The sequence below is a fragment of the Passer domesticus genome, chromosome 4 (genome assembly GCF_036417665.1).
Source record: "Passer domesticus isolate bPasDom1 chromosome 4, bPasDom1.hap1, whole genome shotgun sequence".
NCBI lineage: Eukaryota > Metazoa > Chordata > Aves > Passeriformes > Passeridae > Passer > Passer domesticus.
Window position 1 is genome coordinate 41684629 of NC_087477.1, and position 123605 is coordinate 41808233.

At 42.1% G+C, this 123605-nt stretch overlaps 1 protein-coding gene and 2 long non-coding RNA genes across 5 annotated transcripts; 2 read left to right on the forward strand and 1 right to left on the reverse strand.

Annotated features, from left to right (window-relative positions):
• The first annotated feature begins 9331 nt into the window (after positions 1–9331).
• On the forward strand, positions 9332–33205 carry LOC135299058 (uncharacterized). Its single transcript, XR_010361079.1, has 3 exons — positions 9332–9500; positions 29582–29728; positions 32857–33205. It is a non-coding gene; the product is annotated as an uncharacterized LOC135299058 (long non-coding RNA).
• SFRP2 (secreted frizzled related protein 2) lies at positions 30511–34165 on the reverse strand. The gene is made up of 3 exons (XM_064417427.1): positions 33504–34165; positions 32795–32875; positions 30511–31394 (listed from the first exon to the last, which is right to left on the reverse strand). The coding sequence occupies exons 1-3, from the start codon at positions 33994–33996 to the stop codon at positions 31090–31092; spliced, it is 879 nt and encodes a 292-aa protein (XP_064273497.1). The 5' UTR covers positions 33997–34165; the 3' UTR covers positions 30511–31089.
• A 2687-nt stretch (positions 34166–36852) lies between these two features.
• On the forward strand, positions 36853–118553 carry LOC135299059 (uncharacterized). 3 transcript variants are annotated; one of them, XR_010361082.1, is made up of 7 exons: positions 36853–36966; positions 78878–78969; positions 99300–99415; positions 100361–100466; positions 101143–101282; positions 117170–117274; positions 117533–118553. It is a non-coding gene; the product is annotated as an uncharacterized LOC135299059 (long non-coding RNA). The 3 variants fall into 3 exon arrangements; XR_010361080.1 differs by having other exon boundaries at positions 117170–118553; XR_010361081.1 differs by lacking the exons at positions 117170–117274; positions 117533–118553 and adding an exon at positions 104044–104199.
• Positions 118554–123605: the final 5052 nt, after the last annotated feature.

Here is a 123605-nt window from a genome sequence, read left to right on the forward strand (position 1 = left end):
GTTCAGGACTTAGGCTCAGCTTAGGACATTTCCAGGCACATATAGAATCAGATCTTAAAAGCTTTCAAATGGAAACACCTAACAATATTTGGCTGTAACTGTGATGAGACCATGTCCAGGTTAGTGTTTTTATTGCTGTTTTGATCTTGGGCATCTCATGTGGTGCAAAACCCCTGTTCAAACACCTCACTGTAACTGAGTTGATTGCACTCGAAATTTCCAACCAAAGTGCCAGTGAGAGCAAAGTATTCCTGTTCTTTGCCAGCCATTGAGAAGGCTGAGGACACACCTGCTTCCATTACACCCACAAGCAGGCAAATTTGACAGCACAATGAAAATTAACAGCTTATTTACATGCATTTTTACATTTATTAATGCAGGCATAACACAAGGTAAGAATTACTAACTTTATTATTTCATCTAAGCTAAAAAAGCCACCTTGTTTCTATGTATTCAAGATTTGCTCTTTCTTTAATTTACATTGGTTTTTTTAAAGCTCATAATTTCCTATTTTAGCATTTAAACCTTTTTTCACCTATAGATGACTTCATGCAATATTTGCTTTATTATATATATATTAAAGTATAAGTTAAGTAAATGTATCTCTGATTTCTAATAACAAAGTAGAAATTCTTAAAATACTGATCATGTCTAATCTGAATTTAGAAGCTACTTCTGCTATCTACTTCTTCATTCTGGAAAATCTAATTTTTTTTCTATCATGAGCTTCCAAAACATGCTGTTTACATAGCATGCTGCATAGCCTCGCTGCAATGCAAAAAGAAGCAAAAGTGTTTTCTAGCACACTAGAATTCCACCAATTGCTCTTTTCTCTAGAATTTTAAAATTAGGTATAGAATATGCATATTATTGTAGGCAGGTAAATGTCCAACACTTTGACTTCTCACCAATAATCTGCATCCTGTTCCAGAACCAGTAAATAATGCCTTGGATGACGCCTGTAACAATTGACTGCTGAACCAGCAGATAGCAGAGACAGACCAGAAGATGTCCATAAAATATTTGGGAGTTCCCACACAATCTATTAATAAGGAAACTGGAGAGAAAATGCAACAATAGGTAAATCTTGATCAGAAGATCTTTCTTAGTCAGAATCAAAGATACAGTATTCGGTTAAATTTTTGAAATAACTTTTTTTTTGGTGCTCATAATTTAATTCCTTAACACCCATAATTTACTTTCTTTTTTTCAATAGAGGTAATGTTAAACTTAAGTATCCTATGGTTAAAATAGGCTCCAAGAAAATAAGCCAAATTTTGCTTTCACTCAAGCAGCTTTCTACAGAAAACTGCAGTAGCAGATCTTCAACTTCAAGCAATTTTGTTTTAATTGCTAAAGGAAAAAATCTTGTTTGCCAACTACTAAAATGGAAAAGTGCTTTACATAATTTAAAAGTTCTGAAAGTGCATTACATAATTTAAAAAAATTGTTAAAGAACAAAATCCACTCCATGGTCTTTATGAAGTTATGTTTTATATTCTTTAAAGTTTTCCTCTCATTATAAAAATTAATTCTGGATGTCTTGAAATCAAGAAAGAAAATATATATGCACTTTTCTTTTCCTATGTTGCTTGGGGTCTTAGATAAGGTAAAGGCAAACAAACCTATCATTTTCCCTAAATATAATTTTTCCTTAATAATAACAGGTTTTCCATTTACTTAATGTGGCCATCTCATCCCTCCGCTGCAGATCAAAACAAGAATTAGTAGGTAATCAGGCTATGGTTTAGAAAATCCAAATGAAAAGCACACTTGTTATAGGGAGGGTAGAGGCTGCTGAACAACCCCTTCAAATCAGCTTTCTCAGGGCAGTCTGGGCGAGTTTGGTTCTTTCCAACAATGCACCAGCTGTGGATGCAGGATTCATGAAACCCAGCATCAGGTGTATCGTTAAAGAATCTTTCAAATACAAAAAAAGACTCAGTGCTTACATCTGCAAATCTGGTCAAACCATCAGCAGATAATTTTAATGACTGAGTGTGGACATTGCCTGGTTTTATAACCAAGCAGTTTCAAATTACTTAAAATATTTGGACTATTTGGAGTTATTGTAAAGCTGAATCCAACATCCTCAACATCCAGACTGGTTTTCATATTTTCCAGCTCGCAAGAAGCCAGGATACTTTTATGAAGTGCAGAAGTGAGTGATTAGTAACATTGTTCCAGCACATATTCAGTACTTTTCATTTTGAATTTCTGGAATGCAAGATGCAAGTTGTTTGGTATCCCTGGGTCACTGGCTCTTCTGTCAAGCTCTAGGGTACAGGACATTGGTTGAGAAGGGCTCCACATCTGCCTTAAAACTACCTGGCAAACAGCCCCAGGCACAGCTGGAGGAAATCCTCTGCAATGCTCACGAGTGGAGCCTGAATTAGCAGACCTGGCTGATGGGTCAGCATGCCTGGTCTAATGTCCTGCCAGGCACACCCACAAAGGCTGTGCACCAAGTGGTGAATTTAAGCCTGGAACTATAGGATTATCGCCACTCTTGCATCAGTTTGTCAGCCAGAAATCTGCATGGCCTCAACTTGTGTTACAGAACTGAAAAATAGTTTGTGTTCCTTTTTTTTTTTTTACCTCTGCACAATGTTGTTTCTGAATGAGGTTTTAGTTCCTTTTTTTCTTGGTATTTATTGTCATCATTATTTTTTAATGCAGCATAAAAGAGGAGAAAACAATAATTTCATAATTACATGGAAAGAATATCCATGATTACAGAACAGCTGTAAGGTATTTTCAATGATCCCTTATTTTTTTTTATATCCACAAAGATTTTCTGTCCACAGACTGTACAGATGTCATTGAACAAATTTCTTTTTGGTATGCCACTGATGTTGTAAAACTGTCAAGATCAAACAAACTTACAGGAAATAAAGAAGCCAAAGAACAACAAAATATTTGTTTAGTGTCAAGGATGCATAAACACATTTCAGCTGCCATCAAAGATAAGGACATCACAAAAATGGCTACAATTGCCAGGGTTTACTACTGCCAGGATGCACAGTTACCAAAGAATAATTAAAATCTTACTGCTGATGCAAGAATTTTAGCAACCATCTGCTTGATGTTAAGTAACTGGACATAACGTGATTGTGTCAGCAAAATTCTCCTATTTGAAAGGGGAAGATAGGAGCTATAAAAAGGAAAGAACAAGAAGAGTCTTTCACAGACTTTGGGGAAGAAAGAAACTTGCCTTCCTATGGCCATTAGGAAAACTGTGTAGTTTCTTGCACACAGGGATCTGCCTGCTGGAAACCCCAAATCCCCAAAGGCCTGGCATATGTCAGTGGCTACTGCATTAAGAGTGGTCTCCTAATCATAAGACTGATGAGGGACTTCAATCCTTTGTCTGTGGCACAAGAGCAGCTCTTCTCAAGGAAAAGAGGGGTTAGTTTACTGCAGGAGTATCCAGTAGACCTTATTCTCATGAGCCCAGGGGCAAAAGAGATTCAAGAGCTCCTTCTGGTCCTTGCCAGTGGTATTGGGAGTGATGTACCCTGGCAGGCACAGCAGTGGTGGAAGCCATGTGGGCAGGACAAACCTCCACAAAGTCTCTTCCCATCACTCCCATAGGACACTACATAAAAAAACAATGTCATGGCAAAATCCACAGAGTCATCAGACTTTTCTGTCATAAGACCACGGAAGATTACTCATATTCTTCACCAAAATGCCAGAACTTGTTAATGCACCTAGAAATTTTACCTGGATAGAATTTGAATTTTCTTTATATTTGTCCAGGTCTTCTGCATCCCACTCAGAGCTACTGTGCTGGACTCAGTTTGAGCTTCTGTCTGACCAGAAATTCCAGGGATTCCTCAAGGACAAGTAGATCAACCTCATAATACATCTGATGTAAGTCAAACACTTCCTGAAGGGGTTGCAGATATTGCAGCCCCTGTTCCTTTAATCAGCTGTTCCTTTAAGTCTCAGAACTATTGCCTATAAATTGTATAGTTGATTAATCTAAAGGTATGTAGCTCTGATGGAAAATTCTTGGCAGAAACATAGCAGTCTTGTGTTACCAATATTGTTCAGCTTTATTCTGTTGAAGTATTTTCTTTAACTTTAGCTAAATTCTCCCACCAGTGTATTTTTAAGATACAGGTACAAAATTTGTCAGCTCTTATTTAAAGGCTTTTACATTGTGTCCTGTAGCAGCAGAAATGACAAGTCCTTTTTAATGTTGAGAAGCTCCAGTTTAATGATATTTTGTAGCCAGATTTCAGTCTCCCAAATCCTGTTCCATATAACACAGTCTCAGAGAGTTGACAAGAGACATTAACATTTTTGCAGACTCTATTGGGTTGGGGTGTTTGGGAGTAAATACCACTTGCTGCATTTTAGCAAAAATTTTGCTTTGGGGAATTTAAATTCAGTGGGCTCTCTCAGCTACAGAAACTTCACAATTCTTTGATTGGCATTTAACACCTTATTGGCATTTGGCTGCTCTTGTTGCTTCTGCAAAACAATGAAATGAATCTAATTGTTCTGTATAATAAGACTCCAACTAAAGTCCCTTTCTATAAGAAAATGTGTCAGCTTGGTCTACCTGTAGCAAAGCTCAGTAGCTGTGGCTCCAAAAGTGGTTCACAGCCTGCTCTCCACATTGCTGGCTGTCAAGCATATTCATACTTTAAGTGTTAGGGTGTTTGCTGCTGCAAAGCAAAATGAAAATTAGCCCACAGTTTGAAGGAAGCAGTAACTCACTGGAGTAAAAATTTTTGGCAATAATCAAAATAGAGAAGATCTCCAAGCAACATTTAAGTGTGGTAGAGTAGAAAATTATGATCACGAGAAAGAATTGTAATGTGGCTTTGATATGAATGCACTTATTTCATTTTATCCATTATGTCAAGGCTTTTGAAGTCTCATCACCTTCAGGTGCATAAATGGAGAACTGAGGATTATCTCAGAAGTTAGGGCATTGAATGAGTGAACACAGTGGCCTTACAAAGCTGAAGGGTTTTTCCCTTCTCTCTTCACACCACAAACACAAGTTGTAAAATGACTTAATATCAAACTCTAGGTCAGCTATGCAATAAAAAAACCCCAAGAAGTAAGAGGAGTTACAGCTGCACAATGCAAAAGGGGTTTCATATGTAGAGGTGGGTGGTGAAGAGACCAGCCTAGAGCAATTTCACTGCATACAGAGCAAAATCTATCAAATAGAAAATCCTAATAGTTGCCAATCCAAATTTTACCTAAAGTTACCTACCTAAGGAATTAAATCCAGACATGGTAAATATTTTTACCTAGATAACCCAAAATTCAGTTGCATTTAAGGATCATGAGGAACAAATTGTACACTAACATATGGATAGAAAAAAAAGAAAGACTGCTCAAGACCCTGTGTACTTTGCAGAGTGGCACAGAATGCTGCATGTGTAGCTTCTACTGAAGTATTTATATAAATTCAACAAATTTTACATTTTTGTATTTAGATTTAGCTCTTTAAGGTGAATGAAAATGTATAATACAGGAAAAAATAAAGGAATGAACCCCCATCAAACCCAATTTGTTTTGCTTCAGTCTTCACAAGAAATGGTAATTGTGAAAAGATTGCTAACAAAATTAAAACAAACAGTTTGGGATTGTGATGGAGGGAGACAAAGGACAGAACAGGACTAGAAGAAGCAGAAAATAACTGAGGTAAGTTAGATATAGCCAAGTCACCATACCATCAATGAAATTTATCTAAACAACTTAAAAAACAACAAAAATGGGACATCCTGTGATGTTTTTCCCAAGAGAGATTGGTCTGAAAGTGATGTAAGGGTAATAACTGTGAGCATTTCTCACATGGACAGGGTTTTCCACCAGCAAAGGCTGATGGTGAAATAAAGAGAAACAAGCCACCTAAGCAGCAGTGGGACTGTTAGCAAAACTGAGACAGTCATTTCAAAGTAATGACATCCCATGTTTCCACTGTGTGTGGCCAGGTTTGATTAACAGACTGTCAAACCCTAAAACTTAGACATAAAATGCTACTTGTACAGCACCTGACCCAGGAGTGCCTTTGACCCTAGAATCTTAGTCTGCCTTGCACCCTGTAGATAATTAGTAAATCCAATGTAGTAATTGGTTATAAGAATGAGATACAGCTCATCAGACCTCTCACATCATATGCTTGGAATCTAAATTGTCTATTAATAGAATTAGTTTTTACTGGAAGAAACATTAAAGTTTGATTTAGAACTCAAATTAGGTATGGTGACCACAAGGTTGAGGCTTTGGGAGGAAGTTGTCTGAAATCAGTGGAGTCACTTTGCCCTTTAAGCCTTAGAGCTGCAGCTTAAAGTTTTAAACACATTTTCCTAAATGAAATTTCATCAAACTCAATACATATATTAGCTTGAGCTGCCCACAGTGATGAAATATTCTATTTATTTTCCAACAAGCACATATTTAATAGGCACTGAAGAGTTAATGTTAGTAGTATGTTTTTTTTTTTTTATATTAACATGTAGTCATGTTAATAAACCATGGATTTTGGACTGTGGAAGCCTAATGATGGCAAAGACAAAACAAGACTGACTTTAATATATGCATGTTTGTAGAGTTAACTCCTGGATTGCTACAGAAATGTTGTTAAAAATAAAATAAAAAAAAAATTCTGAGGGGAGACAATTTTAACATTTATGTTGGGTTTGGTGCAGGGACATTCTTTAAAAGCAAACAAAAAGCACAATTCACCTAGAGTAGAAGGATACTTCTATGGAAAATTAATCTCTTTCCTTAATCCAAAAAGTAGAATTCTGAAGGAATGTGTGTTGCCCCTTGTGAAACTTAAAACAGCTTTGCCACAGATTTCAGCTGTAGGAGGACTCAATTCTTCTTCTCTAAGAAAAAAGGAGAAACCCTTAAAAATAATCTCCCCCAAGCCCCAGGAAGCATGGAACCTTTGAACAAACTGGTATTTTACAATACAAGTTTCAATAAATTAAGAGATAGAAACACCTGTAGAAGATAACAATAGATCATCACTGGCTCACATCAGTTTTAGGCCTTTCTCTACCCTGCAGCCCTGACTTTAGGAGAGCTCAGTCTGCTCTCTGTGACCCTAAAAGTGGCTGAGCTACTTGCATGCCCTGCTGCCCTTTTGACATGCCACAGGTCAGTGGCCTCTGCTCATCCCTGACTGCAGACCCTGAGGTTTCCCAGCCTTCACCAGAGGCCACAGAAGGTTTGTGTTTCCTGCCAGCCTGGCTGCTGTCCAATATGAACCTTCTCTGTTGTGCTTCTGTACTGTGAGTTGCTTTTTTGTTTTCTGGTAAAGTTTGAATTTAAGTGGGAAAACCAAAACTGCTCGAGTGCACATATTCAGTAAATTGGCTACTTTCTAATACAAAATTGTGACAGAATTTTGTTATCATGTTAGCTGCAAAATTAAATGCAAATCAATTAAAAAATTGTAGTATAACCTTCTTTTGGGTGATGCCATTATCAGATCAATTGGTATATATTACTTGCAGTAATTGTTTCCATTTTCCTTACTGATTTTTATGTCTTCTAGATTGTTAATTTTAATACTATTAGCCTCTACATGAAATGCATGAGTATTTTGTCATGCATGCATGAGAGCAAAGATAGGAATGGAGTTATAGAGATGCAAACCCCCAAAAATAAATATTGATTTATTATTAATACTGGAAGGTCACCATCTGGACATTTCCATAAAATAATACATCTGCATTGCTGCTAAATAGGAGCTTTAACATCTGGATCATATTATTCCAAATTTTCCTCATCCACTCATCATAGCAAGAGGAATTTCCTGACAAATTAGATTGCTGCCCAAAGGTAAAATGTTTTTCTCATTACCATACTTTAAATGAGCTCAAAAGAACCTAGAAGTGAAGTCAGCATCAGCGTCATAGATAACTTTCCCATTTTCTAATTATGCAGATTAAATACAAGCACCAACTGAAAAACATCCATCTGTCCTCTGCTTCCTTCACAATGCTCACCCGCTCTCTGAGGAAGTAAGAATGAGTGTCACCAGGAAATTCAACCTCAGAGCATTTTCCCACTATCCTTTCTACCTTTTGGCATAAGGTAAAAACTGTGTACATAAAGAAAGTTACTTGTAAAAATTAGATTTGTTGTAAGAGATTGACCTTACCAGAACTTTTAACTTGGCAACAAAAGCTAACTGGCTCCCTAAAAATCTAGTTTCTTTTGATGAAGGTGTATTCAAATACCCAAAAACATATGCATTGAAGAAATAATAAATCAGGCTGTTTGGGGTTTTTAACATTTAGTTAATATGATTATATTTGACAGCACATCTAAAATTGGCAGGAATTTTTATGTTAGGTAAATCAACCAACCTTATTTTTTCAAGATTTGCCTCATTACTCAGGTACAGAAATCAATGCTGTCATGACTATGCTGTTTTATTTTTCAACTATATTCCCAAGTAAGTTCTTATTCCATGACTGCCACATGGTACAAGTTCTATAATCAGTAAAATGAGCAGCCACCTATGGTACCAGGCAAAAGGCTTTTGTGTTTCATCTGCCTTTCTATCTGAGATGTTTTTATGCCAGGAGAGAACAACTTTGTTCTTATGTGTCATATTTATTTAATTTTCACCAATGGACAGCTTCCAACAGCAAGCAAATTGCATTATGAGAGTCAGTTGAATACCTGATAGTCAGAATTTCCTTTGGGAAAATACAGATTCAGAATACTAATAAGCTTTTTCCTTTCTTCTCCATTTGCTATATTAGACCTCTGCCTTTATGTTGAGAAAAACAGATAGGCTAGGCTACGACAGGAGAGAATGTATTTTCAAGGATGGTCATTCTCTTACATTCTTTGTTGCCACCCCACATCCAGTGTACATAATACACTTCAAGCAGTTGCCTGCACCTTGTTAAGTGCAAAACTTGTGAGTAAAATGGAGAAATTAGTGTTATTTGAACACGTATGCAAACCCACTGGAAATGAGGTTTTCACAAGGTAAATTAGCAGAACACAGGCTCCATGTTTATTTTTCAAAATCTGAAATAATAAAATTCTCAGAAATAGCTGAGAAACAACCATTTGCTCTAATTTGTTTCCTTTTCATGTGGAAGTTAACCCAAAACTGCCAGCTACCATCTGCAGGAAAAAAACCACAGATATCAGAATGGCCTACATTTTATTTCAAACCAAGACTTAATAGAAAAAAACCCACCAAATTCAAATCCTCTTCTTTTTTTTTTTTTTTTCTTCTTTTCCCTTTTTCCAACCCCCTTCCTTTGTACTACTTTATATGTGGCCATCTGGTGAAGGGCAATCTCTCTCCTCTTGCCCAAAATTATCTACAGCTGAACCTTGGTTGCTTTGCTGCAACTTTTTTTGCTCTGGCCTCTTTGAAATAGGAGCCTTCCCCAGCATGCCTTTATTTTCAGGAGACGTTTTACATTCTCGATAAGCCTGGATAAGGCTCTTTTGGAAGGTACAGGCTGTTGCTGTTTCTCTTGCATCTAGTAAGTAGTTGCTGCTTTTTATTTTTTGTTCTTTTTGAGAAAGCTAATGAATGCCCTTTCCATTTAGGGCTGATTTTATGCTCCCTTTGACCTTCATTTCCTTTTTCTTTCAGAAAGAAACCAAGCTTTTCTTTTTTCACATGTTTGCAAAGCACTTTGAAGGGAAGGGTGGGAGTCAATCATTACAATCCTTTGCTTTATTTCTACTAACAGGGCTGTGCAATTCTCTCTGGGATCTCACCATGTCTGAGAATAGCATGACTGTCCAGAATAGGGATGTGTATATGTGCAAAGACCCACCATGACCTCAGACTCAGACAGAAAGTTTTGTCAGCTGATTCTGTTTACCAAGCATGATATGCAATGGAGGGCTGGCTATTTGCTTCATTTGGGCTCTTGGGACAGAAAATGGAAAACCAAGCAGTTTTTGATCAAATAAAGGGAGCCCTAGGTTTACCTCTGCCCCTGAAAATAGTGTGTTCTACCCCTTCATCTGATTTGCCTTTTGTTTTGCTCCTAAAGAAGAAAAGGTTATGGGCAGAGGAAGGAGTCTTCTCTTCCAGTATTACTCTGCTGTGTAACCTGTGTGGGAACCATACAGGCATAAACCAAGTAGGCAAAGGCTGGGTGGCAAGTAAAAAAATGTGTAAGCAAGCAGAAGCAGAGGGCTGTTTTTCATGAGTATGTGGTTGTTTTTCAAATTTCGACTTATTTCAATGTTTCTCACCAAATCAAACTAAAACTAATGCACATGAATGCAAGAATAATAATTGCCACCTGCAAGAACAGCAATGCAGAAGTCTAGACCTGCCTGTACTTAAGGGAGAAGTAGATTTTTTTTCTGTTTGTTTTCATCTCAAATAGATAATTTCCTGTATGCATTAACCAAGCTGTTTAAATCCTAAATATGACCATCATTACATTTTCTGCTTCTGAATCAGAAGGCTTTCTTATCTGATACAAAAATGAATGCTAGTTATTTTTCATTTATCTCATTAATCATCCAACTTTGTTTTTTACTGTTTGTCCTATTTGCTAGTCTTTGAAATATAGGGGCCAGATTTTGCCAGTTACTTTATGGGTAGAAATTTTTGACTTTTAGCATTGCTTTATGACATGCTTTTAAAGAAAGTAAGTTCATGCAAGGAGATCAACAGTGTGTTAGAAAACTATGCAAAAGTATTTGGATATGAAACATTAGGGCAGTTACTTAACACACAAACTTGGAAGTTTTTTTGATAACTCCCAAATTATCTGACATGGAATAAATGCAATAAACCCTCTACTGACAGAGACCCACAGTGACCAGTGTTCACTATTGTAAAGTAACACAGATAGGTGGTAGGTGTGAGAAAACATTACTCTCCCAGCTAAACAGACCATGAAGCAGAACTGTAAAATCTCAGTGTAAAATGAACTTCAGCTTCTGGTGATGCTATTTTTACTAAAAGAGGCTCTGCTTCAGTTCCTCTTTTACTGGAGAAGGAGCCTTTGATGCTGTCATGTAGCTATGCACTGGATGTTGAGGCCCCGATATGTTTCTGGTGCAGGTATTTTGTTTGTTTTTAAATGCAATACAAAAACCATTACAAAATCTTATTAAAGTGTTTTATGGTTATAGTAATATGGGATCCTCCCTATATTGGATTAAACATATTTAAAAATGTATTTTTTCTTGTATTGCTTATGTCACCTTGTTTGTGTGACTGGCTTCTGAAAATTAAAGGGTGGGAATGAAGCTTAATTTGCTGAAGACTGAGTTACACAAGTAAGAATTGTAGGCTACAGGCATTTGTTTTTGACAGTGGTTGATTCTCTGTAGTGCACACACTTTACTTAACTTTAAATACTTCTGAGGAGCAAAATGTCAAGGCAACACCAAGTGCATACTTTTTAGAACCCCCCAGGCTTTCCCAGGCAATATATTTTTTTATTCCTATATAAAAGCTATTCTCCACCTGACTAAAAGTCATGGCTTGCTGCTTTCCGCAGAGGCTTGGCTGTCTTGCTAGATGTCTTGTGTCCTGATTCCGACCTGTAACCTGAGAAGGATGTTGTCTTAAGCAAGGCAGCTCCAGATCAGCTCTTTCTGACAAGCCATTCACATTGTAGGACCAACAGTGGTTTTGTTTCCACTGAACAAGCATAATCTGTGCAATAGGCAAGGCTGCAACATCCAAAGTAAATGGAAACTCAGAAGAGGGCTTAAAGCCCTCTTTCTGCTTCCTTCTATATAAAGTGAGAAGTGTAAGGGGTATTTCTCTTCCTTCTAGAGTTAATAAAAGTTTCCTTGAGCCCCTAAGGAAGGAGGGGATTGTCTTAGAGTTATAAATCAGTCTCTTTTCATATCAAAGTCTGACTAAGCTTCTATGTTAGATCAGAATCTCATGTTCTTGTAGTTAAGAATCTTGTTCTTCATCTGAGCTTGACTCAATTAACCTGGATGTTCATTTCCCTCCACCCTGGTGTATTTTAGCCAACATTTCAGAAGTCAGCAGCACCTCCTGGCTTACAGATCTGTGTGTGCATTGACTGCAGCTCAACCACAACCTGAAATCAGGCTAAAGAGACTGACAGGCACTGTCTCTGTTCCTGGAAGGGAGATGCAGCATTCTGTGTGATGCCTGCCTTGGATGAGTTGCAGATCCAGAGCTTGTGTCATGGTGGCTTATGTTCAGACACAGCCAGTGTTAAACCAGTTGGGGTCCAGATTTGAGCAAGCAACCAGGCAAAAGCCAGAAACCATTCTTTGTTGCTATTGGTTACTATCTCATGTTAGCCAAAGCTTGCATCCTATTAAAACTTCTGACTTTGCAGAAATCTGGATATGGGTTTTAAGCACATGGCTCTTTCCCATCTCTTCTTCAGAGGAAAAGTAGCCACACTTCTTTCCATGTGGAAGGAACTGGTTAGATGATGGGTGCTGAGCTCAGAAGTTGCAGCGCTGCAGTGGGTGCCGGCACCAGCGCTGACCGTGTCCTTTCCCAGCCTCATGCGGGTACCGCGGACTCCGCATCACCCCTGCCCTCGGCAGCATCCCGGAGCAGCCCTGGCGGTCCCTCAGGACACAACCAAGGGTGCCCCCTTACGGGGAGCGCAGCGGCAAGCCCGCCGCCGAGACGGCGTGATTAAGGTAATAACTAATTAAGGAACTAGGAAAAGGTGAGGCGGAAACAGGGAGGTAACAGGCTTTCCACTCCACTCTCTCCCACTGCTCCCTCGGAGAAGCAGGTCTTAAGATGATGGCTAAAGCATAATTTGTTTTTGTTACACTTGCAAGGACAGGAAGCATTACATCCATTGCACCTTAAGGAAAACATTGCACTACAGCAGCAATCTCCATAATGATCACCGTAAAACCACTCCCTATTTTGTTTTTCTGAGGAATTGATTAAACTGACATAATAGAAATCCCAGTACAGTTTTCCAGGAAGAGAAAATTCCTTATTAAACATATTTCAGTGAAAAAAACTTCAAATGTTTATGGTGTTGCCATAAACAGATAATTTGATTATCAAAATATTTGCGAGCAATATGCAAATTACCTTACTTCCCTTGTTCCTCTGCTGATAATAAATCACTTTCCTGAAATGCATCAAAACAAATACTATAACTTCATGTTGAACTACAGCCAGATGAGGGGTTTCTTCCCTTCACCCTTACCATTCCCTTTGTCCCGTGAGTTGCTGGATATGTTGCTAAGTTCTCTGCCCTTCTTGCATGGAAAGTGCTTAGGAGCTTGCAGTACATCAGGAATAGTGGTCATGCAATTCCTTCAGAATGACTGACCAGCTGGGATGATGGGGTGTTCTAGAGACCTGCACCAAAATTCTAGAGACTTTCATCAAAAGGGACCTTGGCAGTTATCTGGACCAGCACAAAACAGAGTAAGGACATCAGGGCTGAGTCCAGCTGAATTATTAAAATCCTCATGGATGGGTATTTCTTCGTCTCTCCAGGCCTTCTTTGGCAGCAAATTCTCTTTTACTCCTTCAATACATGGGGGCAAAATCACTTGCAAAAAAATTAGCAAGCTGAGGTTTAAACAAAGTGTCTTCTAGGCTTAATCAAAAAGGTCTGGTTCTGATCATTCAGATGCTTTAATCCAGCAACAAGTACACTATAAAGCTCATGGTATAGCTCACACAGAAAGAGGCTAAAAAGTTGAATTTGAGTACTCAATGAAGTCTAAACATATTAGTTCTGGTTGCAAACTGAGTTCTCTTGGAGAAGGTGATTATCAAAGGTGGTGTTTGGTTCTTGTTTTTCCTCCCAAATCTTCCAATTCTGTAAATGTCTTTAAATTTTCTATAGAAATTATAAAACTGAAGGGGATATTTTTTTCTTATTTTTTACAAGTATTTATTGGTTTTTGATTTGGTTTTTCATTTTGTTTTGGGTTTTTTTCAGTTGAAATGCCCGTATGTGGTGGTGGCTGTTGCAGTTAATAAGAATTGAAGTGTGCCCCTTTATGTTGTTTTTTGCCATATAGACCTCAGGCCTCTGGGTGATGTGCCCTTGAGTTTTGCTCCTGAGTACTGAGGGATGTGCTGCACTTTTACCATCTGCCTTAAAGAACTGCATGGCACTTTCTACTCGTTTAAGGGAGAAACAGGGAATGCAAGTCAACACTCCTTTGGGGAGAGATGTACACTCTTAGAAGGATTTAAATATCGAAAAATACAACTTCACCCAGCAGGAACTTCAAAGCCGTGCAGGTGCCCAGTTGCCGTTCTGTTTTCTCAGCTCTTTTTGCTGTTTCTGTCATGAAAAGTGTAAGGCAAGAAGCTCCTGATCTCATGTCCTTTGAAGGTCAAGAGGATCAAATTGAGGGAACAAGGGTAAAGAAAACACTCACTAAACTTTTGCAGAGTCAAGTAAAGGTGTTGACAAGTCAGCAAATATGATAAAGCAGACTTGCTTTTGTAGTTCAAATGTATGGTAATGCATCTTTACAAAAATACTGGATTACACATCCGCAAACTCTAATCTCATTAGAGCTGAATTAAATTACAACAATTACATTATATAGCTCCAAGCAGAGATGTGTTTGAATTCACACTGCATAATTTATTTGTTTACCAGCTAGGAAGTGATAAAAAACTTGCAGATTCCGAAAATGCATTCATGTCTTGCTAATTGAATCTGATGTCTGTTGCCACTGTGCAATAAAACTGGAAATTGCTCGGGATAGTTTAGATCCCACTTAACATTGCACACCATAATTTGACTCTGCAGCAAGCTAGGAGTTAACCCAGTAGAGAGTTAACTTAACCCAGTTAACTGGGTCTTAATAAAATTAGTTGTATGTCAAAGACAGCAGACCATTTACTAGTATTTCATGGCATTGCATGCTCCTTTCCAGCTTACAAAAGTGAGGAAGTTATAGAAAATACTGACTTTTTTGTTGTTTATTTAGTTTGTTTTGTTGGTGGGTTTGGTTTTTTTTTTAACCCTACACATTCTGATAATGACATCTTTCTTCTATCTGTGCCAGAATTTTGATGTGACAGTGAAAATTTTATTTGGCCTCCAGGAAAAGAATGGATCCCTGGATGCAGCAGGGATCTGTAAATCAGTGTGCAATGGATGATCAGTGAATGTATGGCCATGTGCATGATTTGCCCTCACCGGTGTCCACTCAGTAGTGGCAAACTGACCTGGCAAAAAAGTATTTGCTGTAAATGCTAAACCCTCCTGTAACACAGAGTCTGTCAGCAGCAGACTCCGATAAAGACTAGATACCATTTGTGCAGTCAGGGCCTCTCTTCTGGTGGCTGGGTAAAAAGTACTTGCTAATGAGGTGTGAATTAACGTTATCCAAAAAATTGTGCCTGGATTTTTTGATACTAGTGCAGTTGTAATGGTGAATGATAATGATTAATGCACGGAGTTGCACAGAGAGCTACCATCTCACCCTTGCCTGCTGCTCTGTGAAATTCTGTGAAAGGTGTATTAGGTTGGGAAATAGTTGAAAATCTCTTGATGGCTCCATTCTTCTAGAGCAAAGGAAAAATGCACAGAGGCAGAGGAAGGCCTGACAGGCTTGGTTCCCAGGAGTGAGCTGATAAGAGAGTGGCCAGTCCTGCTGGGCTGGCTAGGAGGGATGGGTGATGGTAAGCCAGTGGGCTGAGAAGCACGGGTGCCTCTTTAGGAGCAGGAGCACTGGGTTTTCCTTTAGAGGTGCAGGCTTGTCTCTGCCTCCTCTTGCAGATGCCTGGGGTCCACACGCAGGACCTATGCTCCCTCCCAGTCTGTAGGACACCAGAGCTGAAAATGTGGCTTCTCATCACAGAGCCAACACCACCTCTTAGCCATGCACCTGCACATGCACACACACAACTGCAGCCAGACACTCCACCACGGCTGCCCCACACCTCCTGGCACCACCAGCCTCTCCAGCCACCCTCTGCCCTCCTGTGCCCTCCAGGACCATGCCACAGCCATGGGGACAGTCGCACCCCCTGCACCAGGTGGGAAGGAAGGTGCCACTGCCAGGTGTCCCACCCCAGTCCACGGTGTCTCGGTGGCAGTGCTGGCAGCCTGGCACCAAGAGTGGGCAAGGCTGCCCCCTATTCCATCTGACCCAGTGCAGCCCAAACCACCTCTGCTGGCCTCTCCACCCTCTGCTCTAAACATGAGGGAGGACATGTGTCTTCATCACTCTCCCTGCTGGGTTTGCTTCATGTGCCTGATGAGCAGCTGTGGGGAAGCAGCCTGAGAGATCTCTTGAGCAGCCTCCTCAAAGCCTTCCAAGCCAGCAGCAAATTGAACTTTATTATTGTTTGCTGTTGCCATGTAATGACTTAATTTTTTATCTAATGCATAGAACACCAAAATGGTGGTGGCCCATGGTCTTCTGACCCCTTCTGAGTCTATTATTGAGGATCTTGAAGAGATGGCCACCTTTTACAAGTCCCTAATCAATGTGTTGTTGTGAACTTTTCCTAGATATTTCCCTACATACTTTTAAAATATGTATATGTTTCAATACAGTAGGTTGTATGTCATAACATAATGCAGTTTCAGTGTATGGCTTCCATACTGGGCATTTAACTCAGAATATGAATCAAAATCTTTGCAATAATCTAAAATAATTAGATATTTTTCTGTTATAACAGGTTTATATCTCTAAGTGCTCTTTAAAATGCAACAGCAGAATCTCTTTAAAAAAATGGAGGTCTAAAGAGAATTTACCTCTGACAAAACAGAAATTTTGAAGGGAAAAGTTATATGTTGTTATCCTACTTTTCCCCTTTCATTCTACAGTGTTTTAAGAAACAGGAGTAGGCAGCCAAAATGGGACTGGGTAATAGAGGAATGTGTCTGCATAAACCAACAGCATCCAAGTTCAGTCTGTGCATGCTGTACCTTCGTAGCACTTACCAAGCAAGAGTCTGAGCACTTGGCAGAAATCTAATCAAAAGCAAGGAGCTGTGTGAGATAGTCTAAGCCAAATTTAAATTGTGTGCAATTAACATCAGGGGCTCTGTTTTTCCATCCCAACCTCTTGATGACCAGGCAGCCCCGTAAGTTGTTATCTTTAACCCACCAATCAACAGAACACAACAAACACTTTGAATTTTATTCTTTGAGCTTTTCCCTGAAGAATGCTTTTCCGGATTTGTCTTCTCATAAACTTGATATGCTTCAAAGGCTTGCTCTAGCCTTACAAGACAACAACTTTTTCTGACTGACTAGGCTGGATTCTGGGGCTCCTGGGAAGTAAAAAAAACTTGATTGTGTTTGTTCTTGGAACTTTTGCAGGAATGTCAGAATTGCTGAAGCTCTAGGCTGGGTCTGTCAGATAACTGGAAAATTCTCAATGTAATTACTACAAAACAATGCTGTAGTGGAAATGAAAACCCATTGGGAAAGTAATAGTAACTAGTATCTTTTTTATCTCATGATGCATACAATTTACCAAAGAAAAAAAAAGGCATAAAAATATTCATTGAATGCATTTATGGTCAAAGAATAAAGCAATACAGATAAAGCAAGATGGAGATCAGCTGGTTTCACTATAAGCTCAAATTACTGAAAATTGTTCCCCTCTACAGGCAATAAAATTTTGTTTTTCTAACTACCCCATAAAATGCAAAAATGGGACCTCTTTTGAAAAAGTTGAAAGGCTATTGCTTATAGTTGTCATTTGCACTGGTTAAAATTAAAAGTGCAAATTTCCATGCACTGAAACATGCACACAAACATACTGGTCTGTACATTGTCTCTTTTATGTCCAGTTTCTGGATAGTGTCAGATAAAAGAAGAACACTTTTAGCTTGTGAAGGTGTTCTTAAAAAGCAGCAAAACACACCAGACAAGAAATAGTAAATTAATCTGTCAAAAAGCAGGACATTAAAATGTGTTTTTTCCTCAAATCTGCAAAAGTTGGTGAAGCAAGCCTCTTTACTTCAAATAATGAAAATTCAAGGACCAATCCCTTGAATGATGTGACTGGTTTAGGAAGAGAAAATTTTCTGTAATAACAACATACTTCCTCTTAGTAATTTTAAAGTTTTTAGATACTAGGTTTTTCTATTTCTTTTTTTTTGTTGTTGTTGTTTGAAAAAGGAAATCTAAAAATGTGCATTTTATAAAATGAAAGCAGGTGAGATATTTATCATCTCAGAACCCCAGGATCTGTGCACCAGTAAAATGTTCTGGAAGACTGGTTGTAGGCCATGGTAAATGCAGCACATGCAGGCTTATCTTCCACACCACCACCATTTGGCATCTCTCCCACTGTAGAAATAGAAGATGGTTGTCACAGAGAAGTAACAATAACTTTGCTTCTGGTGGTGTTTATTTGGTCTAAGGCACCACTGGATTGGAAGATGGTAGTGGAGAGTGCTGGAAGGGCCAATGGACCAGGGTGCCATGGCCTTGCAAACTTAAAACCTGGAAACCAAAGAGGCACAGACCTGCCATTCAGGGAAGCTCAGGAAGGAGTAGGAGGGAGGAAGCTGAAGCTGGATGATAAGGTGCTGCACTAAAAAATGAAGATAAGAGGGCTGGGGGATAACAGGTGTATTTAAGTCAGAGTTTTGCAAAGAAATGAGTGATACACGTGTACCCTTAATGGTCCTGCTATCTGGTGTAGGAGATCTGCCTGAAAGGCACAGAGTTAGTTCTCTAAGCCCTTTATGCCTGCTCAGCTGGTGGTTGAACATACTGTGTCTGTCACCTCAGTGTATAAAGCCCTGGTGCTGCCGTCACTCACTGAAATGCAGCGTTGCTCCTGCTGAAGTCAACAGAGTGGAGCAATGTGGCTGCAAAGGCCTTTGTGGTGCGGGCAAGGAGCAGCCAGCCCATGGCTCACCGGGGAGGCAGCTGCTGAGCAGCCTGGTGTGTGTGCACAGCAGCTTCCCCAAATAAAACCTGACAACTGCAGCTGCTGCGAGGCCTCTGGAGCACTGCAGAATGCCTCATGTCCCAGGTCACACGCTGAAAGCCATGCCACCAAGCAGTCATGTGCCTGCTTTAGTTGTGTGGAAGTTGAAGGGAATTAAACACATCTTCAAAGTTTGGCATGTGCTCCAGCAGGCACACGGTCATTGTGCTGTCCTGCTGTAGGGAGGTGTATTTCTGTCTCACAACAGCTTGCAGACAGCAGTAATCAAGTCAAGGGCTCATAGTGCTTACTGCTGCGTTTTAGCTGTGTTCAGAAGGGAGCACATTCCATCTGAATGTATATAAGGTTTTACACCTCGGAGCAGCAACTGCCCTAAAGCTCCCAAATTTTCAAAGAGCTACATGGGGATTTATCCAGCCAAATCCCATTATAATCAATGGAAGTTGGGTGAATAATTACACTGCAGCTCTTTATAAATAGTGGAGAAGGTTGCCAGTTATTGCTGATTATGATGCTGACTTCTTGTAGATATAGATCTGTTGGGAACTGCACTTAGACCACCAGGTTATTTCACATATTGGTAAAGATTCCCTATTTACTGGGCATATCACTTCAAAGAGCTGAGGTTGATGACTTCTGGTCCACTGTGTTAGCAGTCCGTCTCCTCTCCATCTCCTGTTGTTTCCTTTCACAATCCGAGTAACAAAAAATGGTGGTGTAAATAGAGCTCCAACAAAGAGGTCTGTTGAGCCTGTAATGCTCCCCTGAAAGGAGGCTGTCTAGGGGATGAATGGAGCAGCCTCAGCCGAGCAGTAGCGGGGAAATAGATGACTTGGCATTGGACAGTGGCAGCCAGCAGGGTGCATATGCCCAGTGAAGTGACAGATAATGGTTAAGCTAGTCAGTTGGAGGGCTAAATGAGAGTATATTGTCTAACCCTGTAACCGTAACTAAATTGTAACCTGAAAAGAGTTTATAAACATCTGGCTGCTAGCCCATCTCTAGCGCTTCATAGCTAAATCGGAGGTGCAGGATTTTAATTGCTATTGGAAGTATTACTGTCTTTCAGCAGATTAACTGCATTTCAAGATAGTGGAGAGTATTAAACTGTGGTTAAAACATCTCATTTATGATTGATGCTATTTCCATTTGGAAACAGCCATTTATTTGGAAACTCATTTTTGTTTCATGGTATCTTGCTACTGATTTTATAGCTCTGCTAAGTATTTCGTACAGAGCCCTAGTTCAGTGGTACACCTTGACTTTAATAATTATTATGTTCATGTCTATCCAGATCCTCATCTGTTTAAACTTGAATGGAGTAAGTGACACATCTATATCTTTAGATTTCTCCCAAATTTAGCAGCACATGAGCACATTTCCCTGTATGCTCCTATTTTATTTTAATATTGCTATTCAGTAACAATGAGAAGCATATACTGGTTAGACTAATAATAAGCATGTGACCTCCTCTGCAGACTAGCTTTTCAAGCTTTTTATAGCTTCCATTATTAATAGGACAGCATCTATGTACACCAGATTTGTGTTGCAAATACTTACAATAGTTGGAATAATTTTCTAATTACTTAAACAATGCACTGTAGCGGTACCAATTGAAATTCCTGTAAGCTACAGGCTTGCTAATTGTTTCCTTTAGTAAACCTAATTTATAGGGCTGTGCAAATAGTTGCTGGGTTTAAAGTATTTTGGCAGCTGAGCTGCAAAGAAAATGTTATGGACTGAATGGAGACTTAATTTCTTTAGAATTGTTAGCACAGCACAAAGATTGATTTGAGGTTATAGAAACATTTTTTAACACCTGGCAAACTGTTTCATTTGGTTTTCATGTACATTTAATAAAAGAAAAGGATTGGATCATAAACATGAGAAGGAAGTAGTCCCAGCTCTCCCATTTTATCTGCTGTTTGAGTGAGTAGGGCAATTTACCTGGGATGTTAACAACCTAAATTCAAGACTCCAAACTGCTTCAAACTTTTTACTAAAATGTTTGCCTAACACTTGGATGAAAGTCTTAATGCTGGAAATAAAGTATTCTGAGGTGGAGATCTGTATCTTTCCTAGGACATCTAGATTTAAAAAATAATCCAAATGGATCAAGCGAGTAAATCAGAATTTGTGGGTCAGGTTTCTTGTGCTGAATCTTCTCTGTTTGTGCGTCTGATGTGGGACCATAGCACACCTCTACAGAGGTAAGAGAGAGACTAAGGATCAGAGAAGGACTCTGACTCTTCTACTTCATGTCCTCTCACTGCTGTGCAAAGTGGGTAGCACAGCCAATGGATTCTATAATTTTATATAATTTGGAGCATACCCCCCATTTGAATGTGTAGTTACCAAATTCTCTGGTTACTGGTTAAGGTCTCAGTGGGAACTGAGATGTGGAACACAGAGGGCCAGAGAGGACAGACTTGAACCAGGGTCTCCCACAGCCAGGACAAGTATTTGCCATCTTGTCTCACTTATCTCTTTGGGTGTGCATGCGTGAGTATAGCTAATGACAGTGTGCAAATCTGTTACCAAAACTGGAATACACAGTTTCAGAAATGTCCACTGCCAACCTTGGAAATGAAAGGGAAACAACACTAGGCGAATTTCCCCAATTTATTTCAGTCATCCAAACCAATAAACCATATAATGAAAAAAATGTTCAGCCAGCTGTACTTGATTAATGAAACTTCTCATAGTGTGAAAATTGACAAAGACCTTGGGTGTTCCATTTATCTGAAATTGCTATCAATACTGTAAATTTTATAATGTTTTTTGAAGAGGTTTTTGCTCTGGAAAATCTCTGACAAATATTGTACATTTGGGAAAGCTTGTTCAAAAAAACTTGCAAAAATATTTCTATTTTTTGTTGTTTTCTAGGTTTTTTCTTTTACTGGATCTGGACTGAAACCAGCAACTGACAAGGTTTTATTTTTCAGTCTTTCTGTAGACTGTGCATTTTTTGATAGACCTTGGGTTTTCTTCCTGTTCTTTAATATACTTGTGATTTAACTAGCCCAGTAAAGAACTTTTGGGTCTTTTTTCTCTTCTTTCTTTCTTTTTTACAGTACCAATGAAGATTTACTTGAGAACAGGTCTGCCATACCTTTGGTGCTTTACCCTGAATGTGTCTAGAGGAAAGTAAAATACAAAAAGAAGGCACTTTGCCAGGCAAGGACATAACTTTTGTGATTCACGTTCTCAAGGTCAAGTCTAACAAATCTAACTCTTCCCACAGATGAATATTTTCTTCCCCACACCCCTTGCTTTCTTCCTATCTGCAGTCTCCCTGCTAGCTGTAGCATTTATACCACAACACTGAGAATGAGCATGAAATGTCACGCTAACAATTCCCTTCTAGGGTTAAGCTAGTGGCAGATGACTTGAGGACCATGCAAGGCCTTACCCCAAATTGGGGGTTTGCAGTGACCTTTTGTATCCCTATCACTAAAGATAAACGTGAAGAACCAGCCCTCCTCCGCCTTCCCAGGGATCTGCACTCTTATCTCTAGTCGTTGCTCACCAACACTTTTATCTGTCAAAACCCTCTCTGCTGCCCTAGCAACAAGCATCCAGGCTCTTTTCCAGCTGACATAAGCTTCCTGCCACCTTTTGATGACAAGTGCTTCCAACATTTCCAGCTGTCAGGCTTTCAGCATCTGCTCCACATGTCACCAGGCTGACTTCACTGAACTTTGGGCAGCTTTGCACTTAGCCAGTTGCCTGACACTATACTTTGAGAATGACTTTATCCTGACCACAGTTACTTCTCCACCTCGTTATATACCCACACAATGACAATCAGGGTTGATGGTTTTTCTTCCCAATAGCTTTTGCTATTGCATTTGTATATAAATACATGTTTTATTCAGACTTAGTGAGCTATTGCATTTTAGCTATCAGCTATATTAGAGCAGTGGCTTCAGTAGGGCTCCATTAAATCTACTCATAATGCTTCTCTTCTACTTGGAGTTTGAGCAGGAGTGGTTCTTCTGAATCCTTGGTGTCTTTGACTTATACATACCATGAAAATTAGAAAATAGATTCTCTTGCTGCTGAACAGTCAGACTTCAAAATAGTCAACGCTGCTACCTCTGTTTCTATTAATGGATATGGAATTTTACTGCTTATTTCCCTAGGACCAGCTCTAGGCCATCATTTCACACTTCATTAAGTCCACCTAGAATATGTGTTGGTACCAAATTCCCTGGCAAATTTTGCCCTCTTCTTTTTTTTTTAACCTCTGTCTCCACACTATCCTTTCAATAGTGTGTCAGAAATGAAAGGCATCAGCCAGACGAGAATCTCCCACTGAAGTAGATTATGCCATTACAGTATTCACCAGCACCTCCTTCTTATCTCTTTTTTTTGAGTACTGCTGTGTGTAAAGTTTTCCACAAATTCTTCTAGATCCTTTTTCTCCTTGAGAGGATCAAAGATAGAATGAGTGTGAGAGACAGACAAGCAGGAGGAGAGTTCAGCTGGTAAATGCTGCAAGCCTGGGCCTCAAGCTGCTCAGTCTTATCAAGACTACCACAAGACTGAAAAGCTATATTTTCATCTCCAAGACTCAGGTGTGCTGAGCCCTGCCCTGCAGATAATAATTCGACTGGCATCTCCTGCCTGCTGCTCTCCTGGCTTGTGGGAGCTCACAGGCTGGAACAGCACCTCAGCCCTGGCTCCTTCTCCTGAAGGGAAGGTCCCTGGGGGACCCTTTAATGTGCTCCAGAGACAGGCTATACCAAGATGAAGTTGGTACTGCAAATGCTTTAGCTGCCCTCACCAACTTACCTGGGTGCTGGGCAAGCCACAGCAGTAAATCAAGGCTGAGCCTGCTGTAACACACTTGTTTCTTTGCAAATGTCTGGCCTGTTTTTGAGGTGCACTTTATGTGACCTGCCAGTGTTGCTTGGTCCCCATGCAGACATGGAGATGGAACTAGGTAGGTGCCCTGCTCAGCTGCCAAATTCATCACAAGCCACTCATGGTATCTAGCTGTTTTCATTCAGGGCTCATCTGGGGCTGGGTAGAAGAGCTGAGCCCACACACTGTCTGCCTTGTGTGATCCAGGAAGATGATGGGAGCACACATTTGGCAGTGGGGTGCAGAAAATGGCTGCTCTGTGGAGCGGCTCACATTTGGATGCAATATGCAAATGATAAATAAGTGTTGTTATTGCTGGGTGAACTTCACCCTAAGGTAGGTTGTGGCATGTCACCAGCATAGATGTGCTATATTGTAATCCATGTTCTGGATGTCTCTGGTGATCCTTTTGAGTTCCACATGTGAGGAAATGCATCTCTTTCATCCATTTTGAGAGCAGCTCAGCTGGTGAGAGCATGGTGCTAATAATGCCAAGTTCACTGGTCTCATTCCTGTATGATCCATTCACTTAAGAGTCAGACTTGATGATCCTTGTGGGTCCCTTCCAACTCAGAATATTCTGTGTACTCTAACAATACTTCTTTTATATTGCTCCTGGCTTTGTACTAGTGAGTTGCAGCAGTTGCAAGGCAAGCCTCAACAGCTAATGTAGCTTCCAGCTGTACTGTGTTGTAAGACACAAGTATTTAATATAAATCTTTTCTTGTTCATCTACTTAATGTAGCAGCACAAAGTTGAGGAGGATGCTAGTCTTCCTAGCAAGGTTTCTAAAGCTTAGTTCTGAATTGAGGGACTGATTTCCATGCAGTGTTTTCTTGTGAAGGCAGAGCTAGCTTTAGAATTCCAGAGGTACTTTATGAATTTACAAAGTCTGTTTCTGTAGGGAAGAAAAGATGTCTTATTTCAGCTCTTTGAGTAAGTATCATATTCTAGTCAAATGTTGAAACCAAAAAGTAAAGACAAATTTATCATTTCACATGTGTCAGATAGATTATAACACCACTACTTGCTAATATTTGCAGCAGTGTAGGTCCCATTTCCAAAATCCCTGGGTGCCCCAGGTACATTAAACTCTCTAAGGATGTCTTGCAGTCAGATTTTTAAATATATGTGGGTACCTCATGAAACAGATAAGCATCTGTAGGCATCTAACAGGATTTTAAATGCCTTCTTACGTTGTTTCCAACAAAGTTATTTTTTTTCCTCCTTCTGTTGTGTAAGTTACTGTAAAAATCAAAACCTAAGAATACTTTTGGAATCTTTGAACTTGTGCTTTAGTAGATGCTTTTGAAAATCCATCTCTATTTAAAACTTCCCATTGTGTGAAAAAAAACCCAAACAACCCGCCATTCATATCACTGGGATGATTGCAGTGCTACAGATCACAGAATGTAAATGTGACAACTTTTCCCATATCAAGGAATTCAACATCTGAAGGTAACAGGCTGTGTGAGGCGAATAGATTATCTTCAATTTCTTTTTCTTCCCTTGCTGAAAACAAATGATTAAACTTTCTAATTCTTAAATGTGGTGTGTTTTCTTGTCTTTCCTAATTCTTTTTTTGGGGAGAGTCGCCCCAGTTCCTGAAATTCTACCTCTCAAAGCGCTTTTGCCTTACCTGCTACAATTAAGCTATTGTTTTTTTTTTTAGGAAAGTGGCCTGGCTTAATTCAGGTTTGTGCCTCAGAGTGAACTGAAATGATTAATAGCTCTGTGTGTGCCTAATGATGTGAGCCCTGCAGCCACTAAAGCACCTGTCTCAGTGTGTAACCAGCCTGGGCTCCCTATGGTGCATGGCTGCAGATTCACATAACAAAAAAGGCAATTAGACAATGTTAGGGATTTGAATTTAACTAACAATGCAGGGAAATTGCCAGGGAAGGATTAGTTATCTCTTGCCTGATAAAAACAGGTATCCTGGAAAACTTTTTAATTGTCCTTCCATAGCAGCTCCATATGGAAAGTTTTATGTCTAATGAAGACTGTCAGGGTTAAGCTCTGAAAACAAAGATCTGGAAAGCTGAAAGTGTTCTTAAATTAGCATTTCTGCTACCTTCTTAGATCAGTCCTAAATCTGCCAGTTGCTGCTAGTTTTGGCACTGCCTCTAATGGCAATCTGTTGTGTCCAAACAGAAAATTCTCCACAACACCAGCATCATTTTGTGGTCTGAAAATGACTCCAAAAGGATGATCTGCAGCATCTGGATGTTGAAAGAGCTTAATAGTATTATAAAATTAATAGTACTGCCTTATTGTGGGTCTTAGAAGGTATATAAGTTCTTTCTTGTGTCTGTGCTGTGCATACCTCTGACTTGTGCTGGTCCTTCTGGCCAGACAGCTGCTCTGTGTGTGTGGTGATTGGTTTTGAAATTTGCTCCATCAGCTGCTGCACAGTGCAGCTTTCTGTGCTAGTTGGTTATTTTGATCAGTTGTGAGAGCAATGGGCTGGCTGGCTGATTGCTGAGGTGTTCCTCCTGGCTGGGTGACAGGCTTGCTGGCTGACCCCGGCCAACTGGCTTTAACTCCAGTGGGGGATAGCTGCTAATATTTTCCAAGGCATCTAGGTGATTTAGGAGCCCATGGCTCACCCTGAAAGCAGTTGGTGCATTTGGAAAATGTTACTCTATTAAACTCACCCCAAAGGGATATAGTGGGGGCTAATTTATGTTTGCAAGAGAGCTTGGGGTCTTGGATTCCTGTGATGTGAATATCTTGCACTCTCCTCTTCGTACAGAGGCAAGCAAGATCCATTCCTGTGGTTGCTTCACCAGACAGTCAGGCTGTGCTAAAACTACATCTGCTGATAAGAAAGCAACTTCTAGATAAATCATATAGGCAGGACTCTGAAGCCTAGAAATAAGAACTTCTGGCTCCAATAACAAAAGCCTGGCTTCCCAGCCTCAGGAAGGCTGCCTACTGCTCTGGTAGCAATCAATCCATCGCCCTTCCTGTGGCACTGCCAACTGTGGCTACACGACAAAGGCTGTCAGAGCTGTGGGTTTGGTGAGGATGGCAGTGGGCTGCCAAAGCAGCCAAAGACAAGCTGCTCTGCTGGCTGCAGGGGGGATGTTCTTGTCCCAGCAGGCACCCAGGGGACAATGTGGTGGTCCTCTTCTCAGATTTGGTGGCTCTGCTCTTGGTTGATACCCTTGATGGTTGAAGAGAGGTAGAGACACCTGAAAGAGGGTTGAGAGAGGCACTTCATGGCCCAAGACTGGAGAACAAAGGGTTATAACAACAGGGAGATGTGCAGGAGACCTGGCCACCAAGGGAATGTGTTTTCTACCTGTTTATTCTTCATTCTTGCTCACCTATTCCTTAAATATCTTTATATTCTCCTGCTGCAGAACAGGTATAGTGGCCTGAGCCATCCAGCATGTGTCTGGGATGCTCCTTGTGGCATCTGACTGCCCTTGTGTACTCAGAGAAAATCATTAGTTAAATTTACATGTCTCTTGCTGGATTTTCTGCATGGGTCTTTTTAAGTCTTGAGCCAGTCATTTGGATTTTTGTGGCTTGTGTGTAGTAATACTCCATGAGTTCTTTAATAAACCATTCTGAGGGCAAAAGCGTCTGTATGAGAGGTTAAGAGAGGGGCTGGGTGCTTTCTCTGTGAGTGTCTGAAGGGAATGAGAAGTGAGGGAGAAAAAGGATTAAGAAATAGTTAAAGGATAAAGAGAACTATCAATAAGAAAGAAAGGAAAATACTGAGGAATATTGCTGATGGGTTTTAAATTTGAATTTGGGCAGGCATTTTTTTTACACACTTGAGGGGAAGAAGTTGGAGGCAGCCTTGGTTGCTGTTATGCTTTCAAATTATAATCTAAGTGCTGCCTTGATTATACATCATTCTGATTGCTGTGGTCTAGTGATTAGAGCACAAAACTTGGAGAAAAAATACTCTGTTTTTCTTGACTGTAAAAGACTTGCTGGGTGGTTTTGAATGAGTTATTTCACTTCACTGTGCCTCATTTTCCTGATCTGCAAAAGAAGGATATTAACGCCTATTTTTGTGAAGGCAGTCTGAGAAACTAAATGGAAAATTCTGTATAAATGTCAAGTGTCATTACTATTGTTCTTAAACTAATCCATTGTAGTCAGCTGCTTTTATAGTTTTTATGAAAGCAAATACAATGGAAGCTACATAATTGGCTGCATAAAAACCTTGTTTTATTGAGAAAAAGACAAAAAGTGTCTGAAAAAAATGCAGCAGTGGATTGCCTTTTTTCATCAATTGCAAAAAAACTTTGTTAGGAGTGAACCATACCAGGTAATAAAGTTAATCTGAAGTATATGTGACACAATTATGAGAAGTAACAGGCTCTGACAATTTTTGTTATATGCTTGGTTCACTCTTTTCCTGGCACAAAGATTTTCAGTTATTTTTGAGCAAGTAAGAGTAAAAATGTATGTGTTTAATTCTTTGCCAGTATCTGAGAGGTGAAGTTTCCTCAGGCTGTGACTTTAAGATCCTAATTTTCAGTTGAATAGTTTGCAGTGTCTGGCTTTTACCCCACTAGAAGCTGTACAACAAACATTGACACTTCTTGGTGAGGCAGATATGACCCATCTTTAAATACAATACTGTTAGAACAAGGTAATGGAACTTTGTGAAAAGGTGAATCCCATGACTTTTCACGTTCACCTAAATCCTGTTTGTCTGAAAGGTAATCCTATCCCTGTTAATTCACCTCAAGAGTGGACAGTCCCAGTGATTCAGCCAAGGGCAGAAGGCTCTATCAGTAGGGCATCTGTATGGCAGGGTGCTCTTAATCCAGGACGTTGATTATACTAGCAAAATTGAATGTTTGCCAGTTAACTTTGTTCTCCTTCTCTTGAATTTGTCCTGATATGAACAGGATTTTGCCGGTGTAACTGTGTTTATGGTGTGATAGAGGAAGGGGAATGTGGTATGAGGTTTTTCTTTAAGACAGGGCACTTTTGATCATAGGTGGTATGTCTTTATATATTTGAGTAATTTGGCAAAAGTCTGTTATATGGTCTTGGCCTTAACATGACCCCAGAGTGAGCAACTTGTGACCTGTCTGTCCTCATCAGCATCAGTACTGCTGCCTTCTAGGACAGCCCAATTAAGATAATTTTATGGCTGCTGTAGCACAACTTAGTATCTGTAAGGCAGGCTGTGTGCAACAGTCCTGGCTGCTCATTTTCAGTCCCCAGTGACTGCATTGCAACAGCCTCCTCTTCAAAGTGCTTTCCTCTGTGGGCACACATGCCTGTTTTCTGCAGGTTCATCTTCACACAGCCCCTCTGTGTCTGTGAGCTTGTTCCCACTAAACCCAAGGCTGTTCAGGTACAGGCATTACATCATATGCTGAGCAGAATGGGTAGAGTGATAAAACACCTGGATGCAAATGGCTCTGTAAGATGATGGACAGAGTGCTGGTGCTAAAATAATTACACCATAACATGAAAAGAGTTAAATCTGTTTCCTGGTAAGACAGGTTCATTCAGAAGAAAGGTTTTAATGACATTTCAGCAAGGTATTGGCCTTTAAATACAGATACCATTTCACAAAATAATTAAGAGCCAGTTTGAAGTGGGGATTTTGTTTGGTGGTTGGTTACTTTTTTCCTTTTGTAAATTAAAAAAAAAAATTCTTGAACTTTTGAGTATTGCTCTTTTCTTGCATAGTCAGTATCCTACCGCTGTTTGTACCAGGTGTAGTGAATACATTAAGACTGTGGGAGAGGGCAAATAACTATTTTTTCTGAAACAATGTACATGTTGAATCTTTCCTTTTCATCTTTTGATTCTGATGATGAAAAATAACACTAAATTTATGAAAATAATGTGATTTTTTTTTACTTTACAGAAAAGTATAGTGTTGGATTTGTATTCTGTTAGTGAAGAGTTAACATAAAATGTTGTTCTTGGGAATATGGGACTGCTCATCCTGTCAGTGAAGCTAAGAAGAATTTTCTATGTGTAACAGCACTGGGAAGCAAGACTATTTTTCAGGGTAAGTACAATAAAATTCAGGCAATACTCTTCATCAGAAAACATTTGTAAGAAAAATGCTGAAAAACATTCATTTAGTTACACTATTAGGTATCTTTTATTTTCTTTCTCAATAAGTATAGTGAGTGTACATACACACAAAAAATGCCTTGCTCTACCATTATTCTGAACTGCAAGTTGCAAACGACATTTTTCTCCTTAATATGTCTTTTTCAAGAAATAGAAAGAGGGATTTGATTTTTAAGACAGTGGTCTCATTGCAATTCCATGTCAGGAAAGTCCTCTGAGAAGATGAGAAAATGCAGGCAGTCGAACAAAGGAGCCACAGAAAAGAAGCCTCATCTCCAAGCGCTCAACAGACACACATTAAAATGAGCTGACTGAACCTCAGTCCTGTGTCTTGTGGGCTCATCTTCGGGGAAATGAGGTCTACTACAGATTTTCTGATTGCAGCACTAGAGGCTTCCTTGTGCTTTTCTACTGGCCACTTAGGGTGGAATGACAAATTCTGCTTTGCCATGACAAAGTCCAGTTGGACATCTTTCTCCCAGTTCTCCCAAAATGGATTAAAGTGAATACAGACAGAGACAATGAGTAAACTATGATGTAAAGTTTATATACAAGAATATAACATTTATCTGGAGTATTTACAAGGTTAATTAAAGCAATATTTTACAACTCTTTCAGATTAACCACTAGGTATATTACAGTTAAGCTACAGATAGTTTAATTTGCAAAATAATTAAAAAAAAAAGTTGCATTCAGATCAACCAGCTCCAAAACTTGTTTTTTTGGTTTTTTTTTTTTTTTTTTTCCTCTGAGAGAGAAGGGCTCAGACTTTTGGACAATAAAACGTGAGAATGGTTAATATGCTCTTACTGGTGCCTATGTATCACATGCAAGAGTCGTAAGGTGACCTTTACAGCATTAATGGGGACGGGAGGATGTGTCACTGCGGCGGAAGCGCGGTGCCCATGGTGACAGGCCAGCCGCGCGCTCGGCTTTCTCTGCGTCTCCTGCTGTGGCACAACAAACATGCACGCACACAGAGGAGCAGCAATATAAATGAACCAGCATTACCAAAACGAAGAGGGAGAGACCTCAGACCAAAGTCACGTCTGCAACCATAAAAAACCCCCAAGCTTTAAGCGAGATACTTTAATACTCCCCAAAAATAGTCATTATTTTTGTTTTATTACATTTTAACCTATGTACAAAAACTGAGGGGTTCTTCCCCTCTCGGGCAGCTGTGTCTCGTGCCCACGGGATCTTGAGGCTCACAGGGGCCAGAGCAGGAAGGAGCTGGAGGCCCAGAGAGCTGGGACAGGGGTGGCTGCTGGAGGACAGCCAGAGCCGAGGCCACTAACACTGCAGTTTGCGGATGCTGCGGGAGAAGCGCTTGAAAGCCCGCTGCCCTTTCTGCCACCGCTTCAGCGAGGTGATCACCAGTTCCCCAGCTTGCTTCTGCCCCATCACCAAGTAGGGCACGTTGATGTCGTTCATCTCATCGCAGGTACACTGGAGGCCACCTTTGAGCCAGAGCACTATCTTCCTCAGATCTCTTTCTGTCAGCCCATTCAGCTTGTAGATGGTTTTGCTCTTTGTTTCAGGGGTGATCTTGGTATCCCCATTGATGTAGGCAATCTCCTTCACTTTTATCTTCAAGGCTAATAGAGCGAGGGGAGGGGGAAGTGGGGAGAGGGAGAGAGATTGAGAGGTTTTTTTCCCATTAGTGCACATAAAGGGGACCTGGGGAGGGAGGTGCTCTATTGCTAATTAAACTGTCAGGGCTGACAGAAGAGGCAGCAGGTGGCTCCATTTCTAAAGCCACAAAGGGCATGCAAGTCATTTCAGTTTGAATCAACCTTAGGGTTGAGGTTTTTTGGATTTCTTTTCTCCTCTTCCCCCTCCCCCTCTTTTCCCTTCCATTCTAAATTAATATTTTTTCCAGCTTTTCTCCTGTTTGCAACAGAGAGAGGGCAGGTTTGCTACACTAAGCAGAGCACCATTTTTTTTTGCTGAGAGAGGGCAGCCTTCCTGAAAATAGCGTTTGAAGGGGAGGTGGGGAGGCAAGTACCTAGACCTAATCTGAAACCTGATCTCTGCTGCAGCTCAAAACTTCTACACTTAATTTATTAGGCTGGAGAGGATTTTAGGCAAACCTGTAAGGAAATGATATTTCACATGCATTGTTTTTTTGAAAGAATAGATCCCATGGAGGGCAAATTGGTCCAACAGCTGCATTCGATTTGGTAAAATAACTAGGAGGGGGTTACAGGGCTCTGTAAGAAGCTGTGGGGCATGTTTAGCTTAAGGAGGATTTATCTGAGTGCAATTTGCCAGGCCAAGACTATTGATTGTTTTAGCAATTATGTCCCACAATCATAGTTTCAGGTTTTGGGGGGGATTTTGTTTTCTTTTCTTAAAGAGAGACTTTTGAATTGTTGTAGATACTTATACTACAAATCTGTTTCCAGGTATTAAACACTGACCTATTGTAAAAGGATTCCCCTCCTTATTCCCTTTTGCTCTTGAAATGCTAATGTGTGGATAATGTGTCCTTCAGTTGTCTGTGTTGAAGGGGCTTTCTTGTCCTCTTCTAACCCCAGATCTTCCCATTAAGTTTATATCCCCAATTGTCTGTGCATTACCTTCTCTGTCAAATGATATATAGAGCTTCATTCTTAATCTGCAGAGAGAGTCTTTCTTACGATACACTGAGATTGGTCATGCGGCTCTGTCTCAAACATCTAAATGAAGCTTTGCTCTACTTCTCCCCAGGCAATAGTCTGCATGAAAGATTCTCTCTTTTTTTTTTTTTCCCTCTCTCCTCATTTTACTTTCTATTGGGTTTGCCAGCAACATAAAAGAGCACTACTTCAAAACAGTAAACAGAAAAGAATGATAAAAAGGGCTACTTTTTACTCCAAGGTGGAATTTTGTGTTTCTTGACCCGACGGTCAAAGCTCTGCCTTTATTCAGGCACATCTCTTACTGATTCCACTGGGAGCTGTACCTGATCCTCGACTCTCAAGTTTCAAGCAAGAGGAGCTCTGCTTCCACTTACCAAAGTCGTTTTTGCAGAGGTTTTCCACGATGTCATTATCATCTTCATTTTTGTTTTTGCAGGCGTCACAGACCTTGGGTGCTGCAAATGTAAGCAACAGTCCCCGTCAGACCCGGGGAGAAAGGAACAGCAGGTGGCGTTGGGAACCCTTTGGGAAACGCCAGCTTTCCATCCCTTGGCCCCAGAGCCCGCTCCTTCTCCCCCCAGCCCCGAAGCTGCCCGGGCACTTTGTCCCGCCTCATCCTGCGCCAGACCCGCTACAGGGGTCACGGTGGACTTTTAAGGTCACGCCTCAACCAAAAGTTTTTGTTTCAGCGGGTAAAAAAGTACAAGGGGAGTGGGGAGGGAGGTCGAAACACGACACCGAGCACCCCAGCTCCCGCTACAGCGGCGACTCTCGTGCAAGGCCATCGACCCTCTGGATGCCGCGCGGCTCCGGCGCCGAATCCCAGACCTTTTCTTTGAGGATGGAGATGGGTGCAGGCCGATGACAGTTCCCCGACGGAGCCTGCGGGTTCCCTGTGCCCCTTGGAAAAGCCTCCCTGAGCCTGGTCTGCGGCCACCTGCCCGGTCCCCCCGTCCCGGAGCGCCGGGCCGTGCTGCAGCTGAAGGCACACGCCTCCGCTCCCCTGAAAGCCGCGGGGGGACCCCGCTGTCGGGGCTCCTCACCGGGGCAGATGCTGCCGGGCCGGGGGCCGCTCCCTCTTACCTTCCCTGGTGACGGGGAGGATGTGGTCGCTGCTGGCCAGCGGGATGCAGAGGTCGTTGTCCTTGGGGAAGCGGCTGCAGTCCAGCATGTCGGGCCAGGGGAAGCCGAAAGCGGACATCACCGGGGCGCAGCTCTCCTTCACCTCCTCGCACAGCGAGTGGCAGGGCTGGATGATCTCGTCCAGGTCGTCGATGCAGACCGGGGCGAAGAGGGAGCACAGGAACTTCCTGGTGTCGGGGTGGCACTGCTTCTGCACCAGCGGGATCCAGGTGGACGCCTGCTCCAGCACCTCCTGCACCGTCTCATGCCCCAGCAGGTTGGGCAGCCGCATGCTCTGGTACTCGATGCCCCGGCACAGCAGCATCGGGGCGGGGATGGGCTTGCAGTTGGAGCGCTTGTAGGAGAAGTCGGGCTCCCCGAAGGGGAAGAGCCCGGCGGCCGAGCCCATGCACTGGGACGCCAGCAGGAGCAGGGCGCAGAGGCGGCGCTGCATTTTGGGGCGCGGAGGAGGTGGAGGGGGGGCTGGCGAAAGGCTCGGGGGGCCGGGGTGACGGGGCGGGCGGCGCGACGCTACCTCAGCCGCAGGCAGCGTCCCCCAGCCCGGACTCCTGCTGCCAGGCGGGGACGGAGAGTCTGAGCGAGATGCTGGGGCAAACGGGAGTTTTCTGGATTTTTTTGTATGCAAATAGCAGGGGGAGCGGGGGCTGGGAGGAGCCTGGTGACAGCCATCCAGAAAGGATTGGTCACTACTTTCTCGGTCTGCTTTTGCTCAGGGGGATTGTCTTTTGGCAGGAAATCTTTGGAAGGAACATTACCGTGCGAGCACGGAGAAGGAGGGAAAGATCCCGGCGAACAAAGAGCCCCGAGGAGCTCCTGTGCCGGGCAGGGGCGGCGGGAGCTGGAGGTGAGCTCTGCCTCTGGCACGGCTGCTCCGCGCTCCCCCGGCACCCCCTGCCCACGTTTGGAGTTCTCTCATCGGGAGATGTGGCCGGGCCGGTTCCCGGGCACGGGGCGAGGCTGGCGGCTCCCTCATCCCCCGGGGGTGTCTGGCACCTCCGCTCCGGCCCCTCCTTGCGATGCTGGCAGGGCTCGCCCCGGGACTGCCGGCACCCCCGGCCCCGCTCCGGCTCGGCAGCGCCCAGCCCTGGGGACTGCCAGGCGGGGCCCTCCTGCTGCCCCCAGCCCCTCCTGCTGCCCCCCAGCCCCTCCTGCTGCCCCCAGCCCCTCCTGCTGCCCCCCAGCCCCTCCTGCTGCCCCCAGGCCCTCCTGCTGCCCCCCAGCCCCTCCTGCTGCCCCCCAGCCCCTCCTGCTGCCCCCCAGCCCCTCCTGCTGCCCCCCAGCCCCTCCTGCCCGCGGAGCCGGGCCCTACAGCCCCTGGATGGCCCCCGACTGGCAGTGGGGGATTTCCCCGAGTGGAAGAAGCCAAGTGCTTTCGAAATTCTAGCACGTTTTTCTGAGGCTAAAAGGGCCTGGCTCCGTGCAGAGTAGGCACATCCCTTTCACTTCACTCCTGTCTTCACCTAGAAACTCCCTTAAAAAATTGTGTTTGTGTTGATTTAACACCAAGGGGAAGACAACAGACAAGGGATCACAACTCAGCTTCAGTGTGCTTTGGATAATTCTTGGATTTTTAGTAATATTATTTATGGGATTATTATTGAAAAGAGTAGGCCTGTGTAGTATCATTTTGTGGTAAACCACATTCATTAATCAGCTACTGAATATTTTTCCTTATAGAGATGTTTTATGGGAAGCTAGCCTCAGCCATGTTGACTTCTGTAAATTGCAGGATCCCTGTACATCCAATTTCCCACTGGGCTTCCCAGAGATGTGACTCATTGCTTGTGGCATAGGGAGGAGATGGGACCTGCAGCATTCCCACCAGGAAGGCACAGGTCTGCCATGCTGGAATGGCTGCAGCTGCCCCAGGCTGCTGTCACATGGTGAAGCCAGTGCCAGCTCTTTCAGTGAGATTCCAAGATGCCTTCCAGTGGGCCAAGTTGATGAATGCAATCTCCCTGTAGGGCAGCTTCTCTCCTGAAGTTGTTTGATATCTAGAAAGTAAATATCCTGAATGTCTAGTATCACTTTTGATAAGGCTTAAAAGTAGTTCATTTCTTACAGCACCACATGTTCTTGCCATTAACTACTTTTAAACAGAGTTCATGTAAGCTGCTGGCCTCAGTTGCCTTCCATAGGACTGAGACCCACTGATGGCTTATGGTGCCCATTTACCAAGTACCAGAGGCTGTAGGCTTTGTCACTTGCCAGGAATATCCCTTCCAACTCCTAGTACTGGTTCTACAAGCCTCTGTTCCCAAACTCCTCTTTAGTGGAAGGAAATCTACCAGCAGGTTTGTTCTTATTCTGAATGGTTGGGCTATCCACCAGGTCTTCGTAAAATGGACAAGTTTGTGGTTTGTTTTTCTCTCTCCATTTTTTTCTGCTGTTTCTCATTTTTTTTTCTTGAGTCATTGATATCCCCTCAGGTGGATTTCAGCATGATTGGAAGAAAATTTGCCTGCTCCATAAATTCCCTGTGTGCTATTTTCCATGGATAGGCTATGTGGAAGCAAAGACCCAAATCTGAGCAGACTGTTTAGACTAGAGATAACCACCATTCTCTGTGGTGGAGGATGAAACACTTCTGCCAGAAACCTGCTCATTCTTTTCACCAGAATTGTTTGCTTATTTGTTTCCAGCCCACAGGAAATAAGCAGAAAAACCACACGTTTTCCTGGATTAAGCTTTGATTTGAAACAAGGTTTTATTCAGACCTTATTATTTCCACTTCTAATGACCCCCGCTGAACTCATTTACTCGAAGTTTGAAATGACCCGAGATCACGTAAACAAATCCAACCCACTCCTGCAGACCCGAGCGACCACTGGTGTCCTCGCTCTGATCCCTCGCAGGTGAAAGCGCCAGAGGCGAGGCTGCCGTCTGCGCTCCTCGCTGCGGGCTCCCAGCCCGCGGCCCCGAGCGCTGCTGGCCGGGCTGCGGGGCAGCAGTGCCCGCTCCCCGCCACCGCAGCCGCCTTCCCGGGCTGCGGGTGATGCTGCCCTGCCGCCGGCCCGCACCGCGCTGCGGGCGGAGCGGGGCTGCTCGGCTGCCCCGGCTGTCGGGGGCACACGCCGGGCCGGGGGATGTGCCCGGCTCGGGCCGGGAGCGCTCCCGGCGCTGCCCGCGGGGGTGTCCCGCCGCACGCGCTCGGGCCGATAAACATCCCCTGCCCGCCGCTAATTGGGAAGGGAGCTGAGGAATGGTGCCGCCCCTCCGGGCCCCGGGCGTTCAACCCCGCCCCGTGCCGCCCTGCCCTTCCCGCGCAGGTGCGGGGCCCGCTGCTGCCAGGTAAGGCGCTGGCATCCACCTCCCACGAAAGCCGTCCGGCTTTTTTGCGACCCGGTCCGACCTGGCAGGAGCCAAGCGGGACTGCGCTCCTAAAATACAAGGATGTTTTAAGGTATACTTTTTTTTTTTTTTGAATAAGGTGTTTTTTAAAATTGTTTTAAAGGCAGCATAGGCTTTTGAGCACCCGTAAATGTATCAAATGCCATGGATAGTTAAGCCACTTTAAAGGCCTGAAAGTAGCATAAGCGTTTAAGCCACTTTAAGATGTTTAAATCTGTATAAGCTGTTAAAACGCCTTTAATCCTCAAGTGCTTAAATCACCTTAAATCCTGGGAGTTAGGTGGGAGAATGAGCTGCCTTGAAAGAAAGAACCTCAGCTCCAGTTCCCCCCAGCCCTCAGTTACCTGATGGAAGGTGGTGAAAATGAAGGAACTGTGGGGAAATCGACTGGAGTCCTTGGAACTTGCACAGAGTTCAGTGTAGCATTGTGTTCTAAGGAGTGTGCCTGCTCTGTGCTCTCTAAGTTAAAACCGTGGTGCTGCTTCCCCTGGTTTTCAAGCCTTGATAAGAATTATGAACTTCTATACGTCTTTTTGACCAGTTCTGAAAGCCAAAATGTGGAAAGGGGAAAATGTATTGACACTTGCCTGCCTGCTAAAGAACAGGCAACAAACTTGCTTTAACACAGGCAGCAATAAGAGTGTGAATTTGTTAATTTGTGTCATATTTTCCCATATCTTCTGCTTTGGGATCACGCAATCCCTTACCTGGCTATGTGCTTTATGTGGAAGCCTCTTTGCTTCTCCCTTTCCCCAACTCTGTGAGGTACTTTGGTGATGTGATGAGCTTTGAGGCAAAAGCTGCTGTCACTGCCAGCCTGGGCCTCACATTCCTTTGTCACAGGCCTGAAGGTGTCATTGTCCTTTTGGGTTGCAGAATCATGGGATAATTGTGGCTGGAGAGAACTTCTGGAGACCATTTAGTCCAAGTCAGTGCTCCAAGTTCTGGGTTTAGCCAGGTGGCTTTGCAGTCTGTCACTCCTGAGACCTCTCTGGGATGCCTGCACCTTCACCTGGGAGGCTTAATTCCAGGCTGTGTCTCCACCCTTCTCCCTTTCCTGGAGAAAACGGTGATCTTTCAGCTCCGGGGCAGTCCCCAGATTGGTTTCCCTTGGTGGGAGATGGTGAGACTAGGATGGATGATTTGCCACTTTGAGAGCAGTGATTTGCAAAGGGAGGCATGGATGCATGGAGGGCAGCCAAGCCTTACCTGGCACAAAGCACCAAATGTCTGGGTGATACTTTCACCCCTGAACTGAGTCCAGCCCCACTGGCTGGTGAAAGTAGCCAGGTCAAGCAGATCAGGGGAATACTGACCTCAGGGGCTTCCTAAGCAAAAAAACTGGAGCTTGAGAACTTGCCCTTAACATTGTAGAGGAACAAAAAACCTGAGGCTTTTTAGCTCATTCTCTTCAGCTCATAAAAAGGCAGTGATGAGGACAAAACTGGTTTTCTCATCACAATGAAAACATCTGAAGAGAATTTCTGCTTACCTTTTAAAATGGTCTCCAACATCACACTACAGAAATAGTATTACTATTTGAATCTCATAGTTAAATTTGACAGGAAAAAAAATAGGATTGCACAGAATTTGATGTGAGGCAGCTCAGCAGCAGATCCCTCCTGGTGCTGTTTCGGTGGCTGATAAGGTGGAATTTAACATTTTCCAGATCCGGACTGGGCAGCAATCTTGTTTTCTGTTGCCACGACATTTAAAAGTTCCATTGTCAAAAACTGCACGTGCTGTAGATATATCTTCCCCTCTTCCCCCCCTCTGTTCTTTGGAAGGAACCCTTAAAAATAAGTTATCCTTTTCTTTGCTTTCCATTTGGAATGCTCACTGAAAATGAGCGGCGAGCGTGCACGAAAGGTGTTGAGGATGTGCCCGAGCAGCACTGGGGGAAAACCTTCCTTGGGCGGCGGCAGAAGAACCTCTTGGTGGCGCTTGTGCACACTGTGTGGTGCTTTCCTTTGCCCAGTGACACGGGGTATCGATCTTCCCCTAGAAACACCATGCTCTGTATTTCTGCTCGCTGCCCTTCTTCTCTAGAAACTCTCTTTGGGGACTGGAACTCCAGGCCATCTTTAGTCAGGGTTTGCTGTCATGGAAGGAAAAGATCAAATCGAGGCTGATTATTTTCAAATGGAAATGAAACCAAATCACACATAGTTTTCCACGTTTTCACTTTTATTACTGTTTTCAATTTAGTGGTCATTCCCTCAATAGTTTCCCTGCATTTAGTATTTTTAAATTTTCAGGTTTTTTTTCTTTTTTTTTGGTTTGGAATGTTTTCTGTAGGAACATTATTAAATCTTATTCCAAACCTCTTCTTTTTAATGTTGCTTTGTACTTTCCATTTATACAAAGTGATACATATAGGTGGTTGGATGTTGTATTATGCACACATACATACGTATATATAGAAATCCAGATTTATTGGTATGCTAGTACTTCAGTAAGTTACTATCCTTCAAATTTATCAGACATGTATATATCTGGCTACAGTTTTTGTCATGGTGAGCATTTTTGCTGGTGCAGAATTTCTGTTTGTAATTACCATTCCCTTTACTATCTATCTCATCTAAGTGCTGGATAGCAAAGGTAGCAGAACCATTCCCTGGAGGGCTATAATTGCATGGTACCTGGTTTTCCTGGTGTATTTTGTTTAAAAAGCTGTAATGTAATAAATCTTTCCTTTCTTTCCCCCTAGCTGCTATTTGCAGCCTGGTAGTAGCTAGCACCTCGAGCAGAGAGCGGGGCCCCACGGTGTGAGCCATACAAAAGGACAGGGTGTTTATGCCAAAATGCCTGGGTTCTGTGAGAGGCACGGGTGTTCAGGTGAGGAGAAAGGAGAATTGCTGCCTCCATCTGGGCTGGGTGACAGGGGACAGAAATACTGCCACCACTGGCCACCGTGTGAGTTTTGCTGTTGTTACTGTTGTGAGGGGTCTAGCTCCAAATTCTACTCCCTGTTAGGACTTTGGTGGGTTTTGGCTATTTGTGTCCAAAGTTGCCATTGGTACTTGCCCTGATGAGTGGCTGAAGCTGTGGACATTGGTGAGCTGTGGTGTGGATCTGTGTGCTGGGGGGGCTCACATAAATCTGCAGATGGATGGGCAAAAATAGCCACTGACTGCTCTGCTTCTGCAGTGCTTAGCAGGGAAAAAAGCTCTAAAAGAGTGTGTGAGTGAGGCAGGTGCAGAAACTCGCTTTCAGAACTAATTGCTTCTTGCAGGGAAATGTCAGATTTGCTGATAGATAGCTAGCATAATGGCCTCAAGGTTTGGACACCCGTTACTTGTCAAAGGAAATTATTTTATAATAATAATAATTTGTAGTAAAACATTTTAAAAAGCATAATCAAGAGAACCTGTTCCCCAAAGCTACGCTATTTAAAATAAAACAATGAAACAGTGTGTCAGATTGATCTAATCAGCAAGCCTCTGTATTGCATTGGAGGTAAATTACACAGTGATTCAAATAATCAAAGTAGTAGGCATCTAATCAGTAATTTAAATATATTTGCAGACTCTAGAGTTGGCATTTCCAAATAATAAAAAAAAAAATCCAGAATTTTGAAGTAGCTGACCCAGAGGCAGTCTGCATGACATGACTTATGATATATTGGTATTACATTTGTTTGTAGTTTGCACAAGTTCAGAAATAATTGAGAAAAAGCAAGAAACTTTCATTTATCCTATATTCAAGGACTATATGAAAACTTTTGTTCAACATCTGAAATTTCTTCTTTCATCTACTATTCTGCTTTCAGGCTAGAATGGTACAGTTTTGCCTTCCTAAACTTGGTGCACACATGTAAAGCTGAAGAGTCTTGTAAAGGAACTCCTGTTTGAAATACATTATAAACATGCTCTTCTCCACATGTATTTTTCTTTTCTCAGTATGTGCAAATGTATACTTGTAATATAAACTGAGGTAAGTTTTAGAACTACCTAGGCCATTTATTTATTATTTTGGTGGATTTTCATACTTGAAATTATTAATTTGTCTCTGTAAATTTCTATATTTTCAGTATTCCCAGCTCTTTGTTGACTGTGGCACTAATCCATCTTATCTGCCTTTTAGCTACCCAAATAGATTGTTGTTACTTGGTATTCTCCTCTGGTTGGAAACAAATGTCTTGCACCCCATGTTCCCAACTGATATGTAGTTGGGTTGACTTACTTTCTGCAGGGAAAACTTCATTTTTGGAAAAAAAAAAAACCTGAGAATGTATTTGTCTGGTTTATTTGTAAAGCAGTTTTTTCTCTAAAAGATTTCACAGCAAACAAAGTTTGTTTCGACCCTGCAAGTAAAATTGTAGCAGAAAGTGTGTCAGGGTCAGCTTAGAATTAATATTTATATCTGAATAATTAGTGAAATCATGTTGTTTTGAGTAGTTTCATAAACATTAAAAATAAAAGTTACCATCGTTTACAGACATGTGTACTTTGCTACTTAGTGTATAGAGTTACACATTTGGGGGTTGAAAGAGTTCATGCTGAAAAAGATGAACAAAGCTGAAACCATGTTGCATTATCTTCATTTGGCTTGGTTGAAAATGAAGAAGTTATGTTGAAAATGATGCTTTAAATATCAGAGTGAGCTCCTAAGAATGGCAGTACCAGTTCATGTTACCCTGGTATGCTGTCACCCGTGTTTTGTTCTTTTTTCTTCTCTTTCCCTCACAATGATTTGTCTCTGTGGACACTGTGGCTTCCCCTGGTGCTGTGTTGCACAGTCTGCCTGGGTGTGCCCCTCATAAGAGTGGCTAATTGTGGGCTGGGGTCATTAATCAGTTCAAAGTTGAGGCTTCTTAGATGACCAAGAGCTGCCATTCTCTCCTCCCACCCTCAAGTGTTTATAATTCTGACACCCTATGTATACAGTAGTTTTCTGACAGAAGTCACTTGCTGGTCGAGAGAAGCATGAATCCATGGAGAGCATTCTCAGGGTGTCAGTCTTCCCTGGCCCAGGGAAAGACTGGGAGTGTGATGTCCAGCTACTGAAGGTGTCCTGCGTAGTCCTCTGCTTGACAGGGAGCTTGGAGGCACAATCTACTGCCCTCCACACACATCCCCTCCTCATTAATTCAGGTGATGGGGTCAGCAAACTTGTCCTGCTGTTGTGTTGTCTAATCAACCATCTTAACAGGGAGTTTATCTTGTGCCACTTCAAAAAAAAAAACACATCTCCTAAGAATTACCAGGGCGCCTTTGTGTCTTCCTCATTGGCTCCTGCTTGACCACGTTTTGGGACTCTTCCTTCTGCTTAGTGTCACTGGACATGGGCAGGTTACAGCACTGTTAATCTCTCCCTTTTACTGTAGATGTATCACCCTCCAGCTGTAGCTACTAAAATCCAGAATGCTATGGTCAGAATGGAAAAAATGAGAAGAGGAACCTTAGGGGAATTCAGGCCCTGGTAAGGAGTGCTATCAATTCATGTGCTCCTTGGCTCCTGTTCCTGCACTGTGGACCTGGTTGTGGTTTGCCTGAGATGTAATTAGCCACATAAATGACAGGCAAGATGGAAGGAATGTGTTACATCTGCATATATGGGTCTGTAACTTCAGTTTCCACATGAAGATGTGCAAACCTCTGCCTGGGCCAGGGGACTGAAGCACAGTTTTATGTGGGAAATGCAGAATATTCTAAATCATATAGAAAATTGCTTTTGTTCTTTGGCCATACACCAGTCTCCATCTCTATGGAAGACCTTTGCCCTGAGATTCTGAGGAGGGCTTGAGCATTAGATCTGTGTTGCCTGGTGTAATTGTACTGGTTGGTTGGATATTTTCCTTACTCATGCTCTGGGCTGGACCGGCCGGGGTGAAAGGAATTTGAGTAGCATTCTGACAGGGAGAATAATCATGTTTTACAGAGTAAACTCATTAGATATATTCTTCTGTGCCTTTGAACTCTTTTGACAACAAATTTTCCCCCTTTGCTATCGACCAGAGCCCCAGGCAACTAAACCTGCTCCTGTTCACTAAAAACCAGAGCAGCTCTGCAACACATTACATTAAGGGGAAGGGAGGGAACAGGTTAACAACCACTCCCCCCAAAACCTAGTATAAATAAATATGTATTCTGTTTTTCAAAGTATATTTTTTCCTTCTTCTTGAAGTATTTCTTAGAACAATTATGTGAGAAATTCATTGTATGTGAGGATTTTGTAATAGTGATGTGAATTAGCTGTTTGCAGACCTGCTCCCCTTTGTAAATGGGAACATGCCATATGACAGTGGGCCAGATATTACTGTTCTAGGCATCACTGATATAGCTGTTTATTCTCCGAGTCTGGAAGAGATCCAGCAGGATTTAGTTTTATGAGGTTTAATGTAAAGGTGTTGTATTTCATGAGATGAAATCATAACACAGTGGGTTTGCAAGAATTCTGAAAGATTATTTTTTCAGAGTGTTGGCAAGCACGATTCTCCTGTGAATTACGTGTCTAAAAAAGAAATATAGATCTTCTTTCATTGGGTTGAAATGATAACTAATCCTTAATCCTTCTTAGATGGCCTGTGTCATTAAGGCTGGCTGTGCATTTAGAATGTGTGCAGGTAACAGCTTTAATTCTCTAAAGCTATGCAGTGTGCAGCTGTGCTATAGCCATAGGGGCTAGCCACATATTGGAAACGTCTGCTGTTATTTTGGGGATGTGTCTCTGAATTTTGGATGTTTTTTGTTTCTTGATTTTGTGAAGAAGAGAGAGAAACATCTCCCACCTATTTCTAGCTGTAGAAGACCTATTAGCCTTATTATCTGTATCTGCAATATGTCTGTGAATACTTACCTTATGCTTGAGCAGATTTTCCTTTGGCTGTTTGCTTGTAGGGAATGACAACTGTTGAGCAGTTGCTTGAGATTTCCCTTCAGATCTGCCTTGTATATGAAGTAGATGAATGAGATTGCACTTATTTAGCAGTGTCAATTCCCAGCTACTTTGCTTTACAGCAGTGTGTGTATATGCTCCCTCTTTACCTTTTCTTGTTCTGGGAAAGCAGGAGGGTGGCTCTGTGAAAGAAGTACAGGGCTGGGAAAAGAAATTCTTCTAATTTCAACTTTGCTTAATTCAGTGATATTTCAAATTGTTGTAACTATCTGTATAAATTTTATTTTCTAGCGAAGGGGGTTTTGACATTTTTAGTCAATCCACTAATGTTACAAGGCCCCAGCATTGAGTTCTGAAACTTACCTCATTATTTAGCCCAACACAAAGGGATACTCAGCCCTGCCACCAGTCAAAGCAAGGCTAAGGTTTGGCTTAGTATGAATGTTCACAGATGAAGTAAAACCCCTCAGCTGTGACCTTATAGGACAATGTCTTCCTCTTATGAGGGAGGCTGGCATCTTGCTCCTTGCAGTTAAATATTTCAAAATATATTAATATACTTAGGGTTTTTTTAAAAAAATTCATAAGGAGGGGACAAATTCCTACTACTTTGGGTCTATTTTTTTTGAACTATTTTAGTTATTTGCATTGTAATGCATTTTTGAACCTGAGCTACTCACTGGTGATATCATGCTGTTGGCTCTGCATGTGGTGAGAAGAGATAATATACCAGTTACTTCCTTGACACTCATCAGTTACTTTACTCTTTTGTTCATGCTGAAATTGGAGGTGATAGAAATGCACAGCTATGTGTTACTTTTTCGGTTAGATTTGCATAACTCAAAAAAAGGGCCTGTCTTACTGTGATGGCATTAACAAGTACAGCTTTACACCCCTCTGTGGCTACCAAATCAGGACTGGTTTTTAAAAGTTATTCCCTTCTCTAAATTGGCAGTTCATTATGGGGGATGCTGTTCAGTATTTGCAAACATAGTCCTTTGGAGGGGGGGGAACTTATGCACTGCAGTATTTATGCAATGGCTGGGATCTTATGCACAAATCATCTTCCAGCCAGGCATCCATAAATCAAGCTGTGCTTTTGAAGGTATAAGTCTAGATATCCCAAATTGTGAGTTACTATATTTTGATTTCAGCTCAAATATAGTCATAATTATTGGGTGCCCTTTAGCCTACAGATGAAATGACTGGAAAAAAGAGGATGGGCTTCACTATATAGATAGAAGCTTTTTTCTGACTCAGGTTTTATTTTGCTCGTATTTCACTGAAAAAACCATTTCACTGAAAAACCATGGCACAGAAATACTTCCAGAAATGTTACAAGCCACAGACTAGTATGCCATAAATAACATTTTTAACTATGACCCCCTGATCAGGAAGGAGGAGATGAGGCTTTCAGACAGCTGGGAGAAGTCTCCAGGCCCTAGTTCTCATGGCAGGCTTTGGACACCCCAACATCTGCTGAAGGAACAGTACAGCTGAGCACACAAGCAGCACAGGAGGTCTCTGGAGCTCATTCTTGGTGATGTCCTGATGCAAGTGATGGAGCAGGGAATGAGGAGAAATGCTCTGTAGCACTGGCTGAGGAGGCACAGGCCAGGGACAGCTGTGGCTGTGGTGACTATGAGATGGTGGGTCCTGAGATGAGGAAGCAAAACAAATAACAGGACCATAGGCTTAGACTTCATGAGAGAAAACTTGGGCCTGTTCAGGGTCTTGTTTGGAAAAATCCCATGGGCTATGAACCCAGAGAGATGAGGTGTCTGGGACATCTGGTAGGTTTTTTTCCAGGATCATATTCTCAGAGTTCAAGAGCAGTCCATCAACCTGAGAAGGAAAACCAAGCAAAGGCAGCTCAGTTTCCTGCTAAGATGCCTGCAGTGGAGAACAAGTTGCATTTAACTAAATTCAAACACAATAGGCAGCATGCATGAGGTAAAAACAGGGACAGGTAACTCAGGAGGCACATAGAGATGATGTCCAAGCATGCAGGGATGGGCTTAGGAAATACAAAGCTTACTTGGAGTTGAATCTGAAAAAGGGCATGAAAGGAAGGGCTATTACAAGTACATTGGCAGTAAATGGGAGACAAGGAAAAATGTGGCTTTGCTTCTGGATGGGACAGAGGACTTGGTAACAAAGGACACAGAAATGCCTGAGGTTTTCAATGCCTTCTGCATCCAGGTCTTCTCCTGGGCCAATTCTTTTTAACCTCTTCATTAATGACCTGGTCATTGATACAGAGTGAACCTTCATCAAGTTTGAAATAAAATGTATCATGATGTCAGGAGTGAGAGAGACCAGATGGTTGTGCTGTCATTCAAAGAGACCTCGATAAGCTGGAGAAATGGGCCATGAAAGTCACATGATGTTAATGAATGCAAAATGCAAAGTCCTGCACCCGAGGACAAACATCCTGGGGCACCAGTGCATAACGGGGATTGACCATCTGGAAGGTACCCTGGGACCTGGGGCTCCTGGCAAACACCAAGCTGGAGCTGCGATCCAGCAGCGCTCTGCTGTGGCATGGAAGGATAACAAGTACCCTGGGCTGTTAGGAGGGAGGTGGCCAGCAGCTGGAGGGAGCTGATCCTGTCCCTGTACTCAGTACCAGTGAGGCCTGAAGTGCTGTGTCCAATTCTGGGCTCCCCAATAAAAGCGAGATGTGGATGTACCTGAGAAAGCTCCCCTGAAAGGGCCAGGAAGATGATAAAAAGATTGGAGCATCCCTCCTATGAGGAAGAGCTGAGAGAACTGGGACTGTGCAGCCTGGAGAAGAGGAGGTTTGGGATGGAGTCAGGCCCTTTCCAGTGGTGCTCAATGACAGAACTGGAAGCAATGGACACAAACTGAAGCACAGGAGGTGCTGTCTGAACAAAATATAAAACTTTTTCAGTGTGAGGGTGGTCAAGCACTGTCAGTTTGCTCAGAGAAGTTGTAGAGTCTCCATTTTTTGATGTATTAAAATCCTGACTGGATATGGTTCTGGGCAACTGACTTTGTCCCTGTTTGATCAGTGGGGTTGGACCAGGTCCAATCCAGAGGTCTCTTCCAACCTCAAGCATTCTAAGAGTCAGTGCATTTTCAAATTTCAAACAAGGAATATGGCTGTGTGGGACAGATGGAGCCAGCAGTACCTCTGCTGGAGAAACTGGTGGAAAGGAATCTAGAGCCACCATTCTGGAGCAGTATAATTGACTGTGGATTTTGAGGTTTGGAACACCATGAGTGCACAGGCTCATATTCTGGGAGCACATAAAACATAGCACTAAGCATCCCTTGGTAAAAATAAAACAATCAAGCTAAAAGTCTGCCTTTCTCATCATAACAGCATGATGAAACATGAAATGTTCTTTTCCTTGGAATTCCAATTTTCTATTATTTACTTTGCCAGACTGTAATCAGAAATAGATGCTCCATCAGAGTCTGACACAAGAGATGTGTGAGCTGTAGTCCAGGAGGAATTCTAAGATCTCAGAATAGAAAAAATGGTGTAAATAGTATCTTTTATTCCAGACAAAGAGGAGTTGCAAGTACTTCAAATTATGGGTTATAGGGGAAAGTGAAAAGGTGATTTCTAGAGGGTAGCTGGTGTCAGAGCTGCTATTTGACTGTACTGACCATTTAAAACAGAAAATTAGTGTTGTCTCTTGTTAGGTTTTTCAATTTTCCCTTATTGGTATGTAAGATAATGAATAACGAATTTACATTAAAATGAAAGGTTTTAATTTTTTTTTTTGCTAATGGGCCCGAGAGGAGAACATGACTGTGATAATACTGGGAGGGTACAATAGTTTTCAGAAATTAAATTCCTCTCACAAAAATTTTACTTTTAAAGTATGGAAAAATATCTCAGCTTCATCTGCTTTGAGAATGAAATATATAAGGCTTTAGAGGAGATGAAGTCTTCTGATTGTGCTAAATGCAGTCCTTACCCTGACAAATCTTCAGGCCATTTGTTTATACTGCATGCTCCAGCCAAATCCCCCAGCTCCCTTGGGTAATGGCACCCTTTGGATACAATCTGCCACTCGTTAAGTGCTTTGCTGCAAGGAGCCCTTTTTTATTACACTGAATTGCTCGAGCTTTGCTGGAAATCCCAGGTTTTGTCTGTGTGCATATGCATGGATATACTCGCAGTGATTGCTGCGTTTAACTGTTCCCCTGTGTGAGTGGATGTGAAGTGTGTGCTGCATTCTGTGTGCTTACACACGTGCTTGGGCTCTGTGGGTGAGTGTGCATTCTGGCTGTGTGTGCAGGCGTGTGCAAGCACACACACACACACACACACACGTAGAGGAAAGGTTGGATTCAGAAACTTGCTGTTTTCTTGCAAAAGAAAAGGTTATTTTCTTGCTGTTTTACACAGCCACAAGGCATGCATTCTCTCATTACAAGGCATCTTCAGAAGTGTTTTTCTTCTATTTTGCTGGGGGGAGGGGGAAATTTTTATTGCAGTTATACAGAGATCTGTTCCTGAGCAGTGTAACCTGCTTTCCTATCAAGTGTCCTGCATCCCCTGCTGTAATCCCAGGTTGTAGATGGCACACTATCTCTAGCCTCCCTGCTCTCCCTCTGCCCAGAAAGTGTTGATGTTTTGGCAACTGCTGTTAGCTGTGGGAGCACTGCTTTAGGTTTCTGTCCCCTGCTTAGCTGGCAATCTTCATACAGAAATGTAGTCTCTTGGCTGCTACCCTTCTGTCAAATGTTAACACCATTGACCAGTAGGGAAAAACAGAACAGGGAGTGGAACTGGAGACACTTTCTCTAGCACTGTATAAGCCCCACCTCTTTCAGAAATCAGGCTTACATCTAGGGATTTGAGGTAGAAAGGTCAAGGGGCAGGCAGTGTGCTTGCACAGAAGACATCACTACTGTATGAAATATAGAAAGAATAATCACATCACTGTTTGCTCTTCTTATTTATTTCCTTTTTTTTTCCTTTTAAGATTTGTTTGCTTGTCCTAGCAATGAATCAAAGAAAATCAGAAGGTTAAATAAGTGACATATGTTTTTTCTTCTGTAATTCATCAGCTTTTCCATTGCAAGAATGTCCCAGACTTTTGGAATCCATCTGTTCAGTTACAATAAACCTGAGTTTCAGCCTCCTGTTGTCATAACAATTCTCTCCACAGGAGTAATAGGAGCTGGAGTGATTGATGAGATCTCAACTTACTATCCTCTTTCAGCCCAGGAAGAACATAGTGCTGGGATAATTGACCCATTGTTTCAGCTCAACATGTAGGCAGTCTAGCAGATAAAAGGCACTTTGCATCTTCCAGCAGTGCTTCTCTGGTGGAGCTGTGCTGACTTGAAACTAGGTTTGTATGGAAATTCAAAATCAGGCTGCTTTATTTTAACTGACACAAAAGAAGGGGAGAAGTTGCTATAGGCAATCATAACCCCTCAAGTTTGAAAGTGATATCTTGGGTAGTTAGTGTGGAACAAGGGAGGAGTCACTACTGGACAGGGACCTTTTATGACGAGGTTTAATACAGAAATCTTTTTGACTGTAGTTGTGCAAGGCAAATGGGAACAAATATACGCAAGAAAGCATTTTATTCCAATAGTAATAGTCACATCAGAGAAGAGGTGGCCAAACATTGTGTTCTGTTTTGACCTGTGTAACAGGAGATAATGAAGAGGATGGAAGTCTCAGGTCCCTCTCTTTCTTATTAATTTCTTCATTTTCTTTTGGGATGACTTCCCTTTTCTCCAGCCCTTCACCTTAGCTTTCTTGGTTGTTATATGCAGAGTGTATTAACTAATTCTTTTTATAAAAAGGTGAGCTGTCAAGCCTTCATTAAGAATATCAGCTGCTCTATTCCTAGTCATTCTCCCACAAACAACAGCTAATAAATCCCCATCACTGAAAAGGGGCATTAAAACACTGTGTAGAAGTCTATGGGAGGTTTGATTTTTATCCCTTAAATTTGGTTGGTGACACAAAGGCTTACAGGGTCGTCATATGGCCTGGAAGGTAACTGTCATGGGAGAGGTTTGGTTCCTGAATTCCCTTATGTCATTTGAGGTGGGTGTTCTACACATCACCAGCTGGCATCACAAAGAGGTAATGGCAAGCAAAGCATATCTGAAGATGCCATTTCCCCCAGTCTGTTCTCTGATAAGATGCCACTAGCTATTACTCTACCATGCCCTAGAGCATCTAAAATAAAGGACTTTCGACCTAATCTCAAATTCTGTGTTTCATTCCAAGGAGAAGTGGCCCTTCTGTGTATCCAGTTGTACTGGACATCCAACCTTGTGCTAGAGCTTCACAGTAAAGGTATTATGCCTTTCCAGAACTATTCAGCATAGATCACGTACCTCTGCAGACATTTTGGTAGAAGCCAAAGGAGTTGCCTGTATTGATTTACTCATGGGGCTTGGAGAGGGCTGTGGGAGTTGGAATGAACCTTTGCTCAGTAATTTCTTGGCGTCTGTAGGGGAATGTATCTGCCTGAAGGGAGAGGGAAATCCAGGGTTTTAAGGAAGATCACAATCTGACTTCTCTTCGATCTGTGGAAGTAATACACTTCTTATGCAGAGCACCTCTGTCTGAGGGGTTTTCACTTCCTGTGAAGATGTCTGAAGTGTTTTCTTTGTGGTACAGCTTGTGTGAGGTTCTGTTGATGAATTAAGCAATGTTCAAATTTTATGTGAAAATTTGTGCAATTATCTCTCAGAGCTAAGGGGAAGGCAAACATGCCCGTCTTTGATCAAATGCACATGGTTTCATTTTTCACTCTTCTGCACATGCAAAATTGGATGTTTTTTAAATTGCACTTGTGTGGAGGTTACTGTATGCAGCATGCAAGCTTTTTGATACCTGAGACTACTACATGGTCCGGTGTGAGCTGTGAACCACTGATAAGTTTTGCAATTTTTGATACAGAGACTAAGTGCCATGCCTTTGGAAGCATGATATAGCTGCATGAGTTTCAGTTTTAGTTTCTATAGTGTGCTAATAGATTCTTCTAAATACTGGAGATTACATCTTTGGCTAGCAGAAATTCTTGAAGCCGATTTCCCTTTGCAAACCACACTCTAGTGATTCAGACTGAAGAATGCTTTAAGCCTTTTGTCTGTAAGGTACATGTCTTATGTAGGCTTCTGGTTTAATTTACTGCACTTGTAAGCAGGTTTTTCAAACTAGTCACAGTGGTCTCTTATATAAATCACAAGGAATAGTCCACCCTCAATACCCCTTCCAGTCCTAGCCAATGAGTCAAGGCTTGTCAAAGACCATTTTAGAAATCTTGAATAAATCTGACATTATGTTGAGACAGCTGTTAAATATATTTATTTCCCTCCCCCCAGGTTTGCTTTCCCTCACTATGAACAATGCAATTGTAGTGCTATTTTTAGCCCAACTTTTCATTTCAGTCATATGTATTTCTACCTTCCTTGCACACTTAATTTATTCTAACATGAGAAATACTGGGAAAGTCGCTAACCCCCACAAAAAGTTTTTACAAGCTGAACTGGAGGCTAGCTGTTGCTCATATACAGTCCAGATGCCCAAGCCCACCATTAAAGGAGTACAATCAGGTTTCAGGGTGCAGTCTGACTCTTAGGTATGTCTTCCCTGAAAACAAATGTCTCTTCAAAACAAAAACTTCAGCAGAAGTACCTAAAATAACCTTTTGTCTGAGGGCAGTTTGCTTCAGTGTGGAAGGGAGACTGAAGTCTGTTGATCTTTCTACTTGTTTAATAAGATTTTACCTAGCAGGAGAGAGTAAGGGTATTGTGGGTTTTTTGGTATGTTTGTTTTTACTGAGAAACCTGATAGGAAAACCAGAAGCCTGCTCTTGTTTGTCACCCAGTCTTTCTGAAGTTGCTGGGAGTGTTGGTGCTCCTCAATAGTAAGTGGATCACTCTTAGGTTGGCGACCATCTTCTTCTTCCCTTTTCCAAGTGCCCCTTTCTACTCCTGGTTTTCCTTCATAGGCTGGTCTGGAGGTGAGAATTTGAAACTGGTATGGTGTGCACCTTGGGGTGAGATCCTTGCAGTCTACCAGGGGCTTTTTCCCAGCTCCCAAATGCTGGGAAAGAATATTCTTCAAGAGTGATCAGGAAAAGTGCACTTCTGCATGAGCTCAGGTAGTTGGGCAAAGACTTGTGTTCCCCAGTGGTGTGCTGGGGACCAGAGCATCACTAATGGTACTGTTAGTGAGTCAGGAATGGGGCAAATGAGGTGGATAACAGTAACCCATCTGTGCTGGTAGTTAAGGAATAACATCACTAGCTTGGAAAAAAAAAGTGGAGCACTGTAACTCCTCTATTGTTGCCTTTCCAAATGGGATTAAATAAGACAATAACTAATAAATAATATAGAGAGCTTATGGGTCTGTCTTCAATCGGAGTTTAAACAAAGAGGTCTGGGCTTTTTAAGTGCCTTCTCAAATGTGCAGCTTTCTGGAAATACTTCTTGCCAGAACATCCCTGGCATCTCAACAGAGACGGTACTTCCTCCCTGAGCAGTGGTGGCCGAGGCAGGACAAGCGAGGGAGATGACGGGGTGGTGGTGACAAACTGGTGCCACTGTGCTGTCCCCATCATGGCTGTGTGTGTGGCCAGCACCGTGTGTGTGCTCAGGGCTGCATGTGGGTGTGGTGTGACCCAGTGCCTCATTCCTGGGACACCTGTGCCCTGAGCTGCTGCAGCCAGTCCTGCTGGTGGAGGACAGCCCCCCACCCCAGCAGCAGTGGCACCGCTGGGTGCTGGCTGGATCCCACATGGAGTGAAGAAACCGGGAGCGTGTCAGGCACACTTGAGTGCTGGTCACTGGAGAGAATAAAAAAAATTAGAGAATTAACCAAGGCTGTATATAAAAATTGGGTTTTATGTCTACTCTGGGCATTGAGGGGGGGTTCTTTTTTTCCTGTAGACCAGAGAGGGGAGCTCACCTGCTTTTTATTCACTGCCACCCTGCTCTCTGCACCAAAGTGCATGCTTTCTGTAAGCCATTAGGAAGGGTGGAAGACTTAGGCGTTATTCATGTTGTGTCTATGGCCCTCGCAATTATAAACTTCCTGAGATCAGAGAGGAATAAATCCTTGCCAGTTAGAAGGTCTTTTAATGTCAAGTTGTGACTAATAAACATCTGAGCTGCAGATATGGTACTGTAAGTGTACCTGTTGCCTCAAACTTTTCTAGCATTAATTACTCTGGTGATTGCAGGTCATGGTTATGCACCTTAGCTATTTTTGAGGATGAAATAATGCATTTTCTCTTTGTTCCTCATCCATTTGTGCAACACAGAGATGTCAGCCCAGTTGAAAAATAAAATTTCTATTTCACCCATAATTTTAAGCTGTGTTTACAACAGCAAAACAATCCTATTTGCATGCTGTATGCTTTTAAAGGTGTGTTTCCACAATCACCATCACCAGAATTCAACATCTCTGACTAAGAAAAACCTTGCCATCTGGTAAAAATGAAAAATAGAGTCTCAGTAATGCACACAAACACAGCTTATACAGAACTCAGGTGGGTTTGGATGCCAGCAGGTATCAAGGTCAGCCATCAGTGCTCCTTTGGTGAAGTTAAAACTAATTTTTCCTATGTCTAGAAACAGTTTTGAACATAATTGGAAACTCTGAATCCTAACTCTGAAACCTGAGATTGTCTGGCATCAGCACAGATTTTAATGACTTTACATGTCTTTGTTCACCCCAGTGTCCCAGGGCAAAAAACACCCCCATATGGGGCGCTTTTTACTCCAAATTCATATCTTAGTTTCATGGCTGTGGTAATGACAGAAGTAGTTGATTAGTAATGGCCATCCCCTTTCTGTTTCCCCTGGCCTTGTTTCTCTCTTGAATAGAGTTTACAACTTTTTTTTTTTCTTTTTTTGTTTTTTCTTGGCTTTACAGTAGTACTTCATCAAACGTTACCCATAATCTTTTGTCCTAAGCATTTCAAATGCCTTTTCATGAAGCCAGGGCCTCCATGCTGTGAAACACTGACCCCACTGTGATTCCATTTGTAGTGCGGTTTCATCTCTAACAGCTTCTTGCTCTGTGTTTCCCTGCTACACAGTTGTGTGTGTGTTGGGAGGTGAGAGAGGGGACAGGGACCATTGCTTGAAATCTTTTCTTTTCTCACTCCTAGTTTTTTCCTCATCACCCCACTCCAACTTCTTAATTGTAAAATTACCCAAAGCAAGCCAGCACAGTATAATGATGCCTATGAATGAAACCTCACCTTTTATTAATGTTAAGTACTTCTCTTACTATGCTAATGTCTGGAAAGCAATCTGCAGATAGGCCACAAATTGCTTTAGAATATTTTCTTTGTGTCATTTTGCTCTCTGCCCTGGATCAGTAAGAATATGGTTCAAATATTAATTTTATGGTGTGTCTCTCAAGAGTGGAGTATAATGTTCAATTGTACATTCCATCTGCAAGGCACTGGATGCACAATCCTGCATTAAATAAAAAACCCAACGTGTTTTAAAGAAGAAACAGAAAGAAAGGATATGGCACATAAAAACAATGGAAGAAGAGCCTTCCATTATGCTTGCCTTTGTGTAAAATCAGAGGGAGTTGTGTAAACCAGATAGAAGTCAAATGTCTTAAAAAGAGGGTTTGTACATGACAGATTATGTCATGCTATTGAAACCTTTCTGCAAGATACACATTTAGAAGTTGAATGGTGCCTCAGATAAATATACTGGAGACCTTATGATGCACACATTTCACACACTCATTCAACACACCCATACACGTGTGTGGGTGTTCTACTTTGCTCAGTAAGTCCCTTAAAGCTCTGGGAATGCCTCTGGGAAGCATCCTGTCACTGTGGGCTGTGGGAAGAAGTGCTCTAGTGCTTGCAATGGCATTCTCTCCTCCTCGGGGTTTTCCCTACAGCAGGAAAACCTGAACAAGGTTATGGCTTCTGTCACTGTCCAGAGACTTAAAAATATAATTATCTTGAATCATTTTCCCCTTACTCAAGGTTGGTGATTCAGGGTGATATTTGCTTTGGAGTCAACTGGCTTTGTGTCCTTCAGCACAGTGTAAATTTCCCTGATGGTGCTGCCCTAATTCTGTGTGTCCTCTCAGGAACATCTCCATTTTTCTCACAGTGCTTTTTCATGTGGACTGTGAGATCTTGGTGACTGTGGAACTTCCCACACAGGAGCAGCTGAAACCAGGCTTAGGACTTGCATTTAGGTAATGAGGGGACCTAGTGAAAGCCCAGTGTTGTGAAGGAACAGCAGGGCTCTGAAGCATGCCTGAATGCGGCAAAGGCTAATGTAGGGTATCAGGCTGAAATTCAGCAGCCGAGGATGTCTTCAAAGCATAGAAAGAAATGGCCACTCTTCAGTGCAGATGCTTTGAATGCCACTGAGAACAGGGCATGTTCTGGAGAAGGAGAAGCCTGGTGGAGCCTGTTCTCTGTTCTCCCGTGGGACAGCAGCCCAAGTGCTTCTCTGCGTGGGCGCTCAACCATTCAGGTTTACTAGAAGGAGTATTTCAAGTATTCCTCCCCAGAGTGTCTGCTTTTTTCAGGAAAGCACACTGCTTCTTTCCTTGGCACCTCCCCAAGTGCTCTTGGCAAAGCTGTCAAATGTGTCATTGTAATGGGAGGCCTCTTTGCCGCGGTTTGAGCAGCAAGAGCTGGCTGGGAAGTGCGGGGCCGGTCTGAGGAGGACTGGTTGCAGAGAGCTCTCAGCGGAAATCCTTTGACTCTGGAACTTGTTTGCTCTGGCAAACTCCCTATGCCTGTCTGGACATAAAGAGGGTTCAAGACACATGGCTTTTGTTTGGTTTTCCTGGAGGGAAGGCTTTGCTTTTCATTTGGCTGAATTTCTGGGTGGTAGAGAAAGAGGGAGAGAGAGAGTGCTTCAGGCTGTATTGATCTGTGTCTTATGTGAGGGTGATACTGATGCCTTTCAGTGACCTTTTGCTTTCTGAATAAGTACCACAGAGGCAGGCTCTTCATGTGCCTTTGACAATGAAATAGAGGTTAAAGTATACTAGGGGAGGTTTCTCTCGTTTCTTAGCTGCAGGTGGAGATCAGATGAATGCTCTCACTCTGTAGCTCCCAGCAGCCTCTAGCTCTTTTTCTGCCAGCTCTGGGTCTTCTGCCACAACCTCACATGGCCCTGACCTATCTGAAGAGCTCTGAAGAGGTTAGGAAAAAGAATTCATCAGAAGGTGTGGTGTGCAGAAGACCACAAGAACTTCATGAGGAGGAATTACCTGAGTGCAGGGAAAATCACTGTACAAAGACAACACACAGTCTCTAATGTATTGTTTAAAAAGTGGCTGTGGGGAGGAAAGCTTTGACTTTGCCTTCTAGAAAGATTGATTATTTATTTGTGAAATATAATCACGAGGCAGTGCTTGTAATTGTAGACGTGTTCTGAGAAGATAAGACACAACATTTTGTTAATCCATGGATTCTGGAGAGACTCTAGTTTTTAAAAATGCTTTGAAACCATGCCATGCATTGAATGAAAAGACACACAAACTGAAACACAATTTAGCATCAAGTCTGATCATTTTGTCTCCCCAAATCCAATCTGCCAGATCCTAGATCATTGCAGTATGCATTAGAGGCCATGTGGCAGGGAAAACTATCAACTTGAAGAGCATAATAAAGTGATGTTGCACAGCCCCTACCAGCCAGGGATGTTGCTGCAAAACAAATCGTCAAGAAGTGTGTTTTCAGGAGCAGCGTGTGAAAGGCTGAAGGTTTGCTATTCTGAGAAGGTTGCAAATGTACAGCTTGTAAACACTGACATGAAACAGGAGTCCTGGAATTTGAGATTTATATTCCCCCAAACAATTTTTAGACTGTGGAAAAGAACTTCAAGAAAACATCAGCCTTGAGCACTGAACACCTAGAACTGGATTGATAACCCTCTGAAGGCACAAACTGGGGGATTTTTTCACAGATTTTTTTTCCACTATGGGCAATGCTCCTCTAAATTCTCAGAAGTCAGGTATCAGCATGCAGCAATTGCACCTTCCTCCTTGTAATAGCTAGTGTGATTTCTAACAAGTTTCACAAGGTGCTTTAAGCACACCCCTGTTTCCCCACAGCTACACTGTGGTTTTGGCAGAAATTTGTAAGTTAGATCACAGCCCCTGCTGAACCACTGGGTGCTCCCAGTGTGCTGCCACTTCATCAGATAGTACAGAAAAGTAGGAAGAGATTAAATTGCACCAGGGAAAGATGTAAAAGTGCGCCATGTGTCCTGTGAAACCAGTCTAGGGAAAAAACAAACCTCAGCAGAGCAAAGGGAAGTCAAGTCTTTAAAAGGGGTTGCCCATTGGGAAGTACAATGTCTATAATAAGTCTTTGAATGCATGTTTAGCACAAGTTTCTCACAGAAATGAATATGTGGGAACTAGGCCACATTTTCAAATAAGCTGTAGTTTTCTTAGCTGTCTCCCCACAAATACATGCCTGCAAAGTGCATTAGCTATCTCCCTGCCTTTCTTCTTATCACAATACTTTGCAGGTCAGTGGCTCTTGGAAGGGCTGAGATTCCTGGTTTGTGTACATGCAAGCATGGAATGAGCTACAGGTGCTGCAGAGCAGCATCCCCCTGCTGAGCAGCAGGAGTTGGTCTGTCTGCTCAAGCCTTATCTCCAAGAGACATTTCTGACTGAGATCTTTACAGGGCAAGAGAGATAACCTGCGTCATGCTTCAGTATCCTGACTCAATTCAAGTTTAAGGAATTCCACTCTGACTTTTTTGCAAGGTCATCCTGCAGGGGCATATTCCTTTCCAGGAGAATATTATTTACTTCAAATATAAAATTCATTACTCATGGCATAGTGCACCTGCAGTGTTTCAGCCTATTGGAAAAAGAACATTTTCTGTGCATGAAGTCAACCAAAGCAACCCGAATCTGCAAAGTAAGTGAGGGCTACTCCTTCCAACAGCAGCATCTTTGCAAAGAATCTTTTGTCTAGGAGCCTCACAAATACCTGCACCTGCACGTGGGGAAAGCCCCTGGGAACTGGTACATGTTGTGGGCTACCTAGGTGGAAAGCAGCTTGGGGAGTTGTCAGTGTGTGCTTGTGGCAAAGACAACGAAATGTACCCAGTCTGCCTTAGGAGAGGTATTGCCAGCAGGTCAAGGGGGAGATCCTTCTCCTCTACTCAACACTGCTTAGGCCTCACCATGAGTTCTGTGTCCAGCTCTGGGCTCCCTGGTACAAAAAAGTAATGGATACACTAAAGAGAGTCCAGCAAAGTATCATGAAGATGATGAAAGGGCTGGAACTCTCCTGTGAGAAATGGCTTAAAGAGCTGCTGCCACTGTTCAGCCTGGAGAAGAGAAGTTTTGGAGAGGCTGTCATCAATACTTGAAGGGAAAGTCCATAGAACTTTCACCAGTGGTGCCCAGTGACAGGACCAGAGACAAGGGTCACAAACTGAAACACTGGAGGTGCTGTATGAACATAAAAAGAAATTTTTCTATTAGGAGAATGAATAAGCACTGGCAGAGTTTGCCCAAAGGGACTGTGAAGTCTCAACCCTCAGAGGTATACTCAAAAAGTGCTGAACAGAGCCGTGGGCAACCAGCTCTAGGTTGTCGGAACCCAGAGCATCTCTCTGGATGCCCTGGATGTCTCAGAGCCCTGGCAGGGGCTCGGAGACCCTGGCAGGAAGCCAAAGACACCTGAATGTGAGGAAATGAGAGAATTTCAGGCCTGAATGGTGAGGGGATGATATTCACTTGATAAAACTTGAATTATAATGCACTGTACAGGGGGGTTTTGTATGTTGTACAGGGGGGGTTTAGAATTCTGTGCATGGGTCGGGAGTCCCAAGATGGAGGAATTTGGGCGTGCCCTGTCCTTCTTCTTTCTTCTCCTTGGCATCCATGTTCAGGATGATGTTGGCATGTGTGGATTGGTTCATAGGGAAAGTGCACTTGCCAACAAGGGCGAAAAATATTGGAAATTAAAGGTAAATATCTAATACGTAGTTTTCACTATAAAAGAGACAACCGCCCCGTGGGCGGGGGAGAGTGCCCTTGGCTGTCTTGCTGATCAGACCTCGGCTGGACAGACAGAAAAACTTTGTAGATAAGGAACAATAAACTCAACTGAAGACCAAAAGCAAGAGTCCAGACTCCTTCTTCGAGAGCGCAGCCTACCCAGAACCACCTTTTCCCTTGCTGGGGCAGAGACAACTGACAGCCGACCCCGGCATAGGTGGCCCTAGGTTGGACAAGGTGACGTCCAGAGGTCTCTTCCAATGTCAACCATTCTGTGATCTAGGACAACTTTTAAAACAATATTTTCCTGAAATGCTTTGAAACAAAGCCATGTGAAGAATGGAGACTCAGCTAGGAGAGCAATTTGACGTCACATCTTTATTTGTCCCTCTGTTTTCACTCCCCAGCTGAGATTTGCCAGATATGCTGTTCAGTCTTGACTTTATGATCTTCGGTAGCATCAGAACAAGAAAGCAGATGCCACATAAATAATTGTGGAGTTTGGCTGGCTTTTCCCTGGTACTCAGCATGAGACAGGTTGTAATGCTCTCTTCAGTCTTTGATGGAAAATAATGAGTGTTGCAGTCTGTCTGTTCTCTTTGCATTCATCTCATGTATGCCTGAGTCTGAGCTTGCCTGGTGTCTTATTCAGTAGCCAAATTTTTAATTCATACTGTACAAAGCAGATAGGTGTGTTTGGTCTGTGGTGGCCTTTTTATTGTCAAGAGTCCACCTGGACTGTGAGTAGGTCCTGATTGTTGTCTCTATTGACAGTCTGATCTGGAGAGTTATCTTAGAGGATTTGTTAGGATGTTCTAGACAGAGACAATGCATCTTGGGATCTGCAGGGTGCAAAGAAGAAGACAGTCAACCCCCAGCCTCCTGCTTTAGGAATAGAGGTCTCTTCCAGACTCCTTGGGTAGGGGTGAAGGGGGTTTTAGACTCTACAATCTGCATGCCAGCTAAGCAAGGAAAATAGCTTCCTTCCTTCCTAACTTGGACACAGTAAAGGCAAATGCATTCTGGTGACATGATTTTTCCCTGAAGCAAAATGCTTTCAGAGCTTCACTGGCCATATGGAGCTCTGCACATGCAGTTTTCCATGAATATTGCATTAATCCATATTCCAAGTTATGAATTGCAATCAATCCATTCTTGTGCTAACCAAGCTACAGCTGCTCCCAACTGAAAAGTCTTTTGAACTCCGCCAGACAAAATATTCCAAGTCTCGTTCCAAGGTGCAATAATTGTCATTGTGGTTCTCGGGCTTTCATACATATTTAATTTAGAGTACATATAGAAATGTGCATTCTGCTTATACTGAAGCTGATGCCAGTGCTTACAGTGATGTTGTCTGAAAACTAACGTAAGACTAAAATTGCTTCAATACTTGTAGAATGTTGATTTCAACTTTAGTACAATTAAGCTGTATTGGTGGTAAATAATTAAAAACTCAAAAAGTGAATGTGCTGCATGGTACTTTAAAGGAAAGCATCTGCTGTGGAGTTTCAGGGTGTATCAGGGCTTCTTCTGTATTTGTGGTGCTCAGAGCTAGGAGACAGCTTTTCCCTCTTGCAAACACAGGAGTCATTTTTGAGTGGACATGTGTGGTGACATGATAACTGGGATCCAAGTTTTCTGGTGGTTCCCATGTGGTCCAGTTCTGCCATGGCTTGTTGCAAGGAAAGAACATCACTTCTGATGTGTAGACTCTGGTGGTCTCACAGGGGATTCAAAACACCTATTTGTATTTAGAGGTCTAGGGTTTTAATTTTTAAAAAAAATCTTAATATTCGTGAATTACATTTAAACTTTCTAAATAAATAAAAATAAACATTTTGATGATTATATGTGGGAATTCTCTTCCATTTCACTGAATGTGGACAATATTATGTTATTTGTACTGAATCCTCTTTCATGTAGACGGGGACAGCAGGATTTATACACTTTATGAGCTCAGGACTCTGATGTGCTCTCAACTTTGTGAGTACCAAATCTTCCAATTTTTAGGCCACTTAAAATTGTTTGAGTGCTAATTGTTTAACATTAGTTGGAAAAGAAATTCTTAGTACCTTATGATTGGTTTTTGATGAACTTGTGCAGAAGTTTGAAAAGTATTGAGCCTGATCATGTTTTGCCAGTAACGCTTACTTCTCAGCTAGTGAGACTGTAAAGCAGTTTTATTACTTTTAGTATAACACAAGGGGTTAAAAATGAACAATTTGGGGATTTTAGAGTGATTCAAAACTCAGTATTCACTCTCCTCTTCCTCATTGCCTTTACATTTCAGTGTATGTAGAATATTTGGTATATGTACATACAGATATACAAAATCAACTGGATTTCATTAAAAAATTGCAGAACAGGCATGGCCCAATCAAAGCTTTCCAGAGTAGTTTTCCAGAGAGCTGCTATTCCCCATTGGAAACCAGGGGGCAAAGGCCAAGCAGCTCCCTTGGTCATGTCTAGCCCAGCTCCTGCTCATATGGAATGGGGATGGCAGTGGCACAGAGGGGCCAGCAGACTTGCATCAGGCAGAGGCTCCTGTCCTGAATTTCTGGTGGGTTTGAAGGTGCCTTGCATTTCAGATGATTCTGAAACTCTTAGAAGCATCTGAGGACAGTCCTGACAGTCAGATCTGAGATGCTTATTCAGCAAAATTCCTGAGGGAAAGGATAGTTAGCTCCTGTCATTCCTACTCCATTTCTTCTCCTCACTTTCCTTTGGATGCTCCCAGGAAGAACAGTCCATTTGATGTGAAATGCTGAGACAACAGGTATTTTATGTTTTATCATAAAATGACATTTCTAACCACATATTTGTGATTAAGCCGTTGTTTTTATTAGTCACAAGGGATAATTGCATCCAGAAATTCCCAAAGAAAAAGTTATACTTGGGAAACAATATTTCACTGATGTTTCAATTATATGAGTAATTTTCTAGCATAGATCAGCAATAAACCTCCCTAAAGGGCCTATTAAACAGGAAGCAGGGAAATGGAGATGTGGTGGTTCCCAGACATGAGTGTGTCTAGTACTACAGTGTCAGTTCATGCCCTCACTCTTTTTGTCTTTTAGGCAATGTCAAGCAGTTGGCAAAATCCCACATCACAGGTCTGTCACCTGATATGCAGTTATGCATGGGAAGGCTTTTTTTCTGGAGAAAGGAGACTCCTGGGACTTGGGTCTATAAGTAATGAGTGCCTGATTCCCTCCCTGTTCAAGTCTGTTTCTGAATCTTCTTGCAATGGAATCAAGGATGTTCTCTCTTTCAATTAGCTTTGCTCATTAATTGGGAGAGTACATGATGGAATACAGGATACCAATGCAAGATGGGAGTGCTTTTCCTAGGGCGGAGTCTGGGATGATGGACAGCAGGCAAGGTTCACCCTCCCATAACTGGCACACCAATGCTCCTACAGACTCAACCCCTTCTGAAATACCCCCTGAGGAAGCAAACAGGAGACAAGAAGTGCCTTAATCACTTGTCAGAAGCACCAAGCACTGGTTTATTGGTTTAATTCTTCTCTTAGCTGCATTGTCTTACAAGGCAAAGCCCTACCATAAATTTCCATTATCCTTTCATAAGACTGTTTTTATTAGTGATGGCTTATTTCACACAGTGACCTGTTTTATGGTATTCTGGCAAAGCAAACAATCCATTAAGAAGATTTTCTGATAGGGCTGTGGTAAAAAAAATATACTACTAAACATTTCCTAATGCTCAGTGAGGCAGAAAAAAATGCTCCTGCATCCCCTATTCCCTGTGAAACCCAGCTTAACTTGTGGTGCTTTCTGCTGTGCCATCTGTGCCTGCAGAGCCCTGCTCTCCTCCACAGGTTCAGAGAGTCCCTGCAGGAGCAGAGGCACTCCTCTGCAAAGGTCAGCAGTAAGAGTTTCTAAGGGGTCTATTCAATAGCATGCAAGAATTCAATGGATTAGTCTCCACTGTGTCTCATGGTGGGGCAGACAATTATTAGTGGTGGTACAGGAGATGCCATAGCTGGATATTTGTGGTGGTTATGCCAAGAGGTACACCTGTGTGCCTTAATGCAGAGCTGGGAGGAGATGCTCGAGCTGCCAAGGATGCTGGAAACAAGCACAGCTTGACGTATATGGCATGGTCTGATATCTCCCTCTTTCCCCCTGGAGAGGTTGTGGTGAGGGTTTGCTTCAGAATGCAAGCAAGGCAGCATGCTCTCTGCACATACTTGGTGAGGGAGCTTGTAAAGGGGTTGCTCCCACTCCCTCCTGTGATGTCCTCTGGAAAGAGCTTGGGTATCTAGCCTGCCCTCCAACAGCCATTTTCTCATTTGGATGACCCCATTTGTGCCCTGGAGTTATCATCTTCCCCTGATATTAAGGTCACAGCTGTATTTTCCTTTTTTCTTCTTATTTTATTCTAATTTTTAAAAATCATTATTTTTTAAAAAACTTTCCCACTAGCAAGATTATCTGCCTGTCCTATTGCTTCACTGCCACTCATCATCACAGCCAAGGGCAGTCTCTCCTCCTGCTCCTCCTAAAGACCTCTGCCACTGGCTGCCACCTTGAAGCACTGGTGGGCAAAGCCTGCTTCAACACACTCTGTGTGGAATTGCTCAGGCTCTGCTTGTCCTGGGGCTGAGCTCATGCTTTGTTTTTTGGAGAGAGAGGGCAGCACACTTGAGCAGGAGGCTCAAGCATGCAGAAGGTGTCTCCTGCCCAGCAGGTCAAGCATGCTCTTCTCCAAGCTGTGTTCACACTCCTCTCTCCTCCTGATTTTTCTATTTTGTTTTTCCTCCTTATGCCTGTATTTGAGTTGCAAAAATCTGCTAGAAATCAAACTCTGGGCACTCCTGATTTTAATACAGGCACATTCTGATTAACTTCTAGCTCTGCTTACACTTCCCCTTCAGTTCCTCTCAAATTAGCCTCTAATTATCTCAGTTGTAATCACCCAGTGTGATAAAGTAATAAAGATTCTTTTTGATAGTACAATGTTTTCTCTCAAAGTTTGATAGTACTATGTTTTCATTCTCAATGAATGTTGTAGTTAATAAAGACAGAATGCCAAGCTGCTTATGGGAAACAGATTTTTACAGATGCTAAACAAATGCCCTGCATAGTTCATGTACAGATAATAAAAGAACAAAGTAACCATTCTAAGAAAAATGTATATCTTGATAAGAAAAACCCTATCTGTGTATTTATGTTCCAAAACACTGCTTTTAAAAGTCCAGAACCTAATGTCATTGCTTGAGGCCAGAGTCGGGGACTCAAGATGCCCGCTCAGGTTTCTGCACCTCTGGGGCTCTTGGAGCTGGACTGCAGCTCAGGCCATGAAGCTTTTCTGCCATGCACTGCTGAGGGAGCAGTTTAGCTTCTCCCATGCCTTGTCCCATAAGATATCCAGACATGATGTTTTTCTCTGGGACCCTCAGTCTAGGAGGTGTTTTTAAGCATGCCCATTGTGCTGTGTGTTCACAGGAGCATTTTGCTTTCAGAAAGGAAACCAGTGTGCCTCAAAACTGAACTAAGCTGCAGCCACAGGGGAAAGGATATGCTGGGGCGCAGCGTGGGGATGTGACTTGCAGCACCCTTTGTGTCATGTCACACAAAATAAATCCCGTTGCAGGTGGATGGAGTTACAAGTGTGTGTGACTCAGTACTGAGTGTCTAGGGCATTCAGCTGGGAAAACATGGATTTGTGTGGCAAGACAGTTCTGGGTTGTAGTCCATGCATGAAGAATGGGTTTTGCACTTTGTGTTAAGCCAGCTGTGTGTTAGGACATCTAGGCAGAAGAGACTTGTCTCTAGGCTTCTTTCTTTTTTCTGATCACACTCATAATAGAGGGTGTTTGTGCCTCCTTTCTCATTCTCAAAGAGCCTTTAACTCACTTTTTAAAAGTTTTCAAGCATAATTTTTATTTTGTTGGGTTCTTCTACCTATTCATGTGTAAATTTGTACTAGTATGGGAGCCATGCCTGCTGCTTTCACCCTAGATTTACTGGGATAACACTGGCCAGTGGAATTGTAGAAAAGAGGCTTGGGACATTGAGCAATCAAATGGCAGCTAGTATGTGAACTCTCTTCTTGGCTCAGCCAGGTTCTTTTTGCACCTGAGGAACTTCATCCCCTCTAGACTTTTCATAGTCATATGCAAAGAGGGGCTTGTGGGGGTGTGTGTGTGCAGTTTATGTTAATATTTGTCAAGTGCTGCATGATCTACAGCAGTGTATCCTCTTCCTATAATAACACCAGCACATTACTGGAAGTCTTTGGACAAATGTGTTAGAATTGACTACTGAGATTAGAACCTGAGTTTCCCAGAAGCTTTGGGCTGGGCATGTGTTGTGTATTTGTCATCATATCTTTGCCCTCTCTGAGTGCAGGGAGCTGTGAAGGCTTGGGTGAAAGGGCTGCCACAGGTGACATTTTCTTAGAAGCAGAAAATGCTTGATAAATCTTTAAAAGAGCAAGCAGGAATGGAAACTGGTTTAATGGTTACTGTCTTGGTGGTGTAAATACTGGACAAAGCAAAATGAGGAAAAGAGACCTTGACTTTGAGGTTTATACTATGTAATTACTACTGTAATGAATATTCACAGCTGTTCTGGTAGTTTCCCCTTCACCATCCTCTTGATTATTTAAACCAATGGGCACATTTTTATATTGTTTAGTATCCTCAGCTTTATGAATAACTATGGGACATCTTATCAGTGGTTAGAATGGATGTGCTAATAAGCACTTTCAAACACAGAAGAATGGGTGCTTCTGGTATCTTTTATTCTAAAAAAAAAACCCCCAAACCTTTCCTGTTCAGCATCTAGGCAGAAAAATGGCCAACCTAATTACAGAAAGATTTCTCAAGAGCAGGGAAAGCATTTCTCACTTCTTCTGGCATGCTGCAATATCAAATGTGTGAATTTTGTGTAAAACATTCAGGAAAGAAACAGCCGTTGTGACAAATGTGCTATTAGTTCTTAATTAACATAACTAATGAGGTCCTCAGTTCAGTGTGAAAAAAAACTAATAAAGTGCTGCAGTGTGTAACATTGTATTACTCAGTCTCTTTCTTCACTTGAGCAAACTTCTGCATGGCAAAGCATCAACTGAGTGCAGGACCTGTTTATAAATTTCTGAGTGCAGCTCAGTTTGACTGGTGCCACCACTGCTTGTTCTTACCTTGTCTGTAGTTAACTTTCTGCAGCTTGAAATTCTCCATGAAATGAAAGATGGCCTCTGTTTCAGAGAGGCTTCTCTGGCCCAAAGTAAAGCGACCAAACTGCTACTGCATCTTGAAATCCTTATCTGGCTGTGTGGGCAACCTGGGAATGAGCCAAAAGTCTCATAGGATCAGTTTTATAGGTAAATAACATTATAGACAAGAGGAGGATATGAGGTTTGTGACCTACCATAGGTTATTCCTTATGAAAAATTTGGTAGAAGCTCCACTGATGCCTGATGGAAGCATCCAGTGTACCGTCAAAGAGGAGCCTGGCTGCTACATACAATTGTCTGCATGACTGTGACTGGCACACGTGCAGTGAATGTGGGCTTCACATGAGTCCCACCAAATGTGGCATCAGTCAAGAACCTGGTGGAGTCAGTGGGAACCTCACTGTTGACTCCAGTGGATGGAGCTTGGTGTCAGCCTAGGGAGCAGGAGCAGCTTCCAGAGCACCTCCTCCATGCCATGTGCTCCTTGTGCTGCCTCTGGCCCTTGCTAGGTCACTCTGTTAGCTGATTTTGCTTACTAGACTGGCCCCAAAGTATGGAAAAAAAAATATTAGAACTCTTGTATTGGTTTTTGCCTTCTAGTGAGTCATGGCAGTGGAAGGAACAGGCAGTGGAGGGAAGGAGCAGTGGGGAAGCCTGGGATTGGGCAAGGCTGAGGCTGGGGCAGCAGCAGGAAAATTTGGTGGGGGGAAGAGCAGCAGCCCTGGCTTGGTCAGTGAGCTTCTAGACTGTCTGGGCTGCATGTGAAACCACAACCAAATTCCTCATGTCAATGTCTTTATTTTGATTATTGTTTGAAGGAGTCTCCTTGTATTCACTTTCCAATCAAAACATCATGTACTCCCTAAACTCTGAGCTTGAATCTGAACATGTTGCACTATAGGGACTGGAGTCCACCAATCATATAATATAAATGAGTGCCTTTGGGAAACAAATCCTTAGTCAAAGTTACACTCCATTTGTTTTTTTAAGTTTTCATTTTTCCATTTAAGTAGCTGTTTCATTGCTATGAGAAACATTAAGAGTTTTCTCATATTTTTCTTCTTGTGGGTCTTTTAAAACTGAGTGTACCTGATTATTAATGTCCCAGTGGAGGATATTTTCACTTATTTGCCCCATACTCATAGCTTGAGTCCAAGATTACCCATGAAGGGTTTTGGTGTCTGCATGCAGAAATTTGTGCATGGTTGTTTTGACTATTTGAACACTTCCATTGTAGTATTTCTTTCTCACTATACTGTTGTAATTATATAATAAGTTAGCTGAAGGCAGAAATTATTTTTCTTCTGTTATGTCTCTTTTTTTGTCAGCCTGCAGTTAATTCAACACTGACTTACAAAAACAACATCAATGGAATTATAGTTTCAACTACATTGTAACTCCTTTTTTACACCGTCATGGAAAGAAAGTAAATCCAAGTTGCAAAATGTAGGCAGTTTCAAAAGGCCAATTTTGACATGAGAAAAATGAAGAAAAGATACCTATCTTCAGAAAAAGATACACTAGGTATGCTAACAAGTAATTTATTTCTAAGCAGGTGCTTGGTCTTTGGTCAAAAAGACAGCACCTGCTTAGAGGTCACTTTTCTTCTCAGACTTCCTAGAGTGAACATTTAACCATGGTGAGAAAGTCACTGCTGCAAATTAACTCTGACACTCACACAGTATTTTTCCCTGTGGGATGCTCTTTCTTTTTGAGTGGGGTTTTTTAAATGAATGAATCACCATCTCCAATAATAGTCAACTCCCCATATTACCAGATGAGCTTTTTGAAGTTTGATGAGAAATATGTTTTCATTCCTGCATGAGTTTCTTCCAGAGTAAAACAAGACTTGTGGGAAAAGCTGGGCTTTCCCAACACTTCACCTCCTGAAAATGTCAGTGGTAATTTGTTTTGAAATGGTTATTGGAACATATTCAAAGCACATTGTCAAAATATTTTGTCTAAAAACCCCCAACCATAACTACTTTTGATAAAAGACTGTTTCAAAGCATGACTCGACAAACACACAAACCTCAAACTTCAGAAAACAACAAAAAATTAACATTCCAAATTTTCCCCCAATAAAGATTTTGTTTTAAATAATACTTGCCACCTCTAAGCTCAATAGTCTACTCAATTAGAAAAACAAAGGGTTATCTCTGGAAAGGGATTCACCTCAGCTGTTTCTCTGGATTCACTTGTTTCTTGGTACCATCTGGTTTTGAGGGCAGCTTTGCTCACATCTGCTTCTTTTGGATTTGCAGATCTCCCAGCAAGCTCTTCCATCCTGCTCTGTCTCTGTGTCTGCTCCTTCCAGGCACATATGTGTCAGGTTCCTCATATTCTCATTCCTCTTTTGGCAAGCCAAAAAGAAATCATCCAGAGTAATTTAATCCACTGCTAGGTGCCTTTGCACAAGAGTTTGTCAAGTTCCTATGTCAAATCACTCTGGAAGCACAGCGTGCTTGTCTTTCACCTTTTTTACATTTTCCCCTTGACATGCACCTAGAAGAATTCAGGGGTAATGTAGCTGAGTATTTCTCACAAGTTAAGAAAATAGAACTTAGTATTCAGTCCCATCCTCCTGCTGGCTGCACAGCCACATGCAGGTAAATATTGCTGCATCCTTTGAGACAGAGACATGGGTGCCTATGCAGTGTTACGTAACAGAGAGGGTTAATGTATGCTGGAAAGCTGTGAGGAAAGTAGTATGTCAGGATAGGACAATGGGTTATTTTGTTAAGAAAATCTAAAGGTATGCTTAATCTCTTCCAAGGTAACACACAGGTCATTATTACATCATTGATGATTTACATTTTCTGCTCTGTATCATTTTCTGTTCCTGGCTTAGAAAAGCAAGTTAAAGCTAGATAAATGCTGGAATTGCTCAAATAGTGCATTTTGCTTCTAATAGCTTAATAACCACTTTCTTCTCTCTGATTTGTCATTATTATGTGTCTGTTAACAAGAAACTGTTCAGCAGAATCACAGAAGAGCTGCCTCAAGTTTTACTACCAGATTTGTCAGAAGGAATAGGGTAGGACAGTGAGGAATAATTTTCAGAAGTGAGGAATGAATAGAGTCTTTGAAATCTAATTTATAGCTGTCATCATCCTAGTTAGCAATGGGTCTATTTGATGTCTCAGTTCAGAGAGTGAGAATAGTGCTGTTTTCTGTCTGTCACAGTGATTAATGTCTTTTTTGTTAATAACCCAGTAGCATGTACGGAGTCATGTACTAAATCTACAGAGCATGTTGTCCCAGAGCAATTATGACATATACCCAGTTACATCAGTGGTGATGTCCTCTGTTTGGCTTGCTGAAAAAGCAGTCTGATGACAGAGTGTCTGCTGAACCAGAATTTTCAAGCGACTAGATAGAAGCCATAGCCCTATGAATACACTGAATTTAATAACAGTTTTTTACCTTCTAGTTCCTACTCATTTTTGATTCTATTCCTCGTCACAGAAACCAGCTTCTCTGCATGTTCCACAGGGCAGCAGAAATGGAGGGACAATAAAATCACAGCTAATTCCAATTTATATTCATCATGTAATATCCCTTAACTTTTCCTAAAACTGGTAAGAGAAATGGGGTATATCCCACAGAATTCAACATGTGGTTTTGCTCATATTACATGAACAATGGTTATGAAAGGCATATATTAAAGCAAATCACTAAATTCATATTAATTATAGTGGGATTTTGACCAGCCCTAAGCGGAAGCCTGTGGCTTTGAGGAATTGATATCTACATTTTTATTTCAATTTTAAACAATTCCAAGACTCCCTGTGTTTATTTCTTATATTGCTACAACCATTCTCAGATGTATTTTCTCATATTGTGCAGACTAGAAGGTGGCTAGAAGTTTCAGAAGTTGATGAAAGAGAACATTATCCACTTTCTTCCTAGAGCAGTTACTTCTTCAGCTGATCTTGTCTTGAAGAAGCATTCAGATTTGCATTTTTTTCTGTGAAGGAGAGCAATCATAATTAATATGGCAGCTGGCACTAAAATACTGTGCGATATTAATTTTTTCTTATTAATCGAATAATTAGTAGAGAGTTAAATATATAATTGAAAACTTGCAAGATGCAATAGATAATTCTCTGGCAGACAATACAATTCACACCAACAGCTTTCACCTTGTATGGTCTAGGTTTGATTTTGAGAAATGTAGCACTCTGAAACAACTGGAAAGTGATGCCAAATATTAGTCCTAGTAAGAAGAATTGAAGATTTATCATTTAGAAGGCATCACCAACACATCCTTCTCTTTTGGCTTGACTTACAAATTACAGTAGTTTAGGGCTTTTGTGAGACTATGACACCCTCACACTGAATATAATTTCATGCTGTGTTAATGAAAGTCACTGTTGATGTATTTGTGTGGTTAGAGTTAGGGAATTAATAGTATTTAAGATTTGCTTTCCAAACAAATGGCTGGAACACTAAGCTCTTTAAACATTTCTATGTATAGTTGGGATACATAGCCTCTGTTTTGAGAAGTTAAGGAGGAATTGGGTAGTCAAGATCCCACGATTTCTGTAGGAAAGTCAAATACAGATTTTGATTCAGCTGAGTCCTTAGAGCATTAACCCCTGCAGAGCACTGTTTCTCATTGATTTAAGGGGTATATGTGAACCGTATGTTTTTCCTCACTCAAGGATAGTTGTTGAACTTTCTGTGCATGGCTGAAGATGATGTACATAAAAGGGTACAGGTTTGCACTGATAGCAAACATCTGTACTGGTTTTGTTTCCATATAAAGGGTGCATGCACAGGTTTCTGTGTTACTGCTCTGTGTTAATACACTGTGTGCCAGTAACTCTTCCTCAAAAAACATGCAGTTTGACTTTTGCACAATATTTCTTAGGCTTTGGCATGCATGGTTTCACAAAACTGTGCCTCGGTGACAGGAATGAGATTTTGATCTGCTTCTGGCAATGGTCCTACTGGAGCCTGGAGATCATAGTACTGCTGGAGCAGCACTCTTCTAGGAGAAGAATTATGTTTGTTGTGTTTTGTTACTTTTTCCCCTCAGTGAACCATAGGCCTGCTAATTGTAAGGTATGTATCGCTGGTTAAAGGAGAAGATAAGTCCTGCTTGTTGTCCTTTTTATTTCCTTGTTTGGAAGTGGGAGTGCTGTGTAGAGCTGTGGATGATTTTGCTCCAGGGCATAGTACATACTCAGAAAGGTTCATTAGAGCTGAAATAAGTTCCTCAAGTTGATTAATATGAGCTTGAAGATCCTGTTCTATCTGCTGCTGAGTTTCCAGATTGGATACACAGGGATTTTTTTAAGACCAGCAGCATTTGACCTATCTTTGCAGATTATTTTGAAAAATCCCACACCTTAAACTCTAACACTGCAAGCTACTTGCTTCTTATTTTTACTTTGATTTTTGGTGTGTTCAGTCTTTACAACTTAGTCTCACTGTCTCTTTTCACAAATCTGTGGCAAAATGTGATTTTTTTGGTACAGCCTATAATGAAACAAAAGAACTGATGTGGTTTACATTTGCCTATAATTACACCTGTTTAATTAAATAATTAATCGTGGTTGAAAATTCAGCAGAGACACCCAGAAATTCCTGTTCTCTCTTAAATAATTGAGAAAATTCATTAATTGCCATCTCACCCAATGGTGCTTCATCAACTAGTCTTTTTTGAATAGAATATGAATGTTGTAGGTTAGGAAACCTATTTCATATGTACTACAGCAAAATTAGTTTCAGAAGGAGGAAATACATAGTTCAGGAAGCCTTTCATGTTTGATGTCTAAGAAAGGAAGTAACCACCATGAATTGTGGGCAGTGTTGACTAACTCCAAAATAAAAAAAATTTCAAATGTAGAGGTTTAAGAGATAAACTGTTTTTCTGTGAATTTAGTAAATGGGTATATAAATTTAGCATGCTGAATTTTTATGCCAGAGTTGCCTGAAAAGTTTTGGCCTCTGACCAGTAAGGCAAAATGGAAAGAGAGAGAGAGTTGGTTGGTTTTCCCTGTGAGCCAGAGGATGATCTCTCAGTTTAAGGACAAAGCAGATTTAATTTCTGCTGCTGCTCTTTCCTTGCAACACAAACTAATTCCTGAACATTAACTTTCTTTCCTCACTCTGCTTGGTGCTGTATAACTATTTATGGAATGAACCCAACAGGCTGAGTCTTCTGCTTGACTGATGGTGGTCTTGAAATGGAAGATAGATTAGCAAGATGATGATATCATTGCTTTTGTGCTGGTGAGTGTAGCTAGCCTTCTGCTTTAATAGCTTGGTGGGGACCAGTTTAAAAATTATTTTTGCTGATCTCTGGGTGCCATTATGAACTTACTTAACTTCTATTCCCATTTCCAGACCATTTAGTTTTAAGTCTCTCATGTGGCATTTGTTAATCAGGATATATAGACTCAGAAGCAAATGAAAATTAGAATAATGAGAATGGAGTACAAAAAATATGTGATTTTTCTGTTCCTACATTTTCATTTTTATTACAGTAGGGAAATGCTTAATAATGCTTTCAGCTGGTGTAATATATCTTGAGGTGGTAGAATTAGTGCATATTTTGGAAAACCCCAATGACAATAGAAGGATACAGAGTTTTTTGACTAGGTAGCAAACTGGAATATCACCTGCATGCGAAGTGTAGCTAAAATAACCTAACTGATGAGATAATATGAGATAACATATGGGAGTAAATAAAAAGGTGTTGGATGGGTGAAGAAATGCCATAAGTTAAGTCCATATATAGTTCAAAAAACATTGCAGTTCTGACTCAGGCTCATGAAATTGTGGAAAGTGAGAGTTAAGGCTGCCTCTGTACTTAATATGCCTTGGTGCCTTTCCAGCAAATATTTTATTATGTGAGCTGTCCCAGTGATTTTGGAACGTGAGAAGCATTGTGGACATCTCTGAGGGTTCGACAGTGAATTTTTCCCATAGATCTACAAGCAAGGATAAAAGTCCATAGCATGGGGAGAAAGTTCTCCAGTTCCATTTTGGGTCTGTTGCAGACAACCTGTCTGTGCAGCCTGCCCCCCTCATATTAAGGCATGACTGAAATGTTTTGTTTACAAATTTGGACTGTGGTTAGAATTTGGACAGAAGATCTTAATTTAAATCTCCAGAAAGTGTTTTAGTCATAGAGAAAGTTACTTCCACCCTTTCAGCATAAGCAGTCCAGCAAACCTGCAATCAAGGCTTTCTTCTTCTTGACTTGGATCAAAAGCTTTCCACTTAAATTTTTGAAATGTAGGCTGGTACCCCATTACTGAGCTATTCTGATATGATACCATGAAAATCATTGTCTCCTTCTCCTATCAGGAAAAAGCAACAATTAAAGTTTTAAGAGCTGGCATAAAATAAAATAGCTGGACTGTGCTTCAGATGATGGTGCTAACAGAGGATGAGGTTTTCAGTCTCAGCTTTTAGATGCTCCTCCTTTCTTCAGTATCTGAGCCTCTTACACACCCTAATGAATTGGTTTTATAGCTGTCTATTTGAGAGATGGGAAAGTGGGAAAATGTGTTGCAGAGCTGGAAGCTGATTCCTCTTCCAGCACATACCTCACCCAGTGCAGTGCTCCCAGTGTGTCTCTTCCCATAGCTCCAGCTCTTCTGCATGCAGCCCATTGGGTTACTGATTCATACAGCCTTTCCTTTAGGTTGCCATTTTGTTCCTGCATGCTTGGGGTGTCCATTTTTCTTATTAACATCAACAGGAATAAAAATAACATCCCAATTTCTTAGTTGAATTGAGAGTAAGAGATACAAACCAGTCTCCCTGGCATCACTGGCTGTTCTTTAGGGATCAGAGTTGATATCTCTTCAGTTTAGCTGTTAACAGTAATCTGAAAACAAATTCTTTCATTTTCAGTTTTCTTTTTCTTCTTAGGTTGAAACAAAATATACTTACCACCAGTGTCTCCCAAGACCCAGGGAAAACTAGCAAGGTTATAAAATCTACAGTGTGTGTGGTTTGCTATTGCAGCTGCACATTAAAGGAAAAGTAATATACTCACTTGTCCTCCTTAGAAAAGCATCTATAAATTAGCACTCTTTGAAAAGTTACTGATGCCCAGCACAATTTCTATATATTACAGTCAAAATGTGGGCATTCCGATTTTATTACTTCAATCAATTTAAACAGTCTTGCCAAGATCTGAGTGGTCTTTACTCCAACCTTTTTCTTTATAACATTTTCTAAACTTGTCTCTGTCCTCTAAAGGTTGGATAAATGGGGTGCCTGAGAGGTGCAGAGTCCCCCCAGTGACTCGGTGCCTTTGCAAGGGTGGGTAAGGCCAGCTGTCCATATGGCGACCTGGCTGGAGGTCCTGCATCCTGAATGGCTCCACCATGGCTGCTCGGGCTGAAGACCATCATGCCTCCAGTTGGGATGAGCTTGTCTCCTTCTGGGTGTCTTTAGAGGGTTTGTGCCTTCACTGGAGAGCCTGCATCTCTGTTTCCATCCATCTCACTGGAATGAGTCATTCCCATGCTGGAATAATTGTTTATCCAAACCTCTTCAGCTCAGTTAAGGGTTTAAGGGCATACTTCATTCAGCATGTTGCAGCATGTTAATGGCTTCTTGCAGTACTAAGAACTAAGAATGAGGAAGAGAAACTTAAGGCAAGTGAGAAGGATTTGTGTTAACTCTGTTGCCAAGGAGTTTTTCTTAAATTCTCACCTTCCATAATATCTGAGTAAAAATAATATTGCATCTATTAAATCTTCAAGTTTCTTACTTTTTCTTCATCAACACTAGGATGAAGCAGTTTACAGTCACCAGAAATGCACATGAGCGAGGCAGAGATATTAGAGTTGTTCTTGTCCTTCTGTGCCCTGTCCCCTGTGTTTCTTAATCTGCATGTGCAAATTAAAATGAAATTAAACTCTTAATTTATCACCATGTTGTGGTGACAGCAGGCAGGATCAGAACACTTTAAAAACACGTAGCACCACATTAACATCAGAAACAGATTCTTCCCCAGAGAGGAGAGAAGATTTTAAAAAATGCAGAAAGATGCCACAGGGCTGTAATCCCTCTCGCTGCACAGAAAACAAGTGATCATTGTTGAAACACTTGGAGGGGGAGGTGGGTCCAATAATCTGCAGAACATATGTAGGATAAGGCTTTTCCACTGGAGATGAGAACTTGAAATAAACAACATTAGAGGAAAAAAAAACATGGCAAAAGAAAAAAGAGAGGAAAGATGTCATATGGTAATAAGTCATTGTGACTGCCCAGAGAAGTGAACTGCTCCAAGGATCCCTTTGGCTGCAGATCATCTTTGCTACAGACGGCTGCAGACTGTACCCACATCCCCATGCTCTCTTTGCTTGCCATGGTATGCTTTCGCAGGGCTTTGAGCAGCCTTCATGGAGTACTAGCAGGTATCCCAGGATCTGTGAGGGCCATTTGTGAAGACGGCCTGTGGTCCAGGTTTAGTAAAGCTCTTAAACACGTGCTTAAGGGATTTGCTGATTTGGATGCTGTGCTCTCCGCTGGCTCCCTCCACCTCTCCTGGCTCACTGACTGCTTGGCTCTGCAAGTGCTTTAGGATTCTCCTGTCATCGAAAGCCCCCTCTTCTCTGCAGCATTAGAAGTGGGGCAGGCATGCTAGCCTTGCCTCAGCAGGTATGTCTTTTCTCTCTTAATTCGTGGTGGGAGATGATCTTGCTGGCCCCATGCTCATCCCAGCAGGTAGGAGTATGCTGTGGCATGTGGGGCCACAGTGGATCATCCAGTCCTGCTGACAGTCAGTGGATCATCCTGTCCTGCTGACAGTCCCATAGAGCATGGTCCCCAGCCTTCTGCCTGCCATGTGCCTGCCAGTGGCACTGCTCTCTGGGAAGTGACCACCCATCCCATGGATTCCACTCCAGTGTGGTTGCTCCCTGCTCAGAACAACCTCATGCTGTAGAGAGTCCTCTACAGGGCTGTGCCTTCTCTTGGTGGCAGTGAGGAAGGGCATGGGAAAAGGCTTCACTTAAATGGTTGTGCTATAAAAACATTTCTGCCTTAAACTTACTGCACTGGAGGGGGTGGTCTTTCCCATGAGGGGGCCAGGAATGAGATTTCAAAGCCTTTACAAAATGACAGTTTTGAATGAAGGCCTTAGACATCACTTTTAAATGCTGAAATTCCCAATCTTTGAGAGTAACAAAGTGATTTAAAACCCAGTGTCTGAGGGCATTGGCAGGAGTAATTTTCAGGGCTCGTAAGTCACTGTTCTTTTAAATTAAGTTTTACTGCCGTAGGATCTTTTCAATATGTTACCCTTGTTTCTATATTAAACTTCACATTACAAAATCTTCTTAAATGTTTGTATTCCCACAGAGACTGGGTAAAATAGGTTTATTTTTTTACTCCTGCTTTGCTTCAGCTGAAAGAAGTTGGAGATCCCTATTTGTTAGGTTTTGTTTTTTGTCCAGTCCAGAGGTGCCCCTGCCTGCAACAGCAATGCTCCACAGGGAAATACAAACCTGCCAAGCTTTGCTTACCTCAGCCCAGCATGTGGTTCTGACAGATGCACAAGTCTGACATGCTTTGGAGATTGACCAGGAGAGATGTATGGCCTGGCAGAAGCAGGACACAGGTCCCTCCTGAACTGCTTGTGATTTTTGTGCCAGGCCAGGGTCCCCTCAGGCTCCTTTGCTGAGACAGGTGCTGGTTGGTGTTCTTCATACAGCCACTGCTCCTTCCTTCATGGGAACAGGGCAAGAGCAGAGCCTGTGGCCATGCCAAAGCCTCTTTGGAGACACCTGTACCAACAAGCCAAGGTGCAATTATATTTTCTCCACAGGGATTGGGATGCACACAGGCCTGTGCACCCATGGCTGAACTGTTGGTTCACTGCATCCAGACTTCCCTTGGGAGAACCTGATTTTGGGTATTTGGAGAACCCATGCCCACAAGCTAGCACTGTGGCCCAAGATGCCTTTAAAACTGGTGTTTCAGGCCCCCATAAAGAGGTTGATAAAGAAGTCTGAAGTAGTGGGATTGTTTTGTTTGGAGGTTTTCTAATAAGGTTGAGGAACTTTGTAAGGGGCAGAGTCGGGACTTCTGTTAAATCAAGCCTCAGATTTGGATTTTCTATCAAATAGTTCTGGGGCAGGGCAGACAATACAGGGTTAAATGCTGCAGCTGGGCACTGTTGCCTTGCACAGTGCTGCATTGGAAAAGAAGGGGGACAGAGAGAAAGCTATGCCTGATACTGTTCTGCAAACCAACATTTCTGTGAATTCACCTGCAAGAAGTAAACCACTTCAAGGGCTTCATTGAAGAAAGAAATATTTTTCCCTTAAGAAGCTTTAAAAGAAAGGGCCCTCTTGACAGAAAAGAAATCCTGGTGATTCAGCTGAGCAGAGTGCTGTGTACTCGGCAAAAAAAAGAAAGAAATGAAAGTGTTAGCAAAGCCTTGATTATTGGTGACAGAGGAGCATTAGCCAAGTTATAATGGATTGTCAAACTAGGCTCATGTTTGCTTAGCCTCCCAAGTTCTTTGCACTGAGTCAACATCTAACCATCTGGGATGGGAGGTGGGGGGAAGTAGGTTTTTGTTTAAAAAAAAGTGAAAATCAGTTGAATTTATGTTTCTATTCTAACGGAAGAAGTGTTTAAAAGGAAAACATACCTTTCAGAATGAAGCATTTGTTTTTGTTCTCTACAAGTGCTTATTTGAATTCATGTTTGTTAAAGGGCTTGTAGTTAGTAAATCATGGAGGTTTCCCTTGGTAACATAAAAATAGGTGTCATTGGAAAATTTGTAGCTAGAAAATAAAACTGTCTTTTACCCACTTGGACTTCACTTGACTTGGTGAGATATTTGTAAACCTGGTTTGACTTAAAAGTACATTTCTTTAAGAAAAAAAGTACCATTAAGACAGAAATTTTCCAGGAAGACACACAGAAGTTGCAGCAACAACACCATGAATCATGTGTCCACCCAAGGACACAGCCATTCCCAAGTGGTGGTGCTTACTGACGAGGGAAACACAAAACACTTGAGTATGAAAGCAAGAACAGCTCGGGAAACAAAGACAGATTTTTCTGTAGCCCATATAATTTTGCTTTCCAGTCTTGTCCTTCTGTACACCAATTCAGTCACTTCTTGCATTTAGGACCCCTTGGCTTTGATAGGCACAGCCAGGATGACCTCTTGTCATTGTATTTGTGTGTGAAAATACCTGTGCACAGCTTTATACCACACTGAAACCTGGGCAGGTCAAAAGCCCAGGGGAGCAAACAGACAGACAATAGCCAGCTTGAGATGGCTTTGGGTCAGGACCTTGAGCTGATGAAAGAATGAATGATACTTCTGAATGCAAGGTTTTGTCTTTGTCCTGCACTGCTCCCTAAGGGAGCTGGGAACAGTGCAGTTATTTTCATACTCTGACAGGGGTGAACATGTAAGAGGAGGCAGGCACAGCCACTGGGATGAAGATCTGACTTCAGCCCTCCAGTCTCAGCCGAGGCTTTTTGAGGGCCAGAGGTTACCATGGATGAATCTGCAGCACAGCTGGTAGAAATATTCCACTGAAGGTGCAGCTGCTGATATCTTCAGAGAATTGCCTATTGGTTTCATCCAGAAAACCACCAAGGTTAACTGGTGGGAGGGGTTAATCCCAAGGGATTTCCTTGAGAGTCACTATGCTACTGCATCTGTCTAATTTTGAACAGAAAATCCTGTTGGTGACAGAGTCCCAGCATTTTGTTTTGTTGTTGTATATGTGGGCAGATTTAGTAACTTGAAAAATTCAGTACATCATAATCAGTTTCTGGGTCACTAAAGAGACTTGGCAAACTCTTGGTGTACTTTGTAATGTGTTTTTTTCTGTTTTAAGTCAAACCAGAGTGAGAGCCTTGACTCTGAGTGTTCTGATTTATTTCATCTGCTCTTAGAAGATATCTTTTGTTTTGTGGCACATAGAAAAAAGAAGATCCTGGTGGAACATTGCACTAATAAAACAACAACAACAAAAAAGAAGAAACAATTATGAAACAGGAATATTTGAAGACATGGTATGTCAGTCATTTAATTGGCATTCAATTTTTAAAGTACTATATTCTTTTGAATTCTGATACACTAATAAAAAAAGGTTTATTCAGCAAGGGTTAACTTTCTCTTGTGCACAAGGATCTAATTCATTTAAATCCCAGTTGAGTTTTTAGCACACAAATGAAGTGTTATGTGGTTATGCTGGAGCACTTGGCACTGGGTGAATTTTTCCCATCGTAATGTTGACTTACCAGACACGTGCAAAGCCTGTCCTGTCCTCGCTGTGGCCGTGCCTGTGTAGCAGAAGGCAGAGCTGTGAGCAGCCCCACTGTGGATGCAGCAGTGCAGCTCTGTGTGCAATGAACCTCCTGCCACTGGGGAGCACAGTGCATTTCACTGGGTAAATGTCCTGACCCAAGGCACTCTGCATTTTCTGAACTCCAGTGAGGAGTTTACAGGTCTTTCAGACCTGGGAAGACTAGGAAAATACTTGTGAAATTGAAACAAAACTGAGCATCTTCACATGCTCTAGACAGGGTCTTTGGTGTGTGCAAATTGCTTTTGGTAGCCGCAGGGACTTTGTGCTGTGAAGTATTTTAGAGTGATGACACTCAAGATCAGGATTGCGGTCCTAGTGTAAGGATCACAGAGATTTAGGGGTGATACCAAGCCTAGGCCTGTTTTGTGACACACATTTCCAGTAACTGAAGATGAAAAGTTGGTGTTTGCGTGTGACATGTTGAGTCTGACCCCTGTATATGATATCATAATAGAAATGTAAACAATTCTGTGGACAAGGGTGTATGTGGGCTTCTTGTTGTGAAAATACACATTATTGTAAACTAATCCCATTGAGTGAGAAGGAAGGAGACACTAATACTCCATATACCAATGCTGGGCTGGTTTGAATTTACCAGGCTTTATTTGTACTCTTTTGGCAAGGTAAAAGTCTTTGTATGGTTGAAAATATAAATTGCACCTCAGAAAAGGCTTTTTTTACAATATCGAACTAGCATAAAAGATGCTTGGTGGAGAGAGGGCCAGACTTATTGTTTGCCTTTCCTTGGCCTTTTCTCATCAACACAAACCAGCTTGTTCTGAAACTTTTTTAGTATATGGACTGGAGTTATAACTTGGTTTGGACTGTTCTTTTTTTGGAAGGAAGTGTTAATGTTCTCAAAAGAGAGTGACTTTCTCAGGGTGTTGAAGCAACATAGCACTTTTCTTCTATGATGTTCTTTATAAATGTGCAACCAGGTATTTACAGTATCTGTTCTTAGCAAATATATCTTGATTGGGAAATTTTTGCCTATGTGGTTGTCCTACAGGCATAGGAAGTCTTTAAAGATGTTGTGTTAAAAAAAAACCATTGTAGTTTGTGAAATCAATAAAAATCTTTCTTCTGGTTAAATTTTCAGTTCTGAAAGTTAAATAATTAAGACAAAGTGGTGTTAGGTTATAGGTTGGACTCAACAATGTCATAGGTCTTTTCCAGCCTAGTTGATTCTGTGAAGATTAAAAGATAGTTTTTCGTGAGAGTTTTAGGGTGGGTCCCATGTTCATTGCATATTCATTTGAATACTCAATAAACTGAATTTAGCCTGAAAACCTATCCAGAAGTGTGATGGGGTTTTAATTCTCAGTGGTAACATTGCATGCAGGAATAATGTGTAAAGTAAATGAGGGGAGTAAGTAAAAAGTAAATGGAGTGAAAATTACATCTGTTTTTGACCAGACAGTTCTGTGTTTACAGCTAGTCGCTCACACTTGCATTTTCATATGTTTTATTTTCAGTGTTAACTTGAAAGAATATGAATCATGCTGAGGGCAAAGATTGAGGTAATTTTCCTGAATATTTCACTGTAGGATGCACAGACCACTTACCCTCAGCAATATGAAAATCTTCTCATTGTCTTTAGGCTGTTGTATTGTGAAAGGCTGCAGTATAACATGTGCATCCTGCATCCTGATTTCTCCATGGAGTAATCCAAAAAGTCCTTGAAAATTTGGAATGCTTCCTTTTAATTGTCACAGTACTTTGGAGTCACTGTGTGCTTAATAAATCTCTGTCCCTCCCCCCTTACTGATAAATTATCAGTGTTTGACATAGAAGTACACCTTAGCTGGTTTTGGTTTCAGTATTAGGCTATGGAAAAATAGGAGTGATGCTTTGGATCTGGAGCAAAAAAAAAAAAAAAAGGTAATAGAAAATGCTTAGACTTTGGTCGTTACCAATGTTATATGGCAATATTGACCTGTTTCAAGATTTTGCTGTACGGTGGAAATGAAGGCTCTGCTAAGTGGGAAAATGTTCCTGAATTATGGAAGGTCAAAACCTGTTAGAAAAATTAATGACAGCAAGCAGCCCAACATTAAATCACATAGTTGATGGTGAGGAGAGTGCATTTAGTTTTCCTTCTCTAAAAGCTAACTGCAAACCAATGTGCTATTTTAGCCACTAAAAGCTTCTCTGAGCATGGCTTGTCATAGAATTATTCTAATTTTCATTTCAAACTGCATTCTCTTCTGAAACAGACTTATATGTAGATGAACCTTTTTGGCTAGTGGTGCTTACACCCAGATCCATCAGTAACTTCAGTGCTCAGCATCTCTACACCTGACTTGTAAGCTTCTAGCACAGGAAGCAGAAAAAAACCCCCCAGCTTAGAGACTGAAGTTCCATATTCAGTGAATAAACAGAAATCAGTGTATGAGAATGGGATAGGTTATTGCAAAATGTTGTCCATAAATGTCAGCAATGAGAATTGCTAAGAACTACAAAGAAATAACATAAATACAAACCATGTAGTAGATGGAAAACAGAAATGCTCTATAGACATATCCAGAAGGCTTAGATTTTGGAACAAACTTTGTTGGGAAGTAGCTGAATTGCTGACACTGAGGTCTTTCAAGGAGAGATTAGACAGAATCTAGAAGGGACAGTCTGGGTACACTGAAGCTTGATTCAAAAAAAGGGCAGCACACATTTCATGGGATGAAATCACAGAAATATCATGCTGGAAAAGATTTCAAAATATTAACTTTGGTCCTTCTATGAACATACTGACAACATGGCTGCAGTAATAATTTGCTCCAGCTATTTTGTGAACATGCTGATATTGGAAATCCATGAGCAATTCAAAATAATTGTGATGGTTTTGAAACCAAATGTTGATGATTTTTTTTCTGAGCTAAAAGACATGAATTAGTGGTAAACCCCTTGTTGTACTGTGCCTAGTGACTTTTGGTGTCTCTAAACTGAGGAGAACACTGTCTTAATGAAGTATTCTGTAAACAATAAATATTAACATACATTAAAAAAATTACTGAACTTATGTGCCTACAAATGATATAATTGCAGGCTAGACTGTCCTCAGCTAGTTGTTATGAACAGAATGTCCTGTTGCATCCCTTTTAAAAGTCATGCATTTATTTTTCAGCTGTATCCTTCAGATGAGTTCCACATGTACTCCAGATTTAACAAATTTATCATTGGTGTCTTATTATCACTTGAAATTGCTTCACAGTTAGGTCAGATCCAGAATTCTCATTTGTTTTTCATAGCATGGATCACATTTTAAGACCAAGTGTCTTGTGTATCTCTCCTCTTGCCATTCTGTAGTTGTGAAACACCCTTGTGGTATGGATGGTTATTACATCCATGGAAAAGTGAAGATAGGAAAGTATTTCATGCAACTTTAACTTCATAGCAGGTCAACAGCTGGGAATGGGGAGAGCCAGCACTGTGTGACTCGCCAGTTCTCCACTGCAGGCCATTTCTGAGAACATCTGACAATGTCGTTTTGTCGTTTCAAATAGTATTTGACTTCTAACTTGTCTGAGTACATTATTGGTTGTTTCTAAGGATTCTTCCTTCCTTGAGTGCTCTATCCCTTTCCATCTCTCTTGTGCTGTCTGCTGACAAGGCCAAAGCTAGAAAGCAGTGTGAAAGGCAGCACCTACCAAGTCACAGGTTACTGACACTGTGTCAGTTCAGGGGCAAGAGGAGAGAGGTCACAGGCCAGTTCAGTCTTTCATTCCAGAAAACTGGAAGAAGGTCTGCTCAAGTACTCCTCACTATCCCTGCTTTTTGAAAAAAGATTTATTTCCAACCAAACACCTACCTCTAAGGAAACTGGTTGTTTGTTTCTGGAAATTACCCGTACAGAGCTGGGGCTGTAGCTCTGCCTGTTATGGGGTTTTGCCTGCAGCCCAAGAGAGTTGTTGGTGAGGGAAGATGGGGTACATCACAGGAGAAGTCTTCAGGGCATCCTTCCAGTGAGAGACTTCAGGCTGGCTACAGCCATGTTGTGCAGCCCCAGGGAATTTTCAGGGATGTGTAGGCACCACCATCTCCCTTTCCATACAGTTTGTTCTAGTGGGTTTTCCGCTCTTATGAAGATGACTAATGTGGGAGACTCTTTCCATGCCCACTTTGAGCCATTTTCTGGCTCTGTTCAATAAAACATTCTAGCTAGGATGAATACATTTTAAAAAGCCAATTTAACCCATGGGGTTTGTATGTTCATTTGATGTTTCTCTCCCTTTTTCCTCATGAAGAGGTGCTGCCTGCTCATTGTTTGTAATTATGAAGACTCTTTGAGGATGGCTTAAGGGATTAAACTGACCAAGTTTATTGTGTTTGGTCATTAGGATTGTACAGAACACAATATAAATGTGAACATTACCAATCCAAAATGAGTGTTCTGTTGAATTGATTACAACAACAGGAATTGAGTAAGCTCTGCCAGATATATTACTGCATTTTTATTTGTACACACTTATTTACAGTACAGATAGATTGCAGGACTGGGTGACTGGTCTGGCCCCAGAGGGCATTGCTCATGTGCCTGCCTTGGTATTCCTGCATGGCTTGTACCAGGACATCCCTCGGCAAAGATGTGCTGCCAGCTCTATTTCAGCATATAGCACCTGGGAGCATCACCATGCCCCTGTCAGGTGAGGCATCTCTCATAGGAATACATTTCACAAGCATGCAGTTCCACTGAAATATAAAACATTATGGACTGGCTAAAAATACACTATTTTGACTAATATGATACAGCGCTTGTGTTGGCGTGTCTTGATCCCTCAGTCTTTCATAAAATCCCTATAGGAGCTAAAAGTAAAGGTTCTCTTGGAAGTGTGATGGGTGGGGAAAAAAGCATTGTACATTTCAGCTGTTCTTTAGTGTGGATATTATGAGAGGAGATGCTATTGTCAGGTAGAAGGTTCTTAGAAGGCCAAACCCACTGTGAAAATCTGTTTCAGTACTAACATGGAAACATGAATTTAGTTGCTCAGTGGTTACTCACCAGTTCTGAAAAAAACAAAGAAATTGTTTCCAGGTTCAAATTAGACAAAACTATGTGAGCTCTGTGACACACTGGACCTCAATTTTATGGCAAGGACTTCCAGTTTCTTTGGCAGTTCAAAGCAGAGCTCTACAGTGCACTGAAAGTCTTGTGGCAGCTTCATAAATGTTCCCAAACTCTGCAATATATCGAGTAGTGAGTGATTTGATTGCACATATTAAGTAGATTGAAATTGCTCCTTGTATATAGATTAAATGAGGTTTGATCTGGGGTTTTGGCATGGTGAAGATGGAAGGAGCTTGAGACAGAGAAAGAAAGATCCTCTGTATACATTGAAGCCAGAAGACTTGGAAGAGAGGTTTTGGGGATTTAATGAATACAAAGTCACACTATTTTTTCTGTATTTGCTGTGAGGACTAGTTTTGTCTGCTGGATGATGGGTGGGCAGGAAGTGTAGGGTGTATTCTGGGCGAGCTGGAATATGAGTGAGTGCTCTGCAGAAATAAGGGGTTGGGCCCAGGCATGCCAGATCCAGTGAGGGCTGTTCTACTTGGATCTCTTCTGGGATGTTGCAGCACATAAGGTAAGGTAGCCATTGAAGCAGTTTCTGGGCAGTGTTTGCTAACATAGATACTCAAAATGACAAGTATGTTGAAGGCTGAAATCTGTGTTGAAATTGTTTTCTTCTCTCTTTTGGACCAAGTGGGTTTTTTAGATGATGACTGGAGTATTAGCCAGTGCAATTCCAGAGCAAAGAACTTTCAAATTTGATTATTTCTAAATATTGGGACCTTTCTGTCCTGTAACTCAGTGCTATCATTAGCTTATCTGAACCTTTTGTTGAGATCTGTAACTGGAGACAAGACCATTTTGTAACTTAATATATTTCACCTGATTAGAAGCAGGGTCCAAAAAAATCTCCTCCACAGTCAAATAAGGAGGGGATGAAGATAAAGCTAGTCCAAGTATTAACTCAGACTAAAGAATACTTTGCTTTTGTTTGATAATGAAACTATATTTTGTAAGGCAGACTATGGGAACAAAGGTAGTCAGGAGTAACTGTGAAGTGCAAATAAGTATGTCTGAAATTGAAGAGTAGCTGGATAATGTCCATCTCATAATAGTCCAAGATATGGCAGAGGAAATTGCAAGTCTGGTAGAAAGGATTTTTCATAACCTGTGAACTCCAGCACTTTATGGTTGAGGGATAATGCCTATAGCACCCTCTGTTACAGAAAGGGAAAAATAATCTGGGCAGCTCATTAGTGTCACCTCAGTTGAGTGTAGAGATTTGAAACAATAGAGAACAAACAAAGGCAAGTGGAGAATGTAAAAATGAAAAGCAACAGGAGTTTTTCAAAGGTGAATTGTACCAGGTTGGATGATATTTCTCTTTTACAAGGTAATGCCTCTGCAAAGAAAGTGAAGTGTAGAGATTCAATATAGCTGGGCTTCAGTGCCACTGAACTGTGCAAGAGTCTGAAGGAACCTGAGGGAGATGGGAATTTGCAGGCAGACTCTCAAGTGGTAGGGAGCAGTTTCAAGAAGAGGCCACAGAGCTGAAAGGGCAAGGGTTGAGCTGGAGCTGGAGCCATGGTGTTCCTCCTGTAGCATCTGGAAAGTGTTCCTGTTTAATTGTGCCATTGATAACTTTGTCACCAGAGGTCACTTTGTCACCAGCATGCTAAAGTACAGGCTGAGGATACCAGCTGGGCAGTGTTGTTGCCTGCTGAAAGAAGGCTTGAAACAATATCCTGACAAAACCAGATGGACCTTCTGGATGGCGTGTGAGCAGCTGGACAAAGTGCAGCAAGGAAAATGGCAAGGTGAAGGATGTTAACACCCCAGTACATGTTCCTTTGATGAGACATCCTAACGTAACCTCTATGCTGAGTAACAGTTCCTTGCTTTATTAAACAGTCTTTAATTAGGTGATCCCAAGCTACTCTTTCTCATAGCGTGTCAACCGAGTTTCATGTAAAGTTGGCTGGAGTTACTCCAACAGTTAGAGGTGGATCAGGCAATTTGTTCTGGAGGACGCTTGCTTTTTCTTCTGCAGAAGTTAATGGTGCTTCCTAAAAAACCTGATTTTTTAAAAATTAAAATTTTTAATGTTTGGAGGGTAGCTTAATAAACACTGGTAAAAATATTTCAATATTAAAAACCACAATAATCTTATATATATGCATACATACTGGATTTATATTGTCTAGCTAGTACTTTTAAAAGTTAAATAGAATGATGATAAAGCATTTACTATTATCATGTCTCTATTCTCAGCTCCAGCACAGGAAGTTTTTAGAGGTAGACTGTTGAGACCTACCTTGCAGTGACTATGACAAGTTAGTGTTGGGCTGGGGAATCACTCCAGAGAAAGTTTTTGAGCTTGGATCACTCTAATTAACTTACAATTCCAAATTAATGTGTCAGCCTAGGTGGCATATTTTTCAGAGAGCCCAATCAGCCAGTTTATACTGGCTTTGGGAGTAGACACACAAATTAAAAAAAAAAAAAAAAAAAAAGAAAAAGAAAAAGAAAAAAAAAGGAAGCAGGTTTAGGTGTTGAACATCAGGCATCTGATACTGCTTTTAATCTGTCTTGCTTTAGTTTCTTCTTAATGTGAGATCCCAAGTTGCAAACCAAGATTATCTTGACTTTTTCCTTTGCCTTTTTCAAGGCAAAATTCTTGCTGGCTTCCATTCAGCAGAGCTTTGGACAGAGCAAGGGCTGAGAATAGAATGATTAAGCCTTGGTCATAACCTCTCTTGTTTCTATGTGACTTCCAGAACTGCATTCTAAGTTGCTGAGATGCATCTCCAGCACCAGGAATTAATCATCTGCTGACAGAGGGAGAGTGAAAAGCCATAGGAGTTTTATAGGAGCTTTTCCCTCTTGAAATTCCATTGCTGTTTGACTCTTTCTGAGAGATGATGTTGAAACTAAGGATAAATTCAGTTTCAGCATTTCCATACTCTTTGCAGTCACTGCCAGGAAAGTGCTCAAGTCTTATGCAATAATGGTCTGGACTCCTTTCAACGTTTGCTGTGGTCGTCACGGCACTGTAATGATCTCAGCTCCATACATCCCAAGTGCTGGATGCAATCTGCTTTGGGGAGGCTTCTCTGCACACGGCTGAAACTTCAGAAGCAGTCACAGAATCATAGAAACCCCTCAGCTGGAAGGGACCCACATGGATCATCAAGTCCAGCTCCTGGCCCTGCACAGAACCATCCCCAGGAGTCACACCATGTGCCTGAGAGTGTTGTCCAAACACTTTGTGAACTCTGTCAAGCTTGGAGCTGTGACCACTCCCCTCTGGAGCCTGTTCCAGTGCACAGCCACCCTGTGGCTGTGCAACCTTTTCCTAATACCCAACCTCCCCTGACACAGCTTCCTGCTGTGCCTTCAGGTCCATCTGTATGTTGTATTTGCAGAAACCCTCCTGTGTGGCAGTGGTCCAGAAGGATGGAGTGGCTCTACGTGCAGAACAGGCACAGCACAGGCACAGCAGTGTTCCCAGCCCTGAGCTGCCCTGCCTGGCATGGGTGGCAGCCTTGCCCAGCAAACAGGCAAGCAGTGCTGCAGGCTCTGGACCCTGATGGAGCAGCCCACAAAAGCTTGCTCACGTTCCTTCACGTAGCACAGCCTTCCTTCCCACCCAGTGTCCTGGTGCTCCTATGGTCCTTTTGCACACATGGGCTTTTTGTTCCCCCACAGCTCCTGGGAGATGCAGATGGCAAGAAGCAGGCTCTTCTTTCATGTGTCCTCCTCTATTGTTTAGAGCACCATCTAAGCATGTGACTGTTTTTATTTTAATGTAGACAGATACATGGTGTGATTCAGAATTCACCTTTGGATCTCCAGTTTTTAGGGAAGGCTGCCTTGTGTAATAATTTTCAAGAAGTTGCAGTGGTTTCCCTGTTCCCCTCAGACAGCTGTGTTACTGCCTGCTCCTTCCAGAAGGAGATGGTGTTGGCTAATGGCTGGAACATTGTACCCTTGTCACCTTGTTTATAGCACCTCCCTCTTACTATCCATATGACCTACAGCAGGGGGGCTAAGCTATTTCTTTATAATTTTTACTGTCTGTGAAAGAAGGTTAAAAAACCACCAACTCTGTGGGATGTTGTAAAGCTTTAATGGCTCAAAAGTACTTTGAAATGATCAGGTAAATGATTGCAAATAAATGCTCAGACAGTTATTAGAATTCTCTAATTTTCCTCTGACGCATGATGTCTGGCTGCTTTGAAGTGTCCCTTCTGTGTTTGTTTGGGGCTTTTTAGTAGCTAAATTGCCTTAGCATGGAGGAACAGGAATAGTTCGTGCAAACACAAAAAACCCTGAAAATGGAAAGAAACAGTACTTGTATGAGACAGGAAAATAATGACTCAGTAATTAGTTTTTGGAAGAGAACATTTGATAGGGAAAGTGGATAAATTTAAAGGTCAGTCTTGGTTACAAAATAATATTCAAATTACTTAATATAATACCAAATTTTCTGTTATTTCATCCCTACAGGGCAAAATGCTTGCAGTTATTCAGGCAGCAGATTCTTCCCTTAAGAAATTTAAGCCATCCAAAGCATATTTGCCTCTCCCTCATTGAAGGCATATTTCCACAAACTCTCACCTCTCTCTCCAACCTCAGGGTTACTACATGGAGAGTATAATGAGAAGGAAACTTGATATATTCTTTGTCTTCAAACTTGGAGAATTGTGATACCCCAAGGAATCAGTACTTTGTGATTTATGACTCCTCTATTTTGTTATGAAGAAATGTTAGACATCTTTAATACGTTAAATATCATGTTATCCAAGTTTGGCTGCTGATTGCAACATGCTCGCCCTTTATTCCCAAGAAGAATTTGCCGAATACCTTCCTGTAACTTTCCACACTGCTATCAGCTTTGCAGTGCTGTGCCTTATTTGTATAATTGGAAGCTTTTCCAGTTGTCTGGGTAATTGTACCATCTGAGAGATATTACCCTGCCTTGTAGCATGCAGATTCTTCTGAATAATTTCCTATGTTAATAAAGCCTTTTATTTTTGTATTAAAAAAAATCTCCAAACCTGATTTAAACTAAATGTTCTTCTCTTCTCAGAGGGGTCCCACACAGCCCTTGACTGCACTTCCATTAACACCAAGAAAAATTCCTTTTCTGCTTGAAAGGGAGTAAGTGATAAAGTGCTAAAGTGCTGTTGGGGTGTTGGTGATAGTATCAAGCTGCACAGCATTTTTAACAGATAATACTGAAACATGAGGCAAACCCACCAAAAAAAAAAAAAGAAAAAAAAGAGAGAGAAAAGACTCAAAATAATTTAAACTGAAATGTTGTGTAAGCCAATGACAGGACACTAAGCCAGGAATCAAACAGGTCTGTGCCCTGTTATCCCTTTTGCCTGGAAATCATGTTCCAAGTCAACAGTTTAGCCAGGATGCAAAATGACTTTTTTCTTAGGAGACAGTGAGTGAAGCTGTGAGTAACTGGTTGACTATGGGAATGCTGCTTGATTGTCTCAAGGTGCAAAGTTTTTTAAGTGTTATCGTTACATTATGTCTAATTTAAAATTCAAAGCTGACTGGCAAAAAGAACATTTGCTCCTCAGTCATGTCACTTCCTTGAAATTTCTTTTCAATTTGTATTTGGTTATTAGAGCAGAAATTAATATTTTTAGAAGTTTGGGGTGAAAAAAACCAAAATAATGACCAGGATAGTACTATATTACTGGGTCATAACTTTGCTCTTCCAGGAGGGTTCGTGGCAAGAAACGGACACAGACATACTACTCAGGAAGATGGCAGTGGGAAGCCTTTCTCCTTTCCTTCATTTCATAGAAACAAACTTCTGGATGCATGGTAGGTGTCACTTTCTGCAAGAAGGAAAGAAGTCACCTGAACAGAGAGCTGAGCTGAAGCCTGGCCTGAGAGCATATGGGTTTTGTGCAGTCTCTCAGCCTGAGCCCTGGAGGAAGATGTATAAGCTTGAGCCTTCACAGCTGATTTCTTCAGATTCTTCCACAAATGCAAATTCTACTTGTCAAAAATTGGAGCTCTAAAAAGTCTGCTTCATTTTGCTTAGTCTGAATAAGTGATCTCTTGCTTTGTAAGAGCATGGTGACTTGTCATCCCAGTATGGTAAGACAATGCTGTTACTTTTCTCTATAGGATGTAAAAAACTGCAGTGACCTAAAAGCCTAGAAGGTGACAAGTCCTGACAAGAAAAGGAAAAGATGAAAACAGCAGAGAATTGCAAATCTACTTTTGTTTATTTGAGAAAACCTGTTTAGGAGCCAGAAGGTGCTGCAGTAGTACTGCAGGTTTCAATTTCAAGAACAGAAGTTTTACAAATTTACAGAAACTTTCAACATGTGCTTTTGTCCCATTGGAACAGCTGCTGGTATATGTGTTGAACAGGGATTGGATTATACATGTTCTCTAAATTAAGTACATGCTTAACTGCCTGGTTAGATCAGGGTCTTAGTGGCCTGGATATGATGAGAAGTACCTCAGATCCAAGAGTGTGCAAACAAGCTGGAGAATTATATGAAGAAATCTGAATTTAGGATGCAACAGATTAAAATTCCTCTGAAAAAAAAGATATGCAGAAAGCAAGTAAAAAACCAATGTGACTTCACAAGGGACCACTCAAAAAACCTGAGGTTAGCAAATGAACTCTGGAAATGGAAAACAGCGAGAGGTGGCAGCTACACAAGAACATAATCTAAGTTACTGCTAGCAGGAAAAAATGAGAGTTAAAAGCCATGATGAGTTAAAACTGGGCAAGGCAAAGCAATTCAGGGATGAGGAGGGGCATTTATAAGCATTTTAATGGTACCATGTGCAAATATGAAATGGTCTGATAATCACTGAGAGGAAAGTAACCCAAAACCTTCCACACTGCAGACACTTAATTTCCTTTTCAAGCTATGTTAGAAGCCAGATAGGAGTTTCAAGTAAAGTATCTGCGGATCAAAACAGAAGAAAGATGTCTCAAAACTTTAAACATCAGCAGATGGAAGTGTGTGTATGGGTAAAAAAAAGATGAAGAATACTTGTACTTTCTTGAAGCTTGGGACCCCTGAAAATTTAATCCAAAAAATGTCACTCCTGCCAAGGCTGGTACAGCCTTCCAAGAGTACTCTTCTGTCTAGCATGGCTATGGCTCCAAAATGAGTCACAAGTCGCTGTGGGGAAATTGTTTTTTGACCATTTGGAATATGTGTCAGTGAACCACTTGTGATAGCAGTTATGGCTTTCACAACTCTGAACTCACAAAGCCCTCTGAAGCATCCCTCGGATCCCACACTGAATTTCCATCCAGTTATCTAGTTGTTTGCCATCTTTTATGTGGCTGTCAGTATGACAGCATTTTTCAGATGAATAAAAAAATTACATGGAGACCAGTTGGAAGAGCAAAACTCGGTATGTAGAACCCTGTGGCCACCAAAGTAACAGTGAAACGGTCTCTGCATAGTTCAGATGCTCATGGCTTCAATGGAAATGTGTGTCCTGGTCTTTCTGCTCCTTCCTCTGTTCTTCCAGAAGTCTTTCAGGCATGGCAACACACAGACAGCCACACACTCACCCAGCACCAGTGAATGAGGGAGCTGGAAGCTCTGGGACAAGGAGGTGGCCCAGGAGAACAAAGACTAAATAGAAGGTGGGTGAGGTTGGAAGTGCCATGGCAGGAAGGACACAAGGAAGGGTAGGGAGAAGATGTGGGTAGGGTGGGTTGGGTCTCCAGTTCAGGTTGGGTTGGGAGCCATGCTGGTGTTCCTCAGGACTCTTAGATCTAAACCCAGCACTGCTGGCTTGGGGAGGCCTGAGGGGACCTGGCCAAGGAGGTAGAAGAGACAGACCTGGATGAAAACAAGCTGAAGTACAGCATGTTGAGCCAGGGCTGTGAGAGAGACCCACAACTGCCTTAAGGATCCGCAAAACAGTGAGATTTCTGAGTTCACAATTTCTCTGCTGCCAGCAGATGCCTGGGGAGGTCACTGGCAATTACCATGTCCACACCCCAGGAGAGCTCTGACAACCTACTCAGACAACTCTTTGCTTCTCCTTGCTCAGATGCAGAAGGCTGGCAGTGGTGTAGGCAGTGGAGATCAAGATGAATTGCTGCTCATTAGGTAGTGCCATCCACCTTGTGTGTTGAGACACAGAAAAATGTACTTCTTGGTAATGGCATTCCAGGCCCTTATGTGCCTGGAAGTTGTACTTGCAAGGGCTAAAATTAAACGGCATGGGTGATTTTAGTTCTGAGTTTCTTGAGCAGTATTTTGGGAGAAACCTTAATATCCTGTTTTGAACAGAGATTTCTGTGCCTAATTTCCTGGCTTTACTTCCCTACCAGACACTTTCTGCATGCTGCTTGAGTGGAAAAATTTCCTCCTGAACTCCCTCCTTTCAGCTGTGCCACTCTGCTTTGGAGAATGATGGAATCTTCCTTCTCAGCACCTGAGTGATGCAAGAAGCATCAGCAGGGCAGAGGAGTCAAGGCAGGTGTGTGGTCTTGTGTGTCAGCTGTGCCCAGCATGGGCAGCAGCCCTGAGCAAGCACAAGGTGGACCTGGGGCAGGGCATCCCTTAGTATCTGCAATCCATACTGTTCCAGAGGTTTTCCAGTGATTAAACCTCAGGCAGATTTGTGACATGGGAGAAGGTAGGAGTAGGATAAGTAGGATAAATGGGAGTATTTCTGTTGTAGATATATTGACTTAAGTAAGCAGGTGTCTCTTGTAAAATGCCAGTGAATGAGTTTATGTCATGTGAAGCCTGAGGTTCTTACCATATATACTAATAACAGAGAAGGGCTGCCTATGGATATTTGTGGAGCCAAAAAGGGCAGGGTGTGTAAACTCAGGCTCTGCTGTGTAACGTGCTGCTTCCATGGGCTTTTGTTTCAGCATCACCACTCAGTCTTGGGAGTGAGCAATGGCCAAAAATGAATTTAAGAAATCGAGGAGTTCATGGCTCTGCAGCTTGCTGTTGGCAGTGCAGCGTGGTGCAGCGCATTGGTGAGGACAGCAGCTCTTGGTTACTCCCCATTTTGGTCTCTCAGTGATGGGCTCATTCAGCTCACATCCCACCACTGGGCAGAAGTGGCTTCTGGTTCTCTGCTGCAGCACTCAGTCATCTCTGTGAAATGCAGGTCCTGGAGCCTGTAAAATATAACCCTGGGTTTTATACATTGCTGAGAGGTTTATGAGGCCATCTGTCTTGAACCAATGACATGGCACAAAGTTATTTCTTCAAAAATTAGGCAATATTTCCATAAATATAAATTGTGGTATGAGTTTCTGCATTTTGCTATTTATCTGTTTTAGTGAATAATGAAAACAATTTTATAAAAGTGACAGTAGAGGAAAAATTCAATGCATTGAATTAAGAATAGTTTTGAGTTTCTTTCACTATGCATACTGAAGTGCTGTTGCCTGGAGTTTGCAAATTATGGATTGTAATTTGAGGCTTTTAGTAGTGTGTTTACATGCTGTCTATCTACCTACCTACCTACTCATCTCCAGGAGCCAAAGCAAAGCTTATCTTGTTGCTGCTGATCTCACTTCATTTTTCATTTCAGTTTGATCTGTTTAGGATATCTTTGGGCTCTCCTCTTGCCCAGAGATGGGTGTTTAAAGGACTTTATGAATATTATATAAAATTTATTAAATAAATCTTGAGAGGTAGAGGAATACAGTTCGCCCAGTTATGATTAAGGAACTGAGATGTTTATGTAGAAATAAATGGGATTCAGGTGCTAAATAGTTTCCAGAGTTGGCCTGAGAGGTTTTAGGCTATTGGGACTGGCTGATATGCATGTTGAAAAGCATTGCAGGAAAGCTGTATGAGCAATGTGTTTTGAAATGTGATACTAAAAACTCATCCAAGGACCAACGTTTGACACTGCAAACATTATCGCATTCTTATTTTAACAGTTCAACAGACATTGTGGTTCTATTTGGAATTTTATATTTGGCTTTCTTTTTGGTTGGTTTTATCTTGCTCTGTCTTAAAAACTGTCAGCTTAGTAAGTAATTAATTCACTCAGCATGAGTTGATTTTACAGTGATAGAAGTATCAACAAGGACTTTTCTGCCAAGACTGTGGTGGTGTTAGATGCTGTCTAACTCTCTGGGTGAAAGTATGTGTCACAGCAAACTGAAAAACTGGGATCTAAAGGTAAAACTTGAATATGTATGGAAGCATCTAGAAAGCAACTTTTTCCAGACATGCTGGATGTTTCTCAAGTACATGTCATACAGAGAGCCATATTTTTCTCTTGAAAACCATGTACATACTACTGATTTTACCAGTTGACTTGGTTATGTACTTGTGAGAAGAGATTGATCTACAGATTAATTATGGTTACTAAATGTTCACTGATAATCACTGTAGACCAGGAAAGAGATGAAGTTTTGTACCCTAGGACAAGAGCACAGGACATCTAGTTCCACCTAGAACAAGGTGGAAAATGCACTAGCTTAGAAATTAAAGCAACAATAATAACAAAATGTTAAGATGCTAAAATCTCGTGGCAGTATTAAGAAACAACCTAAATCAAGACCCAACATTGGTGGTTTTTATATAAGATCATGCACGTGATAAAGCTTTTTTCCCTGTTGTTCGTTTTTATTGAGCAGTTGAATTTCTCACGGGAAAGAAGCACATGGGGATTTTGGCATTGGTGAGCCACTTTATTTTGTTGATCCAGGTATAAGTGCAGTGCAAGACTGTGTTAAAAAGCTGTAGGGGACCCACTGATGGAAAACATGTAACTGATTCCTTGTGAAGGCTGGCTCTTCCAGGCAGGACCAACACAGCTCACAGGGATGTAAATGTGCAGCACTGAGCCGTCAAAAAGGCATTCCTGAGAGCAGCTCACCCTTCAGCAACCTGCATACTAAGTAATCCAAAACTCCTGGGCTTGCAAAAGCTACTTCTTAAAATTGGTCTCATTAACTCTCTTTATTTGCATACCTTAAAAAATACTGTTTTATGCGAAGAAGATGTTAACAGAGGTTCTCTTCTTTGCTGATTAGGGATTTATGATTTTTGGATATATGTTACAATACTTTGTAGTTTTCTATTTTTGGTTTTTTGGCTTAACCCAGGCCAATCAACTCAGTGTCTTGAGGTAACAGAGGAACTACAAAATATCACTTAACAGCAAGCAAAATGAGTGCTATACAATACCATAGTGGAGGATTTTAGTGAGTTCCCATCTATGAATTCATTAGACTTCTTGGAAGCAAAGCAACTTTGTCCTGAAAATAAAAGTAAGTGTCCACAAAGGGCATCAAATCTCCCTAATCTGACAATTTTAATTTCATTTTTATATTCTTAATAAATGTTCACAGAGTAATAGTGATTGAGTTCCTTTATACTTCAAACTATAAATTTCTCAGTGAACCGTCCTCTGGCAGTGTTGCAGAATGGGTTTATTTTAATTGAAAACCGTGCTGGGAAGCGTGGGATGTTTATATGCTCAATTCAGATTTTCTGCCTGCAAGGAGCCGCCGTATCCTCAGCATAACCTTTTGCCTTTCTCCTTCCCCATCCCTGTGGTGGGCTGCCCTCATGGAAATGCTTTCCCATGCATGGGGAAGCAAGGATGGCTGTCCCTACAGCCATGGCTGCTTCTGCTCACCCCGATACGGCTGCTCCCCCTCACTGGTGCACTCCTGAGTCCCTCAGCTGCTTTCCTTGCCATCCCACTGTGCTCCTCAGGGCTCAGCCTCATTGGGCTCCTGCAGCCCAGCTTCGTGCTACTGTTTAAGCGTACAGAGGCAAGCCCGAGTGCCAAGGCCAAGAAGTGTCAGGAGCATAAAGAAAAAGTTAGAGGGATCTCTGTGCACAGCAACATGCAGCCTGAAAAGATATAGAGATATGTCAGAATGCTCATTCCTAGGCTACAAATAACTAGCATATACAGAAGGGGGAAAAAATTGAATCTTAAAAGAAAAAAGGTATCCCAGGAGTAGGAATATTTCAATCTGCACATTGATATTTTTTTACAAGCTGACGTTTGTAAGCATTTCTGACAGATTATTGAAATCTCATCTCTCATTGCACATTCTAGCTCTGCTCCTCAGCTCCTTTTGTGCTTGAGGTGCTGGTGGGTCTGCAGTGCTGAGCAGCTGGGGATGCTCCTGCTGCATCACGTTTTGTTTTGGTCTCAATACCCTCCAATGCCATGAAGGAGAAGCCCACCTGCCCCCTCCTCTGGGGTGGTGTCCCTCAGTGTGCAGGCAGAGTCTATCTTCCACTGCTGGCCATGTGCTCACTGGGGCTGGCACTGGGCAGCCCCACTCCAATGCCAGCAGGATGGGGATTGTCACAGCCAGGTACCAGGAGTGATGTGGAGAGAGCTTGTCATGCTGCTAGGAGGGATTTCAGGCTTGGTTTTGCTGTGATTAGTTATGAAAATAAAGCAAAACTAAGCAGGTTATTTGCAGGAAGGAAAACAAGTCCAAATTGAGGGTTGCTGTGCCTAGAGTCCAGTGACTGAATTCCTAAATGTTCCTGACTCCACAGGGCTACCACTGGCCCCTGGTGCCTGCATGGCTTAGGAGTTTATGGTACCTCTAGCCGAGCACCAGGACTTCCCTGGAACTTGGGAAAATGTCTGCTTCTTGCTGAGATGGAAAATAACTGGGATAGCCCTTCAGTTGTGATCATCTGGACATTACATTGTCCCCTCTGGTGGGGGGAGCAGGGCCACAATGGAGCAGGGCCATGGGGTACAGATGCTGGGCAAGCAGCCCTCCTGGCCAAGGTGGCAAGTGCCCAGTCAAAAGGAGACCATTTCATGGACTGATCAGAGTTCAGTGTGACCTCTGTTATGTTTCCTTTACTTAGAAAGATCCTGGGTCACAGATAAATCCATGTGGAGGGAGGCAGATCACTGGGGAGTGATCCAAGGGGCTTCAGGGATGAGCAGGATGCTGCTGAGCCCTGCTGCTGCTTGCTGGGAGCCAGGAGCAGCCAGGAAGGAAGGATCCACGCTGAACTGATCCACTGTGGGGCCAGCACCCAGATCCAGCAGCCTATGGCCAGGAGAAGGTAAACACTGTGCAAAATTGCTTCTGATCTCTCCTTGTCGGTCCCAGGGTGCCAGCAGCCACCTCAAGCAGTAAGTGCCTTCTGCAAGTGCTTACAGAAAGGTACAAATGGAAAGTTAGTGTGTGTCATCAGGGAACCCAATATATCAGGTGGAAACCACCAAGCTGGATTTCTGTTCCACAAACAGTTTTTAAATTATGGAGCAATTTCCAAAGTCAGCAATAAAAAGCACTGCATATCAGCTGAAGAGAAGATAGACAAATTTATGGAAAATGAGGAAACCCGAGACACAGCCACTGGCTGGATTTCTGTGGTTGGGAATAGATGCTGAGATATCAATGTATTGTATGATATCTGTATTACTTACTGTCATAAATGCAGGTTTAGATGGACCATTGCTTCTGGCTCTGACATACCTATGCTTTTGTAAAAAACAATTGCTTCCATAATACAGGAAGCAACAATGGAATGATAAAATCTGAGTATATTGGAAACAAGCATTCTGTATGAAACTTGTGGTTTGCTGTCCATTTTGTAAGACTTAATCTTCTCTCTACAGCAGGGATTTTTTGGCAGCTCTGGTGATTCCACATTATGCTTGTGTATTGTTTGCTCTAGGGTATAACCTCATTTTTGTTCCTAGTTTCAACACAAAGGCTGGAATAAGTAAATATGAGCACATGTAAAACACACACACAAAGATGCATAGGCATACACACATATATGTGTTTAGCAGTAGGTATTTGTGAAATCTGATAACAGATGGTTCTATGACACTGTGAACATCCTACACACTACGAACAGCAACTTCCTAGTGTGCATAAGCTTAAAGGTTTTTGAAAAATCTTTGAGGACTGTAACAGACCATTTTCTGGTGTACTGAGTTTCTGATTAGATTTCATTGTCTGTTATTTTTCAATGCAGCCTGCCTTATTCCTTTCCTTTCAAGCCTTGCTCTCAGTGACAGTTAATGAAGCAGGAGCTTACTTGTTCTTGTCTGTCTTTCTTAGGTGAGCTCAAAGCACTGAGGTTTTTGGTGCTCTGATCCATTTTAAATCAGTCCTCCTGCTGCAAGGAAGGCTATGATGTGGCCCTGGCCAGGACACCAGCCAGCAGCAAGCAATCAAGGGTAGCATATCTTGACATGACACTTTAACCATACCTCAGGCTCCACGTGAGCTGTTGGTGTCATGCTTTGGGAGATGGAGGGCTTGTGTTAACAGGTTTAAATTCAGATGAAGCTGTATGCATGTGGCATAGCTGGGAGGCCCACGTGGAGAACCCAAGGCACTGGTGTGCACTCAGAATTTTCATATAAAATGTCACGAAAAGAAGAAGTGATTCTTGGGATGAGTGTGGGTATTAGAGTTGGGGTGGTCCTCTGAGATACTAAACCTTATCTTCCACAGCACCCTTTGGAGGATGCTTACAAATGCTCTTCAGGGAGATACAACACAGACCTTGATTTTTATTCTTTCTTGTTAACTCATTATTTTTTTTTTAAGATAGGAATTATGAAATCACATTGGCTGATTCCTGAATATTGCAATACATGCCATTTCCCATCCAAGACCATAAAATGTATTACAAGTACCTTTTTAATGAAAGAGAAAGCAAGACCTTCATGTCCTGCAACATCTGCTGGGAACATAACCTAAATTAAAAACGTATGTTGTTCTTTTGGGTAGAGAGAGTGAGAGGTCTTCCAGTGACAGGAAGTATCAAAAAAAGTTAATGCTGAAATCAGTAAAACAACCATGCGTGACAGGAGGAAAATGAGCACAGAACCTTTTTTTTTTTTTTTTAATTTTTTTTTTTAATTTTTTAATGAGGTGGAATGGAGATGGACAAAGACAAGACAGAGATGGGGGAAGCAGGGAAGTGGGATTATCTGTGTATTGACAGAACTGTTTATTTGCTCCTGGCAGAAATAAATCCCAGCATATATTCCCTCTAGCTTTTTCTTATTTACAGAGATGGAAAGCCTAATCTGTTGCCAAGACCTATTATCCTTTGACTTGAGTCAAACAATACATCTTGCTTATTGAATCAGGGAGTAGTGTGTGTTTTACGAAGACAGAAAGGAAAAGGTAAGTTTACTCTTGCAACCTTCTCCTGTTTATTGGTGTTTATGGTTACTACCACTACCATAATGATAAAGCTGTATTTTAGACATAGCAAAACAATGAAAATAAATAAATAAATAACATCTATTGAAAAATAATGAAGTTGTCCTGAACTCCCCCATTGTGACTGTGTGGGATGGCTCTGTGATGAGGAGCACAAAATTTCTGAAACACTTCTGGTTTTGATGTGTCATCTGGTTAGCTTGATTTTACCTGTGTTAACTTTGAAAATATTTCTTATGTGTGTTTTATGCTTTGCCTGAGCTCAAGCATCTATAAGTACTTCCAATCTCCTCATAAATACACCTTTGTATTCTGCCTAATATATAAACATCACGACCCATGTCTGAGAATGTTGGGAATTTTATTAGGTTCATAAAGTTTTAGTTGCGGTCTAGCCCAATGGGTCCAAAATAAATAAACGCAGAGAGCAAAAAGAGTAACAATTTTGTACTTATTTCTTCTCCTCTCCCCTGAGAGTTTCCCCAGTACTGCTGAAGTACTTGCTGCAGTGGTTTCTGTGGTTTGTTATCAAAGTATCTGCAAGCCAGTAAGTGAGAGACAGATGCAGAGTATAAAAGTAACTGGTAAGTAAGTGGAGAAAAGTAACTGAAATAGTCTTATTAATGCATTTCACTGATTTCCTTGGTCTCTTTCCATTTTAAGGATGGAAAGAAACTGTGAATAATTGTGAATGATTTGTGACAGTCTCTCTTGCTGCTCTTAGTGAAGGGGCTTGGTTGGGACAGCTTCCCAAGCCCTATGGATGGAACATGTAAGCAATCAGCATGGCAGGATGGAAACCTGTCTTTTAGCATATAGGGAGAGCTGATTCTTGGACTGTGATCTTCGGTCTGGGCTGGCCCTTTCTCTGGCTCAGGACAGAGTGTGTCATTGTTCCTCCCTTAGCACAGAGCTGGCTTTGCCTACAGCATCCACTGTTGACAGCTAAGTTTGATGCAGCAGTACAGAAAAAGAGCTATCAACAATGCCAACATCTTCACTTGAGCTATGGGTGAGTGCAGTCTTTGCTTTAAGGTATTACACTCCATAGACATTTCAGGCATCTCTAGCTCTGCAGTCCATGCTTGCAGGACATGCAGGGTACACAGGACAGAGGCTGTTGCTCCTTCCCTGTTTGTAGAAATGTGTTATCTTATTTTGAGATAAGCCTAAGTGCATGCAGCCATCATGCCCTTTAAAAAAATTCTGTAGTAAGCTTTTAATCGGTCAGAAAAGTGAAACCCTGCAAGCTTTGTAAACCCAAGAAATCAGCAAGCCATGGCTTATGTGGGAATCAAAACCATGTTTTGGGGCAATTACAAAGCCAAATATATGAATTTTTGTACAACCATTGCAGGAGCATCAGAACTAGAGACACCACTTTTGCAGGAAGAACTGGGAGGTGAACCCTTAAAGATCAAGCCCCAAAACACCTTCTGTTTGTTTATATGCACTGCACTCATTCTGACACATTTCTGGAATGTGTCAAATGGCATAATACATGTTACACATCTCTTTCCTAGTTAGCTACAAAGCTTACACTGCATTTTAGGGAGGATACGGGCAACTTTTTTATTGTTCAAGAATTTTAATAAAGGAAAAGATTTTTTTAGAGCAGATAAATGTGAGCTACAATTGCAACCCAAGTAAGACCATGCTGTTTTTTTTTTCTTTTTCTCAACTTACAGCTGCACAGTCAACTCTTAGATTTCCTTGGAAATTTTTCAGCAAGTCAAAATTTTGTTGGAAACATCTGCACAGCTTTCATAATGCAAGTTACTTGGGCTTTTGAAGTACCTTGATTTGACAGAGTCCTGTGAGCTCAAAGGTAAGCTCCTGCCAGGTTTGGTCCGGGGTTGGAGCTGCCATGCCCTTAACCCTAAGGCAGTTGTTGAGGAGTCCATGTAGTGCAGGTAGCTCGGGGTGCAGCTCGGATTGAGCCCTGGGTGAGGACAGCTCGAGGCAAGAGGCTGTGACCTGGTGCTGCCCCTTTGCCCAGCATGGGGCAGGACAGGTGACCAGACAGTCAGAGACACAGCAGCAGCTGAGGACTCAGGTGGAAGATCCCAGCCTCAGGGTGTAAAAGCCCAATGTTTCCTTTGTTCAGTGTCCCTTCTCCAAGGTACAAGCTTGAGCTGTTACTCTGTTGCTGCAGCATAATAAAAGTACTTAAAGGAACCAGAGGTCTGAGCCCCTGCCTTGGGAATCCTGGGGATCCTGGGGTTGAGCTGCTAAGGACATCTTGTCTGTGTGAATGTGGGATGTGCAGGGAGTCAGGCAGGGCACCTGTCGGATCACTGGAGCCACCCTCTGAGAAGGGGCTTTGGTCCCAGCAATTAAAGTCTCTGGGGTGGGACTGTGACTGCCAGAGTGCTCCTGGAAGGTCAGAGGGGAAAGTGTCCTTAGCAGCAGATGCATCTGTGAGGCAAGGGGATATTTTCATTTGGGCTGAGGAATCGCGAGTCTTACCATTCTGCACAGTGTTTAACTGTTCTGGAAAAGACAGTTATGGACCAGTTTATAGACCAGCTCTAAGGGGACAATGTAGAGACATGGAAGCCAGATGGAGGGAGGTGTCTTCCTTCAAGTGACTCTAGATGTTGATTAGACCCTGAGCACTCATGTCACCGCTCTGCACTGGCTGATTTCCACCGTCTCCTGCTCATCCTGCCAGTTCCTGACCCTCAGGTTTGGAGGCAGGGAAGTGTGCCCGTGCTGGATGCAGAGCAGGGGCAGCGTGTGTGCCCTCCCAGGCTCTGTCAGGCACGGCAGTGAGCGAGGCTCTGCTTGCCTCACCCTCGGCTCAGCTCCCAGCATGGAGGAGGTGGAAGGGGAGGGCAGCCAGTCCCAAGCCCCAGAGCAGGCAGTCCCTTGCCCACACAGAGCTGGCTGCCAGCAGTCCAGGTGACCCTGTGGGTCCAGCAAGGCTCTGGCTGCAAGTCCTCAGCAAGGTTTTAACCATTGCTAAAACTTTCTATATCTCCCTTCTTTTTTTTTTATACAAGTGCAAAAGCCCAAAATTACTAATGTTCCTTCCAAGGAAATGACCACAAAACAGAGAATCAAACCCACAGAAATGCTTTCTTTTAGAAATTACTCACATTTCATCAGGCTTTGCTTATACTGAGGTGACACAGCCAAACCCACTGACAGTTCAGCTATGTGGCCTGAGAAACTCAACTGCATTAGCAAAGCTGCTCTCAGATGTAGAGCTACACTTTTTGTCTTTGTTAAAATACCACACTGCTACTCCATTCCTAGCCTGTCAGCATCCCTTCTCATTGGCCCTTCTGCCTGTCCCACTGGAAATTTGGCATATGTTGCCAAACTCCTTGCAGCTATATGAGTCAAATATTCACTCTCAAATGCCTTAGACATGTGGGGGGAACTGCTTCTTTGCTCTTCCTTTTTCAGAAACCTAACTAAATCTTCCTATTGTGTGAGTTACTTTTTTCTTTTATTAAGAACACTATATTTCATTTCATCCTACAGTGAAACAGTTGCAGGCGGCTGCCCAACACTTGTACTCTTAAAAAGGGAAAACAATGCAAAGGGAGGATGTCCCTGGAGGAAGATCATGCCCTGCCCCAGCTGCTCACACATGCAAGACAGATTTTTTTTTTTCCAAGTTCAGCAACCAGTCAGGGACATGACTTCTGTTCTTGCCCTTGGAAACACCCCTCTTTGCCTTGCAGTCTTTGGAAACTTGGCTTTCACTACTGCAAGGGTAGCTGGGGACTCTACTGGTTTTGAGCACTGGCATTTCAAAGGAATTATTATGTCAATGGCCAGTGGCCTGACATACTCCAGGGTGGGACACATGTATGTGCCTGCAGTGGACAGTAAAGTTGAAGGGAAGGGCCAGTTTCTTCTGCCTTGTCCTGTGTGGAGCTGAACAGTGTCTGATGGATGAGAAGGGACTTACACGGACAGTGAGTAGGATCTGGCAAACAGTTTTGTTGTTCTGCTTTTGGCAGTTAAGCAAAACTACCTTGGTTGTCTGGTAGAAAGCTAAGCAGTTAACTTTCAACATCTTGCTCAACATCTGTGTCCTTGGGCTTTCTTTCCTACTGCGATGGATAGCATTTTCGAGCACACAGCTTGGAAGGTAATGCTTTGGTCACTAGCAATTGCTGCAAGGTTGGTACAAAACTAATGGCCAGCACAAAACCCAGACAGTTCTACAAATACTGTAGATAAGTGGAAGTCGTTGGGCACTGCAGGATGTGTGCCATGAGGGCCAGAGACGTACAGAAAGAGGCAGGAAAGATGTAAGATGCTTGTCCCAGCAGCTCAGGAATTCCTTGCAGATGTGCTAGCCCTAAGCCACTTTGCGCAAGATTCTTCTTTCACAGAGGGGTCTTTGTAAAGAGTCAACCAAAGTAAATGCATGTGGTTGTGTCCTATTTTTAAGTGTGCTGTAAAACCCATGAACAGTGCAGTGCATAAAGAAGAATTTGTAAGACAATATATTTTTCACATTGAATACTTTAAATCAGCTATTATAGCTATGACATGAACATATCAAAACCCTATCACTGGCAGAATTTTTTTTTTGTTATTTACTGATTAGAATCGTTAAATTATAGATTGCAAGGATGCTTGAAGGTCATCTGGTCCAACCCCATGCTGAAAGCAAACATGACTTTGCAATTAGATGATGTATTCCAAGGCCTGGTTTGGTGAAGCCGTGCATCTCTCTGGGAGTAGGGATGCTGCAGTTTCTTTTTGCATTCCTGTGCTCAACTGAGCCCTGTGACAAGAATTTTCTTCCTTCTTTCAAGAGACAGGTAAGAAAACACCTATTTCCTGTTTTCCAAAAGAAGCCCAGGTGTAAGTTGAACACTGTACTCTTTAGGCATAGTTGTGCACATGCCTGAGACAAAGACATTTGCTTTCCAGGAATTTGACCTGTTCTGATGTTGAACAGTTCCTGACAAGAGCTGGGAGCAGTCTCTGTGTTTATCTTCTCAAATATTTGGTGAAGTTTTTCTTTCTGTTTGTGACTTTTTAATGATAATTAAGACTCATTAACTGCTTGCTTTGAGGTCTGGGGCTCTGCTGTTTTTTTTTTGTTTGGGGTGGTGGATTTTATTGACTGTGAGGTTTGGCTAAAAAATATACCTGATTTTGCTTTTAACACTGACATTGGGAGAAAAAAAATATACTTTTCCTGTAAGGTCTCACAAATCATAGAACTGTCACTCTGACAGGCTGTAGTGGTTTGACCTTGGCTGGTGAAGGTGCCCACCCAATAAACAACTGCAAACCTCAAACCCTGTCATAGACCCGTGAGTAAATTTTTCAAGTGGGACAACATGCAGTGTGAGATAATATAGGAGATAGTACAGAAAACCATTATAGAAAGGGCGGGATAAGAGAAAAAGCAGTACTGTTATGGTGGTTTAAAACCCATTGGCCTGGGTTATCCCTCTGTCTCAGCTGTGGCTTGAGATACTCTGGTGCCTGTTCACCTGTTTTCCTTCCCTTCTCCCCAAAAATGCTGCACAGTGATGAGCAATGTCCAGTAGGCTGTAGCCAGGGCCCAGCAAATTGCACAGATGAAATGAGACTGTGAGCAAAATTTTAGTAGAATGAGTGTGAATGTTAAGTAGGCAATAAATGTTAGTTTTTATCTTACATTGAATAAGAGCATGTGTTATGATTATATCCAATTGCCTTCTATAGACTTAGATATTTTGTGTTGCTGAATATCACAAAAAATGGGTACGGCTCCTTGATGATGTTCCTCTGTTCAGGGATGCCTCTTCTTTTATCTCTGTCTTCTAGTTTTACTCAACGTTTCAAGGCAAATTTTTAGATTGTGGGCAAAGGATGGCATATCATCTGAGATACACAGGTTGTTGTGTTAGTCTAATTTGTAAGTGAATGGTATGCAATATCACTTTAAGGTCTACAAACAGAAACTCACTTTAATATAAATGAAAAGTAATCCTGATAATTCCTTGAAAAACAGCATTAATTTCTGGTTTTGTGGGCATCAGTCATTAGCAAGTTTCTGGATGCTACTTAAGTGGCAATGGCATGGGGGAAAGGAAAATTTCTTGTGTCACTTCCATTGGCCTTGAATCACAAGTACATTACTTTCTGGTTATTAATTTTATGATGTATAAGGGGCTGTCAGATATTTTGGGCCTCAGTGATTTATGTTTTTGGAAAAGCAGAGCTTTCAGACAGATGGATTTTTGGGGACTGGAGTAGCTAAAGTAGCAGAGAAGGCACCCATTTGGGGAGAAATCTATGAGAGATATGGTCTGCATATGAAGAGGACAAGCTACTGGCACAATAATTGTAATATTATGGATAGCTATATAAAATAACAGATGTGGAGAAGTGGGATGCCAAAAAAGCCAACAAGATCTTGGTGGGAAGCTTTTGGCATGTCAACTTCAATGATCCAGCAAGACACCATGAGAAAGGAGAATTTTTTCCAGGAATCAAAAACCATGTGGTTGCTGAAAGCAAGAATTCCAGGAGAGTGAAGAGAGAGAAAATGTCAGATAGAGATGTACAGTGCATTGCTGAAAGGCTTAAACTTTAAAACATTTGAGTAAAGGTATTCCAGTTGAGAAGTCACTGTGTTAAAGGATAATCTAGCCAGGAGAATCATGATTAAATGGGAAGTAATTGTGTTTCTCCCCTTGTGCTCCAGCACTACTGCCCTAACACAGGAGAGTCCCTGTGGGAAAGGACTGGGTCAGGAGGTCATTTGTGAGGAATGTGCCTAACTCAGAGGATTGAGGCAGGTATCTCAGCCTTCAGTGGGAGTCTGCAGTGGTCTTTGTGTTTCACAGGCAATGACACACCGGCATAGCTAGAAAGAGCAGGATGTCTTCTGCCTATGGCACACCACTAAACGGACACCTCAGCTTACTCATAAACTTCTCAGTAATGAAGTACCATGGGGATATTTTTGCTGGGATAACCATGTTGGCTCTGAAATGTTACTTCTTTCTTGAATAAGGATATGATTCTAATGTACTTAAGGCAGTCACTTTTCCCACACTCTAGTATTGCAGCTCTACAGTTTTGGTATTGGCCAATCAGATGTGTTGTAAGTATGAATCAGACGCTGGTTTTAAGGCTTGCAGACCTCTCTCATAAAGCTTTAATTTCCTCAGTGATTTTCAGTATTCATACATCTGTCACATTTGCAAGGTATCTGGGCAGGGTAGCGCCAGTGGGCAAGGCTGTGCCAGGCACAACACTGTGTTATGTCTGCGGATTTTACCTAGTTAAGCCCTAAGTAGAGTTTGACAAGTCACTGGCACATGATCCAAGTCCTTCTTATTTATCAGGGGTACAAGTGGTTTGTGGTCAGTCAAAAGTTGAATTAACTCTCTGGAAGAGCTTTTTTCCTACATTTTTCACATGTTTCTTTTACAATGAGACAGTTCTCAGTCTGCAGAGAGTGATTTATATCATCAGCAAATGTCCAGGAGCAGTACGTAGCAGCCCCACCAGTCTGACTAGGTTGTAATGTTGCAGGTGGCTCTGAGTGGTTATAGGAAAGGAGAATTATGTACTTCAGGTAGGGCTTCCACTCAGTTGAAAACATATTCTTGTATTATATTCAAATATCAGGTGATTTCATTTTCCAGGAGTTCATTACAATGATATATTGCTACCATTCATAACCCAGTCTTCATTTCACTTTGACATAGATTCAGGAGTTTGCATTAATTTATTACTTTCTTAGGCCAATTTACCTTTCCTCAGTCTGCCTTAATGCCTGGTTTTCATGTGTGTTATCTCAGTCGTTCAGCTAGTTTTGATGTAGCCCAGTGTTTATTGCCTTTCAGACCTGAATACCAAGTGTCTCTGGAAATCTAGACTGGCTTTTATCATATTTCTCTTCCCAATGGCAATATCCCAGGACTTTGTCTGTACAAGCAACTATCCCTTTCCAGGTGCTGCAGTAGCTTTGTCATTTCCTTTGGAATATATTGGGTGCAGTAGCAATGCCAAAAGGAAGTCTGTGGAAGGATTACCATCCAAAAGGCATAATAAAAGTAGTTAACTTGGCGCCATCTGGGTGTAGAAGCATCTGCCAAAAACCATTTGCGGCATCTAAGAGGGGAATAAAACTTGGGCATTCATCTTGGAAAGATGCTGTCCACTGCGAATACGACAGTGCTTCTCCCAAGCACTTTGTTTTGTTGATTTAGGTCAAAGGATGTGCTGACTTGGCCGTTTTTGTTCAGGCTTGTAACCGCTGGTGAATGCCGTTCAGTGGGTTTGGCTATTTCCCCTGCCACACTGATGGGGCCTGGGCTGTCTGCTGCTGCTTGTTGGTTGGGAAGCACTGAACTGAACACATTGTGACTCTGTACACCGTAGGCAGCTCTATTCCATTGTGTAGTGAGGGATGAGTTTAGTCTTTCCTCCAGCATTTTTTTGTTGTTTTCTTTAGACTGATATGGTGATGCCATCAGTGTATTGTATTCAACAGCCAGTTTTTTAACCTCCAGGAACAAATACATCTTCCAGAGTGTCCTGTAATATTGCAAATTACTGCAGACCTTATTGGCATGTATGTTCATCCATGAGTGCAAGTGGTGGAAATGACCCAGTCACTCGTTATCTGCTTTTAACTGGTTCTTTCTCACTTCTTATTTCTGAATGCTGTCCTGTGCCTCTTCTCAGGTACTTTATTCTTGTTCCTCCTTTGCCTTCCGACCCAGGAGATTGCTTTATACCTGTTTATTTTCCTGCTCCAGTCTCTAAAATCTGAGAGAACCTTACTCAACTTTCCTTACCCAACTCACTTCCCTCCATTCCTGCTGGAGTGGTCACCACTAGTGTTGTGTCAAGGCCTCTGTTCAATTAAGTTCTGCATCCTTGCAGACATGTCCTTCTTTCACTAGAAATCTGTCCTAAGGTAGCAGAATATAGAGGTGTGAGGGCTTATGGAATGTTTCATCGTCATGGTCATCTTAAAATTAGTCTAAGTTTAAATCACTGAAAATTGAAAATAAATGCTGAAAGTGCTGACTTAAGCTCCTGCTATTGTACAAAAAGCATCACAGACTCATTATTCAGGGAATGAGGCCATCAAACACATGTGTGTTTTCCCATTGTTTTCCCTGGCAAAGAATTAATTCATGTTGCAAAAAATTACTGTAAAATTTCTTCCATTTCCTCCTTGTCAATTTATTGTATTGACAGAAAGGTGGCTAAGTTGTGAGTGTGCACACTTTCAGCTGAGATTTCACAGCCAAAAGAATTGCGAAAAGCCAAGCACCATCATAGTGAAACTGTGGGATTTTTAAAAATGAGAGCTGATATTGATTGCACTGCATTTCATGGGACTGGAGCAAGGGGTCTGGTTTTGAGAAATCATCATGCCCCTTTGAAAAGATCAGGGCTCAGTCTCATTTTAAAACACTTAAAATTGAAAATAAATCCTGAAAATGCTGACTTAAGCTCCTGCTATTTTACAAAAAGCATCACAAACTCATTTGACCCTCAGAACTTAAATTTTCTTCTTTCTCCAAGTTCCAGACCCATATCCTGCACACTTTCTTCATATCCCTCTGTTAAGTACTTCCAGTTGGACTTCACGATGAATAAGGGAAGTAGAGGTTGAGTGTATCTATGCCTGTGTGTGCTCTGTGTCTGTGATCAGGATTAATGTGGCTCAGTGTATATGTGTATATTCTCGTTAATTCTGCCTTTATGAGCCCACAAGCTGAGATGTTTTTGTTGCTGAAGCTATGAGGAAGGAAGATTAAATTACTGTAGCCAAGTAGAAAACTTTCCCTCCTGAAGTGATACATATAAGAATAAGATGATGGAAATCAGAGGCAAAGCTAAGGAATCTAAGAGACACTGAGATAATTTCTCCTATTTTGTGTGTTTTGTTTGTTTGTTGTTGTTATTCTAATGTGAGAAGAAGAAGGAGGGGAAGAAAAAGTGGCCCATTCCCATTTGTGAAACTCTTGCCCCTCATAAATCACAGGACTCTGTGAGCAACCACAGCGAGCAACTCTGAGTGCAAAGTGCTGTAAGTAAGTAAAAGTTATATTGAGAGAAGTGCGTACTTTTCAGGTTTTGTACATTTCAAAAAAACATCAATCATTCATTTTTATCTGCCTGTTCTACACAATTAAAATTGAAAATTAAATAAGCAGAAAGGAATTAATAGAATAAATTACTCTTTTGGGAGATCCTCTTGATAGAGTGTGATTGCATCATGATTTTTCCCATCAATAACATGCAGCAGGTTTTTCCCAGAAGCCCCCTTGGGTTTAGAGATGAGATTATTTTTCCCTCTGATCCCCTTTGATGGGTATTTATGGCTCAGATGAGGGGTGGTTTTGGAAGAAAGCCCTTAGTTCTCATCTTGTCACAGTGGCAGTTAATCTTAGTATCTATAATTGTCTAATCATTTGTATTTGCCATATGTTTTTCTCTTTAGCTCTGGTGTTAAACTTTTGGCGGGGGGTGTCACTGAATCCAGCACACATGCTTTTTAATTTGACTACATCTTTGATTAACAGGAGTCAGTGTTTCTAAATACTCAAATAATTTAAAGAGGTTCAGATATCGAAATAATTGAAACAAGAATAGTAACAACAAAACCGATCCAGCTGCTTTTTAATAATGCTTCTCTTGAAAATGACTGGCTCTGCAGGTACAGTAGCCCTCAGCACACACAGAGAGGCATTGCTGGGAGAAGCCCTGTGCAGATGGATGCTCTTTCCAAGAGGTGGTGCTAACAATTGCCACAGTCGGAATAACATATTTGTAAAATCTCTATAATCTGCTTACAACTGTAATTAAAGGTTTTATGTGGACATGTGTGCTTGTGCAGTAGTGTGGTGTCCTCCTATTTATGAGCTGTGTAATTGTACGTTTAGTCCCTTTCTGGCCTAGGAAAGCCGCACTATAATGTGTAATTATAACCTTGGTAAGTGTAGCACCATTAAAGTTACAGTAAGTGGTGTGTGCAGCAGAGGAATGATAGGGTGATGACAGAGTGACATGCTGTAACCAGCGTGGCATAACAAGAAGAGTCTTGTTGATGCTGCTATTCTGGCTGCTCTCCGTACCAGCTAACTTTTGGTTCCCCAGGAGAAGGGCAGTGTTGCTAAGCCTCACAGAAGCACTGGCTGTGTCTGTAGCTGTGCCCTTTTCTGGACACTTACCCCGAGGCTCTTAAGGACCTTAGAGGCTTCAGGGCCTGGGGGGTGGCACAGCCTCAGGATGTCCTGGCACACCCTGGGGCAGGGTGGCACAGGATGATCATTGCTGTGGTGCTGGCTGTGCCATGGGTGGACATTGCTGGGGTGCTTGCCTTGGGGTGCTCGTCCCAGCCGAGCCCTCCCCGAGCACAGAGAGCCACCTCAGCCTCAGACCAGCCCAGAGCACTGCCCCCATGGCAGCAAACAGCCTTTTTCACAAGCCAGTCTGGGGCTCGCTGGCTGCATCAGTTGCAGAACACTGTCCTTCTCTCTATTGTCTTTGTTTTCCCAAGGGAGGGGAGCGCAGCAGCAGGTGTTCACACCTGCAGGGTGCAGGAAGCTGTGGCAGGCACTGTGGTGGGAGTGGGTGGTGGAGGACCCACCGTGCCCCATGTCACTGCTGGCTGTGGTGGGGAGTGATGTTGGTTTCACAGGGAAGATGTCCAGGTGAAATGCTGTAGGCTGCTCTCTGACATGTCCTGTAGGTGGAAACAACTGTAGTGTCATGAAAAGCAGCCTGAGGGAGCTTTGCCCAAGAGAGCACCAATGTTGCTTGATTTTTTAAAATATTGCTGCCAACAGTAAATTCCATGCTCATCTCTGTGCTGGGAAGTTTCCACTACTCTGATACCTGTGGGATGCTGTTAGCCACATTGGAAGTGCATACTGATTAGCATCACTGAGGAAATTAAAGTTCTCAATGTGCGTATGTGGCTCAAACTACACTACAAATTGAATTAAATTCTCAAAAAGTCCTGCCAGAGAGGACAGTATTTTATTAAATCCCAGCCTTGCAAGCACTTTTATATAGGATTGCAGAGGAGAGCTTTAAAATGGTCCTTATGGCATTTTTAATGGAAGCAAGTCCCAGGGCTGGTTCAAGGCAGCTGGTCCAGTGTTTCTTTTTTTGCATTGGCAGAAGTACATCACTAATCTGAAAGCTGTTGAGAGTCTTCTAGTGATGCCTTTTTTCCATGTTTGTGTTTTGTATTTTCTGGCTGAGTTAGACCGTATCCTGTAAACTTACTTATTGTGCTTCGTATTCATTGCAATGACATCTACTGTGGAAGGGAGGGAGAAAGTTTATTAACCACAGGCTCACCTCCTGCTGACTGCAGTCAGAGATGGCCTGGGACAACACTTTCAGCAGATGTTTCTGCTTTATAGATCAATGGAAACTTTACAGAGATATTTCCCTCTTCAGTCCAAAAGCAAAAGCCAGCAAGTGAGAGATCCACTAACTTTGTGCTGGAGAGCTGTACTTTTATTTGCTTTTTAAATATTTTTTTTAATATATGCACAAGGTAGCTACCAAAAAGTTGTCCTTAACATTGCTTTAAATGGCATCTCTTAGAGAAGTAAAGTTGCTGCTCTCCACTTGCAGAGAGCAGTCCTGCTCTCTTTGCCTGCAAATGAAACATCAGTGTAGGCTACAGCCTGGCAGAGACAGGCATGCACAAGACACAAACAATCAGCCATCATCATTAGCTGGTATTTTCTGGTTCTGAATCTCCATGGACTCTAAGGAACAAATATGTACTTCAAAGGATGAAAGAGAAATATGCCATTTTTCCGAACAAAGGGGAGAAATGCATCTTTCTTTCTGCAAATTATCTTCTTGCTTTGCCAAGGAGGGGCTGACAGGGGAATAAGGGATAGGGATTGGAGGGAAAGGGAAGGCTTAACATCTGTGCCCTCTTGTGAATCCACAGGGATGGGAACACATGACCCCTTTCTCAGCACAGCACTTCTGTCTGCTACAGCTTTGGGTGCAGTTGCTCCCAAGCAAAGGGGAAATAAGCATTTTTAATATTTTGGCCAAGAAACCCCATCTATGGTTTCAGATCAGCGACGTGAAGCCAGCGTGAAATAGGTATCCTCCAGGACTTGTCTTTGTCTAGTGCTTTGCTGTTTGTGTAAAGGAAACAAGATAATTGTGACTGAAGGAGCTGCTTCCTTTCCATGTGTGTGTGTTTGCTGCAAGAGTGATGGCATCTGTGGGAAAAAGACTCATACATCCCACTCATGTGTTACAGAGACAGGGAGAACTCTTGGCTTTACAGATATCTGTAGGAAACTGTGAATTCAGAGACACATCTTTTAGGGATGGAAACCTCAGTTGTGTTGAAACCCCAAGTGATATTTCAGTGGTAGAAACATCAACTGTCCTGTCAAGAAAGACAAGTTACTGGGAGTATTTTTTGTAGCAGCAAGTAACAAAATAAACTTCGCTGATTGCCTGCCATAAGGGAGCCAGAGATGTCCTCTGACTGAATCAGGCCATAGCTGGAGATATTTAATGTTCCTTTCATGTTTAGGAATCTGTGTATTTCTGTGAAGATATGTATATCTTCATTTGGTATATGCACATGAAGAAACTGCTGTGCTTTCTCTGAGCATCATCTTTTTCTCAGAGACCCCAGAAGCATGTGCACAGACTGCACCATAACAAGAGTTTTCTGTAATTTGGTTGCCATTTCTGTCTTGGGTCAAAAAGCCCATGAGGCCGTGAAGTTTGAGAGAGATGATTTCTTTTAGTGGCTGACATTTAAATACCAACTATTGTGTAACACAGTGGTCAGTCCAAGCAGGTCATGCCAGAGACTTGTAAATGCACAGTTGCCTACCTTGTCCTTGCCCAGCCAAGCTTCATTGTTCTAATAGCATTTAGCAAGCACCATTAAGATTAGAAAGGATGTGAAAAGCTTCTCATTTGCTTGTTAATCAAAGTAACCATGATCATCCAATTTACATTCTGCCTACTCCTTACTTCCCCATGAGCACTGGGAAGAAGTAAACAATTTAGTGCTGTGGGGAGCTCAGGCTAATGCAATTATCCTTTCTGGTCAAAATTTTTGTAGACACATTCCTCATCTTCCTCCTGCCTAAGGTCTGGATAAGGTGATTGAGACAGTTATTTCACAGATGTGCAGAACCACCTCTGGTTTCCTGTACAGATGTGGAGAATCATTTCCAGTGCACAGCAGCAGCTTTCAGGATAGCCCATTGTGTTTCATTATTGGCTTCTCTTTAAATATTTCTTCATGCACCAGCAAGTTCCTGAGCTCACTTTCTAATGGCATAGGCAATCTTGATTTCTCATTACTTTTTTTTAAAAAAAGTTTGCAGCTGACAACCCATATGCCTCTTTTGTTGTTTTATAATTTGAGAGTACTACAGATAGATCCGATTACCTCTCTCTCTCTCCTTTGCCAATAGGTGCCTTATTACACTGATGGCTTTGCTCTGTGGCCCATGGTGCTGGTATAAAGGGGACTTGCAGCCATGTGTCTGGGACTTCACTGCAATTTATTTAAAACTCTGGATCACTGGTGGGTGCAACCTATGGTCATGCACCATTATGTGAAGAGTACAGCTTAGTACAGCAGTTCCTTGTTTAGTGGTGCTGTCTCCTGCTAATCCTCTCTCCAGGAATGAGGGGCTTTGAGATGTATGAGGAGGCACTCAGCCACTGCATGCTCGATGCCAGGAGATGGGCTCTGCAAGGGCACAGCTTGGAGTGGGTCACTTCCCCAGCCAGGGACTTGAGGTATAAAAGCAGGGCAAGTCCTCTGTCCCTGTGAAAGTCTGTACCAAGAGAGCATCCTAAGGATGGCTGGTTGGGCTCCCCTCCCTGCCTACTGGGAAGGAAATGACCATTTTCCTTGTAACAGGAAGATGTGTCTCTCCTCCCTTTGGCCTGTTCTGCAACCTTGGAGGAGGAGGACTCAGCTGTTGCATTTACTAGAGGGCACTGCAGCATCACCCACCCACCTCTGGTGTTTTCACCTGCATTTTAGAGTGTTGCTCTAGAGGCTATGTTTCTGACTATGATCTGTCTTCTAGGTTTTTTTTTTATTTGATATACTGATATTCTCTCTTAAAAACAATGAAATCTCTGTTGTTCCCAGGGCAAGTTTGTCATGCTCCTTTCAGCAGTAGCAGTAGGTGTCATAGTGTCCTTTCCAGCTGTTATAAGCAACCAGTCCATGGAGACATGAAACCTTTGACACCCAAATGCCATAGTCAAACCTTGTTCTCTTTTACAACACACTGACACTTTTATAAGAATCTGTGAGACTTAAACTCATCCTTTAGGGAAGACCTCCCCCGTACCTCTCATGGAAGAGTCCAAGGGCTTCTCTGTCTTTCACTTACTGTTTTAGCTCTCAGGGCCGAACTTCTGCAATAAAGCCTCTGATTACCTACCTCAGACCTTCTAATGCTACCAGCATTTTATGGTCCTATCTGCACAGATCCTTGACTCACGTCAGGTCGCTGGATTAAACATAAATTTAATTTTTTCATTTGTAATTTTGAGGTATGCCTGTCCTTTTTTACCCATGTCTGCTAGTGTACCTAGAGTCTTAGGCCTGGTACCTCTCTGGCCCTTTTGCTCTGTTCATTTTTCTCCTAGGAATGTATTTATACTATGTATATAGGGGTTTTCTAATTTTTCAGCTTTAGGCCAGCACTCTGTTTCTTTTCAGTCTTGTGCAGAGTCTCTACCCCTGGTATTTTCCCTCTGATCAAAACTTCATGTATGTAAATCTTTGCAGGCATGGTGGCATCAAAAATGTAATGTGTTCATTCAAATAATCAAAGGCATTGAACTTTCAGTACCTGTAGAGTAGAGGTCTTCTCCTTTGCTACATGAACACAAATCTGTGCTCCATTTGTGCACTGGAACCTGCCAAAACCTTGTATCAAGAACAGGGAAACATTTGGCATCAACCACCTCCCCAAAGTCTTCTCCCCTGAGAGGGGAAAATTCCATTTTTTCTGTATTGCATTCTTTCAATAATCTATGTATATGAGACTTCTGAAGGTTTGGCTGTGTTCCTGCCCCTCTGCAAAGTCTATGCACTCACTGCTTCTGCTCTCTCTCTGCCTCCTTGCCTCTCCTTTCTCCATTTGGTAAGACCTGTGCTTTCATTATTAATACCCTGTTTCCTGTAATGTTTCCTGTTTTCCTTGTAATGTTAATGTTATTCTTCCTGGCACTAGCCTAGTCTAGAACTTGAATGCACCAAGGAAATCTTATGATGGATCTGGCCTTTTGATGCAAATGCCAGCTCTCTGCTCAGTTTATGCCTCAGAAAATGGATCTCCATGTGCAATTCCTCCTGTAATCAGGCTATGCATACCTTTCTGAGCTGAATGTCTCCAAATGGGATCTGTGGCTTTCTGGGGTGGCCAGAGCATCATGAGATTCAGTCTTGGAGCATGCTGGGATCCCCAAGTGTCCTCCTGTGGTACTCCATTCCCAACTTCACAACTTAATAACATCTCAGGCACCTCAGAATGGATACTTGCCTGCATTTGTCAAGCGGACAGGCTGCCAGTCTTATCTGAAAAAATTGTGGATTTCAGTAGAGGACTGAGCATCTTCAACTAGGATTGTGCTTCTGGCTCCATCAGTATTCATTTCTGGATATGACACCACTTTTACCTTGGCTGCCTTAGCCATAAAATGAAGGTAACAATCTTCATCTTATTTGTACAGTGCCCTAACCAGCGAAGGAGTTGTGGCACTGCAGAGCTAAGTTGATTGAAATGGGTGAGTTATTTTTGCTGAAGCCTCTGGCTTCTCAAAAGCCAGAGCTAACTGAAGCAGTAGTGAGACAACTGGAAAAGTAACTGGATCAGGAGCTATATTTGTGAACAGGCAGGGGCGTATTACTCATGTGAATAATTCATCTGACAAAGATATATAGTTTGCATCATTTTCTTAAAACAATGGACTGTAAATACTGCAGTCTGCTGAATTATTTGAGGGATGAGTCAGTGCAATTTAAGATCCAATTATTGAATTCCTTACTCCCTGACACTTATTTGAACAGCATCAGCTGCTGAATGAGTAGGTTCACACCCACTCCAACTGGAAGATGCCTTTGCAAACTGAGTTTGAGTACCGGCTCAAACATGATTGACAGAAATCTGGTCTTTCCAGGATCATGGGCTACTTGGCTGCTGTTGCAGGCAGAACCTCACCAAGTGTTAACTGTTGCAGTAATACTTGTTTTAAAGAATGGGGACTTGGGTAAAACCTTGCCTTGTTGCTCTAGGTAGCTAAGTTGACTTCTCTTGGTCTTTGTATGACACTAAAGCTCAGGTATGTAACTTTTGTTACATATGAACATTTCTGCTCACAATGAACTTCTTTGAACTCCACAACAGCTAGTCTTCATAAGGGATCATTCTGAATTTAGCTTAGCACCCTTGAAAACTTTCAAACCCTGTGTTTGTTGGTTCCTGGACCCTTACTGTCTTCTGGTTAAATAAGCCTTTGTGGCAGAACAGTGCTCCATAGTATCTGTTTGAATGTGTTCGAATGAGTGGCTTTAGTAGTTTCTGAATGTTATTCTTTCATTCATAGTTGCAAAAAAACATCTCTATCTCATGGGAACAGTGACAACCACTCCCTTCTGTCAACTCCTCTCTTTTTCCATTTGATTTCACAAGATGAATTGAGTCAGTGCACTGAATGGCCATCTGTTTTCTGTAGGACCTGCTGGAAGTGGCTCAGAAGACTGCAGTTATGCTGAGTCAATTCTCTGGAGGGGAGAACAGCATCACTGGTAGACAGAACCTGGCTGGCGGCTGCTGCAAGGTGTGGCTCTGCATTCTGTTTTGTTTCTTTAGAGGGATAATGTTCCATTGAGAGTAACTGTCTTGTGCACCTCAAGTCCCCTTGATCATTATCAGATCTGTGCTCCCTTCCTACTCAATGGGTCAGAGCTGCTCTTTCATCTGGTTGGTTGAGCTGCATGGTACAATCCTCACAGCTTGGGCAGATCCACCAGAGCTATTTGTTCACATCCACTTCATTGTTATTAACTTCCCATCTGCACTGCCCTTCCCCTTCCAGACAGCAGGGAAGGCAGAGATGGTTATCCTTACCAGAGAGGAACAGTTCCCTTCGCTGGGAGAGGAGTGCCAAGCAGATATTTCAAATGGAGAAAGTAGCATGGGACGACAAGGAGAGTGAACTTCTTAGAAAAGAGAAATTCAGTCAGGTAACATGGAAAAAGAGATGGAAAAAAGAAAAGTGCTGGAAAAAGAGGCTTCTTAAATGCGGTTAGCATGCTAAAGACTAGTGTCTTCCCAGATCTCTCATTGCTTTTGCGTTCAGTTCCTGGAAGTAATTATGAGCCTAGTTTGGGGGATTCAGTTTTGGTGCACCATGTTTAGATTTTTCAAACTACCTTTTTCATCTCTGGGTTAAATAGGACACAAGGCATGGTCTATTATGTGGCACTTGGAGTTAGGGAGGAGAAGACCCCCAGGGAATCATGGGCTGCTTGCACTGTTAATGTGCTGCCCCCTTACTTACCCACAGATTGTCAGTGAAAATACTGGTATTCAGCCCTGCCATGGCACAAAATACGGAATTTCAGGACTGAAATTACTGTCCTTAAGTGAACGCTAACCATGTGACCAGACAGAGGAATGCGTTTGCTTGGTCAGTAAACATCTTTTTAAGGGCATTCACATAATTTGGCTTCCAGTTTCTCCTCACCAGGCAGATTTTATTTAGTCAATACCAGAACTATCATAGACTGTGCTGTTTTATTCTGCACAAGACTACTGTTCCCCATGTTACTGTGCTGGAGCTCTTAGGGGTGCTTGAGGACAAACCCAGGCATAGGGCATGAAAAAGCTCAGCTGCTTTACCGGCATTGCAGCACCCTCAGCAACCTACTCGGAAAGCCCAGAGCTGACTTTGCATTTTTGGCCTTGATCTCTGGCACTAAAGTTAATTGGGATAATTCAGAGTTCACACCCATCTCCCTGAGGGTTTGGTTTAAAAATACATGTAATGTGAGGTTTAAAATAATTTCTTTTGATTGGAAGTATTTGGAAATGTTTCTCTCCACTGCTTTTAAAAGGTGTCATTTTTTTATGAATGCTGAGATGTTGATTAATAAAATTCCGAAAGCATTAACTCAATTGAGTGGACTCCAACTTTTCCCTTTTTTATTGTTATGATTTGTGAAAATAAATGCAATAAAGAAAAATCCCAGCAGCTCTGTTAAACTGTATCCTCAGCAGTCTCCCTCCTGATAGCATTACCAGATGTTTTACGATGTTATACACAGGACTATTTGCTCTTGGGGGAAGGCTGAGCAAAGCCTTGGCTGAGCACCATCAGGCTTCAGTTGGTGACCCTCTGTCTCAGACGCCTTGGACACCAGCCTGTACCCTGGTTAGGAACCAGTGGTTTGGTCTCCCTCCTTTAAAGACTCCTCAGGGAGGAGCAGCTACCTTTGGTTGCCCTCTTCCACCCTCCTGATGACAGCTTCTGGGATGTGGTGCTCAGGTTCATCTTCTTCATATCCTGTCATTTCTGAGGCTGGTGGATGGAGGCTCTGGTTGTACCAAGTCAGGGCCACCTCCTGTGCAAGGATGGCTATGACCACCCAATGCTGAGAGACCCACCAAGGGAGGCCTCTCTCCCTGGAGGCCGAGCTTCTGGATTTCTTCTTCCCAGGTCTGCCATGAATTATGCCCTCTGAATGGAGCTGGAAAGGCTGCAAGCCTTTCTGTTTGGAAGGGACGAGAGGGGCTGAGGACTCGGGAGGCAGAGGCGGGGACTGCTCATGCTCCCAGCTGCTGGCCAGGGAAGGATTTAGTGCCCTGGCTGTGTTTGGGACACAGACCGCTCAGAATAGCCATCCATCCTACACGTCTGAGCGAGCTGCCATGGGAGATTCATTTGTAAGCCGGCCTTCCTTCTTCCTGAAGTTTCTTTCTCCCTTATACTGCAAAGGCTAATATATTGTTCAAATTAAAGCACGCCTGGGGACTGAAGACAGAGCTGGTTATTGAGTGGAATAGACTGATGAGGAGTGGGTAATATATTTAAAGACTGTGTAGGAGCCACCAGGGATGATATAGTCTGATTTATTTGATTTAGCGTAATTTATAGTACACTAGACTATATTGTGATTCTTCAGGATTTTTATCAGGAAATTTACATCCAATATTTAAGTATCTCTGGGCAGAAACATTCTCATTCTTTTATTATTTTGGCTTTAAATGTATCATGTACCACAGAAGAATTTATAAGTGCATGAAGGGTTTTAATAAGTTCACATAGAAAAGGAAAAAGTTTGAAATCTAAGATCAACAAGGGAGTGGGATTCCTGCTTCACCCTTTCCCAACGGCATGGGTGGATTTGTTAAAAAAAGGCAAAAGTGTATCTCATTATTTTTGCTCTTTTTTTGCCATTAGGATAGAGCCAGCCTTGGTAGAGTCACTGACATCCAAAAACTAGTGTCTCAGCAGGTGTTAATGGGGCCTGAACCTCTCTGCTTGTGCCCACTAAAAACCACTGATATGGTCTGTTGTGCGCCACCTTCTCTTCTGAAATGTTCCTTGATTTTCAGGCTGGAATTTTGCTTAGTTTAATAGATGATAGTCCATTCCTTTGATTCTTTAAGGATGATTTTTGCATGGTAAAAACATTGTATTTTGTAAGTTAGTCTTCTAATAATTTCATCCCTTTCAGAGGTCACCAATGAATGAAGATAACTCAGGTGAAACTGGGTCTGTAATTAGGGCAAAAGTGCTGTGGCACAAGATCAGATCACTAAACCTTGAGGAAAAACAATGGAGTCTCCCCTGATGTGGTGCTCAAACTTTTCCACTGGAAGTTTAAACTTTCTGTTTTCCAGAACAGGAGGGTGAGGTAGGGTAGCAGTGCCAAGTTTGTGCCTTGCTGAAATACCTCATGATACACTGAACATATCAGCAGGTGCCGTATTCAAAACATCTTGAATGTTCATAGAAGGATCTCATTCTTAAATTTGTGACACATCATGGTTTCATCCGCTCTGCTGGACCTTTCTCTAATGTGATTTATTTCTAGGAATGTTCCATGTTTTTGTGATTTGCATCTCATTAAAGCATAGTGGACTGCAGCCCTTGAGCCCTCAGCCTTAAGGTGTTCAGTTAAGAAAGTTGAATCCCTGATGATCTGCAAACTGCAACACTACATAAAACCTTTGTTGACAGTCAAGCACACTTGAGTGTTTAAAGTTTTAATAGGCTTAGAGTTAATTCTGGAGTCCACCAAGATCTGCATACATCTGCTATTTCAAGCCCCTTACTTGGTTGACTTCATATATCATACCTGAAAGTGTTTTTGAAACTTTGGCAGCTCTGTGTAGTTTCATGATTCATCTCTGTCTTCACGAGCTGCTTCATTTATTTTCATTTTGTTTATTAGCTTTTTCTTCACCCCTTTTCCCCACTGGAAGACATTCTTAAATACTTAATCAGGACTGTGGTTTGGAATGCACTTTATCACACACCTTTTCTGTGCCAAAACCCTTTGCACACTCTATTAAAGATAACTTTCCGCATGTATTTATTTGTGAAACGGCTTTTAGAGGCGGTGTAGATGGTGGAAGGCAAAGTGTGATGGGCTAAATCCACATTTGGAGGGAGCCCTGCCCCTTTCTCACAGCTTACCCCCCTGCTGTGGAGGCAGGGCTTGTGATCCTGCAATCTCTCCCTGCTGCTGCAGTACCAGCAGTACAGGCAGGGCAGCACCACTCTGTTTTGAGGGGAAAATGATGGATTAGGACCTGTGGGGAGGAAGGTGTGGGTGGGTGTGCCCCATTTCTGGCACGTCCCTGAGGTGTCGTTGGGTGCCTGATTTCTGGCCAGGGACATTTGTTTCAGCTGGGAGGATACTGTTGAGAAAATATAGGACAGTTGCCTGGAGGCAGATGGAGAACACTGAGGCTTCCAAAAAGCCTCTTTGTACCTTTGCCCTGGACAGCCCTTAGGAGCTGGGCTGGGAGCCGCCGTGCCGGTTTATTGTAAATAGAAGAGTCAGTCTTCCTTGCATGTATGAACCTTTTACTTCCTGGCAGCTCTTGTCAAAATAATCCTGTTTTCCTCAACACATATAAGTGTCTCTGAGCTCTTGAGAAGGCTGAGTGCCTGTGCTTGTCTCTTCAGGCAGCTAGAGGTGGCGGGGGCACAACAGCGACGTTGGCTGCGCTAGCAGCTCTCAAAACTTCCCGTGTTATTTTTATTGTTCCAACCCCCAGAGTGCTTTGATTAGGTTGGAATCCTAACTTTATGGGATTTTTTTTTCTTTTTTCCTTTTTTTTTGAAACAAGTTTCTAGCTCTTGTGGCTGTGGTAAAAGGAGCTTGAAAACATGCTTTGGATGTGCTAAAATCAGAAAGGGAACAAAGAGAGCTCTGCTGGGACTGTTGGGCTGGGACATGTCTTTTTTAAACTCCGGATTTTTTCTCTGGCTTGCAATAATTTCAATCCTTTTATGAGGTTTATTGCAGAAGTGTGAGGCCATGGCACAGTTTGCCTGAGGTGACATGGCTGGAAAGGAAGTGGAGAACAAGCTCGAGGTGTGCTTGCCACGTGCTGTGCTGCTGCCTTGCTGCCTCACATGGACATTTCCCAAGGCTAGTATGGGCCATGGCCACGTTGGGAACAGCTGGCAACAGAAAACCACAGAGTTAGAAAAGGAGTGTTTGCATCTCATGGCAGGCCAGCTTGCTTCCGCATCATGTTTCCTCTCCAAAACATTGTCATGGTGCATTTTCAGTGTGGCAAGTTGTGGTTCCTCCAGTCTTGTTGGCACATGCCAGTAAGAGCCAGTGCAACAGCTTTACTGTAGTTGGCAGCTCAGTAAAACTTGCCTTTTTCACCTGAATTTGGCAGCATTAGCCTGAGAGCATGTGCACTTTGTCCCTCTCAGTTGTCACTGCTTTCTGAAAGAGTGGAGTTTTGGCATGCCTCATGGCTGAGCAGTAAAGCAGTGGCCATACAACAAGATGTTCCAGCCTCCTACAGATGGATGTGTAGGAATTACTTTGTGAAAAATAGTCAGATGTGAGATGGAGAGACACTAATTCTCAATTTCTTGTGCTCTGCTAACATTTGGGCTTGGTTTACAGTATTCCTATATCAAAATAAGTGTGGCTGATGCTATTATGCTGGTTGATGTGACTGAGGCAGACAGCCCTTCTGAGCTGATAAAAGACATTTTAAACTGCAAAGAGACAAAATAAAAGGTAAAAAAAATATACAAAGTAGAGCCAGTCCCATCTTAAAAAAAAATTAATGCACAAAGAGTAAATTTGAGTACATTTATATTTATGTATGAGATATTTTTCTTCTATCTGACATTTGTTTGATACTAAGAACTGGTGTCTACTCTCTCAGTAGAAGTATTTTATTATTATTAATAACTACTTGTTAACTCTGGCATCTCTAGTATGCCAGGCACTCTGCAAAACCCAAGGAAAGCATAGTGTCTCCCCAGAGAGCTTGTGCTAATCTATTCTATTCCAACAATATTTTTTTAGTGCTGTGTATAAATCATTCTTCTAGCAGTATTTAATGCAGAGGTTTACACTTCCCCATTTGTGATAAACAAATTTGCCACAGTGAAAATACTATGCAGGTCAACCTAGCTGTATTTTATGGAGTTTCTTTTTGGCCAAACCATTGAAAGACATTGCTGCAGAGAGGCCCTTAACACACATTTAACTTTGAAATCTGCCTAAGCACCATTAACTTTAATGGCCCTGAGCACATGCTTCAGGCTAAGCATATACTGAAGTGTTCTACTGATTGTGGACAGATTAGGCCCATAAAATATTGGTGAAATGTGGTGTAAACCATGAGAGAGATTTAAATCCCCAGGGATTCTCTGTGGAAGTGGATATCACATAATCTGTCATGAGGGGCTGTGTTCAGATTCTCCATCAGGCAGCACAAGCTGACCCTCCCATCCAGGACCATTTCTCCATCTGAGGGATACTGAAACCTTCATCAATCCTGGGGATCATTAGCAACATGGAGTCTGCTTTGGTGTGTGGAGGAGTGCTGCAGTACTGCCCCACATGAAGGAGAAATGACTCCTAAGAGAGGAGAAGAAATCATTTTGGTCAGTAGTG

Excerpts from the sequence above, each read along its gene's own strand:
- SFRP2 (XM_064417427.1), bottom strand. The coding sequence starts at position 33,996 with ATGCAGCGCCGCCTCTGCGCCCTGCTCCTGCTGGCGTCCCAGTGCATG. Across the intron at positions 32,876-33,503 it reads CCTCCCCGTCACCAGGGAAG|CACCCAAGGTCTGTGACGCC; the intron begins GTAAGAGGGAGC and ends TTACATTTGCAG. Across the intron at positions 31,395-32,794 it reads CCTCTGCAAAAACGACTTTG|CCTTGAAGATAAAAGTGAAG; the intron begins GTAAGTGGAAGC and ends TCGCTCTATTAG.